The sequence below is a fragment of the Notothenia rossii genome (genome assembly GCF_949606895.1).
Source record: "Notothenia rossii genome assembly, chromosome: 1".
Taxonomy (NCBI): domain Eukaryota; kingdom Metazoa; phylum Chordata; class Actinopteri; order Perciformes; family Nototheniidae; genus Notothenia; species Notothenia rossii.
The window spans coordinates 69,708,263-69,816,987 of record NC_136912.1 but is presented as its reverse complement, the minus strand read 5'-3'; the positions used below and the strand labels follow the sequence as shown (position 1 = coordinate 69,816,987).

The following is a 108,725-nucleotide window of genomic DNA, read 5'->3' as shown; positions in this document are numbered from 1 at the left end:
GGGTCGCAAGTTCGAGTCCCGACAAAAATAATGTGGATTGGTTCGGGCCAATGTGTGTAATTTGTTAAATATCACCAGAATGAAAACTGAATTTCCCCTCGGTTTTAGTAAGAGTTCATCTTAATATAATACACTAAAATGAATGGAAAACAAACGGTGCCTGGGACATCATTGGCAATTGAAGAAAACATCCTAAACTAAGATTAATAAGTGCCATTACTGCCCAAACTGTCAGATTGTGTCTGAGTCTGTCAGTGCAGGAGGAATATAAAATCATAAAATAACCAATTATCATCTTTTCCCAGGAAAACACTCATCTGTCATCTTTCACCACAACAGTTTTTTTCGTTTTTTTTTATCTCCATCGGATGCTTTCATTGCTAGATTGGCAGCAGGTGGAGGGATACATGTAGCCGCAATTTAACCAATTACAGTAATTATGGGTGAGGGCTGTGTCTCATTTCCCACTGTAATGGGCTAAAGTGAATGCACCTCGTCACACACACTCCATACCAATGGTTCACCTGTACACTTGTGTGTGTTTGTGTATGTGTTCACGTTCAGAGACAGGGGATGTGTACTGTGCAGCGCATGCAGTGTAGGATATCCCCTATTTATTCCAGTTGTGGTTGCCATGGGAACCATTGGCCAAATGCTAAATTGAGCTATGCCCTTGGCCCCCTCAGAGATTAATGGCCCATTCAGTCCACTACTGTTCGATTTATGTCCCCTTCTCCCTTCACATCAATGCAGGCCCAGCTGTCGCTATCATCTTCACTGTTAGATTAATGTAGTCTTCAACCTTCACTATCAGCACCAAGGATCTGACTGTGCTGCAGTGTGGTGCCGGCAAAACATTGACAATTATATTTTTTTGTCTGTGACTGGAGAGAAAGTGAGCTATCTGGGTCTGCAAAACGTGTTATGCTCCCAGGATATATCCATACCCTTTGCTCGCACTCGACCGTTCTTCTCAAAATCCAAAAATATATATTGTTCCTCTTATTCTGGTGCTGTTTATTCATCTTAATTATGTTTGTGTGATTGGCTGAGTGACATAAAAGCCATAGTTGGCACTTGGCTTCTATGGCTCAATGCCTCACAAAATACATTTGAAAGATTCAACAGCATGTTTCTTTCCAGAAATTGGATTTTTTTTGGAGGTAAACCACAGACCTTATTTTGAAATACGTCATGTAGGAACCATTTTTCGTTCAAGTTATGACACAGATCTACAGTCAATGGCAGTCATGCGCTAGCAAACACGCTAATGCACCCCCAATTATAATTGTTTTGCATATTCATTCAATATAAAACATATTGTATACATACATGTGAATTTAGAGTTAGGGTTAGGGGTATAACTAACAATTTTCACTAAGATTTCATAAGTAGCCTTCACTTTCATATTTAGAAGGAATGATGACACATAAATTGCTTCCCGTTGACACCAGCACATCCTGTTCTTGTGACATAATCGGGTACATCACTTGAATTATGATATACTATAATATAGTGAGGGCTGACCCTGTTTATATATTGAGCAGCATAACCCTTCTCGGCAGTGTTGTTTTAGAATCAGTTGAAGCCAATTACGGAGCCTGCATGGTTGCTGCCTGTACTGTGCTATATTGACTTTGCCTTTGCTGTAATCTCATTGGGATAATGGACTGCGCAGAATACTTTCAGTCTATTTTGACCCGAGGCTTATTCAATCATTGACTTGACTCGGTAAGAAGAGATTTGTTTTATATCTTTGTTATGGACTACTATCAATCAAAATAAAACTCAAGGTGTAACCGTGTTGTAAATAGAGCTCTAACATAAACATGAAACGGTTGACGTTTTCTAGGATGAACGCCCTCCGCTCTGAGCACTAAGGCTGTAAACCCACAATCTTTTCTTCTGGTGTCACCAAGGCCTATCCATGTGAAAGACGACACTACTGTCACCTCCTTCCCGCAGGCTCTGAATATTGAAATGGCAGGGGGAAATGTCAGGTGATGCATGTTAACCTGCTGGCATTAACACAAACAACAGGTCTGAAGAGGATCGGGGCTTGTCATGTTCCGCTTCCTCTAAATGAGGTCTACGGCACGCGGCTTCACAGCATGTAATGAAATAATAATTATAATTGCAGTGTGTAGGAAGTCCTTGAAAAGCACACTATTAGCTCTGTGAAACCACTGATAATGATATTTGTAATGATGATAGCGTGTGTGAACATACATTGAAGCAGAGTGTGTAATTTGTTAATGAGAGAACATGAAGTATATTTATTAGAGCATTGATGATTCAGAATTACAATGAGTCTAATTTTCATTTATATTCTAGACGGTTTTGCATATTCAGGTGGTTGAACTAGTTTATGTTGGATTTCTCTGTGGTACTGAGCCATCTCCTCTCAACCAGGCACCTCTTGGATGTTGTAATTTTCTGTCGGATTGTTTGACTAATTAAATTGGTCACGGTGTCCATTGACAGTGAAGGACAAAGATCAAAGTCCCCGAGGTTCAGAACATGGAACACGAAACTCCAAAGAAGAAATGATTGTGTCGAGGATATAGAGAAGTAAAAGAAAGAGAACAAGCGGAAATTAGATTAATAAGATGCTCCACTGACGAGGTATTTTGTTAGTATACAATAAGGTAGGCAAAAGAGCAGTGGTGTGACAGACATTTAATTATACATTTCCAAAGAAAGGAAGGAAAGAGGAAGTTTAATAATATATCAAATCACAAAAGTGACCATTACAAATGCACTTCATTAGTAAAAGTCAGAATAAAAGAAAGAGACCAACAGATGTTAACATCTGAGGTCTGATCACAGAAAGCAGTGGGACATGAGGCTTTGATTGATCATAGCTTAAGAGTAAAATCAAATCCCCTACCATGCAGTAAGCACAGTGAGCATAATCATTTGAAATGGAGCAAACCAAAGAAAGCATTAAGACACACTGACCGTTTTCATTGAGAAGTTCAAGTTCCAACATTCAACGAACTTGATGGGCAGACTATTAAGGATCAAAGAAACTTTGAATCCGAGCATTTTGCAGGGTTGAATCCATCATCATGGTAGATAAAGACTAACAGTATTTATTTGTTTGTTAGCATGTGGAATTTATTTTCAGATGAGCAGACGTTCTTCAACAAAAAAACGATGGAAATTATCATTATCAACATGTATTATTAAAGTCCTAACATCAGTTATATTATTGCAGTAAGTAATTACACTGTTGTCCGCTATGTGTGAATAAGCATGTTTGCTCACGAGTTCACCCCCAACTCTTCTGCTTTTTATTGCTGGTTTGAGTGTAATTTTGTGACATATTATAGCACTTGTACTTTCAATAGATATATAATGTCATATGGTTATTGAACCCGATTGGTAGTAGTCAAATGTAATGCTGATTAATGAGTAAATAATGTCAAAATCCTCGATTGAAAAATGTTTGTTAAAAAGTCAGTAGCAAAACATCTTTCATCTGACACACTACAAAGTCTACCTTGAATAGAAGAAGCAGCAGTAGCAGAGGAAATTGTTACGCAGAATAAACGTGTAACTGATGCTCCATGATCCCATTCCAGATGATGATGTGTCTGTCCAGCCTCGGGCTGCTGTATGCATCTCAGAAGGACAGCAGCAGGAACAGGAGCTCCGCTGAGATGCATTTCAATGAGAGGAGGTTGTTTTTTATCACTTGTACACTGTATACTCACACCAGGAGCTGCATGTTTACCTGTATAATACTGTGAAGTGCATTTTTCCAGCAACACCGCCCTATAAAATATTAAAGGCTGTAATCATCGCCAGACAAAAAACCTCAAGCATATGTAGACTCACTTTTCTTTTCATATATATCTACATAAATCATATCTACAGACAGACAAATATTAAAACAAGGTACAGTTGAGAAGATGATGTCCTTCTTTTAAAGAATTTGATAAATTAGCAAGGGGAAAGCTACAAATCCTAAATGCACCTACAGTATGTATGTCTCCCTCTTGCATTATTAACTTTTAAAGTGTATCAACATTTTGATTGTAAGTGTTTGATCAGATCATGATGCCTGTGCACGGGTCCTCTTGGAGCCAAAATCCAGAGTTGTGATACATTAATCTTCATCTGCCGTCAATTTCCCAGTTCCTTGCAAAACATATCTGACATATCTATGCTCTGTTTGCATATCCATGGAACCCCCGGGACAAATGTCTATAGGTGTCAGTCATTCATTTTCCTTTGTAAATAATTTCTTTTGATCTCTGTCAATCTGAAAGAGCGGTAAGATGTGCACAACACCTTCAACAAGGCAGAACAACATTCATTCTTTTTGGGGTTTCCTCTTTCCTGTAGTGTGTTATATCAGTTTCTGTGCATGTAAACGGTCTGCAGAGGCTAAAATCCTAAAGTTCCCTCAAGAGGGAGATGACATTGACATTGAGTAGCGGGATATTTCCAAAACATTAGTAAGCAGTTGATGCAATCACAACAGAGCTGGCCAGCTAACCAATCAGAGCAGACTGGGCTCTGGTTTCAGACAGAGGGTGAAAAGAGGTGCTGCAGCACAGGTAGTATGAGAAAGATAAAGAGCTTTTTGAACATTAAACAATGTGGTACCACTTTACAATAAGACTACCCTTACAGTATAAAGGTTGTGAACAGTTTATAAATCACTAATAAGCTTTTATAACACATGAGATAAACAGGGCACCTGTGACCGGTTGCTTGCCAAATAGTGAGCCCTCTGATCAGCCTTATATTGGCTACCTAGCTTACTTCGTCTTCTTCATCAGCCAGCATCCTTGGTATCTGTTGTTCACTGAGTTGATTCTCCCCCCCTTCCATTTTGATGTTTCTTGGCATCTCTTATGACCATCTATGAATGAGTTACTAACATTTATAATTGGTAAAAGGGAGCCTTATTTTAAAGTGTGAAACACATCACCATCTATTGATGAGTCACTAACATTTATAACTACTGAAAGGGTGCGTTGTTTTTAATGTCCATTTATGAATGAGTTACTTTGCATTTCATGTGTTGTTATTTCACATGAAATGCAAAGTAAGATGCAACAGAGCCAATCAAAACATTTTATTCACACGTGAAGAAAATCAGGACTCAAAGTAATGACTGATGTATGACTGATGCACATATTTAAACATAAAAGCTTTTCTCAGACATAAATGAAAGACTTGGTAAGACATAATGGTACTCAGACTGGAAAGGCTTTGAGTATATCCTTGAACAAGCGTCCAAGCAGTCCATCAGGATGAGCAGAGCCAAGCCAAGATGACCATTCAAGAACCTTGAGGTGTTCCTCCAACAAACTCTCTGTAAGGTTTCCTCTCCGTCTACGGACATGTCCTTTGACGGTCGACAAGGCTCTTTCTATATATTGGGTATATGACTGCCAGTCTGGGGGTTCACAAAGCACCTGCTGTGGTTTATGGTGTAGTGGTTGTACTCCATGTTACTCAGCACTCTCCTGTATGGCCTCCACTCATCACTAATAATGCTACTTCATGACTTAACATGTCGTCTAATCAGGGGACAAGGTGGCATCTTGTTCTAGTTATCGAGCTACCTGCAAATAATCAAACAAAGAACAAAATCATTGTGAGTTCAAATACAACATGAAAACCTTCCTTTAATGTACGTGTCTGAAAGTTTATCTTTTCCCATTGGTAAATCCAACATTTCCAAGTACGGAGGCTTACACTTATTCAACCTAATCTGCCGTCATCTGTACCTCAGGGTCTGAAATGAGCGTAAACCTCTTTTCGTGTTTTAAGCCTCATCCTGTTCACACTTCCCAGCAGTTATAATCATATCATTTGTGCTGCTGGCAGAAATCACAGGAACGACACACCTCTTAGCTGCACCTTTTCCCTTTAAATACCTCTTGAACTGAAAGGCAGCGTGATCACTAAACCCATTTAAGGATAGAGCAAAATGAACAACTAGACTTCAAGGTTTCATAAGCCCAGAATCCCTCTGCAATTCCCTCTGAGCTTTTTGTTCCCATGACAGCAGCTGGAGGACTCAGTGTGACTCAGTCCGTGTATAACGTGTGCAGCTCATCAGATGCTCTTAAAGATCACAGTATCACTGCTTTCATGAAATTAGCACCTTGCATAGGAGGCAAATCAGGCATTGGTTTGTCTGTTATAGCTGCAACAAATCATGGAGGCGATTAACCGTATGTAATGCTGACTGATGTGATTGCAGCGCCTGCTTAGAGACGGAGAGGGGAAGAGAGAAAATCAACAGGGTGGGAGTCGAAGGGAGGGAAAACAAGAATTCTGGGCAGCAACATCCCAGGAGTCTGGTTGGTAGACAGACACCGATGTTAAAATTCAGATCACACCCGCGCCTGCAAACCATTTTGCCCACCAGGGACGGGAAGGATGAGAGACAGAGGGGGAGAAAGAGCAGAGGGGGGGTGAGAGAAGGACAGAGATAGACAGAGAGCCTGTAGGGGGAGGCTACACCTTGAAGTGCATGCACATCATATGCATTTAGTCACCACTACCTGTGTTGCAATTGTCAAAATCAGAGCCTGCATGTTTGAGCTGGATTCATTTCAAATTAAAACATTTGATTATTTCTTATTTGCATGTTTTCATATAGTACAGGTCATCTTTATTACGGGATTTGAATCATTCTCTCCTAAAGCAGACTCTGTAACAATGATGTCATATAGATACATCATTAACTGAGGCGTGTGGTGCAGTGGATAGAGCCTTGGTGTTCAGATCAGGGGGTCACAGGTTCAAAACCCGCTGCAGTCAGCATGTCGTTGTGTCCCTGAGACACTTCACCCCAAATTGCTCCTGTGGGGATTGCCCACAGTATTGAGTATGTAAGTCGCTTTGGATAAAAGCGTCTAACAAGTGACATGTAATGTAACTGCTCCACAAAAGGTGGAAAAAATGGACCTACTTGGTGATGATAGAGGGCTGATTTTAATGACAGACATTTCTTTCTTCTTTTTCACATCTAAAACATTAAGACCAAGGTTATATAGATGTATAATTCATCTGAACAGCTGATTCTGTTTTAGTCTTTGCCTGCCTGATGGTTTTTACTGCCTGGAGATACATAATACAGGATGTGGGGTCAAAGATTAATTGACCACTCAATCTAACATTTTATCAGGCTATCTTAACACAAGAATGCAGAAAAAGTGCATCCTTTATTGTTTGACTTGGCATACTACATTGGTGATCTGCTGTGCTATGTTGTGCATGTATCAGAGGTGATTCTAAACTCCCCCTGTGTGTACTTGTATGTTCTGTGTTTGTGTTTGCATCGCCAAACTCATTTACCCATCTGCTTTCCTCAGTGTGTAAACAGTGAGCCGGCAGAATTCTCTGTCCCTTCATCCGGCTCCCTATTCTCTCACCTGTCTGTCTGTTTGCCCTTAACCTTCACTCTGTGTATAATATCTCAACACATCACATTATAAATATGTGACACAGGATAACTGAGCTGCTGTTGTTTTGATGGGTAAAGAGCACTTCCAATGATTTGAGAAAAGCAAATGGATCTCATGGATGCCAACTGTCTCCCTGAGAGCAAACAATTAGATTATAACATCTGCCAAGGACGTCGAGTTTTTGTTTGTTAGCAGGACAAGACTGCATGCATTTGCAACTGTCAATATGGTAACATGCATTCCTAATCCACAAAACATATCAAAATATGATAGGACATTTTAAGTGTAAGCGAGGTTATTATAACTGAGATGAAAAACATAAAGAGACATCATTTAAACAAGGTGTATTAATTTAAAAGGTTCATACAGTAATAGACATTAAATTAGATTTGAAAAATCTAAATCAAAAAATGTATATTATATAATTTTGTATAAAGGTTTTTACAACTTTTTAAGATTAAATAGATATATAAAAAATTAAGTATTGCAAAAGTATTGCACATTCAAACATTATCTTTACTTTACTCTTACTACTACTCTTCTACTCCTTTACAAAATGTTCCTATAATTAGATTTTTCCATTTAATAATGTGCACTTCCTCTCTCTAGCGTTTAGATGTTTCCTTATCCCTCAGTCCTTTGCTCATCTTAGTAAAAGCAGAGCTACCTGATTTTGATTACCTCCAATCAGACACTCCGTTCCAGCCAGCATTCACACAGTGCAATAACTCGAAAAGGAATGGCATGATGGGTAAGGGAAAAAAATACTATATAAAATTGAGAAAGAGAAGGCTTCCACCAAACTGGCATGAGGCAGACTATCGGTGGCTCTGCAAAGCGTTTTGCCCTGATCCCTCACCCACTCCCCCCCGCTCTGTTGTGGTTTGTTTGTGCTTGTTCATTCAGGTTAACAAACAGGGGGCTCCACTCAGAGCGACACTCAATGCCCTGCATTGATCTGCAAATGTGAGAAGGGGACCTAAACACTTTTAGCTCTTTTGTCCGGAGGAACAACAAAGGTTTGAGCGTGGTCATTTGTTTACTGTCATGCAATGTTTGACTTTTGTTCTGTGCAGGGGCCCGGAATGGAGATGGTGTTGCTATAATAAACAGAGCAGGGAGAGGGGGGGGAGGTACAGTAATGCATTTAGCAAAGAGAGAGAGAAGAGGAGAAGAGCAGGAAGAGAACAACAATGGAGAAAGCGGAAAGATCTGTGTGTTGATGCAGTAATTATGACTTTCTGTTTTCAGTGGCCTATATGATTTGATTAGAGAGTTACACAGAATGAGAGAAAGTGGCAGATACTGTATGCTGGGTCTAGCACTTTGAATTTTAAATTGGCAAAAACATGAATATTCAATTAGTGATGATCTGTTTGAATTTTAAAATTGTTCATATTAACAATGGACTGTTTTAATAAAATAAAAAAGTTGAAATAAGCTATATATCTGCTGGCTATCCCAGAACCTTCAAATTGTTGGCCGTTTTCCCAAGAGGTTTATCATAATCAGACTGATAGCCAATGGGTTCTTAGTTTGAATGATATAAGTTTGTATTTCTCATTTAAAAACATGAACATAGCTGGTTTACAGCTACAGTATGTTCAAACATGCTTTGTGTTGAAAATTGTGAAATGGGACAGTTAGCATTGGTTCCTGTCAGATTTCGCATTCATGACTCCAAACCAGAGAAAACTGTGGTCCAAAATGTTTCCACCAGTGGACCAATTAAACAGTGTACATGAGAGAATGATAGATTCAACATGGAGGTGCTGGTTTCTACGTGAGGATCCCCTGAGTAGAAGGGAGAAGCTGGGTCAGGAGAAAGAAAGAGGCCAGCAGGAGCAGAGGGCTCCATGTGCAAAACTCACATCAGCTGTTGGATCTGACCAGTGAACAACTCAGCTACAGTATGTGACCCACACAAACACGTCAGCACACAAACACGTCAGCACCAAACTCTGGAAGCAAGGCCATAATTATTGAAAATTAGAATGTTAATATTTAAGAAAATACTTTCATCTAAAGCATTAACGTACTTTACTTAAATGGAAAAACGGGGATTATTAGTGAACATTTCAAAATTTGATGGCAATGCTTCAACACAAACACACACAAAACACACTGTCCCCTGCAGCACCTTCAGTTCACCAATCACTATGGCAACTGAGTAAGTCGACATTTTCCTCTGTTATGCCTCACCTCATTTAAAATAACAATAATTTCACAGCATCATGCACTCACTCTTTCCAAGTGTGTTCCTCTCTCTTTCTCACATACTCTCATGTAGCAGCATTTCACTGTCGCATAAATGCAGTGCCTGTGTCTTTCCTGGTATTTGTGTAGCAGTGTTCTGCTCCATGTCTGTCATCCAGCAAAGTGTTGCTATTCATAGAGGCAATCAATGCCAACCAGCGGGGAAGAGTGACAAAACAAAGCTTAATGACGTGTGAAGCTGCTTTTGATAGCATGTATAAATAAACTGCACACTGCAGTCTGTTCAGAACAATTAAAGAAAGAGGCGGCCTCTGTGTCCATCAAGCCTGAATTGTTGTTTCCTGTTAAATGCAGAAGGAAGAGGAGGTGAAATTGTATTTAAAGTGTAAAAGAAAGAGGTCAAAGGTTAATGTGTATGAATAAAATGAATATTGATTACAGGATATCAGTGCAAAATACTTATGCTCTCATCTCATTTTGAAATGGGGGCAGAATACTTTTTTCTTAAATGCTTAAAGAAGAGCATTACTTTTACTTTTAATTGTTTGGTACATAAATGTCAGAAAATGGCAAATTATTCAAGATGACAAGAGACCCTGGTATACAACTAAAAAACCTAAAGCTATCCAATTCACTTAAAGAGGACCTACAGTTTATGCGTATTTATCCGGTTCATATTTGTATTGTGTTCCTCTACTGCGACATGTCTTCATGCTTTAATGTTCAAAAAGGTCTTTAATTTTCTCATACTGCCTGTGCTGCAGCACCTCTTTTCACCCTCTGTCTGAACCAGAGCCCAGTCTGCTCTGATTGGTTAGAGATGTCCCACTCCTAAGCCTACAATGTATTGGACCACGAGTGAAAAAAACCCAGAACATATTCCAAAATTGAGAACCAGTTAATTTTCAGTGTTTCTTTCTTAGAAATTCCCCTTAAACAGTGAAGTGATTAGCCTATCACTAAAGGTGCTGAACTTGTCTTCTAATAGTCCAAATGTATCATCTGACGATGTAATAGTACAAGTATTAACAACTGAAATACCTTTTTCTCAGTGCAAAGTTAGTATATAGAAGTTTCACTTTCTCAAAAGCTGTCAGAAGCAGAAGAAAAAGAAACCCGGATGCATGTACATTTTTAAAAAATCATTCAAGTGTTAATATAAAATAAAAATGTGTACTAAATGTAAACAAAAACGTTCAAATTCGTAAATTTGGCGACTTGTTTCTGCTTGATATTTCGTTGGCAGAACGCTGATGTAGCGCTGTGCAGAGTGAGAGAATGGTGTTGGTTCAATGCCCTCAGAGTACACAAACAATTAAACAAATACTGTGGGAAATAATGGCCGTATGTCCTCCCAGCGGGCGCTTTAGCCTGGGAGCTATTATGTCTTGATAAATCAGTCACTATATAGTGTATGTGAAGGAAATAAAAATGGCTGAAGGATAGTGTTCCCTCAGGTTGTCTCTGAAAAAGAAGAGTTTCAAACTAGACATTGAGTCGGAGTCACATCTCTGTACAAACAGACGGGTGTCTGCGTCATTACGCTGCAATGAACATCTCCATAGTTTGTGTACGTCAGATACTTATACAACCTAATTTCACTGTAACACAGTTAGACACATCATCCAACACTCTCTTTTGCCCCAAGGAGGATAATGTGTCGGCCACAACAACCACCAACTCACCCGCCCACACACACATACACACACAAATGCACAGTGAGCAGTCATTGCCCGTCTCCCAAGGCTGGCAAAGTAAATGAGGTGGAAATGTATGAAGCCTAAAACATCCCCAGGGAGACATTATGTGAAAGAGACACCATTTCACTGAGGAGAGAAGCCACACAGGGCTGAGGCAAGAAGGAGAAACACAGATGAGATACAAACAGACTCTACTTCTGTGAAAGAAGATTATTGAACATTTGAGGCAGATTGGCCCCGCAAATACCACAACTCAACTATCATTAACTCAGCAGGGACAAAAAAAGTTCACTGCTTTTGCCCCGAGAAGCTCAGATTGACCTTAAACCTGTCCCCAACTAATCATTTTATACACTTTTTACCCAGTGGGAAAACCCCGGTTCTAAAAAGAAAAGCCAATACATGCAGTATTTTAAATGGCGAGGTGAGGAGACTACTTTCATTAAAAAGTCTCATTGCATAAAAGTCTATGAGAAAATGACTCTACTTGATTTATCTTCCCAGTGAACATTCTAATCTTCTATTTATGAATTTCTCCAAAACAGCATGAATTTAATTTAGTAAAATAGACGATAAAGCAGGGTCAGCTTTAAGGAAATGGCTAGTGAATGACAGGCCGTTATTAAAGGGGCCATCCCTTTTTCAGGTTCACATTTGTGTTGTGTTCCACTATTGAGACATATTTACATGCTTTAATGTTAAAAAAAGGTCTTTATTTGTATCATGCTGCCTGTGCTGCAGCACCTCTTTTCACCCTCTGTCTGAAACCAGAGCCCAGTCTACTCTGATTGGTTAGCTGGCCGGCTCTGTTGTGATTGGTCAACCGCTTATCATCATGTACAATATGTTGGAGCACCAGCCAATCTCCCAAGTGGGAGTGTAATGTAGTGATGTCACTATGTTACGGAAGTAAACAAAGGAGTACAATTGAAGAGTTACCGGCAGGGGGGGGAGTGTGTGCAACTTCCTCTGGCGTGAACTTTGGGATTTTAGCCCTTGCAGACTATTTACATGCACAAAAACCTCCAAAACAAACTACAGGAAAGGGAAAACCAAAAAAAGCCTTAAAGGGCCCCTTTAAAATATAGTCCAGTCCGTTACTGTGTATTCTTCCTACAATTTTAACCCTTTCAAAGGTTCACTTCATGAAAGTCAATTGTAGCATTTTGTTTCCAAAACAGCTCATATTCTAAAGATTGTAGTTTTCTTGTTTGCATATTTATTTTTTTCTATGTATTCATACAGGGTTCTACTTCAATCTTATATAATGGTTGATAATGCAACCTGATTAATGCCAAAAATCCTTGCCAATATTGAATTAATACATAAAAAAGCTTTAAAAAATGAAGATGAATTTTTGCTGTTTTTAACCAACCAGACTTATAAAATAAACATTTTCAGTCGCACTGTTAAACAATAACCACTCCTGGACCTCGAACTGAATTTGAGTTCTCGACCCACAGCCATCTGTGCATGTATTCCTCCGCTTCCTCTGACAGTAATAAGATGATGTATTCCTGCAGGCTCAGTGAACAACATGCTAACTGTCTAACCCCTAACCCCGGTTTCCAAGGTGCTCCTTTTTCCCTGCCACTCATCCCCATGGAGGCTACAGTACCTGCCAAAGCCCCCACCCCCCTGCTGCCCGACAGCCGGCACCTCTCACCCCCCAGCAACACCTTCCACCACCTGCTGGCATTCAGCGGCTACAGCCAGGATATTTAGGGCAGACAGAGCTGGGAAAGGGAAAAAAGGCACATTTGTATGAGTGCAGTTTTGTATTAAACACCTACAGTACACTTTGTGAAAATAAAAATATGAATCCTTAAATATGCATAAGATATGTTTGCTAAATGTCTTTCATAGTAATAAACATGTTGTCAGAGTGAGATGAGATGGGTTAAAGCTCTCAGAGAAGGTATCCATAGCAACTCTTAGTGTCAAGCATCACTTCTCAGAAGCTGCTCAGCTCCACTCGCCTCGACATGCTTCCAACACAAGACGGCTCTCGAATCCAATTGTATTTCAAACAATCGGATTGGATCAGCTCAACATGCATCAACAACAACAACCAATCAGTATGCAGAGGGCATTGTTTTGATAGTTCTAAAATAATTAAAAAGCACTCAGCCCCTCCTCAGAAAGCTTTCCGTTGTGTTTTCAACTCGGGATGGCCTCTTCATACTAGCAGAATTGTTGCATACAAAGAGAGCATTCAGCACAAAGGTTCTCCAGAAAAGCCATGGTAACACAGTTTGGCAGCTCTTTGCAACATCTGAGCTAGAGTGTGAGATACAAACAAAAGGAGGGTTGAGATGTTATTTTAAATTCACTTTTCAAACTGATTTTCCATGTTGTTCACATCATCAGGTGCTTATTGAAGACACATTTAAAAGAGGCAGCTGTGTTTTGATGGAGTATTACATAAGTAGGCCACACCTCAGGGTCGGGACACCCCTAATTAGAGTTCGGCACATGGCAAACAACGAGACCCAAACCCAGCCAGAACACTTATTGCATTGCATATTCAGCTTATATAATTTGCCATATGTGTGAGTTAAAGAAGGCGTAAGAATTGGGTGGTGACCCAGCTGTCAGAGGCCAGATGGAGTCATAAAACATTTTACAGAACAAATAGAATTTACTAAGCTCAAAACCGCATACTTTTATTTGTAGTATGCACTGAAGCTGTCCTTACAAAGTATGTACTCTTGCATTCAGTATGCAAACAATAAGTACACATTATTTTATCATAACATTATCCTGAAGTTTAACCCTGTCACTCAAACGTCCTCTTCCCAAAGGATTGTGGGTCAGCAAAGACAGAACTGTAAACGGATGCAGTATAACGTCCTGGTATTTCGACATATTGCATGCTTTGCTACTGTAACATTTTTGGCATACTACATTTTGTGGATTTTGGAATGCACAATCAAAAGGGACATACATTGTTTTTTTAGTGGGAATGCTGACACAGCATTCCAACTACTTGATCTTCGACGCACGGAATTCTTTATTATTCCGCCGGGTTATTTTGCACCTCTTCTGCTCCCACATTCCACATCGTAGAAACTCCGTTCAAACATCAAAACGTTCAGCTCGGTCGGGAATGGATGGCTATTACTTTTCTCATTAATAACTTTCATAATTCCAGAGATATATCCCATAATTCATCATATTTCTAACATGGAAGTCAATGGAGAAACTCTTCAGACTTGAAAAATCTTCATGCGACTTGAGCTGCTAACTGTTCCTTCATACTTTCACTCAGAAACCTCATTCCAACTTTAAAATGTTACACATCTTTCTGACATTATTCGGGCAACACAACTTTTAAATCTGATTCATACTTTTAGAGATATTAAACATGGTTCAGACCTTGGTAAAGAGGCCTTCTTCAGATTTTAGAGTGCATGATGGCACAGCTACTGTGGAGGACAGATTTAATTTTGCCTTCATATTTTATTTGAAACCTGCCATAATTCCCAAACCCTACATTTCAGGGACATCATTTTGCATGACAAATGTAGGAAAACATCTCGTACTGTAGCTTGAAAAAAAAAAAAAAATGAAGCAATTGTACCCCATTGCAAGTTCAGCCTCATCTTTCCAAACCACAGCAGCTGCACACCTTTAGTTAATCTGCCAAAAAGGCCACATTATTAACCCGAAGGTACACAAAAAGTACACTCCAGATACTCAACTTCCTTGACATGCTTCCCGCTTTGAAATTTTACCGATATCTGTTACGGTTCTTCAAAAAAACGTTCACATGTAAGAGGTTTATTTCTCATTCAGAACAATGCAAATGCTCTCCTCTCACTGATTACTGCACATCACCATGGAAACCTTTGATGTAAACACCTGTGTTATGGAACACGATCATATCATAACTCCAACTGACATGCTCAGAGCAGCAGATTTCATATAATGGTTAACATAGCTCTACATCAAATCTGATGTTACGTAATGTGGTGTTACTATGGCAACGCATCCCTCGCCATAAAACAGCAGCAGACTTCAGATAATGGTTAATGGGCCTGCCCTCAACAGCTCTACGTCAATTATGGGGTGTCTTCATATGTCGTTTCCATGGAAATGCATCCCTCGCCATAAAACACGATGTCGCTGTAACTCCAATGGACATGGTCCGATCGTCCCTCAAACTTCGCTTGTATATCCCCGGTGAATGCCTCAACAGCTTTACGACAAATCTGAGATCTCACCATAGGCTGTTGCCATGGAAACGCATCCCTCACCATAAAACACGATGTCGCTGTAGCACCAATGGACACGGTCCGGTCGTCCCACAATCTTCACCTGTATATCATCTCTCCATGCCTCAACAGCTCTACGTCAAATCGGACGTCTCACCATATGCCGTTTCCATGGAAACACATCTCTCGCCATAAAATACGATGTTGTCGTAACGCCTATGAAAAGGGTCAAAACAGCACCAGACGTCAGATAATGGTTAACGGTCCAGCCCTCAACGCATCTAAGCGTATTATGGGATGTCATCAAATGCAGTTGGCATGGCGACAGATCATTCGCCATCAAGTTAGTTAAAAATGTTGCAGTTCAAATATTCTGCTGCTTTTCCAAGCCTTTTTTGATTTCTTTTCTTCTCTCATCACACATTCAAGCCCCCAGTGTTCATGTATCTAAATTCTTCACTTTCTTCTTACACATTACATTCAGCATAGCAATTCAGCGTCAGCTTTTCAGCATAAAGCATTCCCACAAGCAATTTCTTCAGGAATTGCATTCTGTAGTTATGATTTGCTGCTGGAAATTGTGGTAAAATGTTATTAGTTAAAAGTGGACACCTATAATGAGCTGATTATATCCAGCTGAGGAGTGAATTAATGCATATCCTGTCTTCCTGGCTGATCTTGCCATATGTGGCAGTTCTGTTGTAATTTTTCTTCCCTAATTATTGACAGTCGAATATCACATATCCCCGGAGCTGATTGGAGGCTTATTCAGATCTGTCCCAATTAAGAGCAGCTTGGTGCACTTCTTTTTGACCTATCAGGCTGTGATTAACCTTTTTTTAGGGTTAAGGAGAGACTTAGAATTTAACATTTGCATTTTTATCCTTCACAAACACTTTATATTGTCAGCCAGATCATTTCTCTTTAGGCCCTTTTTAAAGCTTTTTTGCTATCCTAATAATGATTAATGGGGGGAACTTGAGCATTCTCCAAATAGTTTTGTGTGATTATCATTGAGCAACTTTTCACGAGGTTACATGCATCAGGGCAGATATTAGATGTAACGGTGTAAGCGTTTTTGGTACAGAGCCCCTTTACCAACATTATTGAAAAGGCATTTTATCAAGGTTGAAGGGCCACTTTTTCATTTTCAAGTAAATGTAACCCACATTAAAACATAGTAAGCATAAAGTCATTCAAAATTGATTTCATTAAAGGATACACGTTTAAAATTGGTCAATGATAACATTTACCAATCCCTTTAAAAATATAATAAATAAAAGTAGTATGACAAATTGCAAGGTACTGTTCCTTTAAGGGATCTCTGCTCACCATCAGACACGCGCAGCGTAGCAGGAGAAAAGAGAAAACGGAGCAAGACGCAGATGAGACGAGCGGAATAAATTATATTTAAAAGTGATTCAAAGTTGATTTAGAAAAGATAAAAATACCATCCACACGGTCGGGAAACCCAGTAGACGTTATAGAACATTAACCGGTGTTTTGGTGAGTCAAACCTTTTCATAGAAAAGTTTTGTATGAGTGATTTAATGTTAGCTTCATTGTTAGCATTGCATGTTGTTGAACTGTAAGGGAAGCTATGAACATGGCTTGCAATGTCATGTATTTGTTATTTTGTTTGGCTGAAACTACGTGGCTTTAATGTGTATTTTACAAGGGGAAATATGTGTCATTTTGTGTGAACAGGATAAATGACAAGTGTAGAGGAGAGTAAAGCTGCCATTTTGAACCCCTTTATAAGCTGTATTGACAAAAGAGCTAGGTTTGCAGTAGTTTTGAAAATGTAATTATATAATTTATATTGTTAGTTTATATTATATTTATATTCTTTCATGACCTGTTGTACAGGTCAGGTTTTTTGGACTGATAAGAAAGTTGATCGCGAGTGAGAGGACAACTCACACGCGCTCTGATACAAGATGGCGAGCCAGACCCACGGACTGCTTTGATCTTCGCGCCAGTGAGAGGACTTGCTGGTTTATCAAGAGACAATAGCTGAACTCACTGCCAGAGTGGTAGGAGTATTGAAGAAATTATAAGGTTGGAACTGGATTTAAGTTGTACCTGGGTTTAAAGAGACACTATATATTGTACTCTAGGTTTTCATTTTGTCATTTGATTTCATTGATGGTACAATTGTGTTTTTTTCATTGAATTAGATATATTTTACCTGTGAAAAGGGAAAAGAAAAAGAGTTAACTCAGGATATTGAAGAGATTAAAATAGGAAAAATCTATAAATAATACTTAGTTAGACCGGTCTAAAAATAAAATAGGCTATTTTATTTTGTTCATCCTATATGGATACCATTTGCTAAGTCACAGAAATCAGAAAACAAGGGAAAGGTGAAATACTTACCTCTGATTATACTGCAGAAAATATTCATTGTCTTTGTTTAGTGTTTTGTCTATTTCGTCAGTAAATTGCCGGCTGTTCTATTCAAACCACCTGGTCTCTGGTCTAATTACTTACCTGTCTATCCACTCTAGTAGAACCCAGAATCCTTCTAGTCAGATAGCATAGCCCAAGATAAGAAGTGTTACATAAGCAATATTTTTTATGTACATATTGAAATATACAGTAGAGTGAGCTCCCTGCACTACACTGGCCGTATATCAAGATGAAGTTGAAATGAGTGCTGGATCTCTGATGTCTTTCCGAGCCTGACAAAGGGACAGAAGGAAGAAAACACAAACAAGAGGTTTACAAGAGAACACAGAGATGAGAAAGAAAACAAGCAGCCTGTCCTGTCGGGTCGCCATGGTGAACATAATGACAGCTTGTGAGCTCCTGCTGTACTTCCTTCAAGGAGCAACACACCTCTTCTCTGACAGCACATTTAGTTGGCTCATGCTCACTCAGTCTCCGCTGATGTCTTATACTTGCTTAGTTACGTGTGTGTGTGTGTGTGTGTGTGTGTGTGTGTGTGTGTGTGTGTGTGTGTGTGTGTGTGTGTGTGTGTGTGTGTGTGTGTGTGTGTGTGTGTGTGTGTGTGTGTGTGTGTGTGTGTGTGTGTGTGTGTGTGTGTGTGTGTGTGTGTGTGTGTGTGTGTGTGTGTGTGTGTGTGTGTGTGTGTGTGTGTGTGTGTGTGTGTGTGTGTGTGTGTGTGTGTGTGTCAAGTCTGCAGTGGAAATCCAAGCAGGCAGATGGCCAAACAAACAATCGGTACTGGGGATTGGATTAACACAAGGATCTAATTGCATTTGAGAAACCAGAGAAAGCACATCAGGAAAAATTAAAAGCAGCATCCGAATGATTGTTCAGTTACATAGAAACATGGGCACAGACAAGGGAAGACAACACATTTATTTTGAAGGTTAATACAGTAAGTAGGCCTCAAATTGCTAATGAAACTAATATGTACGGGCCATTTCAGGTCTCCTAAACTACTGCTACAGGCTGAAAATAGCTGTGAAGAATACACTAAAATGACAGACTAGTATTCCCTTTCATTAGACATGTTAGATAATTTAAGGAATGACAAATTATGAAAGCATCAAAGCTAAAGAACTCATTTTTAAACCATTATTCAACCTTATCTTTACTGTTTTTTTTTTATGGTTTTATGTTTTGTTTTGAATTCCCCTCGTTACATCTTAATCTAGATTATCCTACATAAAGTCTTCTGTCAGCAGGGCCGTCCCTGGCCAACATGAGGCTCCACGCAAAGTTATATGATGAGGCACTCTGTTTCGCGAGCGCTACACTAATTGCAGCGCATAGGTGCGGCGCATTTTCGGCTCAGTTGAGGCCCCCTCCGCAAGGTGAGGCCCCACGCAGTCTGCATGATCGGCCTTGTAGGGAGGGACGGCCCTGTCTGTCAGGGATATTTTTGTACAGGAGCTCATTACTGCAATGTCGATATTTGGAGCTAATTGTTCTCTCATGTTGATTTTGCTTTGTGAGTCCGTAGACAGGAAGTGTCTGGATATTCTACTTGCTGATGTGTTATAATGCATAACACACAATGTCCTCCTGTGGGACAACTGTATTAATAATGTAATAATTTTACATTTCGGTTTGAGAAGGGATTAATCATCTGCTTTCCCCCCCTCTTTGAGCTATGGGTCACCTGGATCTAACTTTGAATGATATTCATCTCCAAAGCAAATAATCGTAATACCCCAAAAAGAAATTGCATTGCAGAACGATTGACCTCAGTGGCAGCACATGTGCACTCTGTTTCACATAATCCATGTTGAAAGTAAATTTGAATGCGGAATATGATTTTTAAAAAAAACATTTCAATTAACTGCCAGTGTTCATGAAAACACAGAAAACCTGCATAAAGCATTTTTTATTGTTTATTTTAGAAAATGTGGAACCAATATTAAGTTTAAATAAGATTTTTGCTGTAGTGAAACTAGCGATTGAGATCATAAACTTGTCAAAAACATGTTAACTGAGGGAATTAATGAAGAGAGTTCTAGGGTCATTTTTTCATTTTCTCATACTTCTATATATAATTGGTCTTCTCAGTCAATGTGCCCCCCTGCTGGCTATAAATGCAATTTGGAAGCAAGTTTGAGGCACTACGGACGGGCTTCACTTTTTATAGCAGGCCATTCCGCTTTTATTGCAACTTAAATGATATATCCTTTTAATTCAAACCATCAATTCAGGAAAGGGCACAGAGCAAATTGAACAGTATGTGTCAATGTCCTGCCTTTGATTTTTCTCTGAAGCCTCCGAAATGATGCTGTGGTTTCCCTGTGACTCCTGCAGTGGACCACCCTGAGCTGAGTGGAGGCTGGATGGAGACGGGGGAGGGGGGTAGGCAGGAGTGCATTGTGGGGATCTGCTTTTGAGGAATGAGCCCAAAACACGCTTTCTTTTCCTGGAGGTACTGGGGTGGACTAATTACATATGTGCTAAACTGAACTCCGCTCGTTGTGAAAGGGTAGAGGGGAGTGAGTAATAAAGAGAGAAATTAAGCAGGAGAAGAGAACAGAAACGATGGCCGCCAGTTCCTGCAAGCCTTGCCCCGCAGTTAACACATTATTTACAGCCGAAGATTTAATGCATCGTTCAGCAATGAGCAGCCGTCCAATGGCCTGTGATCTGAAGCTCTCTTATTCACTCGCTGGGCTGAACTCCAGGCGGCTAAAAGCTGGAGTAGTCCCCCCAGATGGAAACTAAGCCAGCTGCCATTTCTCACTTCACTCTTGTGCACTAAGGTGATGTGTGTGTGTGTGTGTGTGTGTGTGTGTGTGTGTGTGTGTGTGTGTGTGTGTGTGTGTTCATTTTAAATCTTGAAAATCAGTTAAATGGTTTCAGTCACCAGGTTAAGGTTTTGATTATACTGACACCATCTTGTGCCACTTATTTGATGATTGGAATATGAGTGTTTCCTTTTCCTCTTTCATTAGCAATCCCAAACAACCACCTTCAGAAAATATGTTAGTCGACTGCAAAAGCTAACACTGACACCCTGTGGTCACCTGCTAAAGTTACACCACACCCAGTTGTGGAACACTACACTGTTCTATAGCTAAAGTGAATGGTAAACATCAACCACATAGCCAAGGTGTAGTACTTCAGAATACGTGAGAAAAGGCTACATCATGCTTTCTTAGGGTTGTCTCTTTCCTGTAGTGTAGAGTGATACATAGGTTTGCGTGCATGTAAATGGTCTGCAAAGGCCAAGTAAAAACGTCAATACTGCGGTGTTGAAATACTCCGTTACAAGTAAAAGTCTTGCATTCAAAACTCAAATCGAAGTACACCATCAGAAAAAAGTTTAAAGAGCAACTTCCAGGTTAAAGACACCTGTGAATAAATGTGTAGGAAAATGATGAATACACTAGATTTTCTAAAAAATATACAGAAATATACACTACAGTGACATCTGGCGTCGTTTTTGTAAGAAATGTTCACTTCGGCATAAAAAAGCCTCGGAACGTGACCTCCCGCGTGTGACGTAACACGGGGGACACAAGGGGGAGAGCGGCCGGTGTAACGTATTAATAAACATGGATCCCAATGCTAGTTTCGACACAGAAGACACAGAAGAAGTTGAACATGAATATTCGAATGCATATGACGGACCACAACCTTATAATTAGGAGCCCGCTAGGCGTCCAAGAGACCAGGAGCAGCCAAGGATTAGAAGAAATAATGGCCATCGGAGAGAAATTGAGCTGTGGTGTGAGGAGAACCAGTGGAGAACTGGGCAGCTATCTTGGTGAGTGACAGGCGTTAGCTAGAGAATATTAGTTAACGTCACATCACAACATTGTAAAGTTAGCTATCATATATCAGGCTATAACTAACGTAGCATTGATAATATACAGTAGTAACGTTACTGGCAGGACTGTTGATACTGATCCATAACAGAAACTAATGCGCAAGTATCAGCCGTATCTCGCGTTACCAAATGCAACTCCACACTACGGTGCTGTGTACCGGAGGGGAGACGCGAGATACTGCTGATACTTGACGATCTGGCGGAGAAAGGTTGTGGAGCCTCCGTTGATATGCCGTTGTAAATGGCTTAATGGAAAGCAGGTGTGTAGTCGGGGAGGGTGCACAGCTGATTGCAGCAGGTGAGTGGAGGTTGAGCCGGGAGCCAGGAGTGACAGCCACCACGCACACACAAACAACACAGACAGGGGGAAACAAACAAACACAAAGGAGACGGCTGGAGCAGTACAGCCACCACAGCGTTACCTAATGCAACTCCACACTATGTCTTACGGTGCCGTGTACCGGAGGGGAGAGAGAGAGAGCAGCGAAGGGGGGGGGAGAGAGAAGTAATACGGTTTCCTGATAAGGCTGTGGAGAGTATGTGCTGCAGGGAGGTGGATGCACAACGCACCCAGGAACGAACGCTAGATCTGGTCCTTTTTTACTGTGGACTCGATGTCCTGACAGGCTGGTATTTGTGCAACCTGCACAAACACAATACTGCACCATGATTACAAATGGTGAAATACAATGTAAAACTACCGAAAAATACCAGCTCACTAAAACACAACCGCTCTACTCAACGCAACTATTAACTATACCCGCGGTCAGAGAGCGGAGATGTTTCCCCTTTGTTATGTAATATGACGTGTTTGACATATGACCTTAAAAAAAAGCCGTTTTTAAGAGCAGAGCTCAAAATTGCTCCTTTCCCTGTGAATTCCTGCCCTTATGTCTCGTAAAACATATCAAATCCTACATTCACTTTTTTAATTGTAATTTTCAAGCCAGTTTAAAGAGCATCTTGCAGGTTTTTATTTTTTCTACATTTATGCTTAAACTTGCTTGAAAATTTGATTTGATATGTTTTACGAGACATAAGGGCAGGAATTCAGAGGGAAAGGAGCAATTTTGAGCTCTGCTCTTAAAAACTGCTTTTTTTTAAGGTCATACGTCAAACGCGTCATATTACATCACGCAGGGGACACATCTCCGCTCTCTGACCGCGGGTATAGTAGAGTTGCGTTGAGTAGAGTGGTTGTGTTTTAAGGAGTTGGTATTTTTCAGTAGTTTTACATTGTATTTCGCCATTTGTAATCATGGTGCAGTATTGTGTTTGTGCAGGTTGCACAAATACCAGCCTGTCAGGACATCGAGTCCACAGTAAAAAGGACCGGAGCTAGCGTTCGTTCCTGGGTGCGTTGTGCATCCACCTCCCTGCAGCACATACTCTCCACAGCTTTATCAGGAAACCGTATTACTTCTCTCTCCCCCCCCCCTTCGCTGCTCTCTCTCTCTCCCCTCCGGTACACGGCACCGTAAGACATAGTGTCGAGTTGCATTAGGTAACGCTGTGGTGGCTTTACTGCTTGAAGGATTATTTGAATTATTTGAAGGATTAAAGTAACGTGGTATGACAGGAAAGTTCAATCTGGTATATTCCTTTTAATGTCACCTTATATATATTCATGTGTGTTAAATTTGAAGGGACAAAGTATCCTTTCCTCCCCCAATATATTGAGGTGAAAGGCCAAGGCTCTGGAATGTTTCCCTCGTAAAAAAAGGGTGTGTGTGACACAATCTTGTAGCAGATGTGTATGTGTTTTCATTGAAGTAAATATAAATGCTACATGATTACTGGTCAACTATACCTCTGTTCTTATTCTTTCATGTGTGGGTACTAAATGGCTACAAACATTGTGGAGAAATTAGCTTAAACATCTTTCATTACTCTATATGAAATGGAAGCAGTTTTATGATAGGGACGAGAGAGCTGGAGGAGGGGAGCGCATTCCAGGAGTTTCAGCATGTCAATTGTCAGGGGAATCGACTTGTTTTCAATAGAGGTGTGTGGTTAGTTACTTTGTGTTAATAATAGCAGTATGTGTAAAGGAAGCTGGAAATATACAATGTGAAACCTTTTATTTGAAGTAAAGATGTGAACAATAGCTCAAACAAATGGAGGGGCTATAGGTAAGCCTGTGAGAAGTTTGACTATTTGAAAAGCATCTCTAATACTGCTTAAGAGCATAGGTAATGTGTTCCTCGTTGTTATTGATATGAAAGTAATTAACATGTATTACGTATATTTAGCCAACTATAACAACTATATCTTAAAACATACTTTTAACTTGTGTGTGGCAGTCAGGAGGCGGGAAGATGGACAAAGGGCCATAAAGGAGATGTGTGTGTGCTGGCTAAAAGCTGCTGTGTCGCACTGATTGGGTGCGACAGGCCATGTGTTCGTCTCTGCCAATAAGATGACCTCTGGGGGAAAGCACGTACACCTCCTCCTCCTGTGTTTTAGTATGAAAGACTGTGTTTTCCTTTGGTTCGCGCTCTTGTTTTTCACCAGCCGTTCCTGAGACCTGTCTCACACGGTAGTAGAAACCTGAGCCCGGAGTACTCTGCAGAGTGCTTCGTGATTTCTTTGTATTTGTATCGTTACTGTATATCATTAAAGCAGGATTATTGTTTAACTTGTATTCTGGTGTTTCTTAATCCCTCTCATTCTCCCGAATTCACCCAGCTTGTCAAACGACACGCGGAGACGAGGTTGGTTTGCAACATCCTCCAAATCTCCAACAAATGGTGAACCCGACGTTTCTGAGTGGGGTGTTTTCGGGGAAGAGACCACCAGCGGCGAGCGGACGGAATGGTCCAGGGCTAAACATCTCGGCCTCTTCTGACAACTACAAACAGAGCTCTGTACAATAGGCTACCAGGTGAGCAAACACGATTTAATTCGAAACCTGTGATTTGACCATATTCCAAATTTTAGGGTTGTCAGACGAAGTTTACAGTTTTTTTTTTATAGTAACAATGCAAATGCGTGTTTTAGTTGTTAAAACCGAATATTGAGTTTCGGCAGGCCAGAAGGGTATTAAAGTCCCTGGCTTGGAAGTGGAGGTATAAGAGTCCCCACAGTTAAAATCGGATATCAAGTTCCGACAGGCCAGAAGGGTATTAAAGTCCCTGGCTTGGAAGTGGTGGTATTGAGTCCCCACAGTTAGACTGTCTAAGAGTAGTCAGTTGGTTGTATTAAGTCTCCATATAAGACTGACCCAAAATAACGAATCCACAGCTCGACGGGGCTGGAGATGAGTTATTTGTTATAAGTGATCCAAAGGAGAGTAACGCAAACTTCAGAAAGTCATTCTGAAGTGACCGGGCCTCACTATATCCTTTGGTGTGTTGTGAATATTTACTGGTAACAAGGACAGTAAGTCAGATCAATAGATATGAAGTCTGTGAATATTTACTGGTAACAGAAACAGCCTAAGTCAGATGAATAGATACGAAGTCATAATGTAAGGAGAATTTTAACGAGAGGAGCGTGAGTTAAGAGCTTACGAGGACAGTGGGTTCAAGCAGAAAAATTGAATAAAAGGATAGCAGAAGTGTTAATTGTTGAAAGAAGCCCCCCTTTTCCAAAGGAGAGGCTGAGAGCTACAGCGGGGGAGAGACAAGGGGGTGTCAGTATTTGTCTGTGAGAGTTCCCCCCACCTTTTTTCCTCTCGAGAGCAGCAGCAGCAGCCCGGAGTGTGTCTGCTTGCTTTTTTCCCTAGTGATCTGAAGTTGGAGTGAAATACATAGAAAATGAACAGATCAAGGTGTGATTTGAAGTGGAAGATATATTGAAATAAATAAGAAACAATGATTTGCTGCTATTTAAATATAGTCTTTGAGAACTGATTGATACCGTTGCATTGCGTTGTGAATTTCATGGTATTTGTCATTAACTAAGGATTGTACTTAATTATATTCCAAGGGGAAAATTATATTAAATACAGGAACAAAAGAGTAGAAAGTAAAGAGAAGATTTTTGTGAGTTCGTCAGAGGGAATCTGTTAATGTTTAAGCATGACAGAGGTCCTGCACGAGGTTTTACTCCAGCCATCTCACACGGTTACACAAAGGGGTGATTTATGAGAAACTTGTGGTCAGGAGAAATGAGATGTTTTGGAGAGTAGACAGAGAGAGAGAGAAAAGTAAGGTTGTTGCTAAAATATAGAGAGTAACAGTTATATAAAGTTAACTACTATTCGGGAGAATGTCATATTGTTGAATGAGTAACCTAAAATAAGTGAAGATGGTGAAATAGTTTGATTAAGGATACAACCGGTAACTACTGATTAAATACACAGTGATGGTGTACATGAACATTGAGAGTGGATTAAGTGGTTTTGTTCTTCATGCTTTTCACCAGAAGTCATTTGAATTGTTATTATTTTTAAGTAGTGTTGTTTTGTGTTATATTTCCAGACTATAATGTACCCACATGCATGTGGTTTCTTTGTCCCAGTTCATTTTAAAGTCAGCCGCCTCATGGCTAGATCTATTTGACCCCATGAGGTCAAGAGTCATTCTGTTAGACCACCATCTTGTGAAAGACAAATCATTGTTCTTTTGTCACATTTTGAATTAGAAAAGAGTTCATTTTGCTAGATCAATTTATCTATAAATGTTGTAGTGGGAGTTTTGTGTTTGCTAACATTTTTAGGAACGACAACACTAGGAGATGAGTAAACTCAAGAATCCGTGGAGTGTAAATACATTAAGAAAAACACATTTTTATACTCTAACTTTTTGCACATCATAGACAAGGTATTTAGACAATATAAATAAATATTCACCAAAAGTAATAAGTAAAATGGAAAGTAGACATGGGCCTACACTTGAGTCAAAGTATATTACTGTGATCTGATCAGTGTGCTCTGCAGGTTTACTATTGTTCTAAGTAACAGTGGGATTTAAAATATTGGAGAAAGTATGGAGATGTTCTTTCGTAGTGTGTGAAATATGTAATGCTTGAAACAGGTATTTCAATTTATGGAAGAAAATGGTTTCCTGAAAGACTCAGGTTGGGTAGATATGTAACAATGGATGAAACAATTTATAGAGGGAGTTTTTGTAATATCATTAGTAGACATTAATGGTGTTGTTTAGATGGCATTTAGCAACTAAGACAGATAGTATGATTAGAAAGAGACAGAGTGGAAAGGGTTGGATTGATTCAATCTCAGTGTGCTAGATTTCTTATGGATAATGCGTCCCGGGACCTGGACTCCCCCTCTGAGTTAGAAAGGCTACGACCCCGTCCCTCCAACTAGACGAAAGACCCAACCCAAAAGGAGGCTCCTCCTTCTCCATCAAACAGACAGAGAACCGGAGCTGAACCGTCTCCACCTGAGGCATCCAGAACCAAACCGCTTGCTGACATACAGAAATACTCTCATCAGTCCCTCAGACAGGGCATGAAGCTGAGCCACGAGATTTGGCACAGGAGCAGAGTGGGGGACATGAGAGCAGAATCCGCCCTCCATGAAGCAGCAGAGAGCCTGTAAAGGGGAGATGGAATGCAAAGCAGTGCAAGAACAGTGGCATGATGTGGGCTGCAGATGTGACTGGGCCAAAGGCTGCCTAAAAGAGTTACTGCGGATGGATTCAAGAGCTGATGGACTGAAGAGAAGACAGAATCAGAGGAGTTGGCATAGTCAATTTGAAGTGAGGAGGTCGGGGTCACGGCTTGAGACAACCAGGGGAGGAGAAAAGGAGAACGGGAATGAGTGAGTTTACACATAAACACACTTATTCACAAAACGCGCATAGAAGACACCACATTTAAAGAACTTGAATTGACTTGATGAATAAGTAAAGATAAAAAGAGGTATTAACCATGAATTAATCGATTGGTAAATTCAAAATAGCAGTAAAGAGGAAACTATTAATGTAAAATGAGAAAATCATCCTAAAAACACACTGAGGGTTAAAGGGGAGACATGAGGGAAATATGCACTACACTTTAAGCAGGGGGTGTTTTGGAGTAGCACAGTGTAGAACCATATTCTTCAATCTTTCCATCATATTAATAAATCATTCTTCAAGAGATTTTTATTCATGTGTGAATAAAGCAGTGATCTCATTTGTTACAATATTGATTTCACCATTGTGGCATAGTTATTACCATAGGAGGGCTTTAGGATGGAAACTGTTTTTAATCCTTGATAGAGTAAAGGGTGATGGTTGCATGTTCGGACACCCAAGGTTCCACACACTGCTAAAGAGTTTAACATTGTTTTTAAGTAGACCAGAATTGAAGATAAATGAGTATAATGAGCTATGAAATGCAGAGCTACACAGATCCTAGTAATGTTTTGACTTAAGATAATAGTTATGTACACAAGTTTCTGAATTAGATTTATTACACATTTTAATACTACTTAGGTGTAAATAAATTGCAGTAGTAGTAGTACTATTATGAGGTGAGTTTTGTACCAAGTTGCAGGAAATGTGGGAAGCAGCCGTCCCGATGACAAGTTAGAGATATCTGACTTAAAGTGGTAATCGTGAATTGATAAATGATGGCGCTCCATATATGACTGATTTTTGTAGACAAAGGATACTGGCCTATGCTGAAATATCAAAGTCTCTGCAGAGCACGACACATGGCCAATGAAACTGAGACCAAATGACCTTTGACCCTGACTGACAGTGTGACTTGAGAAAAGCACTATCAATGACTGACTCTGGGGCTGACCAAACTTGACTTTACAACCTGACAGTGTGGGTGTGAATGAATTTCTGCATGTGATCAGTCTAACTGCATGATTCTAAAACAATAACTAACCGAGCATGTCTTTGGACTAATACATTATTCTGGAGCTCCATGGGAAACACAGGTTTCCTACGATTTCACACATTTGGAAAAATGCACATGTGACCCGTTTCTAATTGCCACAGGAGTTGGCGGTTTGCAAATGTAAAACTCAAACTAAAATCTAGAGATTCTGTTTCTTTTAGGACTGCCAGCTGGGAATGAACACTTATTTTCCCTGGAGTGTTTACTGTGAAAGATGATGGATGTACTTTTGTGAATGATGTTTGGTATTTTCTTATAACCACTGGTTACCTGAAGGTTTTCTTCCCATACAGGATTTTATTACACATGTTTACATGTGTAAAAAGGGGGAGTGTGGGATATTTTCATTTAGGGACTGGAAGAAACCTGCCGCCCCAACTCAGATGTTCAATCTGACCATTGATTGACAGTTTTAGATTTAACCTGCTCCCTATCTGGGGATAAGATAATGTTTGATTAATGTTGACATGTTTCTAATATTGATTGAGTTATAACAGGTAACACAGATGCAGAATCAGTGGCCAAGGGGCTACTGAGAGAGGTAATTCCAGAATGAGAATACCAGAGAAGGTGAACTGTGATAATGAAAACAATTTGGTAATATTTCAACAGGTATTAAAGTAACTGAGGTTTGAAATGTAGAAAGAACATATTACAGCTAAGTTAAAACATAGTAATGTAATGAGATAGAATTTAATTTAGACAACATCTTGTAACTAGCCTGGTAAAGAAGTAAAAGCCATAGACTGTTTAGATCATTATGGGGATGTACATTTAATTTAAAGTCATAATAGAAAGACATTTGATGACAGTATGTTGGATTTCTGTATTCATTTTTCAGCTTGATAATATCCAAGCAGTGACAGGTAGAAGCAGTCTCGCCTGGAAATTATTCACTTTGTCAGTATCATGATTTTAGTTGTTTTTAATCCATAACATTAGTTTGTTCCATTACCAGAAACATTAGCAGTTCATATTATATTTAGATTTTAAATGGGATCTCAAGGATTTCATTTATAATAACACAGATGCTTGTCAGGAATTCAGAGCTATTGAGATATTTAGTTCACCTGAAGATGTTGGGGTTTATTTTGTTGACACAGGCCAAGTATTAGAATTCTGAAGCGGCCTACCAGTGGTGGGTCAAACACCTGAGGGCCCAGAAGCACTGAGCGTAGACTTGAGGGGTGGGTATCAGATTTCTCCACACAGGTTGCTGACGCCAAAAGGGGGACCCGAGGAGCAGGAGGCCGACACAGCGGAGTTCGTCTGGCTGAAGGTCGTCAGGCCTACGTGACTCAACCCCAGGTTCTCCGGCCTCTACAGAGTGACCCAGAGGACATCTCATGCCGTCCGCCGAGGAGCAAAGGGGGACATCTGGTACTACTGGAGCCAGTGTGCGGCGAGGAACACTCCGGCTAGTACCTTGGAGGACATCAGGATGGACCTGGCTATCGTCAACGCGGACATCCCTACAGCAGACGACTTGGAAGCAGGCATCAGCGGACTGGAGGAGAAGGACCTCGCGGACATCCCTACAGCAGACGACTTGGAAGGAGGCGTCAGCGGGCTGGGGGACTTCTCGAGGCAGCAGAGGAGTCTACTTCTCTCTGATCAGATTCATCAGTTCCACCTTTGAAGGAAAGGCCGCATCTCCCCCTCCCTATCAGCTGCCCTTGTTGGCGTATTCCGCTGAGGGGGGGGGGGGGCCCTGATGATTCAACAACACGCAAGGATGCTGCTGTCTGGCACTCAGGCTCTCACTCTGATAGTTTCTTCACTGTCATTGGAGGTTGTTTTCTGTTCTCAAAGGTTTAATGAAGGGGGACAGACACCGTATTAAAGAAGGACAGTAGTTTTGTTTCAAATGTCTTATGTGTGTTGGTCTCGTTAATGCGAGACCAAAAAGGGGGAATTGAAGGATTATTTGAATTATTTGAAGGATTAAAGTAACGTGGTATGACAGGAAAGTTCAATCTGGTATATTCCTTTTAATGTCACCTTATATATATTCATGTGTGTTAAATTTGAAGGGACAAAGTATCCTTTCCTCCCCCAATATATTGAGGTGAAAGGCCAAGGCTCTGGAATGTTTCCCTCGTAAAAAAAGGGTGTGTGTGACACAATCTTGTAGCAGATGTGTATGTGTTTTCATTGAAGTAAATATAAATGCTACATGATTACTGGTCAACTATACCTCTGTTCTTATTCTTTCATGTGTGGGTACTAAATGGCTACAAACATTGTGGAGAAATTAGCTTAAACATCTTTCATTACTCTATATGAAATGGAAGCAGTTTTATGATAGGGACGAGAGAGCTGGAGGAGGGGAGCGCATTCCAGGAGTTTCAGCATGTCAATTGTCAGGGGAATCGACTTGTTTTCAATAGAGGTGTGTGGTTAGTTACTTTGTGTTAATAATAGCAGTATGTGTAAAGGAAGCTGGAAATATACAATGTGAAACCTTTTATTTGAAGTAAAGATGTGAACAATAGCTCAAACAAATGGAGGGGCTATAGGTAAGCCTGTGAGAAGTTTGACTATTTGAAAAGCATCTCTAATACTGCTTAAGAGCATAGGTAATGTGTTCCTCGTTGTTATTGATATGAAAGTAATTAACATGTATTACGTATATTTAGCCAACTATAACAACTATATCTTAAAACATACTTTTAACTTGTGTGTGGCAGTCAGGAGGCGGGAAGATGGACAAAGGGCCATAAAGGAGATGTGTGTGTGCTGGCTAAAAGCTGCTGTGTCGCACTGATTGGGTGCGACAGGCCATGTGTTCGTCTCTGCCAATAAGATGACCTCTGGGGGAAAGCACGTACACCTCCTCCTCCTGTGTTTTAGTATGAAAGACTGTGTTTTCCTTTGGTTCGCGCTCTTGTTTTTCACCAGCCGTTCCTGAGACCTGTCTCACACGGTAGTAGAAACCTGAGCCCGGAGTACTCTGCAGAGTGCTTCGTGATTTCTTTGTATTTGTATCGTTACTGTATATCATTAAAGCAGGATTATTGTTTAACTTGTATTCTGGTGTTTCTTAATCCCTCTCATTCTCCCGAATTCACCCAGCTTGTCAAACGACACGCGGAGACGAGGTTGGTTTGCAACATCCTCCAAATCTCCAACATGCTCCAGCCGTCTCCTTTGTGTTTGTTTGTTTCCCCCTGTCTGTGTTGTTTGTGTGGGCGTGGTGGCTGTCACTCCTGGCTCCCGGCTCAACCTCCACTCACCTGCTGCAATCAGCTGTGCACCCTCCCCGACTACACACCTGCTTTCCATCAAGCCATTTACAACGGCATATCAACGGAGGCTCCACAACCTTTCTCCGCCAGATCTTCAAGTATCAGCCGTATCTCGCGTCTCTCCTCCGGTACACAGCACCGTAGTGTGGAGTTGCACTAGGTAACGCGAGATACGGCTGATACTTGCGCATTAGTTTCTGTTATGGATCAGTATCAACAGTCCTGCCAGTAACGTTACTATATTATCAATGCTACTTTAGTTATAGCCTGATATATGATAGCTAACTTTACAATGTTGTGATGTGACGTTAGCTAACATTCTGTAGCTAACGCCGGTCACTCACCAAGATAGCTGCCCAGTTCTCCACTGGTTCTCCACACACCACAGCTCAATTTCTCTCCGATGGCCGTTATTTCTTCTAATCCTTGGCTGCTCCTGGTCTCTTGGACGCCTAGCAGGCTCATAATTATAAGGTTGTGGTCCGTCATATGCATTTGAATATTCATGTTCAACTTCTTCTGTGTCTTCTGTGTTGAAACTAGCATTGGGATCCATGTTTATTAATACGTTACACCGGCCGCTCTCTCCCTTGTGTCCCCCGTGTTACGTCACACGCGGGAGGTCACGTGCCGAGGCTTTTTTATGCGGAAGTGAACATTTCTTAAAAAAACGACGCCAGATGTCACTGTAGTGTATATTTCTGTATATGTTTTTGAAAATCTACTGTATTCATCATTTTCCTACTCATTTATTCACAGGTGTCTTTAACCTGGAAGTTGCTCTTTAAGCATAAATGTAGAAAGAAAAAAAAACCTGCAAGATGCTCTTTAAGTACAACAATTAAAAGTACTTAGGATGCAGGGTGGCCCCTTTCAGAATCATTAATAATGTTTTTAGTACAATAATTATTGATGCATTATTCTGTTTATTACTTATAATGCTTACTAATGTTGCTCTTCGTATAGGTCTGGTTTATTTAAATGCTGCTGGGTAGCTTGGTACATTGTGATTTATTTATTTATTTTTGAATTACTTAGTAGCTACCTTAACCTGTAAAATAAAGGTTGGGAAGTAAAAGTACAAAAAGAACAATATTTGTTTCCAAATTATAGTAGAGTAGACATATATGGGGCATTCTACCGAATTAGTACAAAGTGCGGTCCCACAACAAGAAAAACAATTTAACAAAACAGTTTAGTTTTCAGACATAGATATTTACTAAGAATATGTTATGGTCTATTCAAACACAAGGCGTTCAATTAGATAGGGATAAGCTCAATATATGCAAAGACATCATTTATAGGGTACTTTCTATTGGGAAGTAGCTGTCCCAAACCCTGACATCTAGATTTCAATTTCTGTAAATAACACTTAAAGCTTTTTTTTTTTTAGTTCAATGGTGTATTTAGAAGATATTTATGATTAGATTAAAGCAGAAGTTGTAATATTTAGAACTATTGTGGGTTTAATTTTTTAATGAAAAAACTATACTAAAAATATAATGTCCCCAGTTTTCATGTCACTACCGAAACACAAGGGGTTTTAGTCCAATGGCTGAGCCTGGTTTTTAGCCACACCCCTGCACTTTTGACAAGGCAGTGACACTGCATCCCTGCCCCTCTTAGCTATATCCCATACTTTTGATATAAATCTGTTCCAAAATCTGAAAATCGGCGTGTAACATTAAAAATTGTCACTACCGAGTACCGAACACATTATTATCTTCTTTAAACCTTTTCTGAGTTTTATGCAAAGTATTAGGTTTTTATGTGTGTAAACCTCTTCAAAGACGTGTATGCTAGCCATGTACTTGCTAGCATTCTTTAGTTATGATCAAACTTAGCTAGAATCGTCACTTCCGAAACATTCACTACCGAAACATATGGTTAAGTTTCGGTAATTGACATCATTTCGGTAGTGACAAAATTGAATTGTAAACAGGTAATAGCAATAGCTACCCGCAGCTCTCTGTTTGATCAGAGAGCAGATGTAAGATGGGAGTTTACCCAACATGGCTTTACAAAATGTTTTGTGTCTTCCATCCATCCATCTTCTCCCGCTTATCCGTGGTCGGGTCGCGGATAAGCTTTGTGTCTTTCTTTATAATAATGCGACGTTTACCCTTTTGGAACTTTGTGTCCCTAATTGTGGCTACAACACAGTGGTTACTCACATCATTTGCAAATACTCCCACAGATGACTATTTATGGGAAACATTAGTTAAAATGAGATCAATTATGGAGGATTTACGAGGGGACTTAATACTAGGGCGAGTAGGACTGTCTATAGTAACATTTAATGAAATACAAAGGTTTTTAAAACCCTCTGACACTGTATTAACCAGTCCCAGTTAAAATCGCCAAGTAGCACTATTTCCTTGTAGTCAAGTTGAGATAAAAGATTTGCCAACAACGACGGAGACTCCTTGACTGCTGAGGGGGTCTGTAACAGCCCACCACCATGACCTGTTGACACTTTGCCACTTCAATATTCAAGGCTAAACATTCAAGTTGCTTGCTAATTGATTTGGAAACCAATGTGGTTACACAAAACTTATTGTTCACATAAATGGCAACGCCAGCACCTTTATTAGGTCGGTCGGTACGATATATATTGTAACCATTTAAGGCAATGTCAGAGGCCGAAATAGATTTATTCAGCTACGTCTCTGACAAAAACAATGACATCAGCGTCAGTCGAGCTCGCCCAAATGCGGACACAATCTAGTTTAGATAAAAGACTGCGCACATTCATGTGGATGAATCCCAGCCCAGATTTAGATTTAAAATCAGCAGGAGTAGCTATCTGACTACTGGGCGGTCCAGGGTTAGGTTGTACATTTCCTGATAGCAATAATAACAAGAAAACCAGGCATCTTTTTCTCTTAATCGACACACATAAATTGTCATCTACTTTAAAATCACCAGCAAAGTCTGCGAAAGTGTGATTATAGCTTAAGAAGCAGTCCTGAAGAACCATCATGGCAGGCAAGTAAAAAAGACTAACATAGTTTGCCGAACTGATGGGCTGAGACAAGGCAACTGGAAAACGTTCGCGAAACACACCTGATCCTTTGCAGGGGATGCCCACTGCGGGCGGCAGAACAGACCTGAATCCAATCGACTTCTCACGATGACGAGAGAACTTCTCACTGTCCAAAACAGCCAGCATGCACAGCAGAATCACGATAGGGGCCATTTCCCCTGGCCAGCACAGCAGCGCAGGGCAGATGGCAAGCAGCTACAGCAGCACAGCAGCACAGGACAGGCGGAAGCAGGCGTCAGCCACAGCATCACAGGACAGGTGGAAGCAGGCCTCAGCCACAACAGCCCAGGACAGGCGGAAGCAAGCCTCAGCCACAGCAGCACAGGACAGGCGGAAGCAGGCCTCAGCCACAGCAGCACAGGACAGGTGGAAGCAGGCCTCAGCAGCACAGGACAGGTGGAAGCAGGCCTCAGCTTGAACGTGGAGCTGCTCCGGTTATTTTATGAGTTAAGAATAAGCAATAAGGTTGAGGGAATATGATACAACCTTGAGAAGAAAATACTGTGGTCACTACCAAAACAGTGCAGTCACTACTGAAACACTGGATGTTTTGTAAAATATTAAGTATATTGAGTTGTCAACTAAAATGATATGATACTGATTGGTTTAATGTATGGTCAATTTCAACAATCATCAACTCTGGAATCAATATGATCAGTATTATGCATTTTATAAAGAAAGTTTGCATTAAGATTTTTATGATTTGTATAAATTGAACTTTGACATTTGATTAAAAATGCACTTTCATTGATTTAATTGCGAAAACCCTCAAGAAATATTTGTTAAAATACTATTTAGAGAAGGGGAGGTAAAACAATCTTAACAGGTTAATCTAATACTTTATTACTACAGTGTATGCACTATGTTTTGGTAGTGAACATTTTTGGTAGAGGAAGAACATTCCAATATAGTCTGAAAATATGATATACAATGTACAGTTCTTTTACTAGATATGTGTAATTCAGATATGGTACAAAATATATATGGACAAAGTTTTGGGAAAAAAACAACATTTCAAAACATTTCCAACCTGACTTTGAACCAATTCAGTAGAATGGCCCATATAGTAGCATTAAATAGGAATAAAGTGAAAAAGTATAGTACAAGTACATACAAATTGTACTTAAGTACAGTACTTCATTAAATATACTTAGCCGCTAATACCATAACACACGTGAAACTCAAATCAAACTGACATGGAAAGAAAAATAACTGTACAGAAAATCTGAATACTGTATTAGTGTTAGTTTAGTTTTCTTCCGGCTGTGAGCGGCTCTTCCCCTTGTGCATTGCAATTTTGGAATAGCGTTACTCAACAGAACAATCATTCATTTGTCTAAATACTGTCAGCACAGCTTGGGGGTTTATTGCCTGCACTATAAAAAGGAAACGAAAAGACAAGTGAGACATTAAGTGGTTGATTAAGTTGATTTATTGACAGTTAAAAGGCTCCAGGTCTTCAGAACTGCAGCATTGTCTGGAAGATTGAAAAGAAAGTGAGATCGCACCTGGATAAAGCCATCGAAGAACTGCAGGAGTCTTACCGTTACACAGGAACTAGATTACGTTTGCTAATGATTATTTCGGACGTGTCTCCCCGAATACATTATAATTACGGTCTTGATATTTTGTACATTGTGTATAAACTGGTGTGTCACTTGTTCTCTAAACTTCAGTCATTTAGGATCTTAAGACATGTCTGGAGCTCCCTTTATTTATTAATAGATTGCAAATACTTATATTGCACACCAGCATTATGTACAATATATAGAATCCTTTGTTAATATTGTATCCGTAGGTTGGTGTATTGTAGCGTATAAATCCATCTTTATATTGTTTGTTCCACATAAGCTCTATATAAATCTTTCTACCGTCAATATTTATTACATTACATGTTACTTGTTAGACGCTTACATGCTCAATACTGTGGACAATCTCCACAGGAGCAATTTGGGGTGAAGTGTCTTGCCCAGGGACACAACGACATGCTGACTGCAGTGGGGTTTGAACCTGAGACCCCCTGATCCGAACAACAAGGCTCTATCCACTGTGCCACACGCCTCCCCATATTTATATATTTACACGTTTTTATTATGCATTTTAATTATTTGTTCTACTCATGCAAGCCCCCTGCTGCAACTACATTTACAAAGTTACAAATATTATATGTAATCTAATATAATATAACATTTGTTACATTTTGGACTATGACTAAAATATGTTGAATTGATCCAAAAACAGTATTGCTTTTCATGAGGTTCATGGCGTCCCAACACTTTTGAACACTCTTTATGTTGCTTTCTCATTCATTTGTCAAATGTGTGTGAAGAATACTTACGTCACTGATCCACTTGGTGAAGGAAGAGGTGCGAGTAAACACCGTGGGCTTCATGAGGGTGTTGCATCCTCGAGAGGAGACAAAGCTGGTCACTCCCTGCACGTACCACCGGCCGTCCCTGCCCCTGCAGTTCAGAGGGCCGCCTGAGTCTCCCTGCAGAAACACACAGAGACAGGTGAAGGCAACAGTGTGAACCTGCAGTCTCTAACATGTTGTGATGAAGGGGGCAGTGCATACATGGCAGCCAGAGTGGATGTCACCGCCACCGCAGATCATGGTGGTCTTCACGGTGCCCCCCCACCAGCCGCTGCTGCTGCACACGCTGTGGCCGACCACAGGGAGCAGAGCCTGCTGGAGCTTAGAGGCCAGGGGACCCCCACCTGCAGGAGGAGAATACAAAGTTAAAAACAAAGCATCGCCAGGTCACAACTGCTTGAATAGACAACTATTTTTTAACTGCCCTTTTGAAGAATTCCTTTCTTTTGCTTTACGTTGCATTTTATTCCTGCAGCATTTTTTTACTCATCAATGATAGTGGTTTGAATTTCATTTTTGTTCAATCCTCTTTAATCTGGATTCAAACCTGCCATTTTACATCTCTTTTCTAAAATGTGTTGTGGCGTTATAAAAACTGACTGTAGATCCTCCCCCAGCCGGTGATGTAGCAGGGGTCGTCGTGAGGAGCGACCTCTCCACTCTCTGGCACACAGGAGGGCTGCACCTTGTCGTTCAGAACCACAGAGGAGGCCAGTTTGATCATGGCGATATCATTGCTAAACAACAAGAAAATCATGTTGAAAATAGAGGCATATCTTAAGGAGAGAAATAACTAAAATGATGAATCAATCTAGATGAAGAAACAGGAAAGGGTCAAATGCTTATTCATTAGGACTCGTTCCTGGCTCACTCTTTTAACCAAGGACCTCAAAGCTGAAGTTACTATTTTACTTATAGTACTGTATGTTGCATTTTTGTTTATTTGTTGATTGTATATTTGTTTCGAATGAAATGTGTCTTTAGGGTGACTCACAAAATCTGTCAAGGGACTACAGATGAATAATAGCCTCTTGGCTAACTCTGGCAACTTTACAGAAATGTTGATTAATGTGCACTGTTCAATAAATGAATAAATAAAATAAACGATTAACTTAAACATTTACAAGTCACTCTACAGTAGTCTATCTGTCTCCAAGTGGCCAACCATAAAAACAATCAATGCAATTTGAAAATTTGAAACTCAAAATGGAAAAAGCAGTGTGTAGGAGTTATACACACTTACCCACAGGACAGGCAGTTGTCATTCCAGTCAGGGTGAACAACGATCTTCTCCACACTCCTGATCTGCTCGTTGCTCTCCTCTTTGGTGAGGTCATACTCGCCCATCACCACGCGGTAGGTACGAGATCTGAAACACATATAAGTACAGTGTAAAGAGACACACATATTTTAGCCTAAACCTTCATTTCACATCACACAACAGAGAAAGAGAGTGAACTCACCCGATGCAATGACCAGCAGTCATCACCCAGTTGTGGGAGAGCAGGGTGCCACCACAGGTGTGACGGTACGTGGAGCCACTGAGATACTGCAGAGAGATCTGAGAAGCAGGGGTGGAAGAAGTACTCTGATTTATTAGTAAAAATAGCAATAGTAAACTAGTGTAAATACCAATTTTAAGAGATCTCATTAAGGGTGATGACACATTTAAGAATCATATATATTAAATAACTGGATTATGATTATTGATTAATGAATGTGATCATACTGTAACAGCTATTAAAAGGGGAGCTAATGACTCAATATACTGCTGCTGGATTATATTAGCTTTAAAGATATGTTTATTTATTAGTTGATTTATATTTTGTATTAGCTAATAATCTGAATCCTTAACTAAATTGATTTACCTATGTGTTGTACAATTGTCAGATACATTGAAGTATTTCAAATGCATGCTAGTGTATACAGCTAAGACAGAAATATTTAAATAGATGTATTTAAGAGCAAGGTTTTCAAATGAACATTTAACGTGAAATACAGTATATATTGAGACTATAGAATAGACTCAAGTTTTAAACGATAAAATTAGCGGTTTTTGACCTTTTTTGCTAATAAACTATTTTGGTTTTCAAGGTTATTCTTTTTTATTAGTAACTCTGTTTTTTTATTTCTGTTATTTTATTTTGACTAAAGCATAATGTATTTCCACACAGAAATGTTAGCAGACCTGCTAATTTATCTGCTGCACTGTCAACAATAAAACAGACACATTTAAGAGATGTGACAGAAAACAATCTGTGAGTTGGCAGATCTTTATCCCCTCATGTCTTATACATGCCATACGTCAAATACACTGATCATTATTGTCTCACCTGCCAGGGCCAGCTGTAGGGTCGAGCATCCTCTCCGTTCACAACGCGGCTCACAGAGGGAGGATAGTCGGGGGTGCCGCACCCGTGAGCTGGGCCACGGAGAGAACCAGAGGTTAGAAAGGTGATACAGCTCATTTCTAACACTAAAAGCTGTTATGGTTGCTGTCACACAAGTTTGACCTTGCGACATTTGTCTGCGATTAGGTTGCTTTTCCTAACTTTGTTTGCTGCAGAAAGTCACATATTCTAAGGTATAGTAGTTGTCTGTCTGACAGATGTCTCCCGGCTGTTTGTGGATATGTATTTTGGGAAGAGAGCAAACATGCTGCTGGATAAAAGTCATAGAAGTCAGAGGTCTTACATGGCTGGCAAAATCCAACACACACCATCCTGTGCAAAACTCACTAGAGCAACACACTGGGATTAATCCGCAACTAAAATAGTGCCAAACAAGTGCACTATTTCCACCATTTAGATTACAGTTACCAGCTATACTGTATATATATTATTTGTTGGATGCATTTTTGTCTTTAATAGGAACAAATGGGCTAAGTGCCACAGATTTGGGACTTGAGGCACGAACTAAGGCCAGAGCTGTACTTGCTTTTTAATTACACTTTTAAATCACTTTCATTTTTGAGGATATATATAATTCCCAATGAAGCAAACAAGACTTTAAAAGTAAAGACATCGTCGACTTCACACGTTGTTGATTTGAATATTTGCGTTGATATTAAAAGAAAAATAAAGTTCTGATTATTTATTTTTCTTAGCATTGAACAGATCAATCAATCAATCATAATAAAATGTATAAAACAAGATTAAATAAAAATAAGAATGAACAAATAACATAATGAAAACATTCCAATTAAAAGCCAAATTAAAAAGGTGGGTCTTGAGTTTGCTCCTAAAAAATATATACCCCCTTAAACCAGTTGGATGGAACTCACCGTAGGCAGCAAACAGCAGGACAAGGGCCACTTTCATCATGATTGGATGATGGTCTGTCTGAGTGTGGTGTATGGCTTTTATACTCAGAAGATTGACAGTGAACACACACACACACACACACACACACACACACACACACACACACACACACACACACACACACACACACACAGCCAGCTTTTGAACTGGGAATCTATTTTCCCTCCAGCATCTGTCTCACCTCTCCTTACATGACCCCTGCAGAGCCAGAAAAAAACAACACAGGTACAAAAATATAACAAAGTGTTTTTGGGGGTGTAGAAGGGGGTGAGAGTGAAAACAAGAATATGGCAGTTACACGTTACAATCATTTAAAAGAGTATTTTAAAAGAGAAGAAGAATCCACAATGGTTTACAGTCCACATTTATTTTGTATTTCATTCCAATAATCTTCAAACTTCAAGTACAGTACTACATCTAATGACACTTGGTTTTCCTAAAGTAAAGTTTTGAAAGCAGGACCCTAGAGTAGTATTTTACACATTGTTTATAGTATACGTATGTTTGTAGTATTTATTTTGTTGTTTGATTTAATGTTGTGTTTTTAATGGAAACACTGAGTGTTATATGCATTAAATGCATTTCAGAAAAATAAAACATGTGTTACATGTTTGTTATTTAAAGAGGTGAGATGAATCTGAAATATTCAAAAAGTTTCAGTGGACAGCTTACATCCTGTTTTAAAAGTCATGAAGTATAATTTAGGCTGAAGCATCCAAAAAAAAGTTATAATCAATCAAACAATTAGCAGTAATAAAAAAGTATGTAGTGTTGACCAGAATTCTGTATTTCCCCCCTGAGTCTGTGTCCTTGAATCAGGGAAACCTCTCCAGCAGGCGCAGGTGGAAAGAGTGAAGTCGTGCCAAGATCTCTTCCAGGGTGTCGGGAGGAGCCAAAACACACAACCTGAGGGGAAGGAAAACAATGCATTACCATGTATGAACACATATATGAGTCTAAAGGACAAATCATTGGTGACTTGATCAGAATTATACATTTAAAATGAAGAAAAACTTGCAGCGAGATAAATATGCCCAACAAAGAGTCCCTATTACCCTGCCACGCCACACTGTTAGTGGAATGATCTGAACTGTCCAACACTTTCCAGGATGTTCCCACTTTACAAAATGTCTTAGGTTCATATTCACAAAGCTTCAGGTTTCAAAGAATTCTCCTAGTGTCAAATTCTAAGCAAAAAATCTTGGAAAAGTAAATGTTTTATAATGATTCCCCCTTACAATTAAGATTAAATGAATATATAAGTTCTCCACAAAGCATCTAAGAGAGCTATTCAATACAAATACAAAATGTTAGGAGAAGAGGATTTTTAATAAATAAATAGTGATAGATTTACATGCCAACCAAATTACATGTACATTTGTTCTGTGGCTAAGATAGTTAGTAGCTCTCTAAATGAATAAAGCACTCTTTCTAAAATGACCATATTTTCACCAAACTTTTCATAAATGTCACAAAAAGTCCCTGGGTTTCATAATGCCCTCTCTTTCCAAAAGTCTTTAATAATCTATCTTAGTACAATGTTCTCTCTATAAAACACTACAACAACAGTGTAGTCTGTTTTTTTGTATTCCCTTAGGGGCCTGTTTATGCTTTTTGGGCTTTCCTTTCCTCTAGTGTGTAATGTAGGTTTCTTCTCATGTAAATGGTTCTACAAAGGCTAAAATCCCAAATTTCTCTCTCGCACACTCCCCCATTCCTGAAACGCATCAATTTGACTCCAATTTGTTTAATTCTGGAAAATAATGACATAACTGTTTTATACTCACTCTTCTATTGGCTAGCGCTCCAAGACATTGTACGTGAGAGGTTAAGGGGCGGGACATATCTAAGCGGTAGACCAATCAAATATAGACAGCCAGCTAACCAATCAAAGCAGACTGTGCTCTGGTTTCAGACAGAGGGTGAAAAGATGTGCTGCAGCATTAAAGAATGGAGACATGTCACAGTAGAGGCACAGCATACACCCTACACCTTCAAAACTTAAACTAGCATAACAGGGCCCCTTTAAATAACACATGCCTACATGAAGGTATCAGGCATTTTCTTTTTACCTGATGTGGAAGTTTGGATCTACTTGTCCGTTCTCACTGCCGGCTCCCAAACGCACACCTTCCTCCTCCAGTAACCTCTGGCAGTAAAGCTCATCTGCCTCCACTCCTAACATCTGGAATGAATCACCTTGACCAATTGTAATTAAAGCTTTTCAAGGCATAATATGAGATATGATGCACAACATGAATCAATTTTAAAATGTTTCTCATACAGTAATCAGTGATTCTTGTGAGTAAAGAAAAAATGATAAATATTTTTCTTTCTTTCTTTTTTTCCTTGACTTTTAAAATTAAATATTCAGAGAATATTATATTCTTATATTAATAATAAACAGCCATACACTTTTGTAAAACGGTTTTGGGCTTGAGGTCCAGTGGCGATGATCCCTCACCTTGGCCTCCTCTACCATCTGAGGTGGTAAATGCAGACGGGGAAAAATAAAAACTCCCCCCCTCGCTGGTTGGCATTTGATCCCAGGTAGATCATTCAGGAACTCACAAGCACGCTGAGCATTCTGGGACAAGGTTGTCAAAGAGTGAAGAATCTCCTGCAATTATTGATAAGATTTTAAGTGAAGATGATTGTGAAAGGAATCATTCATAGTGAAAGAGTAACATAGAGGCCCAATTCCAAACCGCCCCCAACGCACTCCCACTCTGTGAGTGAACTCGTCACACCCACAGCTGAATGAGGCTTCCTTCTTTAAGGTGGAGGGTGTAAATACAGCTTTGGGAAAAACTTGCCTTTCTCAAGGAAAAACTTTTTATAATGACCATATCTTCCTTTCTAAAAGGGTTAAATTAATCATCTTTTTTCTCAAAGGAATGATAAGCCTGTGAGTTGGATGTAGAAAAGTCAGAATCAATATAGATGTTTTTTATTTTAAAGAAAATTCAGATTGAACATGGTAAAAAACTGTAAATTATAGTGTCCGTCCCAAAAATATGTTGTAATTATCGTGAAAACTAACCTTGGATGATGGGTTAGTAGACTAAAAGCTTTAGGAATCCAAAGTACAACATATAATAATTGTATGGGCACTTGTAAATGTCTATAACTATGTAAATGTATCCTGTAAAAATGTATGGTGTCCTTTATTGTTTTATGTTTCATGTGGAACCTACTGTATATGCTGCAGGTCTCCCTTGAAAAAGAGATCTATGATCTCAATGGGACCAATTTCGTTAAATAAAGGTTTGAAATGAAATGAAATGAAAATAATAAGTACCCTGTATCAAGATTGATGCAAAACAAGTGATATTTGACCTTTTTAGACAGATTTAGCCAAAAAAAACCTCTTCTGGGGCCATTTGGGTGGATTTTCCATATCTCTGGCCCCCCTTCTTCGATTTTGACATGTGACATCTCTTTCTGATCATTAGAGCCAATAGAATCGAAGGGAAATCGTCCTGCACACACATGCTAAAAAAAGAAGATGGCGTCTTCGCGCATTCAATGAAGCTGCAGAGCGTAGGAATGGCCTGCTCTACTTTTTTAAAACGGAATTGCAGTTTTATTGCTTATAGATTATCAGAACATTTCAAAGGGGACACAGCCACATTGGATATTAACCTATGGATTAACAAGATCATCGTTGTTATCGTTTTAATGCCATTGAAGACCAGTTTAGACAAGACAAAGACGAAGGTAAGCCATGTTAGCATTTTATAGCTACCTAGCGCCACTTGTTTTGATGTACGTTTTTGTTGATAACGTCGCGAGTTTGTATCTTTCAGTGTTGAGGTCGGCACTGTTAGATTCTGTGTCTTTACGATCATAAAGATGTGTTGGATGTGCAGCTAGGATAAGTAATAAGGGAGCTAGGAGTGATTTTCGGTGCAGTAATAGGTTAGCATTTTTTGCTCTGGGCTAATTCAGAGGCTCACTGTTAGCATTGTGTGGTTTTTTTTAAAGAAAAAATGAAAAAGATCAGTTAAATGAGTTTTTTCCCGTTATATGGATATGAAATATTCATAGTTTATTAAATATTAAGGTTCCTTAGACGTTGTTTCCTGCAAATTACGCGGTTTCGGCCCCGGAACCGGGTCCGTGGGGCCTAAGAGGTTTTAACCATGGTGAGCATATATTATTATAAAAACTCAATCAATCGTGGCATTCCATTTTTTTGTAAACCGTGTTTAATTTTTAGATCAGATGTTTATGAGCTGCTTCGTTTCTGCAACATTCACTATAAATATACTATCAGATGCACACGTCTGCCGTTTTTTCAAGATAAGACACTGACGTATGATCTTAAGCAAAAATATAAAATAAGATTATGATGTAACCTTGAAGTTTTAACATCTGTATGACAATGTGACATTTCTATATCTGTGCATTTTACAAATGCATTTTAGCACAGAACTCTGTGTACACAGCGTGTTACATGACGGACACAAACAGCGTTGCACATGGTCAGGTAGGCAGGTGGTTAGTCGTAAGAGATGCTGACTAACTTTTGGTTGGCCACTCCCACTCCCTACTTGTTGGTTTGGAACAGCACTCAGTGTAGCTGACTCTCCACGCAACCATCAAACGGAGTGGAAGTGAGTAGAGGGAGGGTGTAGGGGTTGGTTTGGTATTGGGCCAAAACTAGCCCCATACTGCAGTTTCTCGCAGCTCTACAGCAAAGCGCATTTTTGCATCTTTCAGCTCATTGTTTTGTATTTTCAACTCAATTGTGACCATATTGTTTTTGCCTTCATCCGCCCTGTTTTTAGATAAGTTACACGTTAAACTACCTGAAATGACCTGACTAAAACAGTTTTTGGAAATATCCTGCTGACTGAGCAGTGTTCCTCCTTGGCTAACAATAGAGTTATTCATGTGGTCCATTTATATAACTATATAAGAATATTTGAGAAAACATGGGTTTGTTTTTCCAATACCTGTGAATATGTTTTATAGGAAGGATCTTCGGGGGTGGGTGGATTGACCATGACCTCCAGAGCGAGCTGTGGTAAAACTGGAGGGCTGGAAGGGGCCTGCGCATCTCTTAAATATTTCATCACAGCTGGGTCCAGGTTAACTGCCTCCATATACGCTCCCCTTAGACCACACCTACGTAAACACAGTGTGTTGGGAAACATTTTTATCACACATGAAGAAATATATATTTTAAGAAGCATGGAGAATTTCACCCTTGGCGTGCCTCATGTGAGGAGGCTCTGGGTGCCTCAATGTCACAATAAGATGAGAACCTTATCTGGATGTCTTGAATCTAAATGTAGATTTGGTATGATTATTACTTGATGTGTAAGGAGGGAAGTGTGGCCCTCTGTTTCATTGCATAAAGGAGTTGCTCTTAAGCAAAGCAAAGATAATTATGTGTAGATGAACAGAAGGACTAAGGGGGACATTATGGTTAGGGTTTGGGTTATCATGCAGATACTGTATAGAAATCTGAAAAATGCAAGAATAAACCGGAAAATGAGAATAACATGTCCTCTATAAAGACACTCACTCTCCCATGCAGGCGCTGGATAACGAGTGGAAGGAGACCAGCTCCACTTTCTTTGAGTACTCTTTGCCCATCTCAAACAGGACTCTCTTATAGGAAAGAGACTCTTTCCCTTGTCCATACACACTGTCCTGGTACATCTAAGGTTTTAGGAAGACAAGAAAAAAGGGAGCTTGTTTGAAATCGGGAACAACTTTTATGAATCAGTGTCCCTGTTAAGCTTGTAACCACCTCATCAGCCAACAGGACGAGGCCCTCGGTTGCAGCAAAACGAATAACTTCCTCTATTGATTTCCTGTCTTGCACATGACCTAGAAGTACATTCAATAGTGAGCAACAATGATTGCAGTTCGGAGATCAGTCAATGTATCTGCTCGCATTTACCTGTGGGGTTTCCTGGATTGCTGATGTAAATTGCTCTGGGAGAACAGTGTCCCCTAGTGGTTCTCAGAGCCCGGTGCAGCTCGTCCAGATCTACAGCCCAGCCTCGGTCCTCCAACAGCTGGTAAGGCACCAAAGTCAATCCATCCATGTTCAACAGTGCGGGCAGTGTGTGTGGGCAGGGCATCGGGGTCAACACACCTGTGCGAGTCTCCCCTTCCCCATTGGCCATCAGGTGCAGAACCATCTGAACACATTCATTAAGAATACAATAAAGATAATGCAACAGCACTACACAGCATAAAACGTTTTGGCATGATTCTTTAACGTGTGTATTCTTAATGCGGTAATTGCTGTTGGAAAAGTCTTGGCGATGTTTACCAGACCAGGTTTGTTCAGACAAGCCAAGACAAGACAACATACATTTCTAAATAGCTGAGTGTTAGAATCTCACACAGTGTTCTGTGTGGCCGTGCATGAGCACAATGTGTTTTTTGTTCACTGGTATTTCATTTATGAGGTTTGGTTCAGTCTTTTTCTCACACAGTTTAGAGGATTGTATTGGCCCACTGCGAGGTAGATTAGGAGGCTTCTCCAGCTTTTGTTCAACTGGAAGGTGGCCAATATAAACACTGGGGTTGTCATATGCTTTAACTATAAAGTCAACTGAGACAAATGTATCATTTGTGATATTGGGCTACATCGATACAATTTGATTGATTGATTGATTGATTGATTGATTGATTGATTGAGCTCGGATGGCCTATCCCTTTTTTAGTTTTCTTTCAATTTTGAGAACAGTTACTCAGGTTAAAGGCCCTGACATACCCGATTTTGGTAGTCAGAGGCCGTCCTACTCAGGTTGGTGTGTCCCGCACCGTTGTTGCTTTACGGCACATTTTCACACCTCCCACGGCTGATTCAACATGTTGAATCGGCCAAAGAAATCACTCTGATTGGCTGTTACCTCTTTTGAATGACGAATATACACTACCGCTGCCTGCTGGTAAGGACAGTTATTGCCACTCGTCGACTGAAGTCTTTGCGGTGTGTTCGTAGGCGGGCGGCGTAGCCGACGCAGGTGACGTAGCGGACGTAAAAGTCGGGACGCCTTCGGTACGCGTTCTTTGGTCTCAGGTTGGTGTGTCGCGGCCTTAAAAGCTAAAGCACTTTGTTTTCTCCAAATGAACTGCCTTTGCGTCCTTTACACATTTTTGGTCTCTAGTTGAAGTCACCTTTTTTGTTTAGAGAGGATTGTCCTTTAAAGAGGACATGTTATTCTCATTTTCCGGTTTATTCTTGCATTTTTCAGATTTCTATATCTGTATGATAACCCAAACCCTAACCATAATGTCCCCCTTAGTCCACCTATGGATTGCCATGAAATAAAGTTCAAACATTCATGTAACCCACAGACTCAATTCCTTTGACTACTCCACCACGATTAGTTTTGTAGGTGAAAAGTCTCAACAATGTCCTATTGAATTGTAATACATTTGGTGACACTCTTTACAAAGAGTGCCGACAGCCGGTCAGAATAGTCCTTGCACCAATGGTTTGTTTTATAACTAAATTCCTGCAAAACAAACGATATTCCCATCAACCTTCTGGATTTGCGTTTGGTGCTTATTAGCCAATGTTAGCCTTTGTACACACATAACTAAGAATATCAACATAGTAAACATCAACATGTCAGCATTGCCATTGTTAGGATGCTGACTTTCAAAGCTAATTAATGGACGTTTATTTGTAATGCAGAATTAAGATGTCTGTTTCATCTCCAAAAAATGCCACTACTTATCATACTCCAAAGATACTTTATCATCCTACCAACAATGTCTTCGTAGAACCAGAGGAGATGACGATGTCTTCTGGGTTTGAACTCACTCCACAGTCTCGCCTCATGATAAACTCAGTAACACTTTTACAGACATATGGTATGCCATAGGCTGTTGCACAGTATGAGCCTGCAATCAAAACATGTTATAGATCAGCCATTAGAGGAGAGTTGCCAGTTAAAGAAATTCTAAAAAACATGTTGTTGCCTGGACGAATGAATGAGTAGTATTTCCTTCTCACCCACACTCCTTCCACTGCAGATCCCCAGAAGCGTATTTGCTCTCTGCCTGGCATCCAGGGGAAGGCTTTTTTCATCCAGGAGCTTGGGGTAGACACACGCTGCCAAGACCTGAGAACACAAACAGGTGGAGACAGGCTCTGTTAGTAGCTGTCAGACTGGTCACAGATAGAGAGGTACTACACGCGCGCACACACACACACACACACACACACACACACACACACACACACACACACACACACACACACACACACACACACACACACACACACACACACACACACACACACACACACACACACACACACACACACACACACACACACACACACACACACACACACACACACACACACATACATACACACACACACACACACACACACACACACACACACACACAGATCAAATTGTAAACAAACCTGCCGTACAAACGAGACAGGCTTCATCCCTGCCCTGTGGGGATCTCCTGTGCTGACATCTATCACCTGCTGGAAGGGTTTCTCGGCTCCCTGAGAAAATAAATGTGTGATATAACTGCAGCGAGGTTGTAACCAAATATTTTATGTCACCTTACACCTGCACTATAACAGTAATGCTCTTGCAATAGACTAACCAAGTTTATCTTTAATTTTCTACATGTCATCCACTGGAGGGAATTTGTACCCAGGACATGTTAGCTTAAGCCTGAGTGTTTTAGTATTATAATAATATAAAGTAAATGATTAAAGCATGAAGTCATTGAGTGCATGCAGTTTTTTTTCTTTTTAAACATTTTGTATTGTAATTAATAACTCAAATGTATGCATGTGATGAAGAGTGATGGGAAATAATAAGTCTTTGTAAAATACTGAAAGAAAAGTCCCTAAAGAAGAAAACATTGTGTCATAGCCTCACACAAAAGCAGGATTGACCGGTGTAGCTGTTTAGAGCAAGCTAAATAGATCATATTACACTTCTGTTACTTACTTTTAGAGAAGCATTTAAAACTATGATGCACTGTTACAAACTAAATGACCCAACTATAGGCCCATACAAAAATGACTTAACCACCAGCATCTATTTATAACAGTAAAACTACTGTAGACATGTTAATGCATCAGATAGGACAATTTAATAATACAATGTAATAATATAACACTGGAAGCAGGAACATGCAAAGAGAAAACACAAGGGGGATGAACACCTGCCCTTTTGCCTTCCTTGTATGTGTCCTTTTTTGAATTTACATTTTTTTACAAATCAATACATTTCATTGTTGCGCTAACCCCAGTCCCAAAGGGTGAACCACACTGAAGTGCCTTAGCCAATCGTCATACAGAGTTGTAAAAAGCCTTGTCTTTATCCTGAAGAGTCTGCTATCTTTTGATACATGCCCAATATAATCATAAACTCTACTTGTGTATTATTTTATTATCACAGTTCCTTTCCTAACAGTATAATGTGGAGCCATATTCTGTTCACAGTCTTGAGTGAATCAAAAATATTCTGTCAGGAGAATGGTGCTATTGGTCACAGGTGCGAGCCCTGAAGCCTTGGTGAAAAAACGCATGAATACAACATTTCACGCAAACACAAATACACATGCACTCTGCAATCCTGACTGAGGCACTGATGATATAGTTTAAATATTTAGCCGCTTAAAATATGCTAACTAGCTTTGTTTAGTGGTGATACCTCTGCTAGTAATGTGTGAATCAGCTTTAAGGGAGGAAAGAGAAGAGAAAGGAGGGAACAAAAAATAAACACAAAGGACTCGGAGACAAGGGAAACAGATATAATTCTAAGATTTAGTTGGAGCATTTGTTCAGTATTTTTTGGAGGGATGAAGACTGTTTTAAACTTAGTAGGCTACTAAGAAACTAGAAAAAGACATGATGTAATTTGCTAATATAGGTAAGGAATTAAGAAATGTTGACTGTAAAAAGTCTAAAAGTAGTGATTCCAGGCCTAAATATATTTTAAAAGCTTTTTAAAAATCAACGGCTTGCCCTTTTAAGAATTATTGCCCCTGCACCTCTAACATCCTCTGCAGCGCAGGTTTCATGCTTCATAAAGGTTGGTAAGTAAAGATAAAGAACTATACGGATCAATACTCCATAAACCAAATTGATATCAAAATCTTCAAAACATTGCAGTATGACAAATAGGAGACTAGTAATGTGTGGTTTTGGTGGTTCGTTTTTGCATCTTTTTGCAGAATGTCTTTCTGACGTTGCACTTTGACGGTCCCTTCCACCCGTCTCACCTCGGGCTGCAGAGACAAATGTCGAGCTCGGAAGACGGCGCGTGTTGGCTTGTCTGACAATTACTGTAGTAGGTGACGTCGTAGCTCGTTGTCAACCTTGTTATAGACACGATTTTTATGAGTAATGTATCCGTCTTAAGATTGATGTTGCTGTTAAAACACGAGTTTTATTTTCACTAGTATTGGAGCCTTTTACCTTATCGTTAACTTAGACAAAATATCTGAATACATCTTCATATTATTTCCCCAGTAATTTCTCAAAGGTTCAAATAAAAAAGCTTTCGAATGCGCGGTTACATTGTTCTCGAGCTGTCTTTCGGCTCATGTCTTTGAAGTGAGTCACAGCGTCTCGCGGGACTCACCTGTGCTGACTCCTCGGTGCCGCGTGCAGCCTGCAGCCGGCTGGGGGCTCTGGTCCCCCGCAGAGTGAGGTCTCCTTCCTGCAGGGAACTCATCTCTGTCTGACGGATCACCTGTCACCGAGAATTATAACGTCGAGACGTATATTAAACCTGTTAAGCGAGTGGGAGGGCACCGACTATCAGACAAACTACCTCGAGCGGAAGCAAACTAATATTTGACTGCAGAAGTTATAGTGACAAAACCATAGACTGCATATGGACAAAACCCATGAATGAAAATAATGGAAATAATGCGAGATAGTCATTGGTGGACAGTAACTATGTAGGCTACACTTTCCTTTTAGTTAAGGTCGAGGTAGGCTTCTGTATCTTACTTCAAATTACAAAATCATTTTGTTATTAAATTATTGTTGTAGTGTAGCCAACAAGGTAATTTGGATGTTTATTTTACCCATATGATTTTACCCAAACGGGAGAATATTGTTAATTACTTTTGGTGGAGCTATACAACTTATTATATTTGAGTTATTTATTATATATTTTCCACAACAAAACAAAGTGTGTATGCTCTCCAAATGCCATTCTAGTTTATTGAGGACTATTATAGGTAAATATTAACTTCCTTGATCCCTTTGCTGAAATACAAAAAATAGCTGACAGAAAATATAGTATAAACAGTACAAATAAAAAGCTTTTCTTTTACCAACTGCAACAATAAAATGATGAACAAATTAATTTAATAACAATTATTATCCAATAATATGTCTGAAATTTGTCATGTATATGTGGATTTTAGTAACACTCTAGAGAAAATGCAGCTCAAATAATTTAGTTTTGTATTGCGAGCTCTGACAGTGAATATCTTGATGTTTGCAGGAACACATTACCTCAAGCAAATACATTAAGCGGAAATGTCAAAAATGTTGGCGTTTCGACTGCTCCCTTTCTGAGAGGGTGGATAAACTTGTGACACCTGTTATTGTCATCCAAAAGAAGTTGTAATTACCAGCAATATATTCCGCAGGCACCTTCCACAAAACACCAAAAAGTGTTTGATGGAATGGTTTGACTGCGGAATCCCACAGAATATCCTTTGATATGTAGCCCATCTATGCCTGGTTTTTTGCTATGGTTAATGGTCTACACTCCCTAAGTTTGGCCATTTCGCCAGTGACAGAATCTGCTCTATCTGATCTGATCAAATCTCACAGTTGTAGAAAAACAAAATGAAAACGTCAGGACTTTGTTGTCAAATATGTCTGTAGTTTTTTATGTGTGTTGGTTAGAATGTTGTCGTGTTTTCCCACTGATTCCTTAGACTTGGGAGAACTTTCACTGAAGTCCAAAGGCTTGGAAATCAATGTTCTCTGTGTGGTATGAATACAGTTCTGTAAGATTCAACAGCCAAAATATACAGCTTAGTTTTTCCTGAACAGAAATATCTATACAACTTGATAATGCCTTTCAGGATTGAGGTTATACAAGCATTATTACACAAAAAGACAAGGCAAACCAAACATATGAAGAAAGAGTTTTGACTGTTTTATGAATTGTTTCAGGAAAGTTATATGGGTAAAAACAAAAATGACGACATTATTTGTTATACAATTTTTGGTAAAGCATTAGAAACTGTTAGTAAAACTGAAATATGTTTTTATTTTTTTATATTTTATTTACATTTTGCATGTTTTATATCTTCATAAGAAAAAAATGTGTCAAAGAGAGAGTCTTTGTTCGTTGGGGGAAATTGTTACACAAACGGTGTTGCAAAGAAACCAAGTATGATCAGATCTGCAGATGGCTTGATTCTTTTTCAGGACATGTATTCTCTTACAGAGGGCTTCATGTTGGGTCACAATGTGTCCCCTATGTCTCTGCCCTTCACACCTCTGTCAGGGTAAGGACACATGTCCATGAGGCGAAGGTGAAAGGAAGCGAGGCGAGCCAGGACCTCCTCCAGGGTGTCAGCAGGAACAAGGATACATAGGCTGAGAGAGAGAAAGAAAAGCACGATCGTCATTTTTTGAGAAAATGCAACATACCTAACTAATGTGACATGTCTCTCACCTCAGATAGTGTTTTCCAGTTGTTTCCCCATTCTGACATCCTGCGCCTAAAAACACACCTTCCTCTTTAAGTAACATCTGACAGTACAGAACGCATGCCTCCACCTCCAATTCCTGAAAGCAGATGGGTAGATGTTTTTATTTCTAGCAGAATGACTCTATAGGTATCGTGTGTGGGAGAGAAACTCCCTCTGGAAGGAACTTTTACAGTCGGATTTTGTACAAAAGTAAATAGCTGTGCAAATATGTTTCAAGTTGAATTTAAACAATGAAAAATACATGGAGGAAATGACAGGCTTCATAAAAGCGACTTTTATACACAAAAAATACAGTTGACAGTAATACAAATTATACACATATATACAATTGTTTACATTATTTATAATAACAGAAATCTATGCTTGTTTTTTTTAATCTTGTCTCGTTTTGTCTATGTCCCTCTTTTTCTATTCCTACCTACATATTGTAGTATTCTATGTCACTACCTCTGCTTTGGGAACTGCCCTTTGTCCTGATAATAACAAATGAAAAGTCAAATCAAATTGCCTCATCATGCATGGTGATATCCTCTAACCATCAAATGTCATGACATTGCACTACTACACTGTGTTACATGAATAAGAAGGTTCTGGTAATATATTTTCCCACCTTGGCCTTCTCTATAATCTCAGATGGTAAATGCAGACGGGGGTAAAGGTAGATTCCCCCCTCCGCTTGCTGACTGCTCATCCCTGGTAGATCATTTAGGAACTCATGAGCCTGCTGAGCATTCTGGGACAAAGTGGCCTGAATGAGGAGAATCTCCTTCAAAAAAGAAGAAGAGTAATTAGAATCACAATACATAAGAAGGACCTACAGTATACATATACATCTGCCATATGGGGAAATGATAATACTGTGTCAGCACAAAGAGGCTCTGCAGCCGTGTCACCTGTGTGTATTTGTCATAGGAAGGGTCTCCAGGTCTCGGTGGGTTGACCATGAGATCCAGAGCAAGCTGTCCTGTAACTGGACTGCTGATATCAGTACACAGCATAGTATCAACAAAATGTGTCACTTCAGGGTCCATGTTGACCAGCTCCATGTATCCTGCCCTCAGACCACACCTGGGAAATGGATGCAGAAGTTATTAGCGTACTTGTTTCCTGTTTGGACATTTGTGCTCCTGATGAATTTAGCGGTTTATACTCTCTCTTTGCTTTAAATGTTAAACTCTCTCCTCAGCAGGTTTTGTCAGTTTTGCTACGATGGACTTTTCACTGGGACCATGTAGAACAGAATACTTTCTAGGAGTACCCCATGGATTTCTGTAGGGATTATTGGGATCCTTAGCATGTACTGAATGTGAATTGTTGTTTGATACTTTTAGCAAACACAATATCAAAATCCAATTAAAATAACATATCCAAGCTCACAAAATTGCAAGTATAAGAGACAGAACTCACTCTCCCATGCAGGCGCTGGATAGAGAGTGGAGGGAGACCATCTGCACTGTCTCTGAGTACTCTTCGCCCATCTCAAACAGGACTCTTTTAAAGGAAATAAACTCTTTCCCTTGTCCATACACACTGTCCTGGTACACCTAGTGCACAGAGGGAAAGGAAGAGATCGATTATCCACAATTATCCTCATTTCATGTTTCTCTGTCTACACAGGCAGCAGGCATTTGGCCTTTGGGCTGGGACACCATGGTGTATGAAGAGATTGTTAACTTAAACTGATTTCCTCAGGCTCGCTCTCCTCCTTACTTGTGAATATAAACAAAGGAAGGTTGTAAATATTCTCTTTTTCATTCATTAATAGACTGAATGTGTGCTATGTGTCAGAGAGCAATTCTTATGACATGGCTTTGTGGAGCTTGCTTCTCTGCAAGAACCTTAACTGGTTATGTCTTGCTGATGGAAACTCTGATAACCGACTTTCTGAGGGGGAAAAGCGCAGTTTAGGGAAGAATATCTCAGAGTTGCTTTGGGCAGAGACGATATAATTTGACTGTAACTTCTAATACATTTTTAGTGTTGAACATCAGTTTCAAACTTTTTGTACAGCTTGTGTTCGGGTCCTTTGTTCCAAGAGTTTCATCACAATAATGAAAGAAGCGGAAGACTGCCAGGTATTCTATTGAACCCTAAAGATGCGGTTCACCTCATCGACCAGCAGTAAGAGCCTCTCCGCTGCTGCAAAGCGAATCACTTCCTCTATTGATTCCCAGTCCTGCACATGACCTAGGAGGACAAACAGCAGCATGCACAAAGTGATGACAGCAAGGACATTTAAACTGGTGGCATCGATGTATTTACTGTATGCAGTGGTGGAGAAAGTATTCAAATCCCTTACTTAAGTAAAAAATACCAATACATTAATGTCAAGAAACTACATAACAAGTTAAAGTACTGCATTTAAACCTCACTTCACTAAAAGTCCAGAAGTATTTTCAGAAAATGTATTTAAAGTATCAAACGTAAATATAAAAACATTTTTATTTTATATTACCTCAGAATGTGATATAATATTAGACATATGACATTATTATTTGCATCAAGTAGCAGTTTCCTGTTTTAGACAAACAACATTTGTTTCTTTTTTGGTAATACATTCAATAACTTTAACCAAAATGTCACTGTTCAATCTTCAGAGATGCAAAACATTTAAAAAAGTTTATCACATGTCTTTGACGCAAAATCCTAATCTGAAAAGTAACAAAAGCCAAACAATAAAAGTCATGGAGAAAATTACGTTATTTCCCTTTTCACTGAAGTGGGGTAGAAGTACTGTCTATATTTTTACTTTTAAAAAGTAAAATTGCACTCAAGGACAGTGCATTGGTAAATGTTACTTTCCACCACTGACTGCAATAGTTACCTGTGGGGGTTCCTGGGTTGCTGATGTAGATGGCTCTGGGATTGCAGCCCCCCCGACCACATTTCAGAGCACGGTGCAGCTCGCTCCGATCTACAGCCCAGCCTCGGTCCTCCATCAGCTGGTACGGCACCAAGGCCACCCCGGCATCATCCAGCAGTGTGGGCAAGGTGTGAGGGCAGGGCCTGGGGGTCAACACGCCTGTCTGACTGTCCCCCTCCCCACTGGCTAGCAGCTTCAAAATCACCTAAACACAGCAGATCAGTATGCATAACTCATTGAATGTTGATCAGAGATATGCTACACTGTTCCATCATTTTCTATTCTATTCTGAGCATTGAAGAATAATTTTAGTTATTTACAACCTGCCTTTTTTTTCGGGTTATTTTATCAATTTCGGGTTATTTGATCAGTTATGACAATAGATGAGATGTAGGAATTTAGTGTTTGTTATTGCCATGAAGTTTAAGTCAGGCTAAAAGCTATAGGAATGATGGACAGATGCTCAACTCTTCCAAATCGGGTCCTTTGGCTCCAGACCAACTTTTTTCATCACTGTCTTTATACTGTCATCAAAAACTATTTCAACCATCCTGAGTCAGTTCATGTCATGAAAGTAAGGCAACCTATGCAATAAATGGTTGAAAAACACTTCTTTCAGGGAGGGCAAAGTGCCATGGTTAACGTTAACAGTTCAACTGAGGACAGACGTTTTTCAAAGTCTCTCCCGCAGGTCAACACTTTTTCTTATCTTCCCTTTCTAAAATCTGTTCCTATTGTTTTTCGTCATTGTGATATCTTGACAAACCTTAGCCTTTCTAGCACAAGAGCACTAAAAAATATATAGCTGGAATACATTTGAAATATAACTTCAAGAAACTATGGCTGAGCATGCACTATTTTTATTGTTGATCTTTTTGAATGATTTTGTATGGCTTATATCTGACTACATTTCATTGTTAAGGAACCTGTGTCCCAAGTTTTTCATTCATTACACAACTACACTGTAGATGTGTTTATGATACGACATTAAACCTTTGATCTTTGAATCTTTCAAATCTTGAATCTAAAATAACCCTTTAACGTCATATAGTTAGATTTAACTGTGATATAGTTTCAGAGAGTAGCTGGACAATGAAACATGATAATATTGTAATGACAGCTTATTCATACCATGAGGCCCCTTTGAGAACCAGCAGAAATGAATACATCTTTGGCGTGTGAATGCACTCCGACGTCACGTCTCATGATGAACTCAGCGATGCTTTGCCTGACGTGAGGCATGCCAGAGGAGTCTGTATAGGAACCTGTGGGTGGATCAATCAAGCTATATCTTAACATAGCAGTTGGCTGCGATTTCATAGTCAAAGAGATTGTTTGTTTTCTAGTCCTTACCAACACTTCCTCCATCGCAGACCTCCAGGAGCCGCTGAGCCCTCAACCTGACATCCAAAGGTAGAGTTTTGTTTCCCAGCAGCTCAGGGTGCAGGCAAACGGCCAAAACCTGAGGAAAAGGGCCGTATTTAGAGCAATAAGTGAGAGAATATTTACATGACCATGTCAAAGGAACACACCCTAATATCCCAGTCAAGTACATGGTTACACAAAGTCCAACACAACAGAATATACAGAGAGTGATCAAGGAACAACAAAATGTGTTTGATCAGAAGAATTTAGAAAAATATCTAATATAAAACACGCAATGTTTCATTACAGTGACTAAAATAAAGACATGTACGGATGAAGAAGAATAGGGCAGATGCCATTTGCACCCAGGTGCCCAAATAAAACAATGAGATATGCACCAGCACCCATTGTGCCATGGTCAGTTTGGCCATTTACACCCGGATGAATATAGCATGGAAAAAAAACATGCACCCATGTGTGTATAGACAATAATGGGATTTACACCAAGGCACACATTAGGAACGTTCCTTTCTTTACGATAAATTAATTCCCTTTTGGAGCTGCTTCAACTTGAAATGCCCCTATCGTGGATCAATAAAGGAACATTTGTCTTCATCACTGTAGGTATTTACACCAGGGTGTATCTGTCTTTACTGTTTCTGTGATTGCCTGGTAAGGTAAGCTGAACATCAGAGACAAATACCACCTAGGCCATATTGTAAACGTGGACAAACAGGTCTAATTAAATCATTTTGTTGATTTTCTCTAATAAAAAATATGTATAGCCCTACTGTTATGCTCCTACTGGTTGTAGTACAATACTTTTATCTTTTCACCTTTACAGGAACTTAACCGGGAACTGCTGAGACTGGGATGAATTAAAAATGGTGGGATTTCAAACACCTATTGGTGTAATTTGCCCTATTATTAGGGCCATAGCATCCTGAACGTGCCCAATCACGTCTAACATTTGGAAGCTAAGCAGGGTTGGGCTGCTTCAGTACGTAGATGGGAAACCTGGACTCTGGTTGGCTGGTTGATTGAACGTCATGAATTTAAAATAACCAAATAGGTACCATTTGACTTTTCTTACCCGGGTGCAAATGCACACTTATGTAAAACGTAACAAATAAACTTGTTAAATTAAGAAACTAAATAAGATATTTTTACGAAGTCTGACAGCATCCAATCATGAACAACTGTTTTAAAAGTGTGTGAGGACAGACATCTCAAAAGACAAAACTAACCTGGCGGACAAATGAGATGGGTTTCATGCCGGCTTTGTGGGGATCACCTGAGCTGATGTCAATCACCTCTTTGAAGGGTTTCTGCACCCCCTACAGGGGAACACATTCACAGGAAAAGGATCAGGTCTAGTCTGGATTGTAGAACCAAATAAACCACCATAACTATTCAAATATCCTTGAATTATAAATATATTAAAACTCCTGCATTAACTTAAGGATAGAGAATTCATTTTTGACAAAATCCTTATTTTTTAATGCACTGGTCATCATAAATACACAAAAGCTAACATAAAATAACACCTGATTTGCGAAATTCAAACATTAAATATGATGGAAATAAGTTACCAACGTTTCATTGTGTTATCTAATTGTTTTTACCGTATTCATCTGAGGTGTCTCCCCTTAAACATTAACATATACAGCTATATTTCTCCAGTATACACAGATTAAGTGTGTGAGCTGAATAAATAAAGATAAAGATAAATATATAGATTAGCGGTACTTACCTGTGCGACCTCTTGTGTGACGTGTGCAGCAAGACTATGAAGGCCACTGTGTGCTGACTCTCTGATCCCCTTCACTGTGGGGTTTAAATGTTGCAGGGAACTCATCGTTGTTTTTGCTCAAACAGTTCTATTTAGGATCCAAACTGTTCACTTACAACTGCTTATAATGGCTCTTGTTGCAGCAAAATGTGGCACCCCGCTGTAAAACTCTTAGTGCGTGCACAAGAGAGGGGTGAATGGCTGACCAGGTTCTCTCTGTCAATCAGTTCACCCGTTTGATGAGTGATCCATCTTGCTAATATTCTGCGACAATCCAATACATAAACTTTATATCTAACATGGACTTTCTTAACAGAAAAAACTAATCTTCCAGAAACAGAATGAAGGTGGCAAAGGCTCCTCCAATAAAGCTTTTCTAGCTTTCAAAAAAAGCTTTGATCATCAATAAATAAATAATACATTTCAAATTATGTAAATTAAAGTCATATTGTAAAAAATAAGCTAGACGATAGACTAGATTAATATTTTTGAAACCCAAGGAAGGAAGTTGGGCAGGGGCCATTGGTTCAAAAGCATTTTACGTTTCTAAATTATTTTTTTTAAATCACATTCACTGTATGATGACTGCTCATTTGCTTCAAAGCCACATAATGCAGTACTTCAAATCAAACCTGAGTTGGGAGTTATGGTTTTGGAGTTAATGGAGCGCAAGCACAGTTTGTTCCTTGTGACTTAGATAATCATCATCCAGTATCAAAACACTCAGGGCCTGCTCACTTATTTAACTGTGCGCCCTTTGATTCAGATTCAAGGCTTTTATTGCCATAGCGAGATTGTAGTTATGACAATGAAATTATTAGGTCACATGCTCCTCTAACAGTGCAACACAATAAAACAGATAAAAAAGATATGTGATGCCAACCATGGATGTTATTATATTGAAGGGGCCCTATTTTTTCCTGTTATATCGGTTTTTGTGCATGTACATGGTCTTCAAAATTTCATGCCAGAGGGATATTCTCTCACACACACTTCCCCCCCTCCACAGCCTGAAACACCTCCATTGATTGGACTCCTTTCTTTACTTCCGTAACATAGTGACATCATTATGTAACATGCGCCCTTCTATTGGCTAGCGCTCACACACATTGTACCGGATAGGCTAAGGCAGTGGTTCCCAACCGGTGTGCCGCGGCACACTGGGGTGCCGCGAGCACTGTCCAAGTGTGCCGCAAAAAAACGTATTTTTATGTTCCTCATTTTTTTCTCACTTAATAAACTTCACTTCATATACACTTTATTTTATTACATGTACAATGGAGTTCATAAGCTAATAAAACATATTGCTCAGATTTAGAAATATTAAACAGCTTAAATTCTCATAATTCACGTCAGCCGTCATTGTTTACGGTGTGCAGAGCAGCTTTTTATCCTCGCGCCAAATAATTTCAAGATGGACCGTTACGTAGTGACAATAAATAAAGAAGCACCCCAGCCCTCAACAACACAGGCAGGGATGACAGAACATGATGGAACAGCAGTGCAAAATAAGTCTAAAATAACATTAATATCAGCCACAAGTTTAAACAGCAGAGCTCAGGATGAACTCGCAGAGCTATCTATGGACCGCTCCCTGAAACTGAAGCACGGGGAACTACGTCTGGATATATCTTGGCTGCTTGTGGGACACGAGTATCCATCCCTCTCAGAGAGTGCCATCAAGGTGCTTTTACAGTTTCCAACCTCCTACTTGTGCGAGCTGGCGTTTTCCTCACTCTTATATGTCAAAAACAAGACCCGGACCCGGCTGTCAGTGGAGCAGGACCTCCGCGTTGCGCTGTCCACTATCCCCCCACGCATCAAGAGACTCTGCTCAGAAAAGCAGGCACAAGTGTCGCACTAGCACCGTGTAACGGTCTGAGAAATGTTTATGTTTGGATGTTAATTTGTGTGCCTTTCTTATAAATGTTAGATTTATGATTTTGTCAATCAGTAGGCTATTATCTGGATAGCGAAATGCAGAATGTTTCATATTTGGGATGTGGTTGATGAGTCACATGACCACAGTCAGGTCAGAGGGCATTGTTTCATCCCTCCAATTCTATTAAGTTATTATTTAATCTAAGTGATCATAGGCCTGCCTCTTTTGAAATCCAAATGTAAAATAATAACTGTATTGATATGTATTCGTGTTTTTACACAGGTAGGCCTACTATTTTCAGCCAAAACAAAAGAGCCTACTTAGTAGGCCTGTTTATAATATTGAATTCATCATAGAAATGGTGTTGACATTTTTAGTCTGGTTCTTGTTATTATGTGTGAATACATTATTTGTTCTATAAAATATTCTATTCAATTAAATACACATTTAAAAACCAATTTATGGTGTATTTATGGTTTTTAGTTTAAGCTCTGAAGTGGTTTTTAAATCTACAAAAAGTTGGGGTGCCTTGGGGTCGAGAAATATTTTCATGGGTGCCTTGGTAAAAAAAAGGTTGGGAACCACTGGGCTAAGGGACAGGACGTTTCCAACACTTCTCTCAGCGGAACATGACCAAACAGAACAGAGCCGGCCAGCTAACCAATCAGAGCTGGTTTCAGACAGAGGGTGAAAAGAGGCAGTATGAGAAAAATAAATACCTTTTTGAACATTAAAGCATGGAAACATGTCAAAGTAGAGGCAAACAATACAAATATAAACCTGAAAATGAGAATAATAGGGCCCCTTTAACACTGCTTTTATAATTCAACTAAACATTTTAGGACATATATGACTTTTTATGGTATACTATAAATTGACCATTGATGTCACAATGGCTCTTAAACTAAAGAACAAACCGGTGGTGCTCAAAGTTAAAGGACACTGTTACATTACATGACATTGCATGACGCTGTTTATCCAAAGCGACTTACAATAAGTGCATCCGACCGAGAAGATACAAACTTGAAGAAAACAGAATCATATACAGTAAGTACATCAGGCTTCAGAGAGCCAAACCATTTCAAGTGCTACTCAACTGGCTTTAAGCCAGTCCTTTATTAGTATATACGGTAAGTGCTTTTTTAGTAATTCTATCTCTCGAAGTGGAGTTGAAAGAGATGAGTTTTTAGTCAGCGCCGGAAGTTGTGTAAGCTTTTTGCTGTCCTGATGTCAGCTCATTCCACCATTTTGGAGCCAGGATAGCAAACCTACGTGTTTTTGCTGATGGGAACTTGGGTCCCCCTCGCAGTGTGGGTGCAGCGAGCTGTTTGGCTGATGCAGAGCGGAGTGCACGTGCTGGGGTGTACAGTTTAACTGTGTGACGACATACTATGACTTTTTATGGTATACTATAAATTGACCATTGATGTCACAATGGCTCTTAAACTAAAGAACAAACCGATTAGCATTTGGTGCTCAAAGTTGAAGGACACTGTGTGATCCCTGAAAGAGTTGCAACGTTTTTGGCCATAACTCAAGAAGGCAGGTGCTCTTATTGAATATGGTGGAAACTGATTTATTTGGGGTATTGTTGCTTGAAAAATAACTAACCAATTGTTGCGGCCCTAGTCTTGACTTTTGGATTTTCAGCTACATGTTAAGTGTCCATTTGCTTTTAGTATGCCAAACTGCTAAGTTACTAACTAACTCACTTCGGTGATGATTGCAGTAAACGTTGCCACGGCTAAACAACAGAATGTGAGATTTGCTATTGTGAGAATCTTTACATTTCTCTTATATATTTTTTGTTTCGTAGTTGGGACGTATTTTTTTTCAGTCAAAATAATTGGAGCAGAGGTGGAGGTATTCTGATTTCTAAGACCCATTCAGAGATAAAATGTGCAAGATTGCTGCTCATCTGTCTGGTCGAGTTATGGCTTTCAATTCTCTCCTCACTGTACTTTTCTACTTACTTGTCAAGATCATTTGCTGCTGCTGCTAGTTTTGCGCCTCATGTCTTAAAGGACAGTGCAGCGCCAAGTACAGCGTTGTGTCTCATGAAATAAGGATGGACTGTACCTTTAAAAGAGAAGTGTGGTGTGGTCAGAGTGGTGGCTTGACTGACGAAGTCGCGGCACAGAGAATGAATAAAAGTTGACAGTTTATAGCAAATAAGTATGTAGTTAGTGTCTCAAGATTATCAACTCGACAGTCTTCATATGGATTATTTTCTACACGCTGTCTGCAAGGAACTGATTACCTTTCTACTCCAAGTTTGTCCCAGAGTTATCCACGTGTGTATTAGCTTGTTAGCAACTGAGTGTTTGCATTCATTAATACAGTGAATGGACTCTTAGCCACGTTATAGCTAACTCAGCTGGCGTTATTGGCTTCAGTTCGGGGTTTTTCGGCATGAAAACCCTGAAGACCTCAATCAGTTTTGCTGCAAGTTGGTGACAGTGAGGAGTTTTGGACAATACCAGAAAGCACAACGTCGCTGGACACCTTCCCGCCACCGTTGATCGCCATCTGAGCAAGGATCGGTACAGCTGCAGTTTGGAGTTGAAGCTGTAAGGTATCGCTCTGGTTTTATTGCTCATTTGAGTGAAAAATACATAGTTTTGACTTTCAACGCTCTCAAGCATCACATCAGGCCTGCAACCTGACCAGCGCACTGATCAGCAAAATGAGCAGCACAGGAACGGTGGAGAGTAGTAGGCCTCCAAAGTCTCACAGCTCCAGGTGGTGGATGACGGCTCTTGGGCCACCTCACCAGAGACTCCTGAATCAGGCATTGCAAGGACACTGAGACAGAAAGACATTCCAGAGACTCCCAGATCCAAGCAGAGAGCTTCGCTGCTGGAGAGGACGCTGGCGTTGACTGTTCGCCGCCTCTGTCACCCTCTATCACCCTCAGCTACCATTCGTTCTTCAATCTTTCGAATTGGACCACTGCCCTGCATTTACAAATCTTTAATGCAATGCACATTGTTTTTACATTTTTTACTTATTTTGGACTTCTGCCTCCGTTACTGGCTGTAGCCGGCTGCCCTCACGTAGCCAGCAACGTGCCGGGTGGCTATTGCTATCTGCTACATCGCCTACTGTCTGTCTCCGTCCCACGCAACAACCGTGGACTCTCTCTGCCTCCTGCCTTCATCTCTGGGGTGCATCTGTCCCGTCCCGCTGCTCACATCCTCCTGCCATGTCGTGGATCTTCCTCGTCTCCACAACAATCCTCCACCTCTGTGAACCTAGCCCGCTAGCTGCTATCGCTGCCATCACACTGCTCCCAGCCATTCCGCCTGTCATCATGCTGAAATACTCCATCTCACAGCTGCTGTCATTGACCAACTCCTCCACTCCGTCTTCCATCTCAGTCATCAGACATCTTGGACTCCTTCGTCGACCCCGCTACATTCACCGAAGCACCCGCCGCAGTTTTGTTTACCTTCAGCACGGACAATCCATTGCATCCATCTGCTCCACGCAACGCACTGTCGCACACCTGACGCATCATCAGAATGCAACTCCTACTGGGTTATGGCTAGAAAGGATCCTTCTAGTGTAAATATGACGTCACGTTCTCGTTGTAACTCTCGTTGTAAACGGAGCGTCTCGGAAACACATCTACAGCGGTAACATGATGCAACATACACATTAATGCAGCAGCAATATTAATAGAGAAACATCAGACATAATAGTAATACACTGAAAGGGAACATTTTATTGCACCAGGAGCTATCTTGGGACTTTTACTGTGACAACGTTGACTTGCCTGTGAATAAAAAATAAACCATAGTGTTGGTGATCTACAGTGTTGTCATTCTTCTTTGAACACCAGCGAGACCGCTAACACCCTATTTCAACAATCACACTCCCTGTCATTGACATAATTAATAGATAGTTTAGCTTCTCACCATCATTTGCTGTGGCCCACTGATGTTAACGATCGTAACTGAAAGGCTGCCTGCCAAACGTAAACATTCAGCCACGTGACATTCAGCCAAACTCTCACGAGAGTTTTACACTAGACGGATCCTTTCTAGCCATAACCCTCCTACTGCTCCTCTTACACTCTCCCCCGCTCACCTACACTCCCAGCTGCACGGAATACCTGGAGCGGATCCCACTCCCCTCCGCCTCCCAACACATATAACAAGCCATTTCTCCCCACCATCAAGCCCCCCTCCTCTGCTCCACTGCCCCCCCCTCATGCCCACCCCTGCGCTGCTAACCTAGACAACCTCATACCTCTCCAGCCTGCCACCACCCCTCCAACCCCCCACTTGACCAATTTTGCCCTTCTAAATATACGGTCACTCAACAATAAAGCCCACATCCTTCACGAACTCATCCTGGACAAATCCATCGACTTCCTTCTGCTCACTGAAACCTGGCAACAACCCAATGACTTCTTCTCGCTCAATCAAACATCCCCCCCTGGTTTTAATTACATCACTAAACCCCGCCCCTCACGCCGTGGTGGTGGGCTGGCTGTTTTCTACAACCACAACATCCGGACTACAGAACTCACCCTCCCCTCAGTACCATCCTTCGAATTTCTCGCCTTCAAAACCCCTCCCCTCACTGACAGTTATCCTCATTTACCGCCCCCCTAAACCACACCCCTCCTTCCTCTCTGATCTCACTGAACTCCTAACCATTGCTTCATCCCTCTCCCCACGTCTGTTACTCCTCGGCGACCTTAACATCTACATGGACTCCACCACCTGCAAACACGCTTCTGAATTTTCCTCCCTTCTGGACAATTTCTCATTTACACAACATGTCACCTTCCCCACCCACGATAAAGGACACATCCTTGACCTTGTCTGCTCCACCAACCTCACAGTACTCGACCTCCACCCCTGCCCCTTTCCCCTCTCTGACCACAAACTCATACAGTTCACCACCGCCTCCCCCGTCCGCCGCCCCCCCCCATCCAGGAACATCACTTTCCGTAATTTACGCTCTGTCGATCCCCAGCACCTCTCCGACCTGCTATCCTCTACTCTCCCCCTGGACTCGAACCTCAGCTCACCCGATGATCAACTCAACCACCTTAATTCAACCCTACTCGCCTCCCTCAATAGCTTGGCCCCCCTCAAAAGGAAAAATGTCACTTTTAAAACCTCCTCCCCCTGGTTCACCCCTGCACTCCGTAAACTGAAGCAAACCGGCCGCCAGCTTGAACGCCTAACCATGAAATCATCCCTCACAGTTCACCATGATTCCTACAAACTCCATCTCACTACCTACAGAGACGCCCTCAATGCCGCAAAATCTGCTTACCTCTCCACCATCTTCATCAACCCCTCCCGTAACCCCAGGACCCTCTTCTCCACCGTCAACAAGCTCCTCAAACCCCGTGCTGACACCCTCTCTTCCTCCACTTCCACATGCAGTTCATTCCTCCAGTTTTTCTCTGACAAAATCATTGCCATTCGCTGCATCTGACACACAAACATCTCCCCCAACATCCACCGCCACAATTCCTCCTTCCATCTCCCTTGACCTCCCGAGCCCTCCTCCCCACGGCATTCTCTCCCAGTTCACTCTGGTTACCCCCCCTGAAATACTCCAACTGATCAGCTCTTCCAAACCCACAACCTGCTCGCTTGACCCTCTACCCACCCCTCTTCTGAAGTCCTGCCTCCCCGTCCTCTGCCCCTACATTGTCAACCTTTTCAACTCCTCCCTGTCCCAAGGAACCGTTCCCTCTGCCTTCAAAACGGCTGCTGTCACTCCCATCCTCAAGAAACCCGGTCTGGATCCCTCCTCCCTCAGTAATTACCGCCCCATCTCCAACCTCCCCTTTCTCTCTAAAACAATAGAACGCATCATCTCCAAAAAACTCCACCGCCATCTCCAAAAAAATGACCTTTTTGAACCACTTCAGTCTGGTTTTCGTCCTCACCACAGCACAGAAACGGCACTCATCAAAGTCCTCAATTCCCTCCTCACCTCTGCTGACACCGGTTCCCTCAACATGCTCATCCTCCTTGACCTGAGTGCAGCCTTCGATACCGTGAGCCACACCATCCTGCTTACCCGACTCCGGGATATCGGTATCAAAGGTACTGCACTCAGGTGGCTCCAGTCCTACCTCTCCGACAGATCCCACTTCATCTCCCTCAACAATCACTCCTCTACCACAGCTTCAGTCACCCAAGGTGTTCCCCAAGGTTCAGTACTCGGCCCCCTCCTCTTCATCATCTACATCCTCCCCCTTGGTCAGATTCTCCGCCATCACAACCTGGACTTTCACTGCTATGCTGACGACACACAGATCTAACTCAGCACCAAATCCCCCCACAACCCCCCTCTCACACACATCGAATCCTGTCTGACTGCAATAAAATCCTGGATGCAACACAACTTCCTCAAACTCAACAGCAATAAAACTGAACTCCTCCTCATCGGCTCCAAATCCACCCTCAGCAAAACCCCCAACCTGACACTCACCATCGATGGCACCCCTGTTTCCCCCTCCACCCAGCCACGCAACCTTGGCGTGATATTCGACCCCACCCTCTCCCTCGACCCCCACATCCGCCAAGTTGTAAAAACCTCATTTTTCCACCTCCGCAATATCGCCAAATTCCGTCCCTCTCTCACCCGCCCCGCAGGTGAGCGACTCATTCACGCCTTCATCTCCTCCCGCCTTGACTATTGCAACTCACTCCTCTTCGGCATCAGCACAACATCCCTCAACAGACTCCAGCGTGTCCAGAACGCAGCCGCCAGACTCCTCACCCACACCAAATCATGGCATCACATCACCCCGGTCCTCAAAGAACTCCACTGGCTTCCCGTCTCACACCGCATTCACTACAAACTCCTGGTCCTCACCTATAAAGCCCTCCACCATCTGGCCCCCCCCTACCTCACTGACCTCCTCATCCTCTACCAACCACCCCGGTCCCTCAGATTCACCTCAGCCGGTTTGCTCTCAATCCCCAAGGCCAAACTCCGGAGCTTCGGGGACAGAGCCTTCTCTGTGGCAGCCCCGAAGCTCTGGAACTCCCTCCCCCAAGACCTCCGTGAGTCTGATTCCCTCACCCTGTTCCAGTCCCGTCTCAAAACCCACCTCTTCAACTCTGCTTATCCTTAAACCTGCCCCTCCCCCCTCTGAACCATCATCCTCCTGACTGCTTTTCTGTTTTTGTTTTGTTTGTGTTTTTGTTCTTGTTTTGTTTGTCGACCTGACTCATAATGTAAAGTGTCTTTGGGTCTAGAAAAGCGCTATATAAATCCCATTTATTATTATTATTATTAGAAGCACAAACGTAGATACAGTATGAATCAACTTTTATAAAGTGAAACTTGGACAGGGTTTGTAATGCAGAGTAATAATACTGGACAGTTAGCATAGATACAGAAGGGAACACAACAGGAGTCAAATTGAAGAAGATCTTTGCATAGAAGTCCCAACACAGTGCAACTGCAGGAAAAGAGAGGTTTGTGTGAACAATATATGATATATTCTACACAACGTTACAGTATGTCTTCAATGATTTGTCATCCATTAAAACATCGGTTTGATAAATAAAAGCAGTTATATACAATAAGAAAAGAGGATGATGGGAAGGACAAGTAGCTACAAGTAGGAAGGGGCGTTTTTAGGTATGAAGCCATGCAGGGGGTCATTTTGAAGCATTTTTTGGGCAGATCCAGGACCAGGTATGACACATCTGTTGATAAGAGCCCGATGATGTGAACGGATCCTGGTTCTGATGGGTGGCTAGGGGAAACAATTCTAGTTTTAATGTGATAGCCCTGTGCAGGTGACATCCAGGGGGTGCTGTGAGGAATATTGTCTCCCCCTTCGGAATCCTCATGCCCCTTTTAAGGTAGTATAGATTTATTTAGAGCCTTTTGAAGAGCTTCTCGATCGAGGTGCAAAACTGCAACTTGAGAAAGAACTTCTGTGAGGCTTGGTGAGGATTTGTTTGTCCACTTTGTGCTCAGAAGCCACTCGCCACATGGCTTCATATGATCTCCCCAAAAAAAAACACTGTCTCAATCAGGAGGAGCAGACTTCAGTCTTAAAGCACTTTAAACCCATTTCATGAGAATGTTCCGAGTGAAGCGAATGGATTCCTCCTCGTTCGTGAGTCGTTTTCCCTTTAAGGGCCAATATTCCAGTTGTAGAGAAAGTATTTATTTACTGTTTTTAAGAGTAGTAATTATACTCTACATTGGCAACATCGAAGGCACATACATGATAATAACTTGTTTGCTAGCTGTAATCTGCCTTTGCTTTTTCTTCCCCTGTAACCTGAGTTTCCTTCTCCCTGCTGTCCTGTCTTTCTCACTACAGACCAAAACACAGTAAGGATCTGATGAGCTTCAAACTAAGTTTCCAAAAATGTGAGTTCATTTCAGTTCATTTCTTACGCATCATAGCCTACCATATACTTTAAAAAGTTCAGTTTCGAAAAGTTACATTATCGACAAATTGGACCATCAAATCTATTAAAAATGCCTCTTAATATTTTCTAAAGCTCAAGGTGGCATCTTCATTTGGCTTAATAATTCATGATCATATAACAAATAGAAAGCTGAGTATTTGTGCTTGGAAACAACTTGAATGAAGAATTAAAACACATTTGGTGCAGATTTACTTTGTGACTGAATGGTTTCTATGAAAGCTTCAGAAGGAACCCATATCCAGTTGGCTCTTAATGTGTTTCAGCCTCAGGTCCATGATTGTTTAAATAGCTTAGTTTCTTTAGGTTTTCTCTAAGTCCATGAGATGCTTCTGTTTGTCTTTTGTATCTCTGCTTTTGTCCAGCATAGCACTTTAAAGTCTCACATTCTACTGTGAAAGAACATGTTCTTTATTCCAGTTATAAAAGGATTGCAAGTGGCAGCTGCAGAGCCTGTTGTTCTCACAGCTCTGGAGGGAAGTTTCCACCACAGTTTGAGTCGCAGTGTAGCGCCCTCTGGTGGGTAGGGGGGCTAGCTGCGCTTTGCCGTCACCTGCTGCCTGAGCTTCTCCCTCCTCTTCTTCTCCATCAGCCTGGAAAAGCAGAAAATCAATATTATTTTTCTTATATATCTGCTGTACAATGTCATCCCATGCCTGCGTTTTTAGATCATCTTCAGATCTAACAATTATTATTTCAGAATAACCTGGAACAGGCCAGATAAAGGTAAGGTTTGATAAAGACAAGCAGATTTTTGATTTCAACAAAAAAACATACTATATATGAACATATCATTTGAATATCTACTAGCATACATTTGACTGTGCTGCTATGATTTGTTTTATGACTGTTGAAGACATTTTAATGGCATACATTTATGGTAACACTAAAATCTAAAAAAAAATCATAGCGGACTGATATGGTATGTCATAAAAGTGTTTAGTGAATGCACAAAAAAATCATTAAAATATAGAAGGACATGAAAATGTCCAAAAGAGCCATATCTTCTTTTGACTTTTATATAAACTACTATATATAGACTAGTGGCAGGCGGCCTCAATCTAGTAAATATGTGAAAAACACTAATTAATTGAATTATCATCTACAAAATGTAATATAATAAAATGAATAATGAATAAATGTCTGTCGAAACAAATGATTAAGTACATGCTTCCTTTCTAAATCTTCGTGGTCAGTCACCTGCGGTTCCGGGCCTCCACCAGCTCGCTCAGCTGGTCCTGAGCCGCTCTGAGCTCCTCCAGGCTCTGCTGGTAGCCCAGGTCCACGGACCCCAACCTCTCCAGGAGGGACACCTGGGTGGACAGCTCGCTGGTTCGATCCCGCAGCCGCTGGATGGACATGTACAAGTTCTCATCATCCTCCTCCTGCAGCCACAGTGAGGAAGGGGACGGAGAGGAAAGTGGAAGTTATCATTTATAACTTCTCTCCTATAATCCTAATTGCATAGATGCTAATAGATAAATAGCAGGGCTGTCAACGTTTACACATTAACGCTAGTAATCAACCTTTAAACCGTAACCTGTCAAAAAAAAGAACCGCAAAGGAATCACATTTCTAAGTTTAACCCGAAGTTGCTTCAAAAGCAGGGATGTGTACCATTAATTGCATGGCAGTGAAAAGGTAAAAAAAGCACTGGTAACGGTACAAGCTATATGTATTGCACTGTCTGGAGACCACTGGACAACAGGAAGCACTACCTCCGTGTAAAGGAAAAACTTCACTTTATAATGTGCGAAAACTCTTACAAATGTGCTATGCATTTGTTTTTTTATAACACCACACATTTGTTTGTTTTATCTCCCCAACAACTGGTTTACCTTTGCATTGACGATCTCTATGTGGACCAGAAGAGAAGCCAGCTCCAGCTCTTCACTGTAGCTGTTCTTCAGGGGGATGCTCCTGTAGCCTGGACACACACACCACTAAATCAACACTTTTTGGCAAAAATGATTTACAGTTCTACAGTTAACATCATAAGACCATGTTATCACATGAGCCCAGTCTGCTCTGATTGGTTAGCTGGTTGTGCCGCCCCTTAGCCGTAATCACGTAAAATGCGTTGGAGCGATAGCCAATAGAAAAGGAGTGTTAAGTAGTCATGTCCCTATGTAACGCAGGTAAACAACTTTAATAATCAATTAATCCGTTTGTTTTTTTCTCTCTTCTTTGAGTTTTTGTTTTAACTGTATCTCATGATGTCATTTATGCCCGGTAAAAAAAAGAATTCAATTTCGAAAAAAAGAGGAGCTTATTAGGACCAGATGACATGGCCTAGTATGTTTTTAAAGGTGTCTCTTTGTATTATATTTGTGCATGCTGTTGTAAATACTTTGTTGTCCTCTTCCCTCAGAACATTAATTACTGTTGGCTTCTTTCAGAACTTAACCAAGACATTGAATGTGCTGGGGTTCTGCTATTATTCCACATTCACCTGTGCGTAGCAGACGGACAGGGAAGGTGGCCTGTGCCAGGAAGTTAGGATCGCTGAACATGTCCTCTTCGTAGACAGTGAAGCGCAGAAAGGAGAAGCTGGGGTTGTGGATGTCGAACACAAACTGCCTCTGCACCCACACAGGGTTCAACCCGTTATCAGCTGGGGAGCAGGAGGATAGATGGTCAGCTCTCAGGCAGTGAACACATCAATGTAAATCACGTATGTAGCAGCCAGGCGGCAGCACGTTGTCTTACCCACGACGTCCGTCTTGCATTTACAGCTGTCGTGTTCTGCTCCACAGATCTCCACCTCCACGAAGGGACAGACGATGCTGCGGCCATTTTTAGGAAGGTGACGGGCTCCGAGTACCTGATTCAAGATGAGAAACAAGTGTGAAAAGCAGATAGAACAACGAACATCTCAATCTTAAGTTTTAAGAGACTGTTAATACAACTGTGGCCCAAGCTTTGATTTAGTATGATAAGGAAAAATATAGGTTCTGGTTGGTCTAAAGCAGGGGTGCCCAATACGTCGATCGGGAGTTGTGCCATACGGGTTCATACAGTTATGAGGGGGCCTTACCTCCTCATCTGCCCCCCCCCCCGCTCGCGACACAGATTGGGCAGGGGCGGCCCTGTCCTAGATCATTTGGGCGTGGTCATTTTAAAAGTAGCTCCCAAGTTGAAAAAGTGTGGGCACCCCTGGTCTAAAGTCTTGAAATAAAGTATGTTTCTGCTATAACTTACCTAATTTTGGATCAATAAAGTTCAATTATCAATATTAATCTGGTTCAGACTAACTTTTAGCAAATATATTACAGTACATCTTCCATTTCATTTTGTTCTGCAGTGTGTTGGTTGATATTCAACTTGTTAGGAGTTCATGCAACGCTTGATTGTGCTTCCTGCTGTTTCTAAGATGGAGCCATTTTCTTATCATACTATATTTAGTCTCCGGGCACACTGTTTTTTTACTTTAAAACATAAGGATAAAACAGCAAAAACGAAATAAAAATGTCAAGAGAAAATATTTTTCTTTTATCCAGAAAATGATGGATCTGACCTGTAACTGGATGGTGATTGGCTCCACATGTAGGGTGTCCTTGTCGAAAGGGTCGAAGGCGTCGTCGGTCATAACTTCGGGCTGGGGAACGAAGCCGCTGCTCCCTCCCAGCATGAACAGGGACTGGTTCAGCTGCATGGGTTTATCTACACACACATTTCAGATTTATCAAACACAATTACTTTTTTATCATACAACTGACATCCTTATTGTTAAGAGCCTGCAACCTTAAATAAGTGTGTAAATGAGGGTAGTAATTATGCGTTCAAGATCACCTTGTCACCTAGTTAAGTCAAACCTCCAACAATTTTTACCAGGATATTGTTTTTCTTTCGCTTCAGATCATTTGAATAATCAACCTGAAGAGGTAAACATATTCTTTAAACACATTTTGAAAATGATTATTTTTTCTGTAGCAGTAAACCATTAAAGGGGCCCTATTATGCTCATTTTCAGGTTTATATTTATATTTAGTGCCTCTACTATGACATGTCTCCATGCTTTAATGTTCAAAAATGTATTTATGTTTCTCATACTGCCGTGCTGCAGCACCTCTTTTCACCCTCTGTCTGAAACCAGAGCCCAGTCTGCTCTGATTGGTCATGTCCAACCCTCACAAGCAATGTGTTTAAGTGCTAGCCAGGGGGAGTGCGGAGGGAACTTTGGGGTTTGAGCCTTTGCAGACCATTTGCATGCACAAAAACCTACAGAACACACTACAGGAAACCCAAAACACACGACAGGACCTCTTTAAACCATCTATTTACCCCTTAGATTTATCTCTGAAATGCAATCAAGCATATGTTTTTTCTTTTTATTCTATGTTGTATACTGTTCTATTTCCCTAGTGGCTACTCAAATGCAAGCAAAATGTGATAATTAGGGTAAACATTCTAATAAGTGAATAAATACATTTGAATTCATCAAAAACTGTATTTGCATGCTTGAGATCCAAAAACAAGCAGAACATGTATTTTGTCAGTGGCGCTTAACTTATAATTAGCAACCAACATTGAATATGAGGAAAAACATTTTTCACAATACCTTTTTATATAATGTTTTACTTACTTGTTGATTTCTTGTATGTGCCCTTCTCTTTTTTTCTGACACTGTGTAAACGTACATGTATATCTGCACACTGACCTGGGGTCTGGAAGTTGAGAGCCACCAGCTGGGAGCCGCAGAGCCACATGGGCAGCGGGTCGTAGTTGGACGAGTCCAGCCTCTGTCCTCGGGGGTAGACTCTGGAGAGCTGCCGGCGGTTGTACTGCAGGAAGCGCTTCCCTTTGCTGCGGGTCGCAAACTTCTCCGCCTTCGTCTCCGGGAAGGAGGACATGTCCCGGTAACACGCCCTCTCTGTCCCGATCTCTGAAACAGCAGCAAAAGAAAAAAAGAAAAAAAAATAGTGAAACACGGAAACTTTACAAGTGATGCAAGAGAAGAAGAGAGAGCAGTTTGGTCCTTACTGTCCTCGTTGAAGGGGACGGGTCTGCAGTAGACCACCAGCTCTGACAGCTCCACCGCAATCTTCTTCCTCCTCTCCATCTGCTTCTCCTCCTGCATCTGTTACCATGGAGATACTGTTCAGTCAATATAAAAAGAGCCTTTGAAATATTGGATTACTTTAGAAAGAGCAGCAACATGGTCAAAGGTTTAATCCGAAATGATTCTTAAAAATACTTTAATGTATTGACTTGACTTACCAATCAGTGGCTTTCACCCTCTGTAACTGGGCAATTCTGACAATACTTATACTGTGTACTTGTAATTATTCAATTGTGCAACATTAATAAAACTTAGGATCATCACTACACTGTGCATTTTGAGCCATAGTATGGTTCCTCATCAATATATTTATCAATACTTATAAACACATGTATATATTGCAATATTCAGGTTTAACATGTTAATTGTTGTATGTTTATGGAAGCACGACTTGCAGGTTTTTTACTTAACTTATTATCTTAATATTTTGTTTTCATTCTATTTCATTTTATCTTTCTATTTTCATGTTATTATAAAAAAAAAAAATTTATATTTGTATTCTATTTTATTTTCCTGTGGCACATTTTTACTTTAACTCCTTAGGCTTACATTTTCTTACGTTTTATGTTATCATATTTTCTTATTGCACATTTTTAATTTAACTTCTTATGTTTATATACTTTTTCTATTCTATTTTCTTAAGTTATTACATTTGTAATGGAGCCACTGTCATCAAAACAAATTTCCTCATGGGATAAATAAAGAATTGTGAATCTGATTGTTAAAAATGTAATGTCTGTGAAATGGCTACATTTCCCACGAGAAGAAGTTGTCCCTCCCTGCGTACTGACCCGTGCGTCAGCGTTCTGTGTGGCCTCTCTGATCCGGGACACCCAGCCCGTCAGGTCCTCCAGAGAGTCGGCCGCCACGTCCAGGGTCTGCACCGGGAGAGTGGACGGCTGCTGGGACTGGATGGTGATCACATGGGGGCGAGAGTTCTTCCCGTCCTTAAGCACCACTGGACAGAGCGATGGAGAGAGGAAGAGGTAAGGTAAGAGAGAGAGAGTTCCGTTCAGAAAAAGTAGTTTTTGAGACTTTTTAGATGCTCGTTTCTAAAGAGGGCTAACAGGTTACAACAATCAAATCAAAGTTTATTTATATAGCAAGTTATTACAAAACACGCATTTCTCAATGGGCTTTAGAGATAAACAAACATTGATGGCAGTGTTAACAGATAAATCAAATAATAAAAAAACAAGATAGAAAGTGAAACACAAATCAAATAGATACAAGATACAATGCAACAAAAAGACAGTCAAAATACAATACAACAATAGGATAAATACCATAAAATGTAGGACTCAGGGGGACAAACAGCATAATCTTAAACCAGCTCCAAGTATAGGCTTTATTTAAAAGGAAGGTCTTCAACACACTCTTCTGGACACTGTCTGCCTCCATAATAAAAACAGGAAGTTGGTTCCAGAGAAAGGGAGCTTAGTAGCTGAACGCTCTGACTCCTGATCTGGTTCTTCGGACTCTGGGAACCACTAAAAGACCTGCACTCTGGTAGCTTAATGCCCTAGAGCAGCAATAGAGGATTACAATTGTGCAATAGGTAAGATGGTGCCTTTCCATTTAGTGCTTTATAAGCCAGAAGAAGAGTCAAAATTCTCCACAGGGTGAAATGTATCAGGAAGTGTATTTATGTGTTCAAGATTTGGTTGGTTAGTTGGATCATTTACAGAAATTGCAGTAGAAGTGTGATGACATATCCAGTTCAACCATTTTGAAGTAAATACTGTGCAATTTACACAAAATTGCAGAAATCATACATTTTGCTAGATTGTCAGACAGATTGAAGACGTCTGTAGATAATTCCTGCTCTTTTACAGGATTGTGAGGTTTTTGTAGGATGTCTGTGCAAAATGTAATCGGACAGCTTTATACTTACCTTCCATCTAAATTATTGTTAATTTCTTAGATTAAAGGTGGGGTACGTAAGTTTGAGAAACCGGCTCGAGATACACTTTTTGTTGTATTCCATGGAATGCTCTTAACATCCCGATAGCAATGAATATTATGACATCCCTCTCGCCTTCTCAGAGATGTTTTCTATTCAGTTGGAGCAAGTGTTTTATTGCTTATAAACACCTCTCTTAGCTCAGGATGTGTCCCAGCTGCCTTCAAACATGCCGTGGTCAAGCCACTACTTAAAAAGAAAAATCTCGACCCCTACATTCTCGCAAATTTTAGTCCCATCTCCCAGCTATCTTTTTTTATCTAAAGCGAGTAGTTTACACCCAGCTGCAGTCTTTCTTAACCACAAATTGAATCCATGAAAAGTTTCAGTCTGGCTTCAAACCCATGCACAGTACTGAAACAGCCCTTTTAAGAGTTTTTAATGATCTGCTCCTAGCCCCCGACTCAGGTAGACCAGCTGTCCTGGTGCTGTTATACCTGACAGCTGCCTTCGACACTGTGGACCATAGCATCCTGTTGTCGCGTCTCGAACAGTCCACAGGCATCACAGGCTCTGCCCTTGCATGGTTCAGGTCCTACTTGACAGACCGTATCTTCTCAGTACAGCTAGGTGCCTTCTCCTCTGCCAAAGCCCCTCTTACCTGTGGGGTTCCCCAAGGCTCGATTCTGGGCCCCATCTTTTTTCTACAGTACATATTACATACATTCTCACAAAACACAATATTGCCTTCCATTGCTACGCCGACGATGTACAGATCTATCTTCCTCTGAAAGCAAATGTCAAACACTGACTACAGCAGTTGATGGACTGCTTAACAGAGATAAAATCCTGGCTGAGCCAAAACTTCCTCACCCTCAACGAGAGCAAGACTGAGGTCATCTTTTTTGGACCCCAACCTCCAGCCTCTCCGGTTGATATTCTGGGCTCTCTCAACGAAAACATCCTCCCCTCTGTCATGAACCTTGGAGTGACCTTCACTAGCACTTTTCAATTTGACAAGCAGGTCAGCAACGTAGTCAAATCCTGCTTTTTTTAAATGAGACTATTGGCCAAAACCAAGTCGTATTTATCTTTTAAAGACTTAGAAAGGGTTATTAATGCGTTTGTAACCTCAAGACTGGATTACTGTAATGCTCTATACGTGGATATGGACCAGGCCTCAATTAAACGCCTGCAGCTAGTCCAAAACGCAGTAGCATGTCTTCTGACTGGCCACAAAAAACGTGACCACATTACCCCAATTCTGGCCTCACTACACTGGCTTCCAATTTGGTTCCGAATTGATTTTAAAATCCTTTTATTTGTTTTTAAAGCCCTAAATGGGCTGGCTCCTGCCTATATAGCCGAACTCCTCCATCGCTACACCCCAGCCAGAGCTTTAAGGTCGGCTGACCAGCTGCTGCTGACAGTGCCCAAGACCAGGTTCAAAACCAGAGGGCACCGAGCCTTCGCAGCAGCTGGCCCTAGGCTCTGGAACACTCTGCCCCTCCACGTGAGGTCGGCCCAGACCCTAGGGTTTTTTAAATCTATTCTTAAGACACACTTCTTCTCCCTGGCCTTCTAGTCAGAGCGGAGCATGACTATATCTGTTGTAATTTATTGTCTTTTATTGTGATTGTAGTAATGTGTTTTTATTACATAAAAACACAAAGTACAATATGTACTGTACAGCACTTTGGCTCGACCAAAAATCGCTTTTAAATGTGCTTTTAAAATTGATTTTATTTTTATTTTATTTGAATATCTTAAGTGCTTTGACAAAAAATCCATAAAAAAATGTCATCTGTGGAAGCCGTATTAATGTAAAAAGTACGACCAATCATCTGAGCCGGCCCGGCTAAAATAACTGGATGGCCTACCTGCCTGTCAGCCTTCCATCTGTGCACAAACTTATCTCGTGCCCTCATTGGTCATGTGCGCGTTCGTGTGTGTTGGAGGAGGGGCTCTGTAAGGAAGTGGCAGATTTTTTCCAGTTGTGTATTTTCAAATTCTAGCGCACTCGAGCAGGTTTCTCCAAAATTAGCTACCCCACCTTTTTCTTCAAAAAATATAAATGAGCATTTTAACCAAAGCAAGCAAGTGTTTGGACAGTATAAGTCTATAAATAAAAAGTAAAACATTGCTCTGAAGCATGTGTTTACGGGACTCACCGACATGGCAGGTGGGAACATCAATGAAGCCCTTAAGAAACGTCCCGAGAGGACTGTTCTCTGTGGACTGAGACAACAACAACAACAAAATTAGGATTGGAAACACAAGCTGATCATTTTGTTCAGCTCACCCCTCACTCACCACTTTGTCCGGCTCTCTGGAGGGGGAGCTGGGGACCTCCTCCACGTAGTTCGCAGGAAACCACAGCTGTTTCTTCCCTCCGTAGTCACCTCGCCACCTAAACACAGCACACAGGTTCATTAGGAGCTGCAATAGGTGGAAGTAACACACAAACAGGAGGTCACATGGTACACTGAGATGCACTCACCAGCCGCCATCCTGCTTCTCCACACTGACGATGAGCGCCTGTTTGGGGAAGCAGAGCTCGTCCTCCCTCTGAGCTCGATAGTCGTACAGAGCTTTGACCGTGCACTGAAACAGGAGAGGAACCATCAGTCTGTCTGACACTGTGAACTTTTACATATGACCACTAGGAGGTGCAAAAGTCAGAACATGTTTAAATCTTATACATCCTGTTTCTATTTCCTTACTCAATAACATCCCTTTCTTCCTTCAACGTGTCTTTCTTTTCTTTGTTCTCTTCATCGCTAACTCATCCATAAGCTAAAAAGGAGTTCAAGAGTTTCAAAAACTAAACTCTGCTCTTCCATGGAATACAATTTGATATTGTAAGTAATAGAAAGAGGTTAATTTGGATATGGAATAAATACATTCTGATATAAATACTCCATATTAGCTTCGAAAGGGAATAACTCTGCTAATCATGTGTTGAATGATATGATAATGATTAGATGATTAACAGTGAATAAAACTGGAGGTCCACAGTTCAGTCTCACTTACCCGAGCGGTGGGCATCTTATTGGCCTCCACGTAGAAATGAGGGGTGCGGACCTCATACAGCGCCCCGTAGTCGAGCTCCTGACACATCCATGGCAAATAATAGCGGTTAGGTTTAAAAGGCACGATTGAACTCATTCTGCATTGAAAGCTGCAATACACATGTATGTACAATAACAGCAAATATCAGTTGTGGTAATTATGTTGTGCACGTTATTGCTACATACAATTTATATTTTGTTTATTGTTTATTGTTGCTTTTGAATCAGACAGATTACTTGAATTAGTAGTCACTCAGTGAAAAGAATGCATGACTTTAATGACGGACACTAGTTTATTACATAAAAAAACGCTATTTAAGGTGCAAAATGAGGAGAAATCCACAAAATGAAGTATGCCAATTGATTATTTAGGTGTTTATCATCAAGGATGCCAGACAATTACTGGTTGATTGATAAATAGCAATGTACGGTTGAAACTTCTGATGGACATTATGTTTTTATTTTGATCATAAAATACTTTTTGAATATTCATATTTATATTCGAGGAGAGCACCAAACGTTGGATACATGATGGCTAAACTGTCCCCAGTAGAAAAAAGCAACACTGTGCAAGAGATGGAAAGAGGTTAACAGACAGAGTGCTGGACGTCAACAGTTGGTTGTCAAGTTGGTAACTTTAAGTGGAAAACACGGGAGCAGTGATGTAAACATTTAATATATGATTCCTGATCTGTGTGTGTCTCACCGCGGTGCCCATGCGGTCCAGAGTGTCCTCGTTGATGGGGTAGCGGAGCCTCATCTTGCGGTACAGAGGATGCTTCTCGTAGTAGCTCACCAGGTCCACGAGACTCTCGAACTCTGCCGAGCTGCCCAACATGAAGAGGCGTCCTTCCTGCTGAATACGGCAGTGCTTGATCTTCCCCTCCGCCCTGCTGGCAGATGGACAGAGAAGGACATTTAAACAGAACGTTAAACTCTCAAAAATAGACTTCATTGATTGTCTTTGGGTTTTTTCGACCTGAAGGAGATGGCATAGGAGCTGTTTTCGCTGCGTTTCCGCACTAAGAAAGCTCCGTCTCTGGGGACACGCATCAGCATGTGTTCAGCCTGAACACGTGACAGACTGGAGTGGAACCACCTGGAAGACAGAAATCTGTTTTATTCAGTTTTCCTCTCTGCTTTCAAATACATCAGTAGTGAAGGGACATTGATGACTCACTCTCTGCTCTCGTGCGCGTTGGGCTGAGGGACGGGGCTGAGCAGCCGCATCTCAAACTCGTTGCAGCGCAGAGGCGTGTCTCTGTAGTGGCAGATGAGGCGGTACAGGCTGTCGAACACCAGGTTGTCGGTAAGGTAGAATCGAGTGGAGCCCGACTCCTGACGGGAGTGAATCCTGCAGTGCTGGACCCGACCGGAGCGCCTGGAGGAGGAGGGACCGTTTGCATATTCAACGCTACTCATCTCTTATAAAACTCTGGCAGGCTGAAGACATAGACTGATTAAACATTCAATACTTAAATAAATTGCTCAAATTTTAACCAGATTGCACAGAACTAAAACATAAAGGCAGCTTTAAAAATACAATATCTCATACTTTCTCATTGATTCGTAAGCTTTAAACCATATCATATTTTTTGTTTGGCATTTCCTGTTTGTCATTTCCTGTTTTATTTTGGTACTAATCTCCCCTCTCATTTTAGGTAGTTTGACTCCTCCCCATCATCACTGACCTGATTACCTGCCCCGCCCTTATTGTTTGCACCTGTCCATGCTTTTATCTTCAGTAGACTGGACTACTGTAATGGTGTCTTTACAGGTCTCACTAAAAAATATATTAGAAAGCTGCAGCTGATTCAGAACGCTGCTGCTCGAGTCCTCACTAACACTTAGAAAGTGGATCACATAACTCCTGTTCTGAAGTCTTTACACTGGCTTCCTGTGTGTCAAATAATAGATTTCAAAATACAGGTCTTCAGGGACTGGTCAGCTTTCTGTCCCCAGAGTCAGAACTAAACATGGAGAAGCAGCGTTCAGTTGTTATGCTCCAAATATCTGGAACAAACTCCCAGAAACCTGCAGGTCCGCTGCAACTCTTACTACTTTGAAATCCAGACTGAAGACTTTTCTTTTTGCCGCTGCTTTGAATTGAACTATTCACATCTTAAATTGCACTGTAACTTTTATTCATGTGTATTTTCTTTTAATGTTTATTTTATTAGCTTTTCTTTTTAATGACTGTTTTTAAATTCCATTTTCTTAATGTCTTTCATTTTTGTAAAGCACTTTGAATTGCCTTGTGTTGAAAAGTGCTATATAAATAAACTTGCCTTGCCTTGCCTTACTTAACTCCCCCAATCACTTTCTTATAAATGTGTTTCTATAATCCTGCTATCTCTTCTTTTATTTCTATTTCTCTTTCTTTCTTTCTTTCTCCAAAACAAAAAGAAGCTGAGATCAATTTGAGTGTGTAGTGTGTGATTTCAGTGTAACTGACCAGAAGGAGAGGGTGTAGTCTCCCACAAATGTCTCACTCTCCCGCACCAGGAAGGTTCCGTCCTTGGCCCCCCCCTCGCAGTACTCCTGCAGGAGCTTCTCGGCCACCTGTCGCCCGTCACGACCTCCGCCCAGCTTCCCGTGGAACCAGCGCTCGGCACAGTGCTGCTCGTTGTTGTTACACTCCTGACCGAGGGAGGCAGCATCAGCTTTACCTGATAAACACTTTATTATATCTTGTTTATTTTTCATAATCCTCTCCCTACCTCTTTCACTTCGTCGTCCTCCTCTTCATCAGTCGTCTGGTAGTGAGACGTCTCCTCTGAATAGTAAATCTTATTACTGGTCAGGACAAAATAGTGCGGGGTCCACGTCTGTGAATCACACACAAACACATTTCAGTAACACTCCACGACACACTGACTGTGTGTGTGTGAGGCAGCCGGACACACTCACGTGGTCGATGGGGTCTTCCAGGTAAAGGATGCCGTTCTTCAGAGAGTTGCTGATGTCGTTTTCTGAGTAGCTGGCTGAAGTCACCTCTTCGTACAGCGTGCCTTCCACCAGCTTCTTGTGCTGTGATAAAGGGGGGGAACTTAACCACACTGAGGAATGAGGGAGCATTTTCTGCATGCATGTTGGGATTTTCTACAACATGTTATAATTAATGGAGGTCGAAGATTTTGCTCAAGGCCGATGGATTTTTATTTGAATCTTACAAATAATCTGCAATTTAAATGCAAATGAATGTCTGTTTCCACCCACTGCTTTAATGCAATCTATTAGGAGTTGTTAATCGAGATAAGCAGCAGGTGGTACCATTACTCTAATTGGAAAACCATTGCAGAAGAAGAGTGCACAACACAATAAGGTCATTACAAGGGCAACTCAAACGGTGACAAAGTAGAAAGATCTATTGAAGTTTGACATTCCCGTTTGTTTTCATGTAATGTAAAAGAAAGAAAAAGTTATATCAGATATTTGACGAGCCACGAAAAAAACTGTTTTAATCTGCTGCTATTTTTTCAATTGTTGATAACTTATCAGTAAAATCCATTGCTCTTTCCTCCAATTTTCTATGGATACATTACATTTGCAGACCCTTCACATGCATACAAACCTATATAATACACTACAGGAAAAGGAACCCCCAAAAAGCCGAATAGGGCCTCTTTAAGCTTGAGCCTCCCCCTCCTCTACCAAATAACTTTCTCTAACCCAGTATCCACCCTCAGCGATGGTGCAAGAAGCCTACAACCCTTAACCAGAGGGGTAGGTGTGTGTCTGTATGCGTACCTTGATGAGGATCTTCCTGCGGAGCTGGTGGGGGGAGGGGAGCTCCTCTGCGCCGTTGTCTACAGGCTTGGTGAGCAGCAGATCTCCGAACACCTTCTTGAAGTGTGTGGCCATGTTCCTCTGCTGCACCACACTGCAGTGGTCCTCGATGGACAATATCACAGGATACCTGCACACACACACACACACACACACACACACACACACACACACACACACACACACACACACACACACACACACACACACACACACACACACACACACACACACACACACACACACACACACACACACACACACACACACACACACACACACACACACACACACACACACACACACACACACACACACACACACACACACACACACACACACACACACACACACACACACACACACACACACACACACACATTGTTAAATGGTAACTAAATTGGTGACTAAATGACCTTGGTTTCTGCCCCTGTTGCAAATATCACTTTACATTGCGTTGCTTTTGTGCTGTTACTCCTCTATGTTTCCCTATCTACTCCTGATATATAACATCATATAATGTTTTTTAGAGATAAGTACTTCACATTACCCCACTTCAATAACCCAAACCATCCCTTTAAGAAAGCACTGGTATTCTCACCCAGGCAGATGTGATCTAAATAACATTTATTAATACTTTGAAAACCATCTCCAAACGTACTCAGATGTGATGAAGGCGTGCTCTTTGATGGTGTGCAGCACATCCAGGAACTTGATCTTGGAGGTTAACGTGTGGCCGTGGTAGATGATTGGCAAGTCGTCAGGTCCGTCCCAGCAGTCCACTGTGAGCACAAAACACACATTCATTTGAAAACCTTTTGTTCTCTAAACAGATATTAACCAAAATTCCCCCCGAGGATCAAGAACATATTTCTGTTTCTGATTCATTTTTTATTAATTTTGATATCAAAAGTTGAGGACTCTCACGTTCAATGCAGCGGCAGCCCATCCTGAGGCAGCGGGCGTACGCTTCCAGAGACGATTCACTAGAAAACTGATCACCTGTCAGGTAGCTGAGAGAGCAGGAACAAAGAAACAAGTTCAGAACTCTACCTTAATATGCATTCAATGGGATGCGACTAATCACAGTTTATTGTCTGTTATTTCATCTTTATTATTCAGTTAAATAATTGTTAAAGCCATTAACAAATCCACAAATTTGATAGACAGAACCACAAAATAACCATCATTTTGAAAAAGGATTTAGATACATGCAACAAATGTAAGCTGGGATTTTAAGTTAAACTGCTTATCAAAGCATGTGATATTTTTATCTCAAACACACAAACACAACTTTGAGTCAGGTAGGCTTGGGGCTGTTAAAAAATAACCAATGCTAGACTAAGCTATGTGAATATTGGACATACAGAGAAGAAAGAAAGAGAGAAAAGTGTCTCTTCTTTTCAGATGACTCTTAATATGACAAGGTGGTGTCATTAAACCACCATTATTTTCCAAAACCTCCTTTTAATACAACAAAATGCTTTTCTTGCGACACAAATGTTGGGACGTACGTGTTGTGAGAGGAGGAGATCCAGTACTGAGACAGCGGCCTTTTCATGTCATCAGCAACGACAGGAGACAGTTGAGGGTCACACACAGAATTCTCTTTAGAGAACAGGAACGTCAGGAACTAAAAACACGAAGCACCAGGCTGTGAAGCAGGAATAACTCTGCACAGACTTTTCAGGTTTCTCTTTCTTTGTCTCACCTCATCGAGCTGTAGCATGGGCTCCGGCTGCGCCCCCCCCCTCATGTACCCCGTGAGGAATTCTCGGACACGACTCAGATCTGAAGCCCAGGACTCCTGAGAGGAGACGGATTCAGAAGTGAGCCCAGAGCAGACTTTAACAGAAAATGTTACTGTGATTTGTGCTGAATCTGCTCAGTACCTTCTGATCCATCTGTAAGAACTTCTGGAAGTCGTAGAGGGACATCTGACAAAGCTCCGGTCTGTCCACATTCCTACAAACACACCGGTTTTTTCAATTTCAGATTGCAAAGAAGTAAAAGTTCAACAAAAGTTCAACTAAATGAGAAACGGGGCTTGATGCATTATATACAAATGGCTTACTGGAACTACTCCTATAACTCTACCTTTGCCAGTTCTAATTATGCAATTTTCAAAGTTAATGTTCCATACGTGTTGATGTTTCACAGCCATAGAGCCAACACAAAACATTAAAGTACCATTTAAATGGAAAAACACATGGGAATGTTTTATTTTCCTGAAGAAGAAAAAAAGAACCACACCAACGGCTCAAGCTCCTACAGTTAAAATGCATCTTCGTCCATAATATCCTATTAACTCTTAGTTGGGACGCCATTTTCGCTGTTAGAAACTTAGCTAGTTTGCAATAACAGCAAAGAGAACAAGGATGTTCTGTTTCTGAACAACATATAGAGAACACCCCCTGGTTACCCAGAGAAATCCAAGCTAAAGAAGCCTGAACTTTTTCCTTAGCACTAACTACACTGAACAAAAATATAAACGCAACACTTTTGTTTTTGCTCCCATTTTTCATGAGATGAACTCAAAGATCTAAAACATTTTCTATATACGCAAAATAACCATTTCTCTCAAATATTGTTCACAAATCTGAAAAAATCTGTGATAGTGAGCACTTCTCCTTTGCCGAGATAATCCATCCCACCTCACAGGTGTGGCATATCAAGATGCTGATTAGACAGCATGATTATTGCACAGGTGTGCCTTAGGCTGGCCACAATAAAAGGCCACTCTGAAACGTGCAGTTTTGCTTTATTGGGGGGGTCTGGGGGGGTCTGAAAACCAGTCAGTATCTGGTGTGAGGGTTAGGGTTAGGGTTAGGGTAATGTTGTGAATTGAGTGGCCTGTGTTTATCGTCCATAACATATGCCTGCCCATACCATAACCCCACCACCACCATGGGCCACTCGATTCACAACATTACCCTAACCCTAACCCTCACACCAGATACTGACTGGTTTTCGGGCCCCACCAGACCCCCCCAATAAAGCAAAACTGCACGTTCCAGAGTGGCCTTTTATTGTGGCCAGCCTAAGGCACACCTGTGCAATAATCATGCTGTCTAATCAGCATCTTGATATGCCCCACCTGTGAGGTGGGATGGATTATCTCGGCAAAGGAGAAGTGCTCACTATCACAGATTTTTTCAGATTTGTGAACAATATTTGAGAGAAATGGTTATTTTGTGTATATAGAAAATGTTTTAGATCTTTGAGTTCATCTCATGAAAAATGGGAGCAAAAACAAAAGTGTTGCGTTTATATTTTTGTTCAGTGTATGTCTCTGTAATGTCAAATTCGGTCAATAAAGGTGTAGCTTATTCCGTCTTTAACTAATGTATATATTGTGTGTGTGCCAGACTGGACTGATAGAAGGGGTGGGGGGGAGGTGAAGACGAAGGAGTGGACACTGAGGAAGAGGGAGGTGGTGGAGGTGGAGGGACTCACCGCAGTGGGAAGGAGAGCTCCAGCTGCTCAATAATCTGGGGAGAAAAGGGGAGGGACCAGTTGACAGACAGGTGTGAGGGAGCCAGGAGAAGCAATACCAGTCAGTGAGCGTGGTGTGGGTTGAGAGGAGAAGTACTCAAATACAGAACTGAAGCGCTGTACACAAACTTTATATGTTTAAACATTTCAGAGGGATAGGACTTCTATCTGATGGCTGATGTTACTGGCTGGCTGTAGCAGATTCAGAATGCATAATAAACATGAGATCAGATCAGAAAAATCTGCTTAATACCACGTAGGCATGCTAAAACCCTGCATCTCAAATTAAGGGGTTATATTTCATCAATATTTCAACATCAATTGTGTATGTATTTATATGAACAGGGTAAGTGTGTATAAATGTATATTTGGGAAATCATCCCTCCCTAAGAATTGTATGATTCATTACTTTGTAATCAGCTTTACTTTAGTCTTTTATTATTTTTCATCCATATTATAATTTTGTTTGTGTTTCAGTTTTCTTTTTGTTTGTTCTTGTTACTTGGTTGTGATTTATGTACAAATGTGAGTTAATATTCTGAGCAAAGTGCATCTGTTCATGTAATAAGCCGGTAAAATAAGGTTTTGCATTTTTTACAATTGTTTTATTACAAATCACTTGTACTTCGAATGACAGCTACCCATTTTAAATATTGCTTGAGTTGCATAAATCCAGCAGTGAACATCATGTCTTCAGTTACACTGTTTCAGTTTGATAACGCAGCTTCTTTGCAGATTTCATTTCACTGTCCTTTCTTCTCTGTTTCACTCTCAAGCTTTTTTCTTGAGTCCTCTATTTGTTTTGCATGCTGCACATGCCCTGCATTATGGAATGTAAATGGCAAACATTGGGTGCCTGGAAAAGCACATAGAAAATGTATATATATATCAATGAAGCATTTGCTAATCTTTAGCACAAACGTAAGTGTGTACATGTTTATATCATTGCAATACTTTTATTTCAAGTAAAGGATGTAAGTACTTCTTCCACAACAGTGTAAGTGTGTATCTGTGCGAACTCAAAAGGGACACTCACGCTCTTCTGTGCGTCGAACATGAGCGTCCTGTAGAGCTGGGAGAAGTTAGGGTAGGACAAGTCGCTCCTGGCCTCCACTTCCTGCGGAAAGAGGGAGGACGAGAGTTTGTGTGCCATCTTATCATCTAGGAGAGGACATTCAAAGAGGCAGGGGGTCTGAAGCAGGTCTGACCTGCAGTTTGTCTTTGAGAAAGCGCGTGTTAGGGACTCTGTAGTTGATCTGAGGAAGCAGCGCTTTCACATCCTTCACTGTGATGCTGAAACACAAACAAGACAAGGAATACACATTATAAACATTAAAGAGATTCCAGGACTCTCTATCCAAACCAAAGACCAGATCATCCTAAAAACAAACTATACGGTCATTACACCTTTTGGAGAACCATTCATAAAACTCCCAGTGATGCTATATGTGTTGTCACCAGGAGGTGGCGCTGTATGGTTTGAAGAACTGCTGTCAATGTGAGGGGCAGGTTGCACAAAAAACAAATTCAATCTGATAAGGTTCCTTTGAAGTCAAATAAATCCAAAACACTATTAAGTCTTCTCCTTAAGGTTTCCTCAAACCCTTTACTTAAGGTGCTCTTCTTGTCTTGGTCTTACACTTAAGGTTAGTTCAACCATTGGAGAAAACACCTTAGGAAAACAACTTAAGGTATCTCTAACATTCCTGTAATTAGTGATTTCTTTTTCTAACAGAACAGACACATTTAAGTATTGTCTTGAGCCTCTTGGACAGACCTTTTCACAGACTTCTTGAATGAATAGACCTCCCAAATACGTTGTTTTCTGTTAGCTGTTGTTTCCAAATACCTTTTAGCATTTGCCTTAATTTTTTGTATCTTCCAGCAGTATGAACTTTTCGTCTTCTGGACTATTTAGTTTTTCTGCCTTTCATCTTTTATTTGTTTTATCTATCGGCCATGATTGTGAGGGGATAACAGGTACAGTATCACAAACAGTCTCCACGTGAAATGTAGAATTTTACCGTTTCAAAATATCTTTCAACGCCGTAAACGCCCTAACACTTTTCCTAATTAAGAAAAACCTTCTAATGGATACTGTGCAACATCTTTAAGTAACTTTCTTAGCTAAGCGGAACGTTTTAACTTCCGTACTTATATGTATCACACATGTTAAAACATGTTCAGTTTGTTGTGCGTCACAGTTGTTGACAAAATACTCTAATCTCTCCACAAGACCCATTAAGAAGCTGTTCTGGAGCACCAGCTGTCTTTTCTTCCTGACGTTTACACTTTCATGAAAACTGGGATAAACTCCATCTGCAGATATAATGAGTATCTTGAGAACAGCCAATAAATGGACATTGTTTTGGTTAATAATAAAATAAAAGTAATAGAAGAGTTTATATGCCTAAAAGTTGTTGCAGTTTCAAATGCGGAGGATATGTCTTTGCCTCCACATCCTTTTTTTTCTAGGAGAAACACCACATGGACCACCACTTTCACTGATTACAAAAACACATGTAAGTGTCAGTAACAGAATGAGGAAGGAAGCAAGGGAGGCAGGTAGAAAGAGAAGAAGAATCCAGGTCAGTGCGCTGAGGGGATCTTTTGGGGTCAATGACCGGCCTCACTGCTAGGTCTGATCCGCCCGCTTCCCTCTGTCTGGCTACTGTTACTATTTTCACAGGAGACAGGAAGTTGCCCTCTCCCAGCCCATCACATCACTTCCTGCTCCTTATCAGCCGGTGGCAGGCAGTGTGTCCTGGAGCCGCTTCCACCCAACCAGAAACCTGGGCTTATTAATGTGAGCACGAGAGAGACAGAGGAAGTGTGTGTGTGATACAGTATCTGCATTTCAGGGTGTGGAGCTCCAGGTCAGATCAGAGCCCCGACAGTGCTCTTTGATGGCATCTGGATCTGGTTTCACCTTCACGTCCCACCCAATGTAACAGATCCAATAAGTATCTTTCACAGGCTGCTGTTTAAAATCTGATTGGGTGTTGCCATGTTTATGGAGAGTCACCCACCTGCCCTCGTGGCTCCTGTCCATGGCTTCAAACTGCTTCCTCAGCCACCTACAGAGGGAAGGAAGGAGAGAAAACATGATACTGACTGAGCCATTATTACAAAATATTTCCGGAAATTAAATATTGAAAGCACGGTATGCCAGTGATTGCTTACAGCTGTAATGATGCACAGCATTTCTCAAATAAAATACATTTTTCCTACGAAATCAGAAATGTTCTCAGGGTTTGTTTTGACTTATTCGGCAATTTTGTTAACACCAAAAATAATAGCTTTTAGTATCTATTTTGTTTTACACTTCCAGCACCAAAACAATACATGTTCTGTAGTATGTGTGAATATTTGGATCTAACTGACAAAGTTGTTTCTCGTTGGTAACCAAAGAAACACTGTAATATTACTCCAACATTTTAAAGGGGCCATATTATGCCAATTTCAGGGTAGCATTTGTATTTTGTGCCTCTGCTATGACATGTTTACAGAATAATGTTCAGAAATCTATTTATTTGTATGATACTGCCTGTTCTGCAGCACCTCTTTTCACCCTCTGTCTGAAACCAGAGCCCAGTCTGCTCTGATTGGTTAGCTGGCTGGCTCTGTTGTGATTTGTCAACCGCTTAGAGATGTCCCACCCTTAGCCTATCATGTACAATGTCTGAAAAGCCCCAAAAGCATAATAGGACCCCTTTAAGTATGGCAATGTTGTGCTTTTTGATACCAGTAGATGTGTTATGCTGCACTTGTGTAAAAAGAGTGATTCTAATGCTTGTAGCAGCAACAAATTCAGCATCATCACCAGCTTGTAAAGACATGTAAATAGAAAAAAAGCATGTTTCTTTTTATTTAAATATATTTCTAAATAGTTTTTTCTCACATTCTATGTTTAAACACTAAGTATTAAGTCTTATAGGAAGAGAATAAATAACCATGGTTGACTGACCAATAATGTACAAATATAGCATATAGAACTAGTTTAGATTTCCTGAGGAGAGTGAGAGTGAGGAGAATTCACTTCAAGCAACATTTTCAAACTGTATTTAAAAGATGATGAATCCACAGTTTACACAACTGTCATGAAAAGACAAAATTAGCCATTTAACTTCCTGTGACCATCTTCAAACATTACGGCTCACATTATGTGGACAGCCTCCCCCTGTCCTCCTGCTCACCACAGCAGCCAAACCCACCTCCGCACATTCATCTAGTAAATATTTTCAGGCCAAAACTAATATTTGTTCGCCTCCGACCCGCACCTCCCTTTCCCGTCCAGGTCGCTACTTATTTTGATACAACCAGATATCACACATATAGGGGGGGGGGGGGGGGGGGGGGGGAGAACGTGTCGTAAACTCACAATGAAGTAGACCAGAGATGCATATCTATGACTTGGCCCGTAAACTAATCACAAATAAGGTTTACTACACTGAAAATGTCTTTATTTTTTCTATTTAAACACTCACTCCCCTAAATTATAGTCTTGATTATTTGATTAACTGTTGTATTTGTTTAATGTGGATTTACTAGGTAAATAAATGAGTTAGTTGTTTTGGTACTGAGAGAAAGTTGCAAAGTATTCAGGATTGCTTTTAATGAGTATTTTATTCGCATATGGAAAGGAGATTAACTGGAGTGTTTCTCAGGTGTAGAAGACCCTGAACAGTTTCCCACAGGGACACACACCTGTCTGTCTGCTGCGGAGCGGGTGCTCTCTGAGTATCCATCATCAGCCAGTTGAGGCCGGTGATCCACATGTTGACCTCCTCCTCACTGAAGGCTGCAGAGACAGGAAAAAGAGGGATATAAAAGTGTCAAAATATCAATCTTTTACTCTTCAAAGGTCAAGAGTCAAGTTTGGGGAGCTTACAGCTTAAAGTCGATGTTGAAATCTTATTTAAAGGGGGAAATCTGAAACTTTGTTTGTGCCGTTTTGTCTATTTCTTTAAAATGTTGTTCTTGTTTGGGAATTGGAACTGCCACCCTGTTAAAAGTCTATTCATCCAATCATATATAGTTTAGCTTGTCAGCTATTTTTATGTTTTATTTCTAAGAGAAGTTTTTGACTCTTCACATTTGATTTTGAATGAAACATAGACTATGAGATTAAACTGCTTACTTAAAGTAATCTGTGTGTGTGGAGCATGAATCACTTATATTTCACCGTACAACCATGTGCTGTAAATGACTCATACATGTAACCTTGTAACTTGAAAGATGCTACAATCACTAAAAAAACTATTTTGTTTGAGCAAGAGTGATTATATTAAGCAGATAAAATGTACAAATGAAATATGGGAGGCAGTCTGTGTGACCTTCAACATTGGGAATCAACATAACACACACACACACACACACACACACACACACACACACACACACACACACACACACACACACACACACACACACACACACACACACACACACACACACACACACACACACACACACACACACACACACACACACACACACACACACACACACACACACACTGACCGGCCACACTGAGCGTCCTGAGGCGAAACTCCTGTCCGTAGAGCACGATGAAGCAGTGGGCGGCGTCCAGTTTTCGGGCCTCCTCCGGGTAGCGCTCGAAATCACGGGAGCCCTTCCCCAGCCGCAGCTCCCGGATCTCTCGTATGTCGACTGGAGGAGGGAGGAAGGAAGGAAGGATAGTGTTGCATGAACACAAATATGTACACCCATAAATCACAGTTTAGCACGTTGTTCGTTTCCCTGCCAGACACACAAAAATCTGCTGCCGGAGGACTCAACAAATGTAATTTGTGTGAGTCCGGAGAGCCAAAAAACACACAAACATGTCAGCTGTCGGTGGCAGGATGCTCCCAAAGTCTGCAGAGGCTTTTAGCAGCAGCACCAGATGACCAAAAAGTTACTTTTCCTTCCCTTGGTTTTGGGGAAATTAATCCCTAAACTCTATAGTCCCTATAAAACCTAGATAAAGGCACCATTAGTAGGAAAATAAACAACTAGATTTGACCTCTAAAGATGGAGTGAAGCCCTTAAAATGTCGCTCTGAGATGAATAATGAAGGGTTTTAGTGACAGTTTTGTAATATATTTGACAGAATCCTTAAATATCCTTCTGTGCATCTAAGTAAATAAAGATTTTGGACACGTAATCATCATTATTTCACGGCGTCACTGACAGCTGTAGATTCGTTAAAGGGTCTTTTTAGCATCAATAAAGTTTAGCGCATTGCACTGTGGGATTGTTAGCAGCAAGACACCCAAATAAAACGGCAGATAGTAAATTCAGTGCATTATACAGTAGGCCTACATGGGGAGTGATTTTGGATACAAGTTAAGTTCAAAGATGGCGGAAGTGTTTATTTTTCAGAAAGACAGTTTGTGATTTAGATATCTAGAGGACAGAGAAGTTGTTCACACCTTTGTGTAAAGTAAAGTTTGTCATATGACCGGGTTTGGAATTTGGTTGGCATCTAAACACGGTCCTTATCACATGCTCAAGCCTCCAGTTTATTTTTTATAAAAAGTATTTTAAATCTCACTGAGGCTCTCACCCATGCCTGCTAATTCTGCACTCATATCTTAAATAAATTAAATATATCTGTATATACAATATAGATAAGTGTCATGATATTACATGAGGACCAATTGTTTTCACTTAAAGGGAACCTATCATGCAAAATGCACTTTTGTATCTCTAGTATAGGCCTACATGAATATGTAATATTTTCCTCCATACCCAAATCTCTAAAAACGGGGCTGCAACGGAGCTGATACAGATTTGAATTTTCCTGACGTCAGAAAAGGGGTGCTCCGCCTATATGGGCAACTCTCCACCTATCAGGGGAATGACAGACCGCTCGAAAGCGCTGGAGACGCTGTAGTACATATGCCAGGCCTGTAGGTGGCGCTGTAGTCTGCCACAAAAGCAGAATCAGCCCTTGCAAAAACAGGGCTGGAAAGGAGCAAAGAGAGCGAAATGAGGCATGGCTAAAATGCAGGATCTGTTTGGTATTTTGAAAAAAAAACTTCAAAGACATTTTTTGTATAGGTATGGCCCTACAATATATTTAAGCAATAGCTCACGACAGGCCATGGTATATGCTCATTATATCACAGCTAAGGGGCGTGGTTCGGCCCGACGCGAAGCGGAGGTGCAACAACACTAACAGCTGGTGAACATATTAGACAGAGAGCGTTGTTCCATTATTTGGCTGTTTATTTACATTAATGTGTGTTGCCGTTTATTGTGCACCCACTGAAAAACTGTCCAGCATCAGTAGCATGGCTTACGTGGTCACTTGTATAGGTTGAGGTTGTTCTAGGCTGTTGCTTGGCGTGGCGAGAATATTGCTCCACTTTCTCCGGTCCCCGAGATTGGGCTTCCAGTAGCTCTGGAGAGAGCTTTCACACCTGTGGCCACTAACTAACGGTCATAATTTCTCCGCTTTGTTTCAAGACCCGCATCAGAAAGCTTTTGAATGGTGGTACTTTTCCAGTTGGTCTACCTGCTCTTCACGTAGCTCTGCATGCCGTCGTTTAGGTGCTTTTTTCTGGAGATAGGCACTGCTAAATCCACTCTTCCATAGTAAGACCCCCCCGGAGGTAGAAGTTAATCTTAAATGTTTCCATCTTATGCTTTGTAAGTTTGTTTCCTAACGGAAGAAATGTAAATATATTTATAAAACTGACAAGTCAAATCAAGCAATTTGATTGGTCGATAGTGTTTTTGCGGACCTCTTTGATTACAGATTTGAAAACATCGTTGCTTGCTTTAAAAGTAGCACAATTCATTATGTCAAACCTTGGAAAGTGTCTAGATATCCCTGCCCTAATGCCAAAGGAACTGCACACTGAATATGTTTTGCCCTTGTCTATGTCTGGACCGCTGCGTAAAAAGGAGGCTTTCTGCCCCGTTACTTCTCCGCTGCTTTCTTGTTCCACAGCCCAACGGTATACTGTTTTTCTCAGACGCGGAGGGATACTGACTTGTTGTGAAAAGTAACTTACAATTCTACCCGTGGTATACGCTCAGTATCACGGCTAAGAACCAATCAGATTGCTTGATTTGACTTGTCCGTTTTATAAGTTTCAAATATAGCATGATAGGTCCACTTTAAATAACAACACAGAGATGATAGATGCGCTTTATTTTCACATTTTATCAAATTAATTTCTTTATTTGAGTTAGTTTTCCCATATGCTTCCTATTTGAGGGACATTTCAGAATATTAAAATCAGATGTTAAGGTAACTAAAAAGTGTATTAGGGAGTATTTGTACCGATTAAAGGATGATTAAGGCATTTTAAAGTATTCAGGGGATATTTGAGGAATGGTATTTGTGCAGAAATAGAACTTCATTGTACAAAATCATTTTGGTTACACCCCTTTTCTTTTTACTGCAACTTGATCCGCACTTGGCACGTTTTGTCTACGTAATCCCTACAGAAATGAACAGTTAGTGAGAGTGCATGTTGCAGCAGAAGGGTTAACAGCATAGCGCTGTGAGGCTCCTGACCACAAGGTCTGATGTAAACTCTGGACTCTCCTTGGACACTCGCAGCAGTCGACACACCCACAAAGAAAACCCCGGCTTATTGACTTAGCAGATGTCTTGTGCAAACACACATAAAACCTACACTCATAGATGCTCCGGCATGCGCACAGCAAACACACACCCAGTGTAACGCACACACAACTGAGTGTTACTCCTTCAGTGAACAGGAATAAAGTGGAGAGGATAGACTCCCATATCAAAACTTGCTTCTGTGATGAACTGATCTGCCCAATAGGTAGAGTCCTCAGCAGGTTGTAGATAACGCTGAATTTATATCAAGAAAACATCTGGTTCCTATCTGAGCCTCCTGCATGTGAAGATGACAGCGTGCACGCTTGGCATGAGATTAAGAGAGCAGTCCATTATTCTCAGATGTCCGTAATTTAGTGTGAAGAGGGTTCAGAGCTAGAAGCAGCAGAAGAACTGAAGTTTGAACCTGCATTCGACCCCCTGTGGTCAAAAGCTTCTAAAGGACAGTTTTGCAACAATTCCAGAACCTGTCCCAGGAATTAAACTATTTATACATCATGATTTTTTACATTCTTCTTATCTTTCACAAAAAACACTTGAAAGAAAACTAAAACCTACAATTGATGCATGTACAAAAAAGTATGGTGCGTATGGAAGTCTGATATACAGTATCTCATTCTCCTGTGCCATCGAGCTCCATTGTTGTCCACAACTATTGCAATTAAGCAATCATACACGAGAGGCCGTTCTTGAACGTCATTATTGGTACGACATACTGCGGCAGGACCGAGGCACTTCCCCCGAGGTCCGTACCAGGGGCGGCGCCAGGGGGGAGCAAGGGGGTGCTGAAGCACCCCCCAGGATTGCCAAAGCACCCCCTAAGCACCCCCAATAAATATGTTTTTTTTTTTTTTTTTTTTTTTATTAAATTAGAAATATTGATTACATCAATGCAAATGTCAAACAAACACATTTTTGACCAAAAAAATAAAGCCAACACAGGTGATTAGGCCAATGGCCAGCACCCTTTAGATTTTTGACCTACCCATAGGCTTAATTACTTTGAGACACTTGAGTGACTTCCTGTTAGCTGTTAAATTATTTGCTAACGGCAAAGTGACAAATGGATCTTTTTTTAGCCCTTAAACGTCCACGTGTGGACACTCAATCAAAACCACCCGAAAGCGAGAGGGATTCTGCACATAATAGGCCTCGTGAGTACAAGTAGCTTACTTCTGGCTCTCTGTGTTTCATTCAAGCTCTGCTCTGTGTGTGTGTGTGGCACGAGCCATTTTGTGTGCGTGCGCGAGCACCGGTGGGTCTCTACCGGAGATCGTTGTGGTTAGCATCTGGTGCTAGCTAGCCAAGCTAATGGATATAAGGAGCTTTTTTCAACAACAAAGTGGAGGGAGAACTCTCTCCTGTCAGACTGAGAGTCTCAGATAACCTCAGCTCAGGTGAAGTAAAGGACTCTCAGTCTTTAGATAGTTAACTTTAGTCTAGTTATCTCAGTGGGTCTCAAACGGTTTGTTTTAAAAGGGGAGTGATTTGTAAAATATCTATAAAGAAATAGAAAATCTGTTTACAGTTCTGTTTCATATGTATGTTGAGAGATATATCCATAGATCTCTTCATTTTGCTCTCTAAGTGCATCAGATTGATGCTTCAATATTTAAAAAAAAATCTTCCCAGGGGAGCATGCCCCCGGACCCCACTAGAGGAAGTGAAGACCCTCCTAAAGGAGGTGAGGTCCACTCCCCACTTGTAAAAGTAGCACTTTACCCCTGCTTACACCTATTTGCCGTGAACTGATTACCGAGCCTTCATTGTAACAGTCGCGGGTACACTGTGTGTGCGTGTGGGGAGTGTTGCAGTCATACTTGCCAACCTTGAGACCTCAGAAATCGGGAGCATTTAAAAATGCAAAATGGGGGGGGGGGTCAATTTTTGTTCTGTTTTCTGTGACTATCTGCCTCACCCTCTCAGACTTTCAGTTGCGCGCGCTACCGAAGAGACGTGTTACCATGGAAACCAAACAATGGTGTAGCTGTATTAAAGTCCGAGTGGAAACAGACCTGAGTAAATCTGATTTAGTCAGAAATCAGGAGAAATGCGGGAGAAATATGACCCCGGGAGGAAATCGGGAGAGGGCAATAAAATCGGGAGTCTCCGGCGAAAATCGGGAGAGTTGACAAGTATGAGTTGCAGTAGAAAATTCAACTGTAGCGCTGGTGCATTAATGGCAAACCCTTAAAGTTTGAGCACCCTCTATAAAACGTCAAGCTACCCCACAGCACCCACTAGAGAAAATCTCTGGCGCCGCCACTGGTCCGTATGCCTGTACTGGAGTACCAATAATGACGTTCAAGAACGGCCTCAAGTGTATGATTGTGATTCTATTACACAAACTATAATTGTAATCAACAATATCGTAAAATAATTTCATAACGTGGGCTAATTTGCTCCCAAACCTACGCTTTCTGCTTGAGTTAATCTCCGTCAGAAAGTAGTTCCTAGAAAGTAGTTCACATGGTAACGATAGCCTTTTTTCCAACGCACTCAACTCGTCAGTTGAAACAGCCGCAAATCTTTCGTTGGTTTTGTGGTCTGTGTCCATGTCCAACCATTCATCAATACTGAGGCCCCCCAACAAATCAAAATTAACTTTAAAATCTGACATTTTGTAGCTACCGATTTCCAACGAGAGACAATGTATAACAGTGTAACGGCTGTGTGTCGCTAAACGTCGGTATGGAAACCACACGATGTCGGCTCATGGAAGTAGTTTCGGTAGGCTTGTGGCGTGTGTAGGCCACTGGATACTCTGTGATTAGGCACGTTCTATTTGATCGTTGTTTGATCGTGGAATCAAACACCCCTATTGACCAATCAGAGAGCTTGCTCAAACCTATGTGTTATAGAATTCATCAATAAACCACACTGTTGCACTTGTTTCTTCATTACCATGAACACAAACACACACACACACACACACGCACACACGCGCACACACACACACACACACACTGTATTTTGACCCAATCCCACACACATCTCAAATACCCGTTAGAGCCCCAAATGTGGATTCATCCGCAACTGAAAATAGTCCATAACAAGAGCACTATTTCCTCCCATTTTGGTTACATACTGACGTTTCATAAACACTACAGTGACCAGTTGTTTTAGGAAAATCTTGAGCATATAAAAAAATATGTATCTATATATTTGTGAGGTGTTTTTAAAGATGTACATCTTAATTTGTAGAGAGCAAGTCGGAACGTTTTCAAGGGATTTTGCTGACGTATGAAAACTATACAATAGATCTGCCTTATTCCTTGATCAGTATGAATTGCCATCATAGGAGTGTTTGACCGTTAAACCTCTCCAAAAAAGCTGCAGGACATGGGTTAGACGAAAATCCATCCATCCATATATTAACATTCACAACTGAAGATCATATATTTCAAGCTGTCCCCTACAAAAGTCAACATGAGCCGCTTACTCTGATTCTTGTTTATTCACATTTTAAAATAATTTGTCATGGTCAAAGTTATCATTTTGTAGCCTGATTAAAAGAGTTTCAACACACAGCTCAACTTGTTGCATGACAGAAGAGGACTCCCTTCTTCAGAGTTAATTTAATTAATTTTTCTATTTTTCTTTTATGAAGCTGCTGTTTTCAAAGGCAAACAATCTAAAAAGTTTTCAGTATTTGTACTGAAACCAAGGTAGGCTGATCACGTTTAAACTAGCGACATATTATGTTAGTCACAGTCAAAGTCGACCCATTTTCCTTCCAGAGAAATATTAAAAATACCCCAGAAACCCGGTATTTGTTTACCTCCGGTCTTTCCCTTTATTACTTCCTCCTATTTAGTGTGGACCTTGGAAACACAACCAACTCACTCCACAACACACACACACACACACACACACACACACACACACACACACACACACACACACACACACACACACACACACACACACACACACACACACACACACACACACACACACACACACACACACACACACACACACACACACACACACACACACACACACACACACACACACACAATTCCTCCCACTTTGGCCTTTAATCCTGGTCCAGGCTGTAAACATGGTTGTGATAAAGACACACACACAACTGCTTTAAAGTAACAGTCTGATATAAACTTTGATGGAGGGGGTGGGTTTCTAACGGCGGGCCAACTGGAGACACATCAGAGGACAAGATACTGTCAGTCTTGTAGAAAGTTATCTTTAGAGAAGCTCGTAAACTAACTGACTTTCTTTTTTTCAGTGCTTGGACTGGTTGAAAGTTCCCTGAACACACCACAGGGCTGTTTGCAACTGCTGACCTGAAGCCACCAGCCGTTGATAATTGCAGAGCATTTCCACCGAAACAAACTGTTCCTGCCACAGCTGGTGACATCACTCGCTAACAGATGGCAGAAGTATACTTGGAGATTATAAGTCGCAGGGAGCAAACAACGACAAAATGAAATGTAAGCATAGGGATGGATATGAAATGGATAAAAAAATGGATACATGGGAGGCTGATATAAAAGTGTTGAAATAAAGTTGCTAACAATTGTAAAGGGGGTCAGTTTAGAGCATGGCAGAGGGTTTGACCAACTTATCCCGAGGTTGAACTTTCATTTAAACGTGGGAAAAGATTAAATAAATGAGCTGTTCAAAATCGAACAGGTGGCATCACAAAGAGCAGTTGTTGCACTTTCAGAAAACTAACTAAATTAATTTGAGCTTGATTTCTGATTAAGGGACAGCCCTACCATTGATTTTTGTCAACTAAAGTTTCTCTATAGCTACACGGAGCTAATAGAAGCTGAATCTAAAGCAGGTTTATGCACTTTAGTCTTTGAAAAAGCTAAATCCCAGTGGGTTCAGCTTTAGCAAGCCTAATCACACTTCAATGAATCTCTAATGGTGCAAACCACCAAACCAGCGGCTCATTTCTGGTCCGTGTCTCTGCTTCCTGCACAAGATGCTGGACCTTTTGTTTTCCCGCAGCCAGCCAGTCCTTCAATCTGAGAGGGGAAGCGAGACACTCCCTGATAACCCCATGCTTCCTGTGCCTCAGAATTTAATACCCCCGTTGTTTGCCAAGGCGCTCATCTCGGGGGGAAAGGAGGAACCTTGTTACAAAGCAAACGTTAGCTATTAGGCAACAAAAACAAAGGAAGGAGGGCCAGGAGAGCAGGGGGAGCTGAGATTTCTGAGAACAAAAGCATCAGATGAACGACGTTGAACTTCCGAATGAAAGTGAAAGAAAATAGACTGAGAAAGTCAAATGGGATGTCAGAGAACGTCTTGAAAATGAGAAGGGAGTTTAGGGTGGGTGTGTGGGGGGAGGACATTTGGAAAGGCAGCTTGAGGAGGAAAATGGAGAGAGGAGGAGGAGGAGGAGGAGGTCAACGAATGGGAAATAGAGCAGTGGGAGATAAAGTGAAGGAGAGACCTGCTGAATTCCTGGAATGTTCTGGTGGGTTTGTCCAGAGGGAGATCATTTGTAAAGAGCAGTTTGTGGGTTGTGAAAATGTGTGTGTGTGTGTGTGTGTGTTTATGTGAAAACAGTAGTTTCATCGGGGTGGGATTGTGTAGATATGGTCTGATTGAGAGGTGGAGGTGTTAGCCAGGGCGTCCTGCACGCTCAGACTCGTAGTTGTTGTTCTTGGATTAGCCAAGGCGGTAGTTTATGCGGTTTATGATTATGGATAAATAATTGACAAGGTTCCCCGAGCAAAAACAACAGCTACATGTGTGCAGCTGCCATTACTCTCTGAGCTTTCGTAGAATGATAGGGGGTTGGGATCGCTGGAGAGGGAAAAGAAGAGGAAACTGCAGTGGCCCTGAGAGTTGGGAGCACTGTAACACATGCAAAACACATACACAAGTAATTTAAGAAAACAACTTCCTCTCACATGCACTGCAATCTTCTGGAAATGTTAGAAACATTGCAAATGATGCGATGCACATACTGTACAGTACAGCGCTTCAAGTAAAGTCATGCAGTGCAAATTTAAAAATGCAATGCAAATATAAACACAGCCTTAAAATGCAGAAACACACTGCAAATATAAATACGCACTGCAGATTAAAAAAAACCTGCTGCAAAAATATATAAACACTGCAGATACACATTCGCAATGCACATGCTTTAAAAAATAGTAACGCAAAGCAACTTTAAAAAAACACTGCAAATTTAAAACGCGCATAAAATACAGTGACGGTTTGAAATATGAATACGGACTACAAAAAAACCCTTCAAAAAAACCCACAACCTGAACCACGCTTTGAATATAGTAACGCACTGCTAATATAAATACGCATTGCAAAAAATAAATAAAAGACTGCAAAGACAAATACATGGTGCACCTTAAGAACCCCTCTTCACATACAGAAACACATTGGGCATTTAAAAACCTGAAAATAAAAAAAATTCCAAGAACCAAATGGAACTGAAACCAAAACGTGTTTCGTACGGTGGCCCTGAAGTGCAAGACACAACAGCATTTCACAAAACACTACAGCATTTCACAAAACACTACAGCATTTCACAAAACACTACAGCATTTCAGAAAACACTACAGCATTTCACAAAACACTACAGCATTTCACAAAACACCACAGCATTTCAGAAAACACCACAGCATTTCACATTGGACGGAAAGGGTATTCCAGAAAACTGCTTGTTTGTGATTGGACAGAGCCGGCCAGAGAAGCACTGCTGTGATTGGTTGTTTTGCTGCCAGTCCAGAAATGACGTTTCGTGATTGGTCAGCACAACATGTCCCAACACATCAGCCGTTAGCACACACTCAGAGCTCACAGCTCCTCATATCTGTTCAGAACTTGGACAAAAGTTGAACATGTACAAACCACAGACTGTCTGTGTCATGGTGAATACAGTCGATGCTTTATTCATGTCTGTATGACGTTTTTGTCAGTGTGGACGGAGCAGCTACAGATTAGTTTAGCCTTATCGATCCGATCTCCATTCAGAAAACATGCATTTTAAAAGGTTTTCGCCTGCCGTCTTGTCTGCACACTTGTCAAAGCAAAGTTTTGTGAAATGCTGTGGTGTTTTGTGAAATGCTGTAACGTTTTCTGAAATGCTGCGGCGTTTTCTGAAATGCTGTTGTGTTTTGTGAAATGCTGTGGCGTTTTCTGAAATGCTGTGGCGTTTTCTGAAATGCTGCGGCGTTTTCTGAAATGCTGCGGCGTTTTCTGAAATGCTGCAGTGCTTTCTGAAATGCTGTAGTGTTTTCTGAAATGCTGTTGTATCTTGCACTTCAGGGCCACCGTAGTTTCCAGAGGACAGAAAGATGAATCCGGCTAGACACGTGAGTTGTTGCTAATTTTAGGCATGCTGTGATACTGAAATGGATGACCCGTTGAGGATGTTGGCTAATAGGCTAACAATTACATTTAAACATTGTGATTTCCTTCACTGATGTAGTACAGTTGATATTTCGGATACACTGGTGAGTTATGCCCAATTGATGACTCAGCATAAGATACAGGCTACGGTAGTATAACAGAGTTTAGTCATCTTAAAACTGGCAACAATACGTTTTGTATGTACTGTATCAGTTTGTATCACCAGGAAATTAATTTCTCTTGAGTTCACTTCTTTTTTTACTTCTGTATTTTCAGTTTTTTGTTATGGTGGGGTTTTCGTTATTTATTTATTTTTTGTTACTGCAAAAAGAACCAACTGTAGTTAGATGATGGAAAAACAAACCTGACAGCAGTAAACCTATTCCTATCTCGCAGGGGAGGAGTCTATTTCTTATTCTACAGTAAAGTCGGAGAGTTAGAATAACATATGGCAGACAGAAGGAAACTCTATCATGCCAGTTGTGAATGCCATAAGTTTGTGCTAACGGACACTGTAACAAATCCTCCCCCAGGCCACAAAATCCAGGGCGGAGACAATAGCCTCCACACCCCAGACAGGCAGCGCTCCAACGGGCCGATCACCAGCACAACAACAGCCTGCAGCTCCAAGTATTCTCTGCCACTTGACTCCAGTCCAACAGCGAGGACTCATGGACCATGTGGCAGCACCATGCTAGATTCTCTGCCTGGAGAGTGAGTGGAGACATGGAGGAAGCAGAGGTCACAGGGTCGGGATGCGGCTGTCTGCTGAGGCAGCCATGACAGCGCCTCAGCTGCACGTTGGGGTCAGGATGGGGAAGGGGGAGGGGGGGGGGGCTGGAAAAGGATGGCCTACATCATCTAAAATACAGTGATATTCTTGCACCAAGCCAAAGAAGGCATGCTGATTTTTTTCAATACTAACGCTAATATGATACCTGACTGTCAGGCCTTTTTTTGATTGGGAAAATGTTGATTTGCATTTTGACAAAAAAAAAAAAGTTTTGCATCTACTTACTGTAATAGTTCTTTTCTGAAGCTTTCAACCACACGCCATAGTCTTCATCTAAACGTTACTCTAAGTCAGTGGTTCTCAAGTTTTTTTCAATAATGTATGCCCTTTGAAAAATAAATTCAGCCTAGTACCCCCTGATCAGCGCAGAAACAATGTGTTAGGGAGGAAAAGCCTATATAAAGAGGGAGAGTACACAGCGCTGCACCATCAGTGTCTGAGTCATTAAAACAACAACCTTGTAACTGAGAAACACTTAAAGGTGGGGTATGTAATTTTGGAGAAACCAGCTCGAGTGCGCTAGAATTTGAAAATACACAACCGGAAAAAATCTGCCACTTCCTGACAGAGCCCCTCACACACGAACGCGCCCATGACCAATGAGGGCACGAGATAAGTTTGTGCACAGATGGAAGGCAGGTAGGCCATCCAGTTATTGGGGCCGGCTACAATGATTGGTCGTACTTTTTACAGCACTACGGCTTCCACAGATTACATTTTTTAATGTATTTATTGTCAAAGCATTTAATATATTCATTGCTATCGGGATGTTAAGAGCATTCCATGGAATATAACAAAAAGTGTTTCTGAAATAAATTAAATACCCCACCTTTAAATGCTACATTTCAAATGTTTACAATCCATCACTAAATTCATGGCAAACCAATTTCAACATCATGCAATAACACTATGGGCTAAATCCCTAGTTTCCATCGGGTCCGTCTGCGTCGCGTTACGGCCGCGTTACGGCTGCGCCGCGGCGTCCGCGAGAATCGCGGCCACTCTAGTCAATAGGTGCTATTCCACCAGACGCGCCGCGTTACGGCTGAGAAGTGTCCCAGAAGCGTCTCGCCGCTGGACTCCGCTCGAAATAGGATTGAAGTCTATTTTTCGACGCGACGCAGCCGTAAGGTAATGTCGGGCAGGCAGGAAGTGGAACGTTCAGAGCATAGCATATATATATATATATATATATATATATATATACATATATATAGGCCTATATATATACACACACACAAACTAATTTTGCAGACCCTATCCCTCCGTAGTCTTTCAAGAAGGGGGAGAAATGTCAGCGTTCTCCTCCGGTTTACAGGCACTGTGTAAATATATATATAGAATAATTGTGATGATGAATGCATTTTTTTACCACTAAAATACAGCAACACATCTTTGATTAATGTCGTTTATAACTTGGATATTACAATTATTATTAACTTTGTCTGTACAAAGTAGTCTGTCCAGGAAATATGCCCAAATCAACTAAAACTGCGAGCCGGCAGGCAAGACGCTCCGCTTCTGAAATGCTTCTGAAACGCGCCCGGTAGGGTATGACGCCGGAGGAGGCCGGACCAAAACCGCAGTGCAGCCGTTACGCGACGCAGACGGACCCGGTGGAAATTAGGGGCAGGTATGATCCACCTCTGCAACGCGTCGCGTCGAAAAATAGACTTGAATCCTATTTCGAGCGGAGCCCAGAGGCTAGACTCTTCTGGAACGCTTCTGAGCCGTAACGCGGCGCGTCTGGTGGAATAGCACCCATTAGCCGCGTTCACACCGCAGTACTTTTCCCACTTTAGGTCCGATATAGTTCCGAAATCTCGCATTCACACCAAAAAGAGCCGGAACTAAAATTAGTTCATGAGAACCTTTTTACCCCTTTTCCGTCCCTGCTCGAGAGCAGGGACTTTCGTGGGAGAAAAAGGTTCCTATTTCTGATTGGCTGGGCGGATTGCAAACCACGCCCCGTAAAACTCAAAAAATGTTTTGTGAAGCCGTCATTTTATTATCCTAGCATTAGCATTATTAGCATTAGCATTAACCCAGCGCAGAAATGCAGAGAGACTAACTTATGGCAACACAAAATAAAGCATGGGAGCGGTGGAGATGAGGAGGTGTCGGCGTTCTGGCGATTTACTTGGAAGGCTTCAGTAGAAGCTGCTGGGAGTCCCAGCAGCTTCTACTGAAGCCAGTCCCCAACTCCGGGGACTTCCGGCCGGGGACTTCGGGTGGCAGTCAATTGTTTGCGGCCTGCCAGTAAACCCAAAGCAGAAGAAGCGGCTTCATTTGCCTAATCCACCCCCAGGGACTTATTCCGGTGTGAACGCGATCTATACTTAGTTCATCAGAACTAAAGAGTTCATCAGAACTAAGTTCTCATGAACCTTTGTGGGAAAAGTACTGCAGTGTGAAAGCGCCTATTGACTAGAGTGGCCGCGATCTTTTCAAACGCCGCGTTGCGGCCGTAACGCGACGCAGACGGACCCGGTGGAATCTAGGGGTAGTTTATCTACTCTGGAACTAGCTAAACTAGTTATACATATATTTATTCTTTACTGTCGGCTTATTACAGGTTCAGCAAGCTGCACGAGACTGACGGGCTGTCAGGAGAGAGAGAGGAAAAGAGAGTACCCCGTTTATTTTTCCCATTTTATTATCCAGAATTACTGTAAACTTTTGAATGAAGTAGTTAATCTACTATTAGTAATTTGTTTAAATGCATTACTTATGTTTTTTAGCCATTAACATAAAATAAATCTCACGTACCCCCTCCAACGTACCCCTAGTGGTCCGCGACTCCAACGTACCCCCATTTGAGAACCACTGCTCTAAATGGTCCACAAACCTTAATTTGTACAGTTTTTAGCACAACAATTATTCTAACGAAAGATAGTCCTGATAAAAGCTGTTAATTTTGAGGTCTGTGGATAATCTTCAAACACCAGAAAATAACTTTACTTACTTTCTCAAAATGTAATTGTCCACCACAAATATAATTCCATTCACCTCTTTTTCAGGGATCAATAACTAGAAATCTCAGCACATAAGTAAATGTTCTGTAAAGCTCTGAGTAATTATGTCTTTGGTAATGTACCTTTAGTGACACCTAAAAATAAGGCTATACTTCATAGTCGATTAGCCTATGTCTTGGTTTTAGTTACATTAAATTAAATTGCATTTAGCTGACGCTTTTATCCAAAGCGACTTACAATAAGTGCATTCGACCAATAAGATACAACTAAGAAATCTTTGGAAAAGTAACTTCTCAATGCTTTTTTCATGCTGAACAACTATTTCCAAAAAACAAAGAGCACTGATTTTTTTTGTGGAAAAACAAATTGGATTAAATCAACAAAAAAAGTTTGGAAAGCACTGCTTTGAAAGCTGGACAAAGAAGAAGAGACTGATCCAAGTGTCTGTTTCTGTGTTTGTCAGCATTTTCTCAGATACTTCAGCCTCTTCTGATTCTGTATCTGCTCGGCAAAGAGGTGTATGCACTGTGACTGAGACACAGAATGTACTCTAGTTAATACATTCTCTTATATTCATGGGTGACAATGAACCCGGTGGGAAGACTTTTCATATCAATACTCACCCTCTCCTTCTATTTTTTCGGGGTTTCTGCTCCACACTATCTGTCGCATGTCCTGCCTTATCTGGAAGGTTCTCCTCTCTGGCTTCTGGGACTTCTTCTGGTAGAAGACAGTCATCACTGTCCCCATCTCCAGGCTGTGGAGGATGCGGGGCCCGGCCTCTGTCCAGTCCAGCATCCTGGAGGCTGTGACCGGACCGGAGGCCTCCTCGGCACAGCCATTGAACCTGGCTGCACACATCTTCACTGCATAGCTCCGAGGGACCCTCAGGATTATTTAATGAATTTAAACCTGTGGCAGAGGTTTTAAATGTAGTAATTAAACACAAGCTGAAAGACACTTAGAGCTGTACTCGAAAATGTCTGGGATGTGAATGATCCTCTGGTCCTTTGGAGGGGGAGTGTATCCCAGTGTTATCCTTTCCAGATGCTTCTGGCAGCACACCACTGAAACCCTCTCGGAGTGAGCTCTCATCATCGCTGGACTCAGGTTTCAACCCCTTAGATGCTGAGCCTTCAGTCCACGACAAAAAACCCACCACAGACCGGATTCAAACCCACTGCTGGGGCTAGCAAGATGAGTCTCTCCCAAAAATACTCCTGGCGTTTGGGGGAAACTAAGTCGAGTGGCGCCGAGTTGTGTAATGACATGTCGGAGAGACACCCGGAGGTGAGTGCAGCCGGACGGCGGAGAGGAGGACGGGCATCGGCGGGCGCTCTGTGGCAGCTTCACGGAGACGGAGCGACTGCGCTCCTGTCCGCCGAACCATTCTGCTCTGTTCTCCCCTCACACACTCCTCCTTCCCGGGCACAATTCACCGAGGACAGGGTGCATTATACTACTCGGGAGGAACCGCAGAGGCACGGGCTTGTGGCGGTAGGATACGCGGTAATATCCCCCACTTTCTCCCTCTCAGTACCTCCGCGTCTGCTCCGCTCCACCGCCGGAGAGGTCTTGAGAGGAAATTAGGGCTAGCAGACCGGAAAAGCTTGATCAGAGTTGTTCCTCTTCTGTGCTGTGGTATATCTGATCTGAAGGAGGATGAGGGAGGGGGACGGAGAGGGTGTCGTAGCAGAGAGGCAGCGAGGGAGAGACAGGGAGCAAGAGCGACCTCCGCGGGTCTCCAGGAGAGCTGCAGCGGCAGCGGATGAAAGTAGACCCAGCGGGGGAGGAGGCGGGTCAGGAGGTCAAGTGCGGTTCAATGACAAAGGTCACCGGCATGTCACACACTCATCAGCTGCAGCAATAAAACGTTCACTATGCAAGCAAACAGTGATACTACGGGAAGTTGGGTTTCCTTTTTCCTTTGTTGGGCTAGGTCAGTGGTTCTCAAACTTTTTCTGTCAGGCCCCCCCTTTGGAGAAAAAAAAAGTCGGGCCCCCC

At 41.1% G+C, this 108,725-nt stretch overlaps 4 protein-coding genes across 7 annotated transcripts; all 4 read right to left on the bottom strand.

Moving 5' to 3' along the window:
• Positions 1-36,349: 36,349 nt before the first annotated feature.
• On the bottom strand, positions 36,350-40,721 carry LOC307040171 (proproteinase E-like). Its single transcript, XM_079682763.1, has 8 exons — positions 40,594-40,721; positions 39,644-39,732; positions 38,774-38,871; positions 38,554-38,679; positions 37,911-38,047; positions 37,512-37,654; positions 37,275-37,427; positions 36,350-36,413 (listed from the first exon to the last, which is right to left on the bottom strand). The coding sequence occupies exons 1-8, from the start codon at positions 40,631-40,633 to the stop codon at positions 36,396-36,398; spliced, it is 804 nt and encodes a 267-aa protein (XP_079538889.1). The 5' UTR covers positions 40,634-40,721; the 3' UTR covers positions 36,350-36,395.
• On the bottom strand, positions 40,699-51,444 carry LOC307040150 (alanine aminotransferase 2-like). 3 transcript variants are annotated; one of them, XM_079682741.1, is made up of 12 exons: positions 51,238-51,444; positions 49,050-49,139; positions 48,627-48,735; positions 48,378-48,514; positions 46,551-46,794; positions 46,398-46,477; positions 46,170-46,306; positions 45,595-45,766; positions 43,047-43,253; positions 42,706-42,818; positions 41,410-41,539; positions 40,699-40,831 (listed from the first exon to the last, which is right to left on the bottom strand). In XM_079682741.1, the coding sequence occupies exons 1-11, from the start codon at positions 51,328-51,330 to the stop codon at positions 41,449-41,451; spliced, it is 1,473 nt and encodes a 490-aa protein (XP_079538867.1). In that variant the 5' UTR covers positions 51,331-51,444; the 3' UTR covers positions 40,699-40,831; positions 41,410-41,448. The 3 variants fall into 3 exon arrangements, with proteins under 3 accessions (XP_079538867.1, XP_079538866.1, XP_079538868.1); XM_079682740.1 differs by lacking the exon at positions 40,699-40,831 and having other exon boundaries at positions 40,982-41,539; XM_079682742.1 differs by lacking the exon at positions 40,699-40,831 and having other exon boundaries at positions 40,982-41,539; positions 43,098-43,253; positions 51,238-51,442.
• Positions 51,445-52,794: 1,350 nt separating this feature from the next.
• On the bottom strand, positions 52,795-65,796 carry LOC307040144 (alanine aminotransferase 2-like). The gene is made up of 11 exons (XM_079682731.1): positions 59,323-65,796; positions 58,817-58,906; positions 57,558-57,666; positions 57,336-57,469; positions 56,166-56,409; positions 55,449-55,528; positions 54,749-54,885; positions 54,235-54,409; positions 53,952-54,107; positions 53,305-53,417; positions 52,795-53,225 (listed from the first exon to the last, which is right to left on the bottom strand). The coding sequence occupies exons 1-11, from the start codon at positions 59,425-59,427 to the stop codon at positions 53,090-53,092; spliced, it is 1,479 nt and encodes a 492-aa protein (XP_079538857.1). The 5' UTR covers positions 59,428-65,796; the 3' UTR covers positions 52,795-53,089.
• A 2,744-nt stretch (positions 65,797-68,540) lies between these two features.
• LOC307042854 (1-phosphatidylinositol 4,5-bisphosphate phosphodiesterase gamma-1-like) lies at positions 68,541-108,399 on the bottom strand. 2 transcript variants are annotated; one of them, XM_079687018.1, is made up of 32 exons: positions 107,345-108,399; positions 92,522-92,671; positions 91,706-91,799; positions 90,028-90,075; positions 88,207-88,291; positions 88,035-88,115; positions 86,960-86,994; positions 85,396-85,468; positions 85,215-85,310; positions 85,018-85,136; positions 84,431-84,516; positions 84,165-84,285; positions 83,465-83,633; positions 82,625-82,744; positions 82,435-82,542; positions 82,170-82,354; positions 80,895-81,095; positions 80,694-80,813; positions 80,421-80,604; positions 79,677-79,754; positions 79,144-79,247; positions 78,957-79,053; positions 78,815-78,881; positions 75,532-75,698; positions 74,662-74,758; positions 74,339-74,563; positions 73,196-73,341; positions 72,388-72,502; positions 72,131-72,292; positions 71,517-71,605; positions 70,879-71,063; positions 68,541-70,271 (listed from the first exon to the last, which is right to left on the bottom strand). In XM_079687018.1, the coding sequence occupies exons 1-32, from the start codon at positions 107,580-107,582 to the stop codon at positions 70,211-70,213; spliced, it is 3,906 nt and encodes a 1,301-aa protein (XP_079543144.1). In that variant the 5' UTR covers positions 107,583-108,399; the 3' UTR covers positions 68,541-70,210. The 2 variants fall into 2 exon arrangements, with proteins under 2 accessions (XP_079543144.1, XP_079543145.1); XM_079687019.1 differs by lacking the exons at positions 86,960-86,994; positions 90,028-90,075; positions 91,706-91,799; positions 92,522-92,671; positions 107,345-108,399 and having other exon boundaries at positions 88,207-88,250.
• Positions 108,400-108,725: the final 326 nt, after the last annotated feature.

Excerpts from the sequence above, each read along its gene's own strand:
- LOC307040171 (XM_079682763.1), bottom strand. The coding sequence starts at position 40,633 with ATGATGAAAGTGGCCCTTGTCCTGCTGTTTGCTGCCTACG. Across the intron at positions 38,872-39,643 it reads CCTACAGCTGGCCCTGGCAG|ATCTCTCTGCAGTATCTCAG; the intron begins GTGAGACAATAA and ends CCTGCTTCTCAG. Across the intron at positions 37,428-37,511 it reads ACATCCACTCTGGCTGCCAT|GGAGACTCAGGCGGCCCTCT; the intron begins GTATGCACTGCC and ends GTGTTTCTGCAG.
- LOC307040144 (XM_079682731.1), bottom strand. The coding sequence starts at position 59,427 with ATGAGTTCCCTGCAACATTTAAACCCCACAGTGAAGGGGATCAGAGAG. Across the intron at positions 56,410-57,335 it reads GTTCTCAAAGGGGCCTCATG|GTGATTTTGAAGCTGCTAGC; the intron begins GTATGAATAAGC and ends TGCTGTGTTTAG. Across the intron at positions 54,886-55,448 it reads TCTTACTGCTGGTCGATGAG|GTGTACCAGGACAGTGTGTA; the intron begins GTGAACCGCATC and ends TCTGTGCACTAG.
- LOC307042854 (XM_079687018.1), bottom strand. The coding sequence starts at position 107,582 with ATGTGTGCAGCCAGGTTCAATGGCTGTGCCGAGGAGGCCTCCGGTCCG. Across the intron at positions 84,517-85,017 it reads ATCTCCTCCTCTCACAACAC|CTACCTGACAGGTGATCAGT; the intron begins GTACGTCCCAAC and ends CTGCTCTCTCAG. Across the intron at positions 72,503-73,195 it reads CAATCACCATCCAGTTACAG|GTACTCGGAGCCCGTCACCT; the intron begins GTCAGATCCATC and ends ATCTTGAATCAG.
- LOC307040150 (XM_079682741.1), bottom strand. The coding sequence starts at position 51,330 with ATGAGTTCCCTGCAGGAAGGAGACCTCACTCTGCGGGGGACCAGAGCC. Across the intron at positions 46,795-48,377 it reads GTTCTACGAAGACATTGTTG|ATGGTTCTGCACCTGATGGC; the intron begins GTAGGATGATAA and ends GAATGTGTTCAG. Across the intron at positions 43,254-45,594 it reads CCTATAAAACATATTCACAG|GAGATTCTTCACTCTTTGAC; the intron begins GTATTGGAAAAA and ends CAATAATTGCAG.